At 26.0% G+C, this 144,179-nt stretch overlaps 10 protein-coding genes and 1 long non-coding RNA gene across 22 annotated transcripts in view; 7 read left to right on the top strand and 4 right to left on the bottom strand.

Moving 5' to 3' along the window:
• LOC132927299 (uncharacterized) overlaps positions 1-12,218 on the top strand; it is a 19,123-nt gene extending 6,905 nt beyond the window's left edge. Inside the window, exons 2-9 of the mRNA XM_060991809.1 lie at positions 732-3,152; positions 3,591-3,651; positions 4,177-4,246; positions 4,332-4,495; positions 4,719-4,906; positions 7,938-8,012; positions 8,154-8,389; positions 8,910-12,218. Of these exons, the coding sequence (XP_060847792.1) occupies positions 858-3,152; positions 3,591-3,651; positions 4,177-4,246; positions 4,332-4,495; positions 4,719-4,906; positions 7,938-8,012; positions 8,154-8,389; positions 8,910-11,577 (5,757 nt within the window). The 5' untranslated portion in view covers positions 732-857 and the 3' untranslated portion in view covers positions 11,578-12,218. The remainder of the gene's footprint in view (positions 1-731; positions 3,153-3,590; positions 3,652-4,176; positions 4,247-4,331; positions 4,496-4,718; positions 4,907-7,937; positions 8,013-8,153; positions 8,390-8,909) is intronic.
• A 2,881-nt stretch (positions 12,219-15,099) lies between these two features.
• LOC132923732 (protein IWS1 homolog A-like) lies at positions 15,100-26,773 on the bottom strand. 9 transcript variants are annotated; one of them, XM_060987683.1, is made up of 12 exons: positions 26,654-26,758; positions 22,272-22,329; positions 21,585-21,718; positions 18,680-19,090; positions 18,505-18,617; positions 18,236-18,444; positions 17,690-17,840; positions 17,357-17,569; positions 17,125-17,287; positions 16,937-17,048; positions 16,012-16,129; positions 15,100-15,921 (listed from the first exon to the last, which is right to left on the bottom strand). In XM_060987683.1, the coding sequence occupies exons 2-12, from the start codon at positions 22,310-22,312 to the stop codon at positions 15,799-15,801; spliced, it is 1,788 nt and encodes a 595-aa protein (XP_060843666.1). In that variant the 5' UTR covers positions 22,313-22,329; positions 26,654-26,758; the 3' UTR covers positions 15,100-15,798. The 9 variants fall into 9 exon arrangements, with proteins under 9 accessions (XP_060843666.1, XP_060843668.1, XP_060843670.1 ...); XM_060987685.1 differs by having other exon boundaries at positions 21,585-21,712; XM_060987687.1 differs by lacking the exon at positions 26,654-26,758 and adding an exon at positions 25,982-26,345 and having other exon boundaries at positions 16,012-16,130; positions 16,950-17,048.
• Positions 26,774-26,814: 41 nt separating this feature from the next.
• LOC132923731 (nucleolar protein 10) lies at positions 26,815-31,475 on the top strand. The gene is made up of 14 exons (XM_060987680.1): positions 26,815-27,021; positions 27,749-27,794; positions 28,446-28,660; positions 28,723-28,859; positions 29,029-29,250; positions 29,309-29,531; positions 29,596-29,721; positions 29,810-29,954; positions 30,030-30,190; positions 30,253-30,416; positions 30,561-30,648; positions 30,713-31,017; positions 31,092-31,185; positions 31,260-31,475. The coding sequence occupies exons 1-14, from the start codon at positions 26,971-26,973 to the stop codon at positions 31,404-31,406; spliced, it is 2,124 nt and encodes a 707-aa protein (XP_060843663.1). The 5' UTR covers positions 26,815-26,970; the 3' UTR covers positions 31,407-31,475.
• Positions 31,412-43,952, bottom strand: LOC132923733 (endoplasmic reticulum-Golgi intermediate compartment protein 3). Its single transcript, XM_060987691.1, has 11 exons — positions 43,682-43,952; positions 42,594-42,752; positions 42,410-42,529; positions 41,767-41,792; positions 41,412-41,506; positions 41,074-41,239; positions 40,786-40,843; positions 39,822-39,962; positions 32,264-32,367; positions 32,026-32,120; positions 31,412-31,912 (listed from the first exon to the last, which is right to left on the bottom strand). The coding sequence occupies exons 1-11, from the start codon at positions 43,785-43,787 to the stop codon at positions 31,771-31,773; spliced, it is 1,212 nt and encodes a 403-aa protein (XP_060843674.1). The 5' UTR covers positions 43,788-43,952; the 3' UTR covers positions 31,412-31,770.
• Positions 35,620-36,164, top strand: LOC132923735 (reactive oxygen species modulator 1). The gene is made up of 2 exons (XM_060987692.1): positions 35,620-35,877; positions 35,946-36,164. Exons 1-2 carry the CDS (start codon positions 35,741-35,743, stop codon positions 36,052-36,054), a joined length of 246 nt encoding a protein of 81 aa, XP_060843675.1. The 5' UTR covers positions 35,620-35,740; the 3' UTR covers positions 36,055-36,164.
• A 2,974-nt stretch (positions 43,953-46,926) lies between the features above and the next one.
• LOC132927010 (ER membrane protein complex subunit 5) lies at positions 46,927-50,517 on the top strand. The gene is made up of 3 exons (XM_060991453.1): positions 46,927-47,149; positions 49,971-50,023; positions 50,114-50,517. Exons 1-3 carry the CDS (start codon positions 47,074-47,076, stop codon positions 50,297-50,299), a joined length of 315 nt encoding a protein of 104 aa, XP_060847436.1. The 5' UTR covers positions 46,927-47,073; the 3' UTR covers positions 50,300-50,517.
• Positions 50,507-58,011, bottom strand: LOC132927009 (mitochondrial uncoupling protein Bmcp). The gene is made up of 8 exons (XM_060991452.1): positions 57,592-58,011; positions 54,940-55,055; positions 54,656-54,800; positions 54,300-54,594; positions 53,719-53,837; positions 51,347-51,407; positions 50,961-51,047; positions 50,507-50,886 (listed from the first exon to the last, which is right to left on the bottom strand). The coding sequence occupies exons 2-8, from the start codon at positions 55,001-55,003 to the stop codon at positions 50,770-50,772; spliced, it is 888 nt and encodes a 295-aa protein (XP_060847435.1). The 5' UTR covers positions 55,004-55,055; positions 57,592-58,011; the 3' UTR covers positions 50,507-50,769.
• A 21,458-nt stretch (positions 58,012-79,469) lies between these two features.
• Positions 79,470-89,685, top strand: LOC132924695 (piwi-like protein Siwi). Of its 3 annotated transcripts, none has more exons than XM_060989136.1 (18): positions 79,470-79,657; positions 84,057-84,385; positions 84,445-84,484; positions 84,694-84,807; positions 85,581-85,792; positions 85,997-86,182; positions 86,245-86,421; positions 86,490-86,645; positions 86,707-86,852; positions 86,924-87,032; positions 87,115-87,404; positions 87,461-87,615; positions 87,681-87,805; positions 87,876-88,044; positions 88,559-88,680; positions 88,738-88,895; positions 89,106-89,253; positions 89,321-89,685. In XM_060989136.1, the coding sequence occupies exons 2-18, from the start codon at positions 84,068-84,070 to the stop codon at positions 89,435-89,437; spliced, it is 2,742 nt and encodes a 913-aa protein (XP_060845119.1). In that variant the 5' UTR covers positions 79,470-79,657; positions 84,057-84,067; the 3' UTR covers positions 89,438-89,685. The 3 variants fall into 3 exon arrangements, with proteins under 3 accessions (XP_060845119.1, XP_060845118.1, XP_060845120.1); XM_060989135.1 differs by having other exon boundaries at positions 84,054-84,385; XM_060989137.1 differs by having other exon boundaries at positions 79,471-79,657; positions 84,246-84,385.
• A 1,651-nt stretch (positions 89,686-91,336) lies between these two features.
• Positions 91,337-96,508, top strand: LOC132926564 (uncharacterized). Its single transcript, XR_009661472.1, has 4 exons — positions 91,337-92,243; positions 93,654-93,835; positions 96,093-96,227; positions 96,300-96,508. It is a non-coding gene; the product is annotated as an uncharacterized LOC132926564 (long non-coding RNA).
• A 14,208-nt stretch (positions 96,509-110,716) lies between these two features.
• Positions 110,717-134,436, top strand: LOC132924434 (proton-coupled amino acid transporter-like protein pathetic). Of its 2 annotated transcripts, none has more exons than XM_060988746.1 (10): positions 110,717-110,865; positions 110,953-111,058; positions 120,152-120,231; positions 125,938-126,015; positions 126,739-126,889; positions 128,012-128,494; positions 128,854-129,032; positions 129,866-130,032; positions 131,599-131,953; positions 133,983-134,436. In XM_060988746.1, exons 3-9 carry the CDS (start codon positions 120,209-120,211, stop codon positions 131,886-131,888), a joined length of 1,371 nt encoding a protein of 456 aa, XP_060844729.1. In that variant the 5' UTR covers positions 110,717-110,865; positions 110,953-111,058; positions 120,152-120,208; the 3' UTR covers positions 131,889-131,953; positions 133,983-134,436. The 2 variants fall into 2 exon arrangements, with proteins under 2 accessions (XP_060844729.1, XP_060844730.1); XM_060988747.1 differs by having other exon boundaries at positions 110,718-110,874.
• Positions 134,437-136,605: 2,169 nt separating this feature from the next.
• On the bottom strand, positions 136,606-143,652 carry LOC132926692 (methyl farnesoate epoxidase-like). The gene is made up of 8 exons (XM_060991089.1): positions 143,571-143,652; positions 138,237-138,488; positions 138,024-138,175; positions 137,693-137,953; positions 137,352-137,635; positions 137,170-137,287; positions 136,946-137,087; positions 136,606-136,868 (listed from the first exon to the last, which is right to left on the bottom strand). The coding sequence occupies exons 1-8, from the start codon at positions 143,650-143,652 to the stop codon at positions 136,690-136,692; spliced, it is 1,470 nt and encodes a 489-aa protein (XP_060847072.1). The 3' UTR covers positions 136,606-136,689.
• Positions 143,653-144,179: the final 527 nt, after the last annotated feature.

The following is a 144,179-nucleotide window of genomic DNA, read 5'->3' as shown; positions in this document are numbered from 1 at the left end:
ACAAAAAAATAAAAATAAAATAAATACAGTTAGCTATGTACGAAAAAGTAAAAAATTGTTTTCAATTTCAAATGGTTCTCATTTTCTCAATCTGATATCAATATATCATTGTTATAAAATATAAATTTATGTATATCTATATTATTTAGAATAAAAATATGTAGGAGGGGGGCCTTTTTTTAGTTTTGCACACAGGTCCATTTTCGGGACAAACCGCCACTGTTAAGATCTATATCATATTTGTTAAGTATTTAAACAGTGGCAGATTATAAGAAAACAACGGCTAGTAGAAATCGTATAATATTATTAGTGTTTAATGTTACATTTTTAAATCAAACATATATTGTAAATACAAAATAATTATTTTAAAATACTTTTACAATTTGAAGCACCAATTAAAGTCCCTCAATATCAGTTTAACAGGAAACTCTATATTACCTATAAAAAAAAAAAGCCATAAAGAAGATCCTTAGTCAAAGATAACTGATAAGCATCAAGTATAAAATATTATTGTAAACTTACAAAGTTACAACACTTGAATAAATACTTTAAAGAACTAACATTTATTAATACCCGTCTTTTAACATTCAAGTTAATGTTAATAGGTAGTAAACTTATATTTCAATAGTTATTATGATGTTGGTAGAATATATATTTAACTAATGGTTTAAAATACCAAGAAATTGTCTGAATCTTAAAATCTTATTTAATAGAATTATTATTTTTTTCAGATTTGGTGTTTTATTAAAATGAAAAATCTGGTTCGTTTTATGATGAATATCTTGATAGTTGAGTAAGATATATAATCTTGCTATCCATTTGAATTAAATGATTGTGTGCGGCACTTCCAACAATCTATGTTAATTATAGTTGTACCAATAGCAGAAAATATAAGCAATAATATGAAAACTACAAATACCAAAAGAAAAAGAATCCAACCAAATCACAAAATTATATATTCTCCTAAATTACAAAAAAAAAATTTAACCCAAAAAGACTTTGCAAAAATCAAAGTAGAAAAAAAACAAACAAAAAATATTAAAACTAAAGTAAATAGACAACAAACAATGAAAATTAATACTGATGCGGTGACACAACAAATATTTAATACAAAAAAAAAAATAGGAAAAAACCATACTATAAACACCAAAAACTCAGATAAGTCAAATTGTTGTGAATCATTAATAAATTTAACTGTACCATTTACTAATGAACAGCCTGTTAGGGTCATAAGTGATAAAAAACGAAAAAATTTGAGCGAATTTTTTGTTGAAAGGAAGAAGAATAGAAGAAATATAAAACCAAATAATCAACTTCTCCTAAAAGTATATACTGAATGTTTAAATATGACTTTAAATGATATGTATTATAATATTAATTTTATAGTACTTCATAATTCCAAGATTATTCCGGTCTTAGATCTGTTTAGATCAAGTTCAGAAGTTAAAATTATTGATCAAACTTATACTTGTTATTTTAATCATACTTTTCCTACTAGTCTAGATAACAATATTTTACATGATTGTACTATTAAAGAAAGTTATGTTCATAACTTAGAAGAAACTATTTTTAAGAATAAAAATAAAAACAATAAGAACTATGAGTTGAATATTTTTAAGCCTTTATTACTTCAGTGTTGGAGCTCTTATGATATTAATACACAACCATTATTTTCCAAAGTTAATAAGTCAAAAGAAGAAAAAACATATTATTCTGAAATGCTTGAAACAGAAAAAATATCATCAACACATGAAACATATTCTAAAAAGAATATTACGAAAGAAGCATCATTACTTAGAGAATTGTTTTCTGAAATATCAGAAACAAAAAAAAAAAAAAAATTTCATGAATCAAATTTATGTGTGCCAGAAAAAGGGCCTTTCTCACGAAAAATATATTCCAAGATAATGGAATATGAAGAAGCTAGGGTTTTACATGATTCATTTTCCAAAATAACACCAAAAATATATTTTTTAATGACAGAAATAGAAAAAATACAATCATCTCAAAAATGGAATTCTAAAATGACTGATATGATAAAAACATCAAAAATATATTCTAAAATGTTTAAAATGAGAGAATTACTATCTTCTCATGAAATATATTTTAAAATTACTTATATGGCAGAAGCTCCAAGACTGCCAAAAACTTATTCCGAGATAACAGCCAAATTTAGATTATCTCTATCAATAATTCGTTTCAAAAATACTAAAAAAAAAGTCGAAAAAAAACTTGAATTGTCTCCAAATGAATTACATTCTGAAATAGCTAAAACAGAACAAGAACCACCTGCCAATAAATTATATTGTAAAGCAGGAAAATCACTAATTACATATTCAAATTTGACTAAATGTATATACACACTGTGGTGTTCGCCAGAAACCTTTTTCAATTACACTATAATAGATAAAAAATATTGTTTAAAAATATATCCCAAAATTATTTTAGTTAATTTATCAGATTTAGGAAAATTGTACTCCAGAATTAATTTAAAGAAGAAATTGAATTTGCCAAAACCATATTTTGGGATGGTTGTGCATAATAAACTTTTTCTCCAAAAAAAATTTTCCAAGAAAAATATAAGAAATCAACAAAATCTATCAAACATAAATTCCGAGGTGTATCCTTCTCTACCAGTTACATATCTAGAGGAGAATTTAATAGAAAAATTAAGTCTACCAAGTTCATATTTTAAGGATATTGTAAAAGAAAGATTATTTTTACTAGATACATGCTTAGAAAATCCTGTAAAAAAGGAATTATCAAAACTAAAAAAATATTCTGTAATACCTATAAAGAATGGACTAACTCTTCTGAAAGCTAATCCTGATGTGTCTGTAAAAAATATAGTATCTCTACCGAACACACTTTCTAAAGTACCTTTAGAGAAAAAATGTATAAAGAATGTATCAAATACCAACTCTAAAATGGTTGTAATAAAAAAAAAGAAATCCCTAAAATTAAATCCCCAACAGATTACAATAAATGAACCAGTTATATCCATATTAGATGAAGCTAATGAAACAACTACAACTGAAATAATACCTCAGAAAAAAGAATTTATTATTGGTCTAGGATTATTGTCAAGTGTACCAAGTGAAAAAAAAAATGTGCAATCTAAACTACCCCCAAAAAATGAAACCCATACAAAGGTAACAATTTTTATGCTCGTTGTTTTTTATTTGAAAGAATCATCGACAATTCTTATGTTAAAATAGATGTTATTAATATTTAATAGAAGACAATTCATACTATTGCAAAAATATCTGTTTAATATTTATAACTATAACATTTATTTTGATAATAATTTTTTCTAAATTTGGTGGTTAATATGACATTAAAAAGATTGTGTTAATATTATTAATACCTATAAAAAATTAACTTCCTTGGAATTATCTAGAATCGGACAATTTTATAAATTCTTCATACATGCAACACTTACATATATAATAACACATTTTTGGATAACTAATAGTTACCTTTGCACATCAGCTCATTATTTAAATGAATGATTTTTAATAAATCTTTATTTTTGATATAAAATAATAAAAAAGGTTACTAGAACGTTTCAAAAGTAATTTATTTTTCAGGTTAATAATATAGCTAATGAAGAAAATGCTGAACAATCAAATCATGATAAACCTAATTCAGGTAGCTTATTTATTTTAATATTATTAACAACATTTTTTTAGTGAATGACATCCATTTTTAATTTCATATTCTGACAGTGAATATTATTGAGATTATTGTGATACATAAAAATTTAATTTTGGCCGAAAAGTTAATCAGTACTATTATAATAGTATTTAAAGTTTTTATGAGCGAAGTATTGAACTATTTTTTGTGGAAACCTTGTGCATTCGCTCATCAAAACTATAAATTTTTATAATTCATAAATTACGCGTCCAAAATTTGACTTTAATATATAAGGTACTTCGAAAAAATTTCTGTACATTTCTAAAAAATGTAAATTGTAGATTATTAAAATTCATAAAAAATAGTAAAAATATGTTGTGTGACGTCTAAAATTATGTAAAAACTATAATTTTTAAAAACATTAATAGTTTTAGAAATAATAAATGTCCTTTGATAAAAGAATCACCTTGTATAAATTTGTTGTTTAATTGTTACTTGTTATCACTTAAAATTTAAAAATACATAATTAATACATTTCAGAAAAAGTGAAGTGTTCGTATTTATCGAAAAATTCAAACGGTAAAAAAGATGGTCAAAAGCATACCACCAAGTATGTATAAACGTCTAGAGCTGAACAACAATCAACAACGTCAATTAATAATTAGATTGTTAGTTTATTATTTTTTTTTTTTTAGTTCTATTTTGGTCTCAGCTAAAAAACCATTAGAATCATTAATTCGTAAAGATCATTCTTGTACGCCTGAATGCAGCTCTTGTAACAGAAAATTTGATTTGCTAGAATCTCCTTTTCATATAGCACAAATAAAGAATCCAGATAAGCAAAAAGCGTGTTTGGAAAGTATGAACTTTGTATTACATGTTTGACATTTTTATTATAATTTTTAACAATAATAATAACTAAGTACATACGGTTAAGACAAAGAACTAAATATTTATTTAAATACCTATTTTTAAACCTAGTCTTGACTCTTGAAGTCTTGAAAACCTAGTTTTGATTAATATTTCACTTACTACAAGTTGTTAAAATCTTAAATTATTTTAATGTACATATATTTTTATAGATGCTACTCACTTAATTGGATCCGATTCGTGTTTGTGTGTTGGTTGTTACCAGGTCATAGAAAAACGAACTTCTAGAAAAAATCTTAAAAAACGTTCCTGTATTGTAATGACTTGTGAACAAACTGTATCTCGTGATTTTAATTCGAAATGGATGAATATAATAAAATCTATACTGTTGATAAATAAGGTATATACAATATTATGTCTTGTACCTCACGTTTTAATTTACAGATTAAAACCAAAAAATTAACTATTATAATATTTATTACATTTTATTATGATTATTTTTAAATATTAATCATATTTGAATATTATTTAATTCACTTGGTACAATTTTAACTAAATATTATTATTATATATTATGTAATGAAAATTTAGAATATTTTCCTTTTCATGATAATATGTTATGTATTATATTTTTCAATCTTTTAGTTTAATTAAACTTTTAATAAGGATTCGATACTGACCGTTTTTAAGGAGTTTAATATAGGCAATTTCCAAGTGAATTACTGCTTCAGTCGTTGCCAGATAAATATTAAATTGAGACGGCAGCGGCGACAGCGGTGCTTTTCAGTAAGTGTAGGTCAAACTAGTCGCGATGTATTATTATTATTAATTAATACAATATTTATTTTTTATTATAAAATAAAAGAATGTTATCTGAATATTTGATTTTAAATTAATAAGGTAAAATCAGTTTTAAAATATACCTATGTATATTTTCGCCTTTAGGTAATAATATAGTACGAAGAACCTTTGGTTTTTCGTTATCGCGCCACCGTCATCTTAATTTGGCAACAACATTTTTTTGTAGTCGTGTACGTGTAATATTGTGTGCGAAGAAGATTCAGGGCCGGATCTAGAATATCTTTTATTCAGAGCAAAGTATAAAATTAGCCTCTCTCTATTATGACACTGTTATATGGCAATTTAATGCCCCCGACAACGACAAGACTTCCGGGGTAAGTGCCCTGGTTCGGTAAACGGTCATTTTGTACGGTCCATTGTTAAAACTGCATAACGCGGACACTGTACAGTCGGATTATGATGTACATTTCAGAAAAATTTAAGTTTAAGAATGCGGGCACTTAGAACTATTATATACATAAATTATATATTAATTTCTATAGTTATATAACTAAGTAGTAAGTATATATAATGTACAAATTAAATAAAAAATAAATAATTAACGCTATAAAATATAGTATACTAACTACAAATCAAAATAATCAATACTTTTTATTTATTAAATTTTAAAAATCCTAACAAAGATGTTCACAAAAATACTTATTTTTTCTAATATGTAAGTAGTACGTACCTATAATATTTGTGAAATATATGTACTTACTCAATATATTATACTGTTGAAAAAAAATTATATTTTTAACAATAAGAAATATACTATAGTTATTTAAAGTTCAAAAATATACAATTCAAATATAACAATACAATATTTGTGTAGTAGGTACTTGTTGGTTCTATATGATTTGTAGAAATTTAGAAGATACTTAGATTTACCTACCAAATAATATTAAAACTTAATAACATTTTTAATAAAATTGGTCATGACTTCAGACTTATTTATATCGTATGTATACTTTATACATAATAGTACGAAGTGTCCGCGTTTAGCATACAAATTGAGTCCCAATATAACCTTTTATGACGAATTGAGTCCAGACAGTCCAGTGAAATTTTAGGTATAATACTAATTGAGTCCATGTTTTAATACTAACTTCAACAAAATTTTTATAAATTGGTAAATATTTGGATGGGCTGAATAAAACAGCATTGATTTTTGAATGAAAGGATTCACAATTGTTGGTGGTCCTCGCCAATGTATAAGTAAATGAGGCCCAAATTTTCGGAGGATATTGTGAGTTTTCAGATACGTAATTTTCTAAAAATTTGTCCAAAAGTAAACAAAATACCAATTGTTTATAGTTGTTATTTTTCATTCCGTGGATAGTAAATATTTGAGTAAATTGTATTGGGCAGCTTTTAAAAGTCCCGTCAATATATATTGTATATTTGTATCAGTGTATCACACATAATTAAAAAATTTTAATTGATAGCATATGAAAATATAATTATATTTTTAGCTTTATCATTAATCAATATAAATGATTCTTTTTTGTCTTCGGGTTAAAATCAATAAGATAATTATTATACTAGCGATGATAGAAATAAAATCTAAAATTCCCGGCCTATAGTATAATATGTTACTATATTATCTGACAAAAGTCATAAAAATGATATGAACGATACGTATATATAGGTATATCCAACTGGAGCGGCTTTTGACGTGCGTCATAATTTCCGCTATGTTTGGACTCTGGACGGTTGACTTTATATTTTACTCAAAATAATCCTGGGACTCAATTAGTATACAGCGCGTTTACAATCTAAAGTTTTATCTGACCGTACAAAGTATTCGCGTTTCGCACTTTTAATGCTCGACCGTACAAAGTGACCTAGAACCCCTGGTTCATCCACCCCCCCCCCCAAGATCCGGCCCTAGTAAGATCATTAATGTATTTGAATATACATAAAAAAAATAGCGGATTGCTCTTGAACATGACGTCAATAACCGAAATATGAAATATTCACAATTATTAATTAACTATTTTCTAAAAAAAATTCTAAAAGCATTTTTCAATTCATCGTGAAATTTATTTAAAAACGAATTCCAAATGCTTTTTAATACATTTTTTTACTTAAATAGTATAAACATTTTAAATTCTTAATATTCTAAATTCAAAAATCTAGTCATTCGTTTTTGAGTAGATAAACTATGTAACGAATACAAATATGTCTTCAAAAGTGTAATCCGATGACCATAGTAATCGATATAAGTGGCCTAAGATAAATCTATAATGGTAGAAATAAGACTGGATCGATTTTTGTTGTATAGTTTTTAACTTTAAAAACGTTATATTAATTGAAAAAGAAATGGTACGTATGAAAATGTGTTTTATAATCAAATTTTTATAGTTATACAATTTTAGTGCACCTTTTTCGACGTTGAAATGTACACTAGAATTACTATAATTACACTTTATAATTATTAACATAAATCAAAATTGTTCATTGACTTAGTTTAAAAAAAACTTAATTTTATCGATAACAACAAATATATTAACCATTAATCATGCATATTACATATGTATTTAATATATTTTATTATTTATATTTATTTATGTTTTCTGTTATTTTAGTTCAATTTTAGAGTCCAAACTAATGAGGAAGAAGCAATGCATAAAATTCCTGTTTGCAATGCACATTATGAACAGGTTGTTAAATGATACTAATCATATTATATTAGTGCACCTGTCTTTTACACAATATTAAAATTAATCTGTTAATACATAATTGATCAATTGATATTGAATATTAAAAATAATAAACTAAAATTTATATTTATGTTTTCATAGATACTATTATTAACTCAATGTCAGTTGTGTGGAAATCGAACGATACAAAAGTTTCAGATGAATAAATCCTTAGTAGATGAATATCAATCGATCCTCGATGAGGATAAAATTCCTACAAAAATAAAATATGACATTCTTATTTGTAAACCATGTCACATTTATTTATTATTACGAAGAGATAAAACTACAAACATTTCATTGGAATTAGAAAAGCACTGTGACACTACTAAAATAAGGTACTAATTTTGTATTAGATTTTAAATATAATAAGTAATCCAAAATATTATGCATATTTTCACTCTAATATAATTTTTCAACTATTAGTTTATTTGAAAAAAGTAAAATAGTAATGCATTTTTTAAATTCTTAAATATTAAATAGTTATAAAAATATAATATACTTAGTAATATTAGAGAGTAGAAAAGACTCATATTTTAATGTTTTAATTTAATTTTAATAATTAACCAATAATTATAATAAATACTGTTGCCTATTGTTATACCTATGACAGTGTTATCATATTTTTTTTATTATTTAAACTTCAAAATATTTGCCCTTAAATATGGGCCACTTAATATTAATTATCCCTTGCTGGTCTGATATCCCAATCCGTCCATAAGTAGTAGGGGAATTACTGATTAATAAAATATAGCTCGTCATTAGTGAACGATATAAAATTATAATATATTGTAATAACCATACAGGATAAGGCAATATTTAAAAACTCATAAGTAATTAATTTATGTTTATTTTTAGGATCATCGATCATTATAGATTAAAAATGAAAGAATTAAAACGTATGAAATTAGCAAAATGTGAAATAAATATCAAAAAAACGGAGGAAGACGATCAATTAACAGTTAAATCTCTACCAACGAAAAAAAGTAATATTTTTACTGTAGATTCTTCTGTGATATTAACACCTGTCAATGACGCTAATAAGCCACTAATGACATCAAGAACAATGATTAAGGTACCAGTAGTAAAAAAAACTACATCTACAATGTTAAAAGAATCAACAGAAAAATTATCAGCTTTAGCATTCCAACAAAAAATACAACTAAAATTGTCATCGTTGATAAAATCAACAACGGTGGCGACATCAAAACAACCATCAACAGCCGTTATAAAAACGAAAATAGGAACAGTGCCACTGATAATGACAAGAACGATGGTTAAGGTACCAATAGAAGAAAGATCTATGTCCATGGCATTGACTAGCGTAGCAGAAAATCCATTAGCGTTAAGACTCGATCAAATTACACAACCAAAATGTACTGATAAAGATCCACCTGTACCAAGAACTAAAAAATGTGTTGCAAACCAACTGACTATAACTACTGAATGTGGAAAACGCTCTATGCCAATAGTTCATAAACTAACTATACCGGATTATAGAACTACAATTCCAGTTGAAAATCCAACGACTCAAGTTGATAAATCTACGATTTCAGTTGAAAAACCTATGGTACTCGTTGATAAACCTGCGTCTCCTATTAATAAATCTATAACTTCAGTTGATAAACTTACAATCCAAGTTGATAATTTAATAACTCCGGTTGAAAGACCTACGATTCCAGTTGATAAACCTACAGTTCCAAATGATACACCTACAACTCAAGTTGATGATTCAATGACTCCAATTGAAAAACTTACGATTCTAACTAATAAACTTACGATTCCAATTGATAGATCCATGACTCGAGATAATAAATCTATAACTTCATTTGATGAACCTAAAATTCTAAATGATAAACCTACGATTCTTATTGATAAACCTATGATTGCTGATCACAAACCAAAACCAGTTTTCACGCCGGCTGTAAAATCATTCTTTACTTCAAATTTGATTGTACCGAAAAAACACATAAAAACCCCAAATTCAGTTAAACCGATAAAAATACCAACTGTAGTACAAACCGATCAATCGCTTAAGAATACATTAAATTTAGGATCTACGTCACCACAAACTGAATTTTCCAAGTTAAGTCACCAACAAGTTAAACCATCACCATCGTCGTCCACCACACCTGAGATAATACAACTATTTAAAAATCTCAATATCGCTTATCCTAACGGGATGGAATTGATCAACCATTTGCTGAAATTGGAAACTTGTCGTAATCTAGGATATTTTACAGTAAAAAACAATAAAACCATTCACCATCAACAAATATCTTGTACTGCAACAATTCCTTCTCATTCAATAAACCAAATTTCAGAACCTAAAGAAAATCAAACGCTATCACGTATCGACGATTACAACAACGACCTTACAAATAATAGCTATTTGAATAACAAATGTGCATTAAGTGAAGACGATAAAAATTCAGATTTACTCTTTATCCCTGTCAAAACAACTTCTAAATCCTACAGTAAACCTAAGCATGAGTTCATTTCACCCCAAAACGTTGTTCATATGCCGTCTCAACATCACGATAGCGGTGATAGTAAAAAACGAGACATTGCTTTGTGCACAAATACTATTGATATGCCTGTCATTACTGCCAATAAATGTCCAGATATTACTGTAACCACGACTACTACAACCACTGAAACTTTACCCAACATCGTCTCTACTACGTTGCCCATTTTTTCCACCATCGTTGAAGCAATCACTGCTAGTGATGAAGCGCTAACAACTATCGAAACGGCATCTGTAGTCACCAACACCTCAACTTTAATCACTCCCGTCGCTGATTCTACCACAGCCATCATGGATACCGAAATCCCTGCCATTATTATTCCTGATGCAGTCGCCATCACATCAGACATCACTTCTACCGTTAATGACAATACTACTATCGCTGACGCCACCGCTGTAGAAGAATCTACCATCTTAACTATGATTACAACTCAGGCCTCTACCACAACGAATACAACTGCCGCAATTTCCTCAACCAATGATACTGATTCAATTGCAGCTATCACAGCTACTGTCATTGACGATATCACCTCGGAAAAAATTAACTCTAAATCGCCTTCAATTGCCAAAGCAATCACCACCGAATTTCCCACTTCAACTATTACTGCCGCTGACGCATTCACCACAATTAGCGTAACCGCTGACATCTCAGATATTACTACCGCCACTTCGACCATTCCTACAACTACTAACACTGAATCCATAATCTGTAACGCCTCACAATTTACGGCTAATAAAAGTACTGTAGAAAAATTAGTTCCCACAAATTTAATTAGAAATATTATTAATGATATCAGCAATATTTCCACACCAATATCGTCGGACATCTTTAAGGCATCCACCGCTAAACTGTTATCGTCGTCGAGTGAAGTAAAGCAAATATCCGCTATCTGTAAGCCAAAAAATCCTTCTAAACTCATTAATATTAAACGGTTGAACACAATAACATTAAAATCAGCTATAAACAGTGAATCTGTTATTTGGAAGATAGACGATTAATAATATAACACGGAATGCAATAACAACAACTTATCTCGTTTTATTACATCGTGGAGAAAGTTTCGCAACTTATCATTTTCGTTTATTATAAATAAACTTAAAAAATTTATTGAATTTGGGATGATTGATGTACTGGATAAATCATAAGCATTCAACAACAGTCATATTGTAATTCTTCTATTACCCAATAGTATTTTGATTCAGTGAATGAAGTTGTACAATCCACTACAATATACTTGAAAAATATATTATGATTGTTAAATTATTGTTACATTTATGTAATGTAATGAAAATTTTATTTTCTTAAAGTATTTATAACCTTGGATTACATTTACGTTTAATTATTTTTTAATTACTTTTATAATGCATTAATTTGTGGGTACAATAAAAATATATGATATCTAAATATTTCATGTACAATTATAATTTATAAATCTTTTTAGAAGATTGAAATATTTATATAAAAGAAAAAGTTAAATCATAAACATAAAATGTGATTAATATTGAATGTTCATTCTTGATATTAGTTATTAATTATATCCAATTTAACTAAAATTACCATAAAACATATTATGTTAAATAGTATTAAGATAATTAAATTATAACAATTATTTAAACCAGTCTTATGACGATACAATATAAGGGTCGAAATATATTATTATTAACATATATTTAACTAACCATTTTATTTTTTTATATGATGTCTATAAAATAACCTTGTTACTAAATATTGTTTATGTAAGTAAATTTTAATTAATTATTTTAATACTAAGATATTATTGTTTACTTATCACTATAAATTTATCTTTATAGATTTTATAAGTACCGCTTTACTAGTTACCAATGTATAGTTCTTATAATAATAAACAGTATTATTTTAATTCTGAGCGAAACCAAAGTATTTTATTGATAACTATAATAACAGTGTTATTATAAATTATATCTTTTTTTCCTTTAGAATCTTTAGATACTTTTTCAAATGAAAAAATAAATATTATGTAACTATATCTAAGGATTATAAATGGAATCTTCTATTTAAGTGCTTTAAAGTTTTAAGTTTTCATTCTTCTTAATAGTCAATCATTGAATATTATTGAATGACTCACAGCTGAATAGTGGTTATAAAATTACTCAAAATTGTATATATAATTATAAACTTATAATTGCTATAAAATATTTAATACATCATCCATGGCGAGAGCTGAGAAAGATAAGTAACCATTACTATAGACTCTGTACTCTGTTTCTTAATGTTTGATTTTCTTAATTAATAATTACTACTTTTTGAATAAGATTATTTGAAAATCGATATCCAAGTACTTAATCTAGTACATTGAGCATTACTTTTAATTATGATTATACATATATATATATTATCTTTATATATATAATTCTACTGTACGTGTGTATGTCACTGAACTCCTCCTAAATGGCTGGACCGATTTGAATGAATTTTTTTTGTATGCGTTTGGGTGACGCCTATGATGGTTTAGATTCACAAATCAGCCCGATAAAGTTAATTATTAATGCGCCCCTACATTGTTTAAGAGGACGTTATACTCGCATGTATTGCTTCTGTCTTACTAATGTAGATCATAGCAAATTTGAGTTCAGCAGAACACATTTTGTGATGTTAGCTTTAATATTAGAGTAAATTTACCTATTATCAAATTGAATATTTTACATAACTCACTTTAAAATGATAATAATATCAATAAAAGCATATGACCTTTTATAGGTAATATTCTTACCTTTAAATTTGATAATAGGTAAATTTACTCTAATTTTAAAGCTAACATCACAAAATGTGTTTTGCTGAACTCAAATTTGCTATGATCTACATTAATAAGACAGAGACAACACATGAGAACACATGCAGGTACCTATAACAAAACTTCAAGTTTTTTATTTTTAACGGTTGCTAGGATACTAAAAATATCAAAAAATAAACAAAAAAACATAGACATATTCAATAGCGGCTATCCTATAGTAGAGGTGTAGCGCCTGCTATACCTTTAATTAAAGGTGGATGGGGTGGGTTGTCTACGTAATTTTTCGTATGCAAATAATACAGAACAATACTTTGGAATATTTTAATAGTATTATAGTAATTCTTTTATTTTTTAACATGTTGAATAAACTATTCAATAGATGGAATGTTTTATGGATGAATATTATTGAGAGTGAGTGGTTACTTCTTATGTTTCGCTACACCTATACCTATTTTTAAGGATAGCCGCCACTGGACATGTTTAAGTGCGTATTTGACAAATGATCATTAAAGATTTTTGGTTGCTAGGATACTAAATAAAGTATCTAAATAAGATACTGAATAAGTATCTACATATCTATAAATATGAATATATTGGCGGAGATGAGTTGAATTTTGAATCCTATTTTTAACTTTAACATATACATATTTATTTAATAATAATCATTAATCATGCAAATCGATTTTCAAATTTATTTTCATTTTGCTTAATATTATAACGTATTAAGTATATATTTTATGTCATAAGCACTTTGTAATATTTGTATATTATACATATATACCTACACTATGCATTATTGAATAGCCAAAAATGTCCCCGTATTTTATGAATAAACAAATAAATAATAGTAGTAGTATTACTACTTTGAAAATATTTTAATACAATTTACATTATTAATATTATTATAACATAGGCATAATTTATTTTGGCTTTTACGCTCTTTTTTATGTGCCCTTAGCTTAGGCCAGTCTCGCCAAGCCCAGCTACGACTCTGAAAATTGATATAAATAAATGTACTAATAAACCGTATTTTAACGTACGACAAACGGATACACAACAAATATAACATTTATCACTACAATATGTTTAGCAAAACCTTTCTTCAGAGTATGCAAGAAGACTATAGTAGTATAGACCACAGTACGCCGTTATTGGCGTTATTATATATTATAGTACATCTTTATTTATAAAGAAAAGTGTACTTTATAATAATCAACGTAGAGCCGAACCTATTTAAGTTATCGAATTGAAATTTTGAGAATAGATTAATATTATAATTTCACCGAACACAAATAAAGGATTTTTCAAAATTTTGATTTTAAAGTGTTGATATCGGTAAAAATAAATTTGTATGTGTAATTTGTATATCTATATATTATATTCATAATATAATAATAACAATATCAGTCGGCCGATAACGGGAATACGATACAGACGGCGCAGCGGCCCGAGGGTCTTACTTTATGATTTCGTGCTTGCAACCGGACATTTTTTCGTACCTATGTATTTATCGGCGTGTAGATATGAATTATTCTTAGGCGTAAGACACCGAATAGCTCAATTATATTACCTCTTTATTATGTTTAAATGTATGTTTATTATTGTTTACACTCAACAATTAATTAAACAAAATCAATGAATCATATAAAATAAAAATAATTAATAAAAAGTCCTATTAAAAAAAAAATATTGGTATAGATATTAATAATATTATTATATAGGTAAGTAGATAGTAATCTACAGTCAAAAAGTTATAAATAAAATTACATATAATATAATTAGAAAATTTAAAGTAATCCATTGGCTTTGTACGAAAATGCTCATAATATACATTCAACAATTAATTAATTAAATTTTCGATAATAGTAATTAATAATGATAAGCAATAATATCATCCTTATCTGTCACCAGGTTTTTACCTCGCATGTAGGTAAAAATAATTTCACTCTTCCAAACGGTACAAATAATAGTCGCCCAAACGGAATATTACTTTTTTATACGGGCATCGAAAAACACGAGGATAGCTAGTATAGTATAAAACTAGAATTTTAACTTATGCAAATAACATTTTAAGAAAAAATAACATACATTCAATTTAAAAGTACTTTTTTGTTTAATACTTAATTTTGTCCAACTACAAATGAACAAAATGTATATCTTGATTGTATTCTTAATGGATGATTAATCTAATGCAATGCTATTATATATAATCATAAACAAATATTATCATAGAAACTTATTAAAGTATTAAATGTAATTAATTTTTAAAAGATAATTAAAAATAAACTAATACAAATGTTGACTAAGTTAAGTACTTAAAAGTAATATTGGTTTTATAACTAATGAACTTTTTGAATTAAGTACTAAATCAATGAAAAATTAAAATATACTGATAATCAAACAGTTTTTACAATAATCTAAAAATAAACACGTTACAAAATAAAAATATTTATAACCCCATTTTTCTTCCTTCTATTGATATCGGAACTGCACGCTTAGATTGATTATTTCTCTTGCTATCCATATAATTCTTTAAGTGCTTTTCAAAACGGTTCATTGGTCGCTTTACAGCCTACACATTTCAAATTTCATTCATGGATTAGTCATAGATTGTACATATATATTTAAATATATTAACTTAAATTAATGTAATATTAATTACCCTTGAAATATCAGCATCTGTCATTGACTTTGGTCTAACCACATAATCCTTATTAGATGGAGTAGGTACACGGGCTCTGGCTATCCAACCTTTGTCACCTGGTTTTAATGTTCTTGGACTAAATTAAGTGATATTAGTGAAAATATTAGTGCATATAAATTATAAATGTAGTTTTTAAAATTGATATAATAATATAATCTTTTAAAACAATTTTTTAAATTGAATGATTAGCACAATATGATTAATTTTAGACCTACCACATTGGTCTTGTGAAGTTTATAGAGATAATTTTAGAAAGTGATAAAAACATAAACTTTATTCAGGATAATTAGTGGCTAATCAACTTATGACTAATTTACTCCACTTTTGTTAAACATCATAAATATAGCTTGTAAATCACTATCGCACTCTTTTTAGTAATAATTATGAGAACCACTGTTTACTTTTTACCCTGTGGTCATGTGTGGAATAAATTTCAACGTGAGTAGCAACCCACTTTCTATGCAATTCACTATACTACTATAGCAGCGGTTCTTAACCTGTGGTCCAAGATACTCATGTTGGGGGTCCACGACAGCTTTAAGAATATTAAAAACAAAATAATTTATATTACAGTTTTATGAAAAATTAAGTTTAATAAAAATAATTATAAATGTATATGTTTTGTTATGTCTACTTCTATAATTTGTAATATAAAATAATTATTATAATTTTGGTTATGATAACATCAGATGTTTTGGAAAAAAAGGTATTCGACAAAAAAATTGGTAGGGGATCTGCGATTTCTAAAAATCTTTCATTGGGGGTCTGTGTTGTACAAAAGGTTAAGAACCATTTAATTATAGTCAAGATATTGAATATTATGTAATATGAAAAGGAGAAAAATTATTCTGTTAAACGTAAGTTTGAAAAATGATTGAATTACCCATCATCATCATCATCATCGTCATCATCATGTTTATTATCATCTATACTTGAACGCTTCCGCCTAGGCATTTGTTCCAAGTCTCGTTCTTCTCTTTCTTCTTTAGACATTGCTTTTAATTGAACAATTCAAATTAATTTTAAAAGTACACTTTAAGAATTGAACATAATATCTAATTTTCAATTAACCTTTAAAGTCTGTTGACAAATTGAAAATTGGACGAGCCCATTCATTTATAAGACGACCAGCACGTTCTCGATTTTCTTTGGTTTCTTTGGGGTGTCTGTACAAATACATGACAGCCTTGCCAATTCCAGAATACTTGAGAGTAGATTGTTCAATTGGAGGATACTATAATAAAAATAAATAAATAAATAAATAAATAATATATATTCAAATACTTTGTCACTTATGATTTACATCAGCTAAAAGTTTTATCAATGACTCGCGGACTTGCAATGAAGGCAAACTTCTATCTGGCATAGGTGCTAACCAATCAGTGAAAACATTTAATACATTGTGCTCAATAAAAGCTAACATCAAATTGTGTTTCTTTAATTGTGATAAACATTTCGGCAGCATAGTTATTTTGTTAATTGCTGGTTTTCCTTCTTTGTTTAATTGTCGATCACACTAAATAATTCATAGAAAAATTATAACACAAAAAAATAATAAATAGTTTAAAAATGTAAATTAAAACAATTTTAAATCATTTTTCTACAACGAGATTTTTTTTATTATTTATATAATTACTTCAGCAGCATGTTTCATATCACCAATTAATCCAGCAATAATATCATCATTGTCATTTATAATATCTATGTCTTTCCTGCGACGTTTCATTGTTTGTTCTTCTTTTTTTCGCATCATCATAAGTTCAAAATCTGATGCTGGATTATTATCACTGCATAAAAATTTATACTTTAAATTACAAGGATACTTAGAAATATAAATTCAATAGATTATTTATGAAACTAACCAGTTTAAAAACCAAATAAATTAGACTTTTGATTTTAATTTAACGCCATTTAAACTTTAAATTAACTTATAAAAAAACTAGCGGGATTGCATGAAAAAATTTGATGAAGTAATAGTGAGATTATAGTCCCCCTTAGACATGATTAAGTGAACCATAATTGCTTAACTTAATTTAATTAAACTATAAAAAAAAATCAATTTTTTTATGCAACCCTAGTTAAGTAATTGTTCTCAAACTAACTTAGCAATAATTCAACTAACATAGGAAATAAATAATTTTCAAAATAAGGAAGCATTTTAAACTTCAAACTGATTTATTACCTATTATGATTATCACGTTCATCGGGATCATCAGGGTCATCTTCGTTTTCATTATTAGCACTGCTTTTGCTAGTACTTGTGCCAATTACTGCACTTGGATCATCTTCTTTATCAGAATCATCTGATAGTTCTGGCAACACTTCAGCTACATCCAATGCCTTCTCCGTCTCTGTATTTTCATCATCAGATATAGCGTGCTCTTTACGAACCTACACAATTAAAATATAAATTAATGATTATATACATTTAATTTAAATTGTAATACTAACAATTGGACTCGTAACATGTGTATTTTTGATATCATCATCTTCTTCAGATTCAGAATCTGACATAATTTTAACCTTTTTAAATTTTTTTTTCTGAACTATGTTATCCTCTGGTTCTATAAACATTTTATAAAATAAATTTCTATAATATATATATATATATGTATACAATTATTACCTTCACCTTGGCCATCATCAGAATCAACTTCATTTTTAATTGGAAGATCATCATCTTCAGAATCGGATACAATTTTACGTTTTATTTTACTTTTTTTAAAAGATGAATGAGAACCCACTGATGATACAGAAGATGATCTAGATTTAGATCTTGAATGAGACTTTGATCTAGATCTTGACCGACTTTGCAACATTTTTCTTGGTCGAGATTTAGACTTTGAATTAAATTTATTCCTAGTACCGGATGCAGAAGCTGAATGTGAAGAAGAATCTGACTGAGAATGTGAGGAATCATTAGAAGATGACCGAGATCTGGATCTGGATTTACGCTCAACTGTCTTCGCATCATTTGATATATTAACATTGCTATCGTCAGTAGATGAAATAGATACTTCGGAAGAATTTAATGCTTCTAAAAATAAATTAAGTGTATCAGATTAAAATATGTACAATAAATATTTGAACAGTTAAGATTTATATTATTTTCTTATTGTCAAAATATATACATTTTAAAAACTAAACTAAAAACATACATGTCCATTGTTTTTTATCACATTTACCTGAAATATGCTTTTAATGTCAATTAACAATAAAAAAAATCTGATTACCTCTGAAATAAATTGTTGGTTTTAATCCTTGGTGAAAAAAATAAAGAGCATACAGTACTTTACAAATTAAAAAATGATTTATTCTAAATCATAGATATTATTTTGTAGTAAAGAAATGAACAAAACTTTATATCCAATCGCATATATCACAATTTAATATAAACAATTCGATTAAATTGGAAATCATACAATGTAGAAAACACGGTTGTGTTATAAAACAGTCAAACCCATTGTAATGCAATATTAGAATATCAGAATGGTATTATATAATATACTTTTATACATTACCTACAATAGATATCAACTAACATATATCGTACAAATGTACTTCTAATAATGATATGCTATAAATTTCTAAATATAAAATATAATATTAGTCTTTCTATTCTAATTTCACTTTAAATTAGTGGCTTAGAAGATAAGGAAACTAAGACCTCACTTGGAATGAATAATATGATTAATTGATACTTAATTAATATACATTTTTAGTATTTATTCATTTAGCAATTCATTGTTTTTATAAAAAAACGTTAGTTGTTTTAATATTAAATGTTAAAGATTTAATTTTAAATCACACAAAATCATTATGTATAATTACAAATGTATACAAGTATATGGTGTCAAACTTAAGTGGGTTAGGTAGTATATAAACACCAGAAATAATAAATAAAATAACATCACGATTAAAGATATATAATATCTTAAAAGATTAAATAATAGTATAAATTCGCTACAGTATACCTGTTGCCACATTTCTCATTATCTGCGGCACCTAAAACAGCAGTGACTGATAAATAAATCAAATAACCAAGATAACTGTATAATAGTTATAAGAAAAGGTCTCAATCCCACTAATTTAAAAATATGTAATGCTGTTTCCAAAGTACAAAACATACTTTTTAATTAATGATTGTTGCTAATATTAAGAATTCTACACCCATCTCAAACATTCTATCCTATTTTATTGCTTTCTTTAACACCTGATATTTCTTGCAAGTTAGACCATCTATCATGTTGCTCTACATACTGCAAACAGTTGAAGTAATAGGAGTCTGTATCAGTGACTGTTTACTCCATGTTTAATTAAAAAATTCACTAATGTAACAATAACATGGTACCTATGAAAACAAAAATTGATACTTCTTTTAGGATTTTGAGACTAAAGATGACAACTAAAAACTCAATTTATTCAAAACCACATCACGGTGATCAATAATGATAATGATAATTAATTCAAAATTAATAACTGTTAATTTAAAATCTATAGTTACTTGAAATTTTCACCAAATGTTTATGTTATCATTTCTAACACAAAGTATAATTTTCAAAATATTTTGACTTTTTTTGGGTTATTTATAAACATGAGAAAGTTTGATTATTTTTAGTTTTATTTCAATCATTGTCAACATTTTCAGTAGATCATAAAACTTGAAAATTGAATACAAGGTTCCTTACAACTTATAAAGCTGTTATAATAATTATTTCATCAAAATAAGGATCAATTACAAATTATATCTTAGTTAAACATATTTTATTTTAATAAGATAATAGATATGGCTTGAACATTTAATACAAATTTCTCATAACTTTTCATTACTGTGTAGTATGTAATTATTAATTAGTACACCTATTCATTGACATTTTCATAATATTTAAATTATTTTTATGCTATTTATATCATGAACCTATACTAATCATAGTAAATTAAATAAGTTTATTTAATAGTTATTTCATAATTTAATAATAAGCTAATTGTTTTTTGTTTTTTAAAATTAGTTCAAACTACTATTATTATTAAAAAAATAAATAAATATTTACTAATATTATTTTAAAAACCAACGAGTTATAAGGAGGGAGAGTAATTATAAAAACATAACCAGCAAAACAAAAAAAACATTTTTTGAACAAGTTTTTGAGTATAAGGAGATTATATCACAGACCCATATTCTAAGATTGATCATACTAAAGAGAAATATTACAATAAATAAATCCTTAAGTATGTAAGTTACAACTGATGAACTCAACATAATTTATAAAAGATAAAGATGGCACTAATTTAAAGCCTAAATCTTTTACCTATTTTACTTGAGGCATGCATTTATTATAAATTAAGCAATCAAACTCATATCATCACTTATTTTGAAAAATTTAATTTAATTAGGTTTAAAAAGAATCCAATCATTTTACACTAACTAACCAACATCAATATATTGATGGTAGTTTTTTAAATTTTATATTTAAATTTAGACTGGTTACATAATTTTTAAGAAATAAAATATTATGAACCAATAAAATTACCTTTACTTTTAAACAATAGATCGTCTGTAGTACTTGAAACAACTTGATATGAATCAGCAGTATCACTATCATTAGTTTCAGTAACATCTGACTCTGTTTCAATTGGCTGTGAACTCATATTTTGACTTCTGTTTCTGAAATCAAACATCAAGCTTACTGAGAATAAAGTAATAGCAAAATTAATTATTTTTTGCTAAATAGTTATTTAGTTTTAAGCAATTATAGTACAATGATGGAGCAATTACAAATCCGAAAAAATAAAATAAAGTTGTAATTATGATTTTATCCCAGTAATAATAAATATATACATACAGAGTATAACAGACAGAACTAACAAATTTAATAAGTAAATACTGAATTACTAATTACTTTTGTTCCAAACAATATTTTTGAACAGCTAATATCTAATTTTTAATAATCATAAAGATTATAATTGAAAAATACCTAGTTTTAAATAAAAAAAAATATTATATTATAATTATTTAATTACATTTATTGGTATTTTTTTCTGTTGTACTAATTTATCTATGTATTTTATATCTTAATATGAATATTTTTAACAAAAGTCACTTGGTACATTTCATGTAATTATTTATTTTTATTTCTTAGAATTTTAAAATATAAATGTATTCAAAATAATCAACAATTATCTGAGTTATAAAATATTTTTATTTATTAATTACTTACGCTGAATTATTTGAAATGGAATGTGGGTATACGTGTCTCATTTTAAAAATTGCCTGAACTGAAAGTAAAATGTAATTAATATATATATTGTTGTAACTACATAAACATGCTATAAATCAAAACTTTATAATCAATAAACCTGTAGTTAAATATGGTTTAATTAAATATGATAATAAAAAAAGATATATATTAGGAGTTAACTTCATAATATCCTAACAAATGTGCAAATTTATTAAATTTAGGTTCTAGTTATAATTCATCAAGCATTCCAGATAAAATTATTTATTATTTGATATACAATTCAGATAAAAATTGAGGCAAAAGCAAAATTATATTTAATTAAGTCTTTTGTAAGTACTTTTTTAAATTTTAAATTATTTCAATTTACTTTAATATTTATTATTATGTTGTTAATTATAAATTATTATAGTTATACTTATAAACAAATACAATAAATTTTAATATTGGCTGTAATTTCAAATTTTGCCAAACAGAAATATTATTTTTTTAATAACTAAAACAAAAATATTCTAAAAGCAATAGGAATACTTTTATAGTATTTTAAATATTTTATACAGAATTCTATTTTTATGAAGATCCTAGTAAAATTAATCTTTCTACCATATACTGATTTGATTCAGTTAAAATGTATAACATAAACAATATTACAATGATTATTTGAATGATTTTCCACTTTATAATTCTAAATATATTATTTATGTAAACACAGAAAAAAATTCAACAAATACTTAAAATCTAATGTAAAACCAATATTATTAAGATTGTTATTCAGCTTCATATTAAATCTATTTATATTAATCTCTATTAATATAACCAATGGCTACCGTTTAAATAAACAAAAGAATATTTGATTTTCGTGAGTCAAAACTAAATTTATTTGTTAACCACCTTTTAGGGGTAGAAAAAAAACAATAAACACTCCAAAAGTCTCAAGAAATATATAGATATAATTTTTATTGAAAATGGTCCAGTAATTTTTGAGTCTAGAGAGTACAAACAGAGAAATATTTTTATATCAATAGTGTGATTACGATTTAAGATAAAAATTACATATTTTGGCTAAAAGACTTAGTATTGAAATAAGTTTTTGAGAGAACCTAAGGGATACTGAAATACATATTTTGTGAAATTTTCAAATTTATATCATATTATTTGGAACAAACATGCACAAAACAACATAAAAAAGAAGTGTTTTTTAATTGTTTAATTTACCTATTAATCAATTTTTTTCATTATTTAAGTAATGTTATTGTTTTTCATTAGATTTTACAATATTTTGACGCATTACCTTTCATTCCGTTTAGGATAACTACTTTTTTTATCTTTGAAATTAATTTCTGTACATAAAATTATGATTAAATATGCTAAATATTTAAATAGTACATTTTTTGTAAATGGTATTTTTGTGTTTAAAATAATAATATAGTTGTTCATATTTTTCTAGGAAGGTCCCATAACAATGTGTGTAGTGTATAAATATGTTTCATAATACAAGGAGGTGGTTGTAATTAAAATTATATTTTAAATATTTTATTTTTATTGTATATAATTTCATATTTGAGCATATAGCTACACATTTTGAATATTATGATATTAGATATAATAATATAACATATAACAATTAGTGCATTACATTATTAGCAGAAAACACATATTCGTTTCAATTTGAAAAAATAAAAGTAAATATCTTGTAGTTCAGTGCCATAGCCATAGGTGTAACTAGTCCTTTAAATAAAGGGGACTGGATTCCTAAAAATGTTTTATAGACATTTTTATTTAATTAGATTATTATTTATTGTTTCAATTGGTGTTTACAACTGATTCTTGAATTGTTATTCATTTATATGAAGTATATTTTTTAACATTGTGGACAAAAATAAATTTAATATTAATAGGTACTTGTTAGTTATTGCCCCACCAGTACGCTGCATAACATTTATCGCCCAGCCACTCTTGTTTATTATCACCCCACCATATAGTGTGCCGTTATTGTTCCTACAATTATTATCGTAATTAGCTCGTGATGGATGACCTATAATCAAAAATATATAAGACCAAGCTTAATAGCTAATATTGTCAAATTGTTGGATAGCTTACAATAATTTGCAGCAAGCGGGATTCCAATACAATACTGTTAACCCTAGTTATAATTTTTGATCCAGACACAGGGGTATACACCCAAAACATTGGTTCTGCTAAATGGCAAAATAAAAAGCATCGTAGAACAAAAAAAAATTTCCTGGACAGAATTTGACAGAATTTATGTGGAGAAAACAAAATACATTTGAAACTATTTTAAAAGATATATCTGAGTTCTTGCCTCCTCCATTCTAATTATATTAAAATAAATATTATACCTATACTTACTTATACATAGTATATATATATATTTTTTAATTTATAAGTATAATACATTTATTTTTAACCTTTTATTATTATAATAAATATCATTTATTTTATTTATGGCGGGGTGATAACAAACAAGTATCTATTAATATGTTTATATGCACATACATTTACCCAAAAATTCTTGGGAGGCTGAAACCCACCCAAACCTTCCTAAATATGCCTATGACCATAGTAAAGATAATAAAATACTTATTTACTTATTAGTACATATGATAAATTTACAAAATACATTTTTATTATTTTAAGACGAAAGAAAAGACATTTAAGAAAAAGAAGAAATTAATTTTTCAAGTTTTTAATATTAAAATATTATTTTTTAAATTATTCTTCATACAAATAGTATAACTTAAATACCGTATTTTATGTATTACATTATTTTAGAGCATAATTTTAGGGCATATTATTTGATTTTTAAATGCATAAATGCAAACATATCTTAAGATTTTTAAGAACTAATAGTCCACAGCCCTAATAATAATATTATACGAGCACTTATAATAGCGTGCAAACTGATGTTGTTACATACTGAAGAATATATAAAAATAAAATTGTTGTTATCAAATTCAAATAGGCGTATAAACCTAGAATTTATAAATCTGGACCGTATAAACCCGTACTGTAGATATCAGGAACGTACATATCTGGACTGTATTCTATGGTCCAGGTTTATATGTCCAGAACCCTACAGTCTAGATTTGTATGATCCACATTTATCCGGTCCAGATATGTACGTTCCTGATATGTACAGTCCAGGTTTATACGTGGGTCCATTCAAATAGTTAAATACATTATCTGATTATCTTGATTAGATTTATTTATGAATAAAATAAAATTTCACAGTAAAAAATGTATACAAAGTAATCAACCAAAAACATAACATACCTATAACAAATTTAGTATTTAAGTTATTCTATCTTATAAATACTAGATAATACTTTTATTATTATTATTACTATGATAATTGTTGAAAATTTTCTAGCAAGGAATAGCTAAGACATTTTGGAAATAAGTTATAATACAACTGAACGACTCATTAGCCTTGGTTATAATTTGAAGATTGGTAGTAATACCATTCAAAAGTAATTTAAATACTGATTTACATTTAAAGAATATTGTTTTTAAAAGTTAAATACCTAACTAAATATACTACACCTTAATTACTACAATAGAAGTTACTTTTAGAAGATAAAATAAATAATAATTGTTTGTAGTGCAACACATTATTAAATTATAGCAACCCAAAAATATTAATTTAATCAAATAATTTCAAAAATACTCACGATTTGAAAATATATACCTACTAACCACTAATTGACTAGAAGGAAATTCCGATTTATTTTTTTTTAGTACAAAACACAACAGCAAATTTGTTATTTAAATTATAGAAAAAGATCAAACAAAACAATATCTTTAAAACTAAAAATATTAAACAAGTACGTCAACGTTATTTAAATATTTGTCACTATATACTAGAGTTTGAAGCCAAAATAATAACTGCCTAAGTGGTTAAGTAGGTTTTTGTTGATTAATGTCATACTTTATACTAAACGACACATAGTGACGAAATCATTGACAACAATGAGAAATTAACAATATTCCAGTGAATAGCTATCAGATTTATATTATTATTGACACGAACACCAACAAATTTCTTTTATGATGTTAAAAAATTGATAACCATATTATCATCCAAAGTGGGGAGCTCGTTGTTTGCACTACCGCGCATTTTCGCGAAACGCGCATTGTACGATAACCAGAAATGAACTCGGTTCATGTATCGACTTAAAACATTCCCAATTAAAGCGACGCGCAGTTTGGTAATAATCGTTATTAATTATTTTCAAGTATCTCAAAATCGCGGTTAGAGGAAAAAATAATTTTTTCGAAAATATATTCAATATTCATGTATTATTATTATTATCATCATCAATTATCAATATTAAATTGCTTACCTAGCGGTCCACACTCACTAAAGTCACAAATTGTCAGAAGAGAGCGGTCTTCGAGTCTCGGATATTTTATGGTGCAATACTGTCCCACAGATGTATGAGATATAATACGATATTGTGTTTATACGATGGCGGAGGGCCAGTAGATAATACAATTTTCATATCACTTATATTCGATAGAAACTGATAATATAACGCATGGCCATGTGCTTGTTCAATTTGTTGTTAGTTAGTTGGTTAGTCTTGTGAAGTCAAAAATGTAATTGGAAGTAGTACGAATTTTTATAACAGTACTTCCAAAATAGTAATATTCCTTAACTATGGACAGCCCATTGATTTACAATCTAAGCTGTGGAAAGTCATTGCCAGAAGTGAGTTTTTCGTAACGAAATATATTTATTTGTAAATAGAAGTATTATATTTCGATATTGTATGGACTAATTTATACACATTTGTTTAACACATTGATTAAGAATTAAAAGCATGCAAATACGTATGTTTTTATTCAGTAATATCACTAATATCTTTTCAAAAATAACCATTGTTAGGTAATTTATTATTAAAAAGTTCGACTGTGTAGTTTTTTATACGTCAAATTATACACAAAATTCAGAGCCGGCCTTAGGGTGGAGCGAAAACTGGAGCAAATCGTATTTTTTTTTTTGCCGAAAAATTGTAGTATACAATAATGTAAAATTTCATGAATGCAAAATATAATACCAAAGTGCGTGGCCCGGGGCTCTTGCCTAAAACCGGCACAGACAAAATGAATTGATTTAAATAGTATTTAGACTGAATTATTTTTAATTTATAATTATACTTTACCATTCTCCGATTTCATTCTTTATCCATGCAATTACACAAAAAAACTACTTTTTCAAAATGTTGCATTTAATATTTTTAATGCACATACAAAATATCTATTTATTTGTTTCTGTGTATCATTTATTATTAAAAATAATGATAATAACAATGATTAAAATTAAAAGAAACATTTTTATCTGATATAATAAGTATTATGCCTAATTTAATTTTAAATATTACATTTTAATTAATATAGTGTTATATAATATATATCATACACATTTTTTTTTATAGTGGCTTTCCGAAAGAAAAAGAAGAACATTACTAAAAAAAAATCCTGGTAAGTTATATCTTAATTAATATATCTTGTGAAGGAAAACGTATATACTTAAATATACACTATAATCAGAACCATAATAGCATAACAGAGAAAATAACAAAGATAATTTAAAATTCCCAGAATAGTTGTCCTACAAATTTTTTTATAAATATCAATAGTGATTATCCTGAACATTATTTCAGTACAACTATAGTACCTAACATAAAATAATATTATTATACTTCTTAATTCCAAATAAATATTCCCTAAACTCATCAACAGAATTAAGTGATTTATGTTTAAATTTTATTTATTTCAAATTTCAATTCATTTTCAGCTGAGTTAAAACTTTGAAAGAGGTCCTGTATTACCTGTATCTGAATATAGTTAAAAACCATTTATTTACAACAGAAAAATTACAAACTTGTTTAAAGTTAATTACTCATTTTATACACTAAAATTATTATGTTGATCTAAAATTTTTGTATAGAAATTTTATTAAATTAAAAATCTTCTTACCTAATATTAATGTATATCATAGATTTTAATTTTTGCCCCTAAAATGTTTTCACATTATGAATTCAATATTTGTATTTATTTATTTTATCATTATATTGATGTTATAAATATTCTTGTTATTATTTAATTGTATAAATAATTATTTTTTTTTAGAATTAAAAAGACGAATCGAATTATTGCAAGACTTTGATATGCCTGGTCTTAGTACAACAGTAAAAGTAACTCCAGATGGACAATACATTTTGGCTACTGGTATTTATAAGCCCAGAATTAAATGTTTTGATGTCAATAATTTAGCCATGAAATTTGAAAGATGTTTTGATTCTGAAGCTGTTACTTTTGAAATACTCTCAAATGATTATAGCAAAGTAAATACATTATTATAATGTCATTATGTAGATCTTTAATTGTTTTATGGTTTTATTTTAAGTTTGTGATCTTACAATGTGACCGTTATGTTGAATTCCATTCTCAAGAAGGACGATATTATAGATTACGCATTCCAAAATTTGGCCAAGATATGAAATATCATTTCCCAACTTGTGACTTATATATTGGAGGAAATAGGTAAATAATAACTTAAAAACATTAAAAAAAATATATATATTTAAACTAAAAAATAAAAGTTAATGAAAATTTAAAACAATTAACTAAAAAATTAGAATAATTGTCATTATAAATGCCATTTGCCATCATTAACTTTTCAAATAATATGTTTAATATTTATTTTTTTCAGTGCAGATATTTATAGATTAAATTTAGATAGAGGGCAATTTTTGAATCCTTTTGTATCTAGTGCTGGTGATGAAATTAACAAATTAGCTATAAACCCTGTACATAATATGCTTTTAACGGGTACTAAGGAAGGAAAAGTTGAAGCATGGGATCCCAGAGCTCATATCAGTATTGGAGTTCTAGATTGTGCACTAAGCTCAGTTACAAATGACACAAATATTGCGTAAGCTAAATAACAAATTTTTAGTTCAATTGAATAACTATATACTCTTTAATTTTAGTACTGACGGATTTCCATCTATAACTGCATTGGAATTTGAAAATGCTTTAACATTAGGTGTTGGTACTGCTACAGGTCAAGTACTTTTATACGACTTGCGTTCCAATAAACCATTTATGGTTAAAGACCATTTGTTTGGATTACCCATACGAGATATTGCATTCCAAGATGAAAATGTATTGTCTATGGACTCATCTTCAGTGAAAATATGGAATAAAGATACTGTGAGTATTGTTAATCAATAATTAAATTTAATATATTTAAGTAATAAAAATATCTATTACGCAGGGTAAATTATTTGCTGCTCTTGAATCTGGTAATGAAACACAATTTAATAATCTGTGTGTCATTCCACAAACTGGAATGATGTTCATTGCTAATGAAAATACTAAAATTCAAACACACTACATACCGGTTTGTTTTTTTATATACCTTATTTTGTTCTATAGATAATTACTTATTACTTAACACAAAAATCTATTATGTATCTATACATGTTTAGAGCTTAGGGCCAGCTCCAAGGTGGTGTGGATTTTTAGATGCTTTAGTGGAAGAATTAGAGGAAACTAAAAAAGAAACGGTCTATGATGACTATAAATTTGTTACCCGAAATGAATTAGAAGAACTTGGTTTGTCACATTTAATAGGTAAATACATATTTAATTTTGTTAAATTATACATTTAATGAAGTAAAAACATCAAAAATGTGTTAATTTTTTTAGGAACAAACTTATTAAAAGCATATATGCATGGATATTTTGTTGATATAAGACTGTACAGAAAAGCCAAATCTGTCGCAGAACCATTTGCGTATGAAGAATATAGGAGGAAAAAAATTAGAGAAAAAATTGAATCTGAAAGAACTAATCGGGTTCAAGTTCAAGTATAAAAATTATTAATATAATAATTGAACTTAAAATAATGATATAATCAATATATTTCCAGAAATTACCTCCTGTTAATAAAGAACTGGCTTTGAAATTGATAAATGACGACAAAGAAGGCAAGAAAAATAAAAAGAATACTATTAGTTTATTAAAAGATGATCGGTTTAAAGCATTGTTTGAAAACCCAGCTTTCCAAGTTGACACAAATGCTGAAGAATACAAGTAATTATATATTTTCAAGATTATTAATTTTTATAAAATAAATATATTAATTTGTAGTGTATTGACTATAAATTTAACTCTGTTCAGTAACGCATGAAATTATATATTAATCTTTTTATGCGTTATTTTTATTAAAACTTATAGGTTATTGAATCCAGTTTTGAAACGATTAGATAAGTCTAAACAAAAAGAACTTGAAACACAAATTAAAAAACAATTTGATCCAGTTGATGTAAACATTTTTTATTTTAACTTACTGTTACACATTACAAAATACTAATTAAAACATTTTGCAGGATGAAATTGAAGGAAAGCCAAGTTCTGAAGAAAGCAGTGACGAATATAGTTCAGATGACGACCAAAAATGGGCTAAAGAACTAAAGTCTGAATATAGATCAGCTAAAAGAAAAAGAATAGCAACAGAGCGTGAGGAGCGTAATAAATCTGAAAAAGATAGTAATGATGACAACGATAGTGATGATTATGATTTAAGTGTACAAAGTGAACCTGCAATTAAGCCACCAAAATTCTACGAAATTAAAGAAGGAGAAGAATTTGTTGGTTCAAATAGGAATACATTAAATTCTATTCAAAACTCTAGGTAACATCTAATAAATCATAACAATTATTCCAATTATTAAAATTAAATCATTTTTGTTTAATGTTATATATTAGTGCAACATTGGGTGAAAGAATGAATTCAGAAAATTTCAATTCTGTCAAAATGTTATCTAGTGGTAATCGACAGTTTACATTTTCAACACAAAAAGTAAATACATATGAAAAATGTATTATTATTTATTATACTTCATTGCATATTAACATATTTTATTGTTATTGTAGGAAAAGAAATACAAGAAAGCTGACATAGAAGCTGAAAAACACAAAAAAGAAAGACAAAGCGTAATCAGGAAAGGTCCTAAAAATTTGCGAAAACCCAAATTTTATGCTGGTCCTAAAAATAAAACCTTTCATAAAAAAAGAAAATAATGTAATTTTATGATAAATAATTTGCGCATCATGATGTTTTTTTTTATTAAATATACTTGATTACAGTAATTTATTTTATTATTTTTATCAGCGGCATATTTTGGCTAGGTCATTAGGTATTTATTTTTATAATTGATATATAGTTTGTTAAAAAATATAATATCTTAATTGTTGAACATAATTATGAAATTTTTCAAAAAAATGTTATCCTCTAAACAAAAACTTTCACTTTTTCACTGCAACTATTTCATATAATAATTAAATTATATTGTAATAAAAAAAAAAACCAGGGAATAGACTGTTGTTAAGCCACACACCTAAATATCACAAAGTACGCCACTGATATTACAAAAAATAATACGTTTTATTTATTTGAGTTAGGTAATTGTTTCTTGCGTATATTATACACCTTAGATACTTTGTACATAAATATATCAATGATCCAAAAACATATAAAAACTCCACTGATGTTGCATAAAAACTGGGTGAACAAATGCCCTAATAACCTATATGAAAGAAGACAAATAATTAATATATTATTCAATTATAATAAAAAGTCAACAAATCAAATAAAGTAAATTTAATATGTGTATACATGTATACACATTTTAAAATATACCTTGGTTTTTCAGTCAACTTGATCATAATTGGTGAAAATTCATAACTAAAAAATATTCCAGGAGCACCTGATGGACCTTTATCGAATGCCATGACCTATAAAATTATACAAATAATAATATTATAATCTAAAATAATCAGTTGATCATTTTATTCTCGGGAAATCAAAATAACTTTAATAATAAATATTATATAATATAAAAAGTCATACGAAATATTCAATACAATAAAAAATTTACCTTGTGTTTGGTCACTGAGAACTGGTTAGTAGACATTGTTGATAGGTCTCTTCTTTGATAGAGAGTTGGAACAATTTTAATATAATACTGAAACATGACAGCTCCTAAAAATAGTAAAAAAAAACACAAGACACTTTAAAATTAGGATTATAAAACAAAATAAAATTTATTCAAAACTAATTAAATGAAAAAAACAAAAATACTATAATTAGTATAATGTGAATTAAGGTATTATTTCAATCAGTTAAGTATTATTTTGAAGAAGTTTAAAAGTGTATTCATATTTGTTAACACATTTATAGCATTAATAAAAATTCATTACTAATTACTCATAACTCAAAAGCAATAGTTAGAAATTTAAGTGAATTGGTTAATATATATTATATTTGTATTTCAAGAACAAATCCAACAGTACATATTATGTTAACTTCAATAGAATTTCTTAAGCAAATTCAATTTTTTTTAAATATTAGATAATTTTTTTTTCTTTTAATTCATCATTAAAAAAAAATACATATATTTTTTATTATAAAGTAAAAACTACTAGTATACCTTACTAAAAACAATAAAAGTCATAAATTAGATAAATAACTATTTTAAAGCTTAAAAAACAAATAGTAGGTTAGTGGGTACTGCTCGGGCCTATGATGTGCATTAGGTGTCAATTAGGACACTGTTATAGATGTGTTAAACTTGAATTCAATAATTCAATATAACATTGTACACGAAAAACGATACTAGGCAAAGACTGATAGCCTATATCGCCAAGTGATGCGTATTTTCGGTTAGTCATTTATTTTACATTTAGTATTATACATAGTAGATTGATATAATTTTTTTCCGAAAATATTGAATTTATTACATTATTAGTATTTAATTATTATAATAATAAATATTTATACCATATTACATCAACTTATATAACTCAAAATGTAATTACATCTTTCTGTAAATACCATAAAATAGTAAAAATAGAATCATAGTACTTAAAAAAAGATGAAATTTTAAAACTAATATAGTTAATTTATAGTTAAATTCATTAAAATTTTAACATCAAATGCATATAAAAAAAAATTATGACTATTTTTATACATATACATAAATAATTTTTGTGGGATTTAATTTTCAAAAATTTTGACCAAGCGAATTATTTGTTATTGACATTTAAATCTCAATTAAAAAATAATCATTTATCTATACTTTGTAATAAATGAAGAAGCCACCTATGCTACACTTTAAAGTTGAAAGCATTGTATCTTAGTATGTTATTATTTATATACCAATGACTATGTCAATGCATACAATATTATAAAATTATGTTTTCTTAAAAATAGCTGAACCAGAAAACAGTTCTATACTTAAGTTCACATTTGAATTTCATAGTTGAGATTTTTAACTACAACCCAAAAAAGGAAGGAAAAAATAATTAGAAATATATGTGGCACAAATTACTTATAATTAAATTTAATTAATTGTTTTTTCAATAGTTAAATATTTCAATTATCAAATATATTCAAACACTCATTTGAAATCCAAACACCATTGGTATGTAAGTATGTTGATAGGAACATGAAAGAAGCAATAATTAAATTTAGAATGTAAATTTAAATGTTAAAATAACAGTTCAAACGTTGGCAAGTACAACTAAACAAGCTCAGCTCAGTATCGTTTATTAAATTAATTTAATAGATGATACATACAATTATTAGATATTAATTTTTGTGGGCCACACATAAACCTGTTCAGTGGGGACATTATCTTATTAAAAGATTTGAAAAGTTATGTTAAAATAGTGTATAGAACTATAGAAGTATTAACTATTAAGTAATATATCATTTCATTAGAATGTTCAAAAATAAAACAACATAACTAATAGTAAATATAATAAACAAATATAGAAATAGCATATTTTAATTGATTACTATAATTGTTTAAATATTGAATTATTTAACGATTAGCTATTTTAAATAATATATGATGAATATACATAATAGATATGTATTAAACTAAAATAAGAAAACAACTATTTAACAAGAAATCAAACTTAGCTATAAGTCTTAGTAGGCCAATAACAGTTATATATCAACATAGGAAACTAGGTTAATCTACGATAATAAATATATAAGAAATAAGATAAAATGAAAATTGGCTCTTCAATTGTGATCACTAGGACTAGGGACAAATAGGACTGCATGTTTGAATATTCATTCAAAACATAGCTTAGTGATATAGAAATTTGTTTCACAATACTAGGATTCTACAATAATTATATTTTTCAGCATATTTTATATATTTTACTCTTTTTCACGTATTAGTGAATATTTTGTCATATTCTTATTTTAAGTCCATAATTTACTCGGTGCCACATTAAGCTATGTTGGCGCCCCGGGGCAAATTAAAATATGCTGCCCTTGAGTAAATTACAATTCAAAAATTTTCATTTTTTTCAGCAATTGCCCCCCATTAAACGCAGCTCTGAATTTGCTTATATTTTAAAATTAGAATTTTATTTTTCTTTAAATTTAAAAAATATATATACCTATGTAAATACCTAAAAGAATATTCTATGAATTTAGTATGGCTCATGTTTTCCTCAACTGCAAGAACATTTATAGTTGAAATTATGATCCACCGATATACTTTTATCTATATACAGACTCTATACTTATATTAGTTATATTGTATGGTACTCATACAGTTATACACTTGTATGGTCACACCGTCATGGGATATCAATCATTGTTATTATTAAATGTTTTAGTTTTTAAGGCATATTTAGTAATTTTTTAGGTCATAAATTAATTCATATTTTAAAGTTTTTAAGGGCATGAAGTCCCTAGTCTTAGTGATCACTGTGTGCAGTCAATGTGTGTGTGTGTGTGTGGGTGGGTGTGTAAGAGACCAGATCACATGGAAAAGTCCAACTTAACTTTTTATTTACTGATATAATACTTGAATAGTTATTAATAATTAATGCAAGGATTTTTTTCTAGGTAATCATACAATTGTTGAATTGTAAAAACAAAAGCATAATTTTTATTTGTTATTGCATTTGTTGGTTTTCAATTTCTTCTTTCTTCGCTATCACAGTATTACTACGGCAGTACAGCCCGAATGGTTTTACAGTTTTACTAATAATACTAGTAATATTACTAGTAATACACTAATACTCTATTCTATGGGTTCTAAGCAAAACAGTGTTAGCTAAATTTTACATTTGTAAGACGGAGACAACACATGCGGGTCGCGGGTGAAGCGTCCTCTTTATCAAGGTGGTTTATAACAACCTGATATAAGCTACGCACAGGCGCATTAGTAATAAGTACGCTTAATAACTGATAACAACACGCATAATATATGATAACATTAAAAGTAAAAAACTGCATGGAAATTTTAACAACGTACGATTAAGCGAAGCCGCGAAGGGTCATTTTGATTTCTGTTACTTCTGAAACTTCGAAATCCTAAAACGAAAAGATGCCAGTTCCAAGTTCGAGTCTTTATGCAGGCCAAGGTAAACCATCATGTTACGACAGAGTATCGACTTCATTTATGATGGGAGCCACGATCGGAATAACTATTGGAATTTTGTTCGGTGGTTTAGGAGGCTTAAGGTATTTTCTCTATACATTTACATTATAATTATATAGTGCATTCAAAATACGATTATTATTCGATATAGGTCAGGGTTCAGGGGCCGAGAGCTCATTGGCAGTATGGGCAAAACTATGCTGCAGAGTGGCGGAACATTCGGAACGTTTATGGGTGTTGGTGCTGCCCTTAGATGTTGATTAATAATTAATTGTTTATTTTTAGATACATTTCTTTTTTAATACTATATTGATGTAAAACTTTATCTCTGATACCAACTACAATAAAAAATACATTTTTGTTTAGTAAATATTAGTTTTAATGATGTAATTTATTTAAATTTGGTTAAATTGAATATTTATAAATTACATTTGCCATAGAATTATTATAATTCTACTCATTAATGGTCTAATAAAAATATAAAAGTTGAAAGTCAGAAGTTGATGCTAATTTTTAAATAATAACTAAAAAGTGTAACATTGGCGTCTTTTTAGACTTAACTTTTTAACGGCGATATTTTTAACAGGTCTTTTACAAAAAATTAATATTTTTTTCCTCCCACAGTTGTTGCTTTTTACTACTAGGTGATTCCCTAACCACTGCCATGCCTATTTAACTGAAACTGAACAGATTTAGCAGTTATTTGGTATTTCTTTCCCATATTAACCATATAATAAAATTAAAAATCTGTCTACAAACGAAAATGTAAATACATGATAACTAGGGCTCAGATTTTAAAGCATAATAAATAACAAAAAAAGCACAAAATTGTTTTAAAAAAGCAAAAATGAAGCATATTTATTCTTTAAAAAGCAAAAATTAACATGAATAATTAGTTATAATTTATAAAACTGAATAAAAAAAAGTTGAAAAATTAATTTAAATTAAAAAAAATTTACTACAACGTATTTGGCAAGATTTTCAGAAGTGAAACTGACTCTATTATCTGAGAAGCTGTTTTTATACATAGAAAATGAACGCTCTACATCGACTGAAGTGATCGATGCATACTTCATGCAAGAGGTTTCGTTTAAATCAAACCCATGATAGTTAATTTCGTTTGATGAAACGCCACATAGTATAGTATTAATGTTTATTTTTATAGCATAAAAGACATATAAAAATTCTATAATAACTGAAGTAGAATAACTGAAAAAAGCAAAAAAAGCATTTACACAAAAAAAAGCCAAAATAAATTTGTTTATTTGTAATCAGATTGACGTGAAACAAATTTATGTATAATAATTAGATTTCTATCTTAAACATATAAAATGAAGCATTTCCTTTAAAATCCGAGCCCTAATGAAAACCTATAAAAAGCGACAACACTAGAAATGATAGAATACTATTATGGATAAAAAAAATGTTGAATTAAATAAAAAATGTTTTTATTAAACATCGGACATTTATACTAATCAATCCTTTCTATAATAGTCACACAATAAATGTCTAGAATAAGGTCAAAGTTCCGAGGTAAATTTTTTTTTTATCCCCTTTCCTTAAAAGTTATGTAATTGGACTAATTGAAGTCTAAAAGTAAGCTAAATTGTCATCAATGTCCAGTGAATAGTGGTATACTAAACGGGTCACTTATTTTACTAAAAATAGAAAAAATAGAACTTAGTTATACTATTTATGCCTTTTGTATATATATCAAAATGATTAGATAATGCATATGCATACAAATATACAATAATATCATAACATTATTGTAATTGAGCCTAATATACTTAGCTGAAATAATTAAAATTAGTAAGTACAAGATTTTAAATTTAAAGTTAGTTCTTTCAAAAATTATGTACCCATAAATTGCTATATTTAATCTCCTATGATAAAAATAGTGTCATGAAATATATCATTATTTTTTCGTTAAAAAAAAAACTGAAAATATTTATGTCTTATACAATTGTGTAATAATTATTAGTTATTACACTTAAGATTGTTTATATTTATTTGGTCATTTGACAGAAAAGCATTTGTGTAAATTTGTGTAAAATTATATTAAAAAATAATCAATTTTTAAGTAAATAATAAGATTTTAAGAATAATTTTTGATTATCAACAGATATATATGATATTGTATTAGTAATCAATCACTTATAAGCAGATATGGATCTAGAAATTAAATAAGAGGGGGGGGGCTAAATAAAAAACTTCATGCACATAAAAGCATAGGCATTAAGTTTAAGTTTTGAAATATTTTAAGTAGGTACATAAGGTTAAAGTAGAGGCTTCAGCCTCCATAGCCATCCACCTTGTATCCGCGCCTGCTTGTGAGTATACTAAGAGTAAGTCTCTGACAAAAATTTAAATAATTATATACCTCATAGTAATTCAATGCATTTTGGTTTTTGTATTTAACAAATTTAATTGCATTGAAGTTAAATTTATTTTAAATTTGTAAACAATTGTTTGAGGTTAAAAAAAGGTATCAAAAAATAATAACAATGTCTACCATCTTATATGGTAAGTGATATATTGGAATATTTGATTTATAATCTTGGAAAAATAATCTGAATAATCGGTATCAGTGGCGAACTGGACGACCAGGATACCGGGAAATTTCCCGGTGGGCCGCTACTCATATAAAATATATACTATTAATATTATTATTCTGAAATTATAAATTAAAATATTACCTAATAAGTAATAAAACAAGTATGTAATATTATTAAACATAAAAAGCCAGATTTCTGATTATTTGTTTTTGGCCAGTCCATGCTTGTTGACAACTTATTGTAACAAGTTTAAAAATAGAATCTCAAATAGTTATTAGTTATTTTATTTTATTTTATATCAATTAATTAAAACATTTAAAAATTTAAAAGCTAAATTTAAATTGTTTTTATATAAGTTTTTATTTTATATTTATTTTGTTAACTTAAAAGTGTCCATATTTAAGAGGATGTTATACCAGCATGTGTTGTATCTATCTTACTAACGTACATCATAGCAAATTTGTTTTCAGCAGAACACATTTTGTGATATAAGCTTTAATTTTAGAATAAATTAACCTATTATCAAATTTAAAGGTAGAAATATAATATGCTTATATTCACATTACCATTTTAAAGGTAATTATACCTATGTAAATTATTACCACTTTAAAATGTTCATAACTCATTTTAAAATGATAATATTATAAATTAAAGCATATGACATTTCCGACATAATATTCTTACCTTTGAATTTGATAATTGATAAAGATTATTCTAATATTAAAGCTAATATTATCACAAAATGTGTTCTGCTGAACGCAAATTTGCTATAATGTACATTAGTAAGACAGGCAACACATGTGGGTATAACACCCTCTTAATAGTTATTTTAAAATCTGTTTTTCTATTATGATAGGACAAAACCTACAAATTTAAACATAAATTATGTTTCTATAATCAATATTAGAATAAAAAAAATTACCAAGGAATTAAACAAAATACAAATAATAAGTACTTTTATCATAAAAATGTGTTGATTAATGTAACACGCAACATATATACTAACGACTTAACTAACACATTAATATAAAGTGTATTCAAATTGTATTTTTCTTTTAATACCATAAATTAACTAAAATAATAAAATCCAATCAAAAAAAAAAATAAATAAAATGTTTCTACATATATATAGAAACATTATTTTCCAATTCACACATTTAGAATAAAGCAATAAAATACTTATAAATTGTATCTCTTCCAAACCATGTAAATTTTCTAATAACTGTATAGACTTAGTACATCTCTCTCCTTAAATAGATAATTAATGATACTAAAATTAATTAAAATCGAAAAAAAAAATAATCTACTGTGAGTTTATTAATTTTTAACTTAGAACTGGTGAATTTTTATTTTCATTTAGGCTAACTGAAAAACTGAAATACTAATTTAATAGTATTACATTCAAAATATATTTGAACCAGTAAATTGTTCTCCCTTTTTTTAATAATAAACTACATAATATTATTTACCTTCTTCAGCAATAGATTCAGTTGAGTCCAATGGATTGCCACCATGACTAGTAATTGATTCCAATTTTTGACCAAATGATAAATGTCTTATAATGTGAGATGTGTTGAATGACGAAGACGAAAATGGATGTACATCATGAACTAAAACATAAAATGCAAATGAATTAAATTAATTAGTAGTAACTAATAATGTAATAATTAATACCCATACTCAAGCTTTATGTTTTTTTTTTACAGGCAGCTATTATTTTTCATTCTTGTAAATAATTAATTGTTTAAGTTTGCAAATAAACAGACTATGTAAGATCAGGCAACAGAATAGTTCAACACGTAGTTCAATAGTTAGATGCACATTTAGTTTTAAATTTTTACCAGTTACTTTATAAAGATTTGGTCATACACTTAGTGGTTTAATATTTCTATAGATAACCATTGTCAACTATTTTAATAATGTAGTAAACAACTAAAGTAGTAGTCTATATCAAATCCTTTGCTACTGTATTCACCAAACAATAATATTTCTAAAAATTATATTGGATTTTGTGGCTATACAGTCACGTGACATATTCACATCAGTCATAACAAATTTATTATGAATTATAAATATCCACATTTCAGTTTTCAATATTTTGTGTGTAAATTTACTTGATCAAAAAAATAAAAAATTTATAATATTATATTTTATAATTTTAGCTTAGTCAGAAATAATCAATTGATATAATATATATTTAATTTATGACTAAATGTGCACAAAAGACAGTCAGTAATACCATCACAATTTTTTATAAATCTTGGGACCTAGGGATTCCTGACACAAACACAACTGGAGGCATAACCAGGCTGACGCAATATTATAATACGTCTAGTATTTCAATAATTACACTATTAAATATTTTTTTAAATACTTATATTAAATATTTTAACTATTTAAATACCAAAATGAAAATGTTAAAATATTACTCACCATGCATATGGTTAAACGAAAAACTCATTCCTGGAGCAATATGAAAACTTCCACTAACCTAAAAGATAATTATCAAAATAATAATCATTTATCTTTGATAATTTGTCTACACTCTAATACTCTATTAATACATTTTAAATAATTTTATTAGATAAATAAATCAATAGTTATTTACCTAACCAAGTAATATTTTTTGATTAATAAATGTTTTACTTGACTCTATTTATTAAATAATTTTCATTCATATTTATTAATAATAAAATTATTTTTCAAGTTTTCATTACTTACCCTATTTACCAGTAGTGTACCATATAGTTGGCAACCTTCTTTAAATGCTTTGTCATACATTTCATTTTGAGATGATTGATTCTTGCATTGTTCTATACTAAAAGGACGGAAATCCCAATTTTTCATTTTATAAGCTCTTTTAACGTCATCACATGTATTACAACATCTAAACAATAAATATTTTTTTAAATTAATTATTGCATAATATGAAATGTTTAAAATTCTTAATAGAGGGATCTTAACATTACCTACTATAATAAGATGGATTAAATAAATACAATATACATATTAATTTTAATTAAATTTTAGTGAGAATTAATAAAATATTTAATACTTACGGAATAGTTGAACTTTCAGCTCCATAACAGCTTCCACAAATCGCTGTAGCATTATCAGCATTATCTGTTTCGTTTGATTTTAACACAGATGCAGGCTAAAAAAAATGTGTATTATTTATTATATAAACTTAAAATAAAATGAATTAAAATACAGTATTGTTTTATCTTTTATTTTATTAAGCCTTATGGTCATCTTAAACACATTAAATTATATTTCAATATAATTATTTAAAAATATCATAATCATTATCATTATCATTATATATTATAAAATGGTAATAGATACATTAAAAGATTTTTTTATATAACATTTTTAGATACTCTAGAAATTGAAATATCTAAGTAAATAACTTACATTTAATGTTTTTTTACTGCCAACATCTAAAACAAAAATGTATAAAATATTAGTAGCATATAATTTAACTAATCTAAAAGATATAACTAGGGCCTAGAAGTTCATGCACTAAAAACTATCAAAATATGCATGCAAATATGTGCTTAAAATCATTAAAATTTGCATTTTTTTTAAATTGTTTACGTTAAGTATTTTTGTATTTATTTTATAATTAAAAGACGGAGCAAAATATGCACGATTTTAACATGATATAATATATTGTTGTATTTACTTCAAGAATTAAAATTTTCAACTAGGAATTTTTATGAGTTTTCAAGTACAAATGAACGGCGATTATCAGCCTGACAAAGCAACGACCTTTAATTTTAATCAGGTTTTTATTTTATATTAGCAACGTTTTTATAAGGACATATTTTTCAACAAATAAATTTTAATTATGCTCAGTCTGACATTTTCATGAAATTTAATATTAATAAAAAAATAAATAAATAAATAACAAACTAAACTTTAATTTTTAAACTCGTTAGATTGTGATTCAAATATTTATCTCATCCAGCAACTTTTTGATGCACTGTAAAAACATGCTAATGCATGAACTTCAGGCTTGTAGATATAACTATCAATAATTTAAACATAATCTTACCATCAGATTTTTCAGGATCACTAATTGGTTGTCCTTCTAAATTTAATCTTCGTTTATAAATATTATGATCAACTTGCAGATGTGTTTCACCTGAATTATCAACTGCATCTAAAACTAGAACTAAAAAAAAAATATTTTTAAACATATAAGTAAATATCATTTAATTATCAAAGTAAATACATACAATCACACGATATCTTAGGAACAACAATATCAAAATTTATTTGTAACTTTTTATTTCGTGATGTGTCAACAAAAAGTTCTTCAGTGGGAGTGTTGTCAAGATATTCAACTAAATTTGACACCATCAAAAAAACAATGGTTAAAAAACAAACCAAAGAAACTAAAAAAAAAAAACAATTTAATTATTAATAATTTGAATACATTAATCTGAGTCGAGTATAATGAATTTAATGTGTACTATGCAATTAATTGTATTGAAATCATTTTGAATTTTAATAGGACCACTATAAGTACTTTTAAAGTATCAAACAGATACAATTATGTTTACAACGTAAGAATAATATTTTATTATAATTGTAACATCTTATAACAATTTAAAATTTATAATATTCATTTAATTTTAGCTATCAAGTATTATTGTTTATACATATTATACTAGGAAATAATGCAGAATTCAAAACATTAAACACACACTTGAAATATATTTCAACATTTAATACTTATCAATTGTACAGTTAGTAAATAATATTTAATTTATAAACACTTGAAAATATAAACAAAAAAATATAAATAACAGTAAAACCAAAACTCGACAAATTTAATTACCATTTAGGTTTTATTCAAATAATTAAAACTAAAACCAATAATTTTTTTTTAACTATATTACATATTACATTACTTATACATATAACCATGTATGACTATTGAAATATATAAATTGTGTAATGAATTTGTATTCAATTATGTTAAACTTATAATTTGTTAGACCGTCTCATTTAATTTTTATCAAAAAATATGTAAATATTTTTTAACTATTTACAAATATATAAAAAACAAACGAATATAAGGGTACTTTAAACTCATACTTTTATAAAATATAAACATATTTTCAACTACAACCAAATCATTAAATATAAAAAAATTGAAAATTATAACTATTATTTACTAAAACAATTATATTTCTGAGAGAAGATAATATTATGTAGATATATAATATTAAAATTATATAATGTATATATATACTGCTATACAACTATGATGATGCCATATTAAATATTAAAATATCCTCGCTAAAAATTATTTTTTTACCAATTCCACCCCATACAGTTTTTATTTGAACTTCTTCTAATGGTTTAGCAAATGCATCAAATTGTTTCAACGTATTCATACAAAAAAAACTTTTCTTCGTAGACATTTTTTTTTTATACTAGACGTCTTTATTTATAACTATGCATGGACAACAAAAAATGATTTTATTTTATTTATAAACACGTCAACTAAACTAAACTATACAAAAAAAATGGTATATATAATAAAAAAGTATTAAATTGTCATTACGACTACATTCAGTGTTATCAGCTTGTACACAAAATTTTAAAAAGTTATCAGTGATAATAATGATATTATTGTTATCAATTAAATTAATACGTTTTGGATTCTGAGCGGAGCAACAAACACGATTTAAGATATATATCTTAAGCCGTGGCAACAAATAACGATTTAGGAGCAGTGATGTACTGATGTGCGTTTTTTCAATCAGTGGCACACTTTAACTTTTGGCCCAAAAATTTTTGGTGGGAAATTGAATCTATTTGGTCGGTACTTTAAGAGTTCAAAAGTAAAAAATCCCAGTACTTTTCATTCTATTCTAAATCATCAGGAAAAAATTAAAAACAGAAAACGATATTTTTAGGCACGTGACAAAATCAATTTTGGTTTTTTAGTATAACTTAAAAACCAATAACCAATAATGAATACTTTAAATTTTCATCAAATATTTGTGTTAGCGTTTTCTACATGTAGTATAAGTCTCAAAATATTTCAACTTTTTTTGAGCTATTTAATACCATTTGAAATTGTTTTAGACGTTTTAGTTTTATTGCTATAAATGCCAATAAAAAATTATCATTTGTTAAATACTGGCTAACCTAACATGAAAAGTTAAAAATGCAATACGAGGTTCCTCATAAGTGATTCATTTACTAATAAGTATTTGGTAATAAATTTAATTAAACTCGTCTCAATTTGAAAATCTATAAATTATTTTGTAGTTAAAAATGAACAAAAAAATTGTTTATATATGAAATCTGAACATTTAATATAAGATTCCTCATAAGTTTTTCTATCTATAAAAAAATGTTTACTAGAAAGTTATATTAATTTTTATGAATGTTTGTTTGATGTTAAAATATTAAATAACTATTTTTCCTAAAACGATTTTTAATATTTTGTTGTAATTCAATAACGAATTTTCACCATATGCTCATATATTATCATCTATACATGATACATTTTTTCATAATTCAAGTTATTTTCTATTTTTTTTTTCAGTTATCGTCGATATAAAATTTTTCACTTGGTCAAAATGTGAAAAAGTATTGGATTATGTTGTTGAGTAGGTTTAATTTGATAAAAGGCAAATAAAAATTAACTAGTAAATATACAATCATCATAGTATTATCAAAATATAAGTGGTCTGTAGAATTTAGAGTATGGATTTAGTGGTCAAAAAACTAGGCGATAGCTGCCATATAGCATATAGACTATAGTAAGTACTAAGTAGGTAGTAACTCACTATTAACAGTAATAACTGTATCTGTAAGTCAGCTTTGATACCAGGACAATAAGAACCTAGAAACCAATTGTATTTTTATTAAATCTATTCACATAGGTGATTTAGGTTTATATAATTATATTTTATTATTATATATAATAGTACAGTTTTCTTTGGAAAACATCTACTTTGCAGTGTTTGCATTCTGAGCAAGTTAGATGAAATAAATATTCGGCTCCGCCGACTACCTAAGCTATAACTTGTGGTGCTGATGCACCAAAAGTGGATATTCTCTTTTGGAACTGAATATTGATACTGTAAAAGTTACAGTGTTTACACTACATACAATGTCATTTAGAGGGGTGAGCAATGTGATTTTTTTGTACCATGCACTATTTTAAGAAAATGTCTAGGAAAGCACCTTAAAGTAAAATTATAGATTTCACTATTAACATTAAAAACAAACTCAACATTTTAATGTTGGTTTAATTATTAAGTCTACATTTTATTCCTTATAAGAACCTATTTGTCTAAGGACTTGAAGAGTTATATTTTTAATGATGAAGATTGACAGTTACAATATTACATAAGTACCTAATAGGTACTTAAATTAACTCCATTATGGAAATATCAGTAATATCTTACGATTACAGTATCATCTAGCTTGTGCATACATAATGTACTTATAATATACCAAGTATATATTAAATTTAAGGTATCTACATATTATAACTACAGTTATTTTTCTGTATTACTTGAAATTATCTTAAAGTACACTAAACATTTTTGTTTTTTAAAATTTTAAAACAACTGTAATCTTTAATACAACCAAAAAATGTTATTATCATTTATTAATATACATATAGATTAAATGCAATAATAATTAATAGTCATAAAGTTTATTGTATGCACAATAATAGCGAAAAACATGCTCTTCTAATGGCAATCATTTTGCTTATTGAAGTTTACAGTAAAAATATTTTTTATAAAATTGCAAAGAAGAATTGTATTTAATCGTGTAAAGGATTATCAAGAGTTTGATTTTTATATCATATTACAATTGTCTAATATTTCATGGCGAATTTTTTTTTTCATTTTAATTATTAAATATTAAAAATCAGACTCCATGCAGTTCTAGATAAAATTATCATTTACAATTTTGATGATAGGAGTATTTACTGTAAGCTGTATTATTTGGAAGTCTGAAATCATGTTTTAGGTATGTCATGTTATTTTACTACTATATCTTCTAAAGCTTTTATTTTAACATTCAAATCGTAACACTTAATAACAGTATAAAATATAATAATAATAAATTTAATCTAATAAAAAAATACGTCATTTAATAAGCCGTTTTGAATATAAAACACACTGTTTTAAAACATTTGTTTCTCTTTGTAGTTTTTCCAGCATCCAATAATTATTATAATAGTAGGTAGCTATAAATTATAATACATCACTTATCGGATTTATTGATTAAGCGTTTTATGACAAATGATTTCTAAACAATTTAAATATTTAGAAAACAAGTACCTAATAACACCAAAAATATTTTTACAGTATTTAAGCATTTAATCGTTTACGAAATAACTAAAACTAGTAAAGTAGTAAAACTAAATGACTAAAATATAATATCATTTTTTTATTTTCATTTTATAATATATCTTTAATCATGACAGTAAATATGGCTGTAGATAGTACTATCTATAAACCTTGGTTCACACTTTGGAAACCAATCTTGGTTCCGCCCGAATTTACTGACAACAGATAAGAGCACAGTGTTTATCAAAATATTGATTCCATCGTCGGCTTCAATGTGTGAAATTTCGTGAACTTTTACACTTTACATTCGACATTACTTGCACCGAGCTTCGGATTTATTTCAAATCAATAACTTAAAGATTCCTAGTTACCCAACTTCATTGTCATGTTTAACTTGTACAAGCAAATATTCGTTCTAGGTATACTATCATTACTACATGCAGCGTATTCAGCAGCTCAGCGTAAGTGTAAATCATATTGTATTATAGTAAATTTGTGAAATTTACAAGAATCCTTCGATCACCTAAGAAACAAGTGAATTTTAAAACAATACAACTACAATTGTTTATCTTTGATCCATCTCTTTAATAGTTTAATCAAAATTAATATTAATTTGAATCAAATCCATTAACCAAAATCAATTTGTATAAAATTGAATGTCAATTACTAATGGACTTTTTTGTTTTATATTTATAAAGTTATCAAAATTAACAATTCAAAATTGTTATTGTCATTGATAACTAACTAAGTAGTATATTCAAGCACCTAATATTTAATATTTTTATAAATATACTCTTAAATATATACACTTAAATTAAATATGCTCTTTAATGATTTGTATTAAATTTATATAAGATTAAATTTAAAAAAAAAAATTGTAAGCAAGTGGGTACCACTATGCAAATCTATAGGTGTCGAGTTGATTACTGTTCAATGGGTAATTTGAATTTAAATTAAATGATATACGATAATATATCATTATATACAAAGAACCATTCTGAGCTTTTTAATATAAAAATATTAAAATAAGTAATTTCATTTAAACTTCTACAATTGTGTATAAAAAATAATTGTCTCTATATTTTTTAAATTGTTTAGTTCCAGTATAAACAGCTTATGAAGAACTTAGTAATACATTTTCAAACATTTATTTAGTAATAAAAATTATAAAAAATTTTTCTACAAAATATTTATACTTTATAAACTTTTATAAGTTTTTGATAAATTTTGTAAAAACCCACACAGTAATTAATGAATTTTTCGGTTCGAATTCTAAAAATGAATTTTTTTTCTGAAAAAAATAATTTTTTATTTTATCCATATTATTTATAATGGCACTATTAATATTTTAGTCAATAGAATAGGTACCTAGGCTTTTAGTATTGTGTATACAAAAGGCCACTATTATATTACTAATAAAATTCTAATTTGCCATACAGACTTTGGTACCTATTTTTATAAACAGTTATATAATTTAATTGCTATTAATACTCCAATTTTATTTTTGAGTAAAATTTAATAGGTTAATTTTTATTTAAATGGATTATTCTATTAATAATTAATTAGATGTATTATTGGTGTAAATTATTGTAGAAAAATATAAACCTCTTAAGAAAAATGAAGTTTCCACGTACATTGTGTCATTTTACTAACGCATAACATACCAAATTTTACATTTGAAATATTTAGCTTTATTATATTTAATATTACAGTGAATTGATCAATTATAAAATTTAATAGAAAAAACTTGATATCTACTATAATCATTAGACTTACCACATAGGCTCATTTTGATGTTTTAATTTTAAAACAAATTATGAGCAATGTAAATTGTAGTGTCGATTATATGTTTTTTTTGTTTTGTAATATTTTCAATTATCTTTCTATAATAAGTAATTATATTATAAAAATTCAAGTCTTATAAATAATTTTTAAACGATTATTATTCTGATTATTATTGTACACGCATGTTCAAATACAGACTTATATAAATCATGACCAGTGGCATAGACATGATTTCGGAAAAGGGGTAGATCGAAAAAAAAAGCTAAATAGGAGGGGGAAATTGAAAAATCCCCCGCCCTCTCAAAACTTTTTACTTTGGTAGTAAAATATAGGAACAAATGATGAATAATGAATATAATTTGAATTGATTCAAAATTCACATTAAACACAATATGGTAGATTATTCACTCCAATACTCCATAAAGTCAAAACTTCTGTATTATAAAATGCTACATCATTAAATGTATAAATAAAATAAATAATAATTAAATTAACAAATCTAGTTTTCTATTTTTTTTTTTGCTAGTTAGTCTAAAACTTCTGCTGTAATTAAATATTTCTATAAACTGGCATAAATGTTAGGCCATTTAGCTGTTCCTATAACTCATACATTTCACACATTTTCAACAATCCCGTAAATGTCTTTTTTTAGATTTCAGATAAATAAATGGTAGGTATGTAGTATATACTATGTACTAGTGTACTACGTGTCTACGTGGTGAACTTAACCTGTAGCAATAATGATCTCATTAGTTATTTCTCATAATGTAATAACAACGATAATATCTGATAACATTTTAAACACAGGCTCATAGCCCTTTTAGTCGAGCATACATACATATCATTATATATAAAGTATTGTCTTTATAAATAATAAGATATGCTATAATAAAGTATAAACATAGTTGTTATTGACCATTTCGACTAAATAAACGTTACTTTACTACAAATAAAATAAAATGAAATTATAATGGTATTTAGTATTGAGAAAATTTTCATAATTCAATAGCTCGATAGATCATAATATCACAAAATATTACATTATAGTGCATAATGTAAGCAAAAACAAAAAAATAATAAAAATCCAATGGGGAGATCTGACCTCCACATTTCCCCCTTGTAAATACCCCTGATCGTGACTAAATAGTGTGCCACATAATATTAAGAAAAAAATTGTCAGCTGACCCCAAACCCACCCCTGATAATTTTTTTAAATAATTTCAATATTGTTAACAACTTAGAATAAAATTAACAGCAAAATTCATAGATAATATAAGTTTACACATACTAATCTAAAATATAATAGGCTGCTAAATCTTTATTTAGAGACTATTATTTAGCTCATTATTGATTCATTATAATAATTATGTTTTAATATTTAATGATTGTTATGCAACTGAGCTACAGAGTTGTATTAATTTATTGTAATTTTAGCTTTGATTTATTGCTTTGCTTCTGCATATTAAATAATAAAAATTATTTTATTTTAATTTATAGATCGTTCTTATTTACGAATAACGGAACAAGAATTTGATGGATTGCCATTTGATGTAAGTTTTATAATCAATTAAATATTGAATTACCCAACAATCATTAATATAATTTATTGATTTGTTTCATATTATAATTGATTGTTTTAGATATTTTTACAAGGTGTAGTTAGCCTTTTTATGTCAATGTATGGAATATTATACTTGGCAGGAGATTTTAAAGAAGTGAGAGCAATTGAAGAATTGGAATGCAAGACATGGGAAACATTACACAACACACCGGCATTTTATATATTTAATCACAGAGGTAAAACTCTGTTCTCTAATAAGTTTTAATTAATTGGTGAAAATCCCAGAGGCCGGGAATATCATATTTCCAGAATCTGAAGCTGATTATGGTTTTATTTATTTTGGTATTTATTTATCATGTTGTGTACAGAACTTAATTAAACAATATTATATTCACACTTTATTTTTAAATGTATTTGCTATTATGATTAAATTATAATATACTTAAATTAAATTGTGAATAATTAAAACAAATTAAAAACCGATATGTTTTTATTTCCATTATTATAAGTGGTTTTATATGGATATTCACAGCTGTATGATAAGTAAAATTAATTAAATGTAAAAATACATAAAGTGTCATAATAAATTAAAATGTTTTGTTAACTTCTCAGAATTATGTCTTATATTTTTATATTTTCATTAAAATATACAATACTCATATATTAAATAAATGATAATAAATAAGTTTAACTCGCTGGATACTCTATATTATTAAAATTTTATGGGCTTAAAACTTAGATTGTTTTCAGTCTTTCATAAATCACAAAAAATATTATGTTCCAGGGTCCCATTCGAACGAAAGTGGGAATGAAACCTTTGTACAGTGCCACAACACCTTCATACTTCACAGTCTGAAACATAACATAAATAAAAATATATATAACTATAAAATGTTATTTCTATTTACTTAAAATAGGGAACATACTTTTATCAGACAATCAATACTTCCTTTATAGATGTGTTGTTGAACAACCTCAGTATTTCTATTGTGTTTCTGGTTCATCAATCTAGTCTAAAAAAGTATTTTAATCTATTAATAAGACAATTAAATCTAATTTAAAAATGTAAATGTGTCATTAACATTTTATTTTTAATTGTATTATTATATGAGCAATGATAATAAACCAATATAACAAAGTAGTTTTCAAAATATTCAACACAATTTGAACACATTTTAAAATAGTTAAGTACATAACAACAACAAATGTAAACTAATAAAATTAGTAAACTTAAAATAGTGATTGAGACTTTGATAATAATGTTTATTTACAATAAAATTATATAAATAAACTGAAATTAATTAATACTTACCCTTATTACATCAATAGGATTAGATGCAACAGCACTTCCAAAACTAGCTATAAGACTGGAACTGAAAATTTTTTAAAACAATTTAATATTGGTAAGTGAAAAATATTTAGTTAAAAAATCTAGTCCAGGCATAACATAAATAAAGTGATAAAAGTGTTATACTCTCTTGCTAAGTAAAAGTGCCATAACTTGAAAAAAATTCAAAAATGAGTTAGATACAGCATCTAATAAGTTTTATTAAAAGTTTTACACAATATTTGTAGAAAAAATACCCCTGGAATTACATTGAATAAGCTATAAACTCAAATATCTTTCTTTGAAGACGCCGTAGGTAATAAAAAAAATTAGAAGTGCTAAGTAAGAAAGCATCTTAGTATCTTACACTTACTAAGCATAAATGCCGTAAATACGCTTATAGATACAGTGTTTTTGCATAACACTTCTATGTCTTTTAGACAATTTATAATTATTAAGCAATAATGCCATACAATTTACTTACAGAATTTATCCTTAGTAAATAGTTTGTATAATAAACAAATAATATTTTTAAACTATTATTTCGTTACATTCCTCGTCAAAAAAAATTATAAAGTGGATAATACTAAAACAAGTAGACTAACAAAAAATTAAAGTATAATAAAATAAAAATACAAAACTGCATTTTTCTCAAAACTAATATATTGATTTTACAGCACTTTTCCTTAGCAGGGCAGTATACCAGGTTACATAAACAATTACTAAACATCTATTGAATCAATAGTAAGCTAATAGTCCCCTAACCTCTTTCTGAATGGAGGCAAAAAATTGCGTCATATTATAAAATATACATTTTTATTAAAAATCAGTTGAAATTATAACAATTTTTAGATAATGTTATATTATAACATATTAAAACAATAATATTTAAGTTTATTTTATAAATGACGCTAATTATGTTTAGATTTGTCGGAAAAATTAAAATCAGAGATCATGGCCTAACAAAATCTATTATAGTCATCCATTTTAAACCATTTTTTTTCATGTGTAAATATTAAATAAATTATTAAAAAAAATATATTATTAAATAATTGTATACCTAATATTTAAGATAGTATTAAATGCATAGGCGGAAATCGGGGTGGCTTGAGTGGACTAAGCCACCTCGGAAGTTTAAAGTACAGATCTTAGCATTAAATAAGTGTAATGAGTATACATTGCTCAGCCCCTCCTAATTAGTAATTTCACCAAATTTCTGCTTATGATTAAATGAAACACTTTTTAGTCAAATATAACATTTTATTGATGAAATTTTTAAATATTGATTCATTTGGTGCCAGGCCTATTTAATGAACGTATTTTAAACCGATTTAATGGATGTATTTTTGTACCAATTTTATAGACATATTTTTATATTCACGTATTAATTATTGCATGTTTCTAAATGCATTTTATTTTCGTTGATATTGTATCAATAGATTTTGAATCGTTTTTATTATTATCACCATAATGTGCAGTTGGACACGTAACATAATATAATAATTTTTAAGTAAGTTTAATGAACTAATTTATAATATTGATAATAATTGTTTCAATGATATTATAAACTGATCTATTATAGAACGTGTAATGAATACTGATTTACTTTCTACATCAACTAAAAATCTCTATGTAAAACAAGATCCTGTTATTATTTAATATTGATGTCCTTCATATTTTGTTATATGACACTTCACCAGTAAACCTTAATCAAAAAGTTACTTTTAAATTATAATTTTTATTTGTTAAAAATAATATTCTTTCATAAAGAGTTTAATGTTTAAACGTGATTTAATGGCTCTTATGATTGGACTATTATATTAATCAATTTTTCATGCAACATGGCATTCAATAAAATGCTAAGAACAGACTATTTCAGCGGTTCCCAACCCATGGGCCACGAAAAGCGTGGTACTGGACCGTAAACAATTTTATATATATTTAAAATAATAGTATTACATATTATTATTATACCTAATAATATTTCTGGTTATATGTTATAATGTTGTTTTAGATGATTTACCTAACAGTTTAAACGATCGCTTTAATCAAAAAACCTAAAAAAATATCTTTTTTGAAATTTATAGTTATTGTACTTTTTAGCACAATAACAAGTTGCTTTTGTGAGCGAGCATTTTTGAAATTGACCATATAATATTATAATATTGTTATTATTGAACATAATAATGAACAAATCTTAGACACGCCTATGTATAATGTATATATATGTATATATTCGAATAGAAGATATACTTAATTTTTAAATTTAGTATAGATCTCTAGAAGTACATAATAAAAACCTAAATTTATTTCCATACAATGGTCAATAATAACTGTTAAACATGAAATGAACTTACATAAAGTGATTGAATATATGATTTCCAAAAATTTCCATAAACTTGTATTTACAATAATCATATACTGGCAATTCAACAGCTGCAATAATTGCAGCTCGTTGTGACGTTGGTCCAACTCCCTGTTAAAATAAATGTTATTCATTAATCATTAATATTTTTAACTATTCAAAATACACTTAATAAATGCCATGATTTTAAATTAAAATCACGAAGGAAAATGTACTCAAAAATCAGTTATAATTTCATGATTGACTAATGGATTAATTGTATTTTGTTCTATTTTAAAAATATGAGCATAATCCTTAAATTAGGCAATACTTATAGACATATGTAATTTAGGTGTATATTTTGCAATTAAATTAGGCGTCCATTTTGACATAAATAAACATAATATATTTATTATTATTATATAATAAAATTTTTTTATTTATAAAATATTTATAGTCAAACTAATATGATGATTTATTAGTAGTATATTATGTTTAATTTATGATTAAAAAGATAAAAAAATTGGGTATATTAGCTCTAGATACACTTAGTATTTGCCACCTACTTATATGCTTGAAAAATTAAATACATACCTTCCACAAACCTCTGATTCCTTCATGTACATAAATGTAACGAAAACATTTAAAAACATTAGTATCCAAAAAAATTCCCGTTTTATCTCGACCCAAAGCTTGAAGTCTGACTTTAAGTACATCTGTAGGATTAGCAATAGATGCAGATATTATTCCAGCGCATATAGCACATCCAAAATTTACAGCTACATCTTCGGTCACTTGTAGATATTCATTAGTTGCTTGTTTTAATGTATAATATGTCCCAAACTTAATTGAACCATATGTACATTGACGGATTAAAGCCGGACTAATTCTGTAACATAAGTTTTTTTTATTATTACTTTTATTTATAAATGACAAAAATAAATAAATACCCAGAATAAAGTGACAAGAAACCTTCTTGCTTATAAATCTGACAAAAAGCATCTACCATTCCACGATATTTAATTTTATTGAACTGCCCATCCAATTGTCCCTGAACTTGCAGTCTAGTCTTAGTTGTATCAATAGGAAAAGTACCTTATAAAATAATACAAACATTTATTAGAAATTATGCATTTTATGTACATATAAATATTGAATTATTTTGTTAAAACAAATATACATTATGTATTTTTTTGTAAATGTTATTTTAATGTGAATATATATAATAGCTTACTAAATTCAGCAATACAGGATGATAGACCACCATACACAAATAGTGGCCACTCTCTTTTTTCCATTACACTAAAAGTAATGATCAAAATCTTTTTTTTCTAGAACAACTGTTTAAACCTAATAAAAAAATAAAACATGTTCTTGTAAATCTTTTATAATAATTTGAATAATGAAAAAGGCTTATGGATAATACAAATAAGATATAGAGGCTTATTTGGGAACAAGAGCATCTATTCTTCATATATTTTTGCACAAATGAACCTTGTGGGTTTTTTAAGACAAGTAAAATAAATACATATTTGTAATATAAAAATTACAATGTTTAAATCTTTAGATTTTACCTAGAAATTATTTATTATACTTAGAAGGCAGGATAATAATAATTTTCAACTAGTTATCATATTACTTATAAGTTATAATATTAATAGTAAGTAAAATATAGATATAATACTTGTTGAATATTAATTACTTAAGTTTTAGTCAAAATAAACAAATACAACTAATTAATAAATGAATGACACTTGGTATTTTGTAAAAAAAAAACCATTTGTTAAATGTATAATTTGCTAATTGATTTTATCAACAAAAAAAAAAATAATAATAAATAAAGAAGTAGAAATAATACTCATTTAACAACACAATATAATTTATTTATTTACTAAAAAATAAGAAATAAGAGTTTATAGTTTCAACTAAATATAATATCATTAAAATACCCCCTCTCTTAAAAAAAAAAAAAATATTTAATTATATTATAATCACTTCATACAGATTCAAATTTAGTTTCACCAAACAAATAATTTTTTTTGCTCAATATTTTACCAACAGTTCTCATCCCGTCTGTGATTACAATAGCTTTACTCTTTTGAAAACCTCCCATGAATACTTAAATATTTGTTTAATTTTAATTTTAAATGCCATCTATAACAGCTGAAATACCTATTTAAACTTTTTCATCTCGCTACTCCTTTCATTTCTTCACAACTCATTGACAGCTCTTAAATCATTAAATCATTAAGACAACAAAAATAAAGTAAAAATCTGTGTAAATGTGTTTATAATGTATATTATTCATCAATTATTATCAGCATTTATCATTGATAACCATAGACGTGCGCACAGGGCACGAGTGTGTCCAGTGGTGGTTGTGTCCACCTGTGATTTTTCATAGGCCGAAGAGTCCTATGCCTCAATCTACCTTAATAATTAAATTCATTCAATTTTAGATAATTTTTTTAAAGCAAATTTTAAAAAAGATTGAATAATTCATTATGATTAATTTAAGATTTAAACAGAATAAATTTGTCTTGGTTGATGGTATGGCATGCATGTTAAACATTATAACAATATAACTCAAAATACTACAAAAATGTTGTTAACATTTTCCAAGTTTCAGAGGAAGATTTATTTATTGAACTGAAACTTTTAATTTTATCAAAATATTATGAAACTCGATGATGCTACTAGTGAATTTATTTATGAATGGATTCATTGGTTGAAAAAAAACTGGAAATTCCACAGTATATACTTGTGTTTTTAAAACTTTAAAAATGTTTATAATTACACCTGTAACTAGTTGTACACATGAACACGTTTTTTAAAAATTAGCCCTAGTAAAAAACAAATTTAAACAACAAAATGCAGTACAATGGGTCATGAACTTTTGGAGTCATTATTACTGCTTTTCACAGAACAAGAAATGGTATCGAACGTAAATTTAAGTACAGTAATATATGAATTCAATAATATGGGTAATAGACAAATGTCTCATCTCTAAGTACACAAACTGCATTTATGATTGTTAGCTATAGCAATGTAATTCATAATTATTATATTTGTTGGATAATTATAATTTATTTTAATTTACTAGTACTTATTTAGCATAAAGTATTTGAAATAATATTTTAATATTAAATTGCCCTACATAAGAAAAGGAGGTTATAAAATGGTTGATCAGACATCAGAAGGCCGATAATAAATATGGGCACTACCCGCTTTTAAAGTCTGCGCACGCCTATGTTAATAACACAATTTTTACAATTCTTGTTTTTCGTATCGTAACATCCAAAATAGCTATCATTGTCTTTACCATAACTAAATTAATTTGTTTTCTTCTTCTATACCATAGCTACATTTCAATACTCTCGTTCCCCATTAGAGCTGCTACACACAATTTAATTTGACTACCTCTATATTATAGCGATTACTACAGCAATGAAATTAAAAATATCTAAAAGAACATGTTTAAAGTCATAATGTATCTAAAAAAAAGTAACATAGTTAACCTTACAAAATGTTATATCCTATGAATTATAAATTAATTATACCTTATTACTTTATTAAACCATATTTTAACTTAATATCGTGTGTATAGTAAGACTAGACGGACTTCACACCCATAACTAAGTGAACCAAATGGCTTGAATAAAACATGATCGACCAAAAAACTAGGTAAGTAATTAAAATATTTGATTTATATTATAAAAAATGTGTGGGTAGGCACGCACCATCAAGCATTACCAGTGGATTTATCTCCAGTTTCTGAAAATATTACGTGTTCTCACAACAATTATTGGTTTATGAAAGCAAAATGCAATTTATACGACAGCAGTTGGAGAAAATAACTGTTAGCAATAAGATAGACGATAGTTACCTTTAACCTTTAAACTCGATCTACCGTTCTGTATGGTATAACATAATATAGCATACTGCAGTAATATATAATCGGTTTCGTCGTTAATCTAAGACAACAATCTTTTGGTTATTTCATACAAATAAAAATTATTAATTATTATATTCGGCACGGCCGGTACTCGGGTACTTTAGATAACGAACAAACTGATAACAAAATAAATATGCGCCAGCAGTCAGTACGCGGACATTATCATTATCATTATAGATATCCGAAAAACATTTTCCATTATTCCATTATATGGGCATTGTCTCATATAGTCATATCTGTTGGCATAATCGTTAATAATGTTTGTTGCAACCACTGAACCACATATTACATTACAATTTATATTAGTATTAATTATATTAATCTGCGTTTGTGATTTAATTGACAATAGATAACTAACGTTTTATACGTCTCCGCGCTAAAGACGTGGATAAAAAAAATTATCAGCATGAATACCGGTGACCTATTGACAAACTGAAAATCAATACACATCCCCGCCAAAGTGCCTACATTAGAAAGTCTCCTTATTCAAGTATAAACTAAAGCCACTAAATATCTACAATTCCACTAATAATTGTAAATAATATTTTTTATAGATTGCGTAATAAAAAAACGAATAGTGAAAAAAAAACTCGAATACCGGAATTATCCAAATCAAATTACAGCTTATAACTGATAATTGATGATGATGTATTAATAATAATTATCACCACGAGACATCAGACACGAATCATGAATCATGGTCATAGTAATTTCATAGAGTAATAACTAATAAGAATAGAGTATTACTCTGATTTCTGATGTATATATTATGTAATTACTGGCGACGAGGGGACGACCATCATCCACTGTAGTAGACTAATTCATTAAAATAATAAAAACTTATAGTTATAGCAAAAATATATGTAAAAACCTACGCTTATACAGAATGCAAATGGTAATAAAAAAAATATTTTCGCAAAATAAAATCTCAGCATAAAAATCAAAAAAATAACGTAACCGACAATATATTTAATAACTAAGGTAAATATAGATAACGAATGGAAAAAATAATAATATTATATTGACAATTTTATAAATTATTTATATGTATATTAATAATAATACATCAAAATAAAATAAATTGTAAAAAATATTTAAGAAATTATATATAACGTAGCGCCCGTAGCGGTCCACTCCATGTATAAGCAATAAAGCAACTTTAGCAACTACTATACTATTGCTATACTAGCGATCTAATGGATTATTAGTCAAAAAATATTTCTAAGTCCAAATAATAAAATCTTAACAGACTGGCGTGAAGGCTCGCTCTAATTCTGTTAAATCACGTCTGAAAAGGCCTATCTCGGGTTCTCGTTATGTATGGGTCCATTTCCTTCTACTTTTGGTCATATCTGGTCAAGCTTACACCTGATGAATTACGTAATTCCTATATTAAGTGCGTTTTATAATATACGAGAGTGAGAGTCACTACGTATAATGTATAATATGATTCTATATGACGTATATAAAGACGAGTATAGCCAATACGAATCTCGGAAAAAAGAATACAGATAAAAGGAACAAATTTTAAAGATATTAAATATATTAATTGAATACGAAAATATTATAAAAATTATCAGTTTATCACTTACTATACGCACACATTTACAATTTACATGACCCGCTTGAAAACAAATAGAAATTGCCTATATTTAACTCCTTAAAAACAGTCTTTATCCTAATGTATAATATTTAATATAATTTTTAAAAATATTTAAATATAAAAAATACATTATTTTGAAAAATGTTGTTTTCTTATTGCATAAAACTATATGAAAAAATATAAAAAATCTTTCTTTCATTCTTCATCTTTATATATACCGTAGCATAGGCGTGTGCCTGGGCACTCCCGACATATAATTGGAGCCCTAAAATTTAATTCCTATAGCATATAATATATGGGCCCATATTTTAACTAATGTTACTAGAATAAAAGTAGTATTTTTTCTAAAATATGTCGTAAAAAAAAATTATGTTTCGGGATAAAAAAAAATAATACAACGTAAAATATTTTAAATTTGCGTGATAAAACTTATTATGATTATAACAGCTAGATGTTATTGACTACAAAAGTAATAATAATAAATAAATATTGCAATTATCTTGAAAATAGATTTTAGATCCAACTATCTAATGAAATATTGTATTACTTGGTACTAATAATACCATTGATTAATATGTGATATAATGTACCTAAGTAATATTAATTCGTGCATTATAATTTATTAAAATATATACATGTCTTGTTAAGAGGGGGCCTAAATTAAGAAAAGGACCCGAAAAAATTGTAGGCATCCCCCGAAATTCAGGTCTGCGCACGCCTATGTACCGTAGGTATACCTAGTATATTTATGTATCAAAAACAATATAACTTAGTATAGAGTAAAATAAAAGCATATAAAAAGATTAAACAATTTTTCACAGTAAATATTTTCAAAATGTTTCAATTGCTGTAAGAAAACATACGGTATTTCATCAGTTATTAATTTTTTCTACTTTTTAATCTGAACGAACATTTTATCATTATGGTGGTTCTAGTAAGTTAAAAATAAAATCGTTTTTAGACTCTTTGTTTCAATGATAAGATTGTGAGATTTTGGATAGGTAGTTCTATTTTAATGCTATAAAAAGTAAAACATTTATTAACATTACCTTTAGAGAACCGTCTAAGCTCTTTTCAAAGTTCGAATTTTTGAAAATGTTAAAATATTATGCTAAATTCAATTACACAACGACCGCCCGTATTATCGCATATACACTAATGTCACACACACCTGTTACATAATTTGCCTAGTTCCTACTCCTTAGAAAACGATCGACTGGAACACTATTTGCATTTGTACGTTGGTAATAACTAATAATACTAAAATGTCTAAAATAATGGAGATAGAGTAAAATGAATTTTTTTTAACGTGATATACCTATATATTAGACAGAATAGACAGATACAACACAATACGACAACACAATATTCTCTTCATTTTTAAAATTGTCATAGTTTAATCATTTTCTAAAACGTAGACATTTACCAATTCTTTATATAGTATTATTCAAAATAAATGTTCTTTACTCTTTAGTCTTTAGGATGAAATATTTTTAAATAATTTAACACAAAAAAAGTACTCAAAATGTGTTGTGGTGTTACAACTAATAATTTGATATTTATATTTTATTTAATATGTTATAATATTTATTTACGGACTTACAGTAACTAATTTGTACACCCGTCACTATCCTACTAATAAACGAGGACTTTTTCATGAACATGGGATTTATACAACATCCATTTATTATTCGAATATTTAGCCTTCTAAAAATCTCGCTTCAGTATTGCTATCTTATATTTTTGACTCCTTACAATGCATATGATAATCTATTCTATAGGATACCGATTTCTTCCCATCTGGAATTTATTTTTGTTATGATATAAACGTTATTCTTAACGTGTCATGGACGTGAATGAAATTCGATTATTTATATTCTACAAACACCAAGTTGAACCATTATTTTATCAGTTTATTAGGGTATATTCTTTTCTTTCTTTCTTTCTAAATAATTATGACCTATTGGGTCATGTTCTGAGTACTATTATTACTATTATTATATACATATTATTGATGCCAGATGCGCTCAAACGCTAATAATAATAGATTATTTTTAATAATATGCTTACTTATAACTTTATGAGTTTATGTTATAACTAGGACTCGGACATAAATTTCGTTTCAAAATATGCATTATTTATTAAATAAATTCAAATTATTATGTTAAAAAAATATAATATAAAAAATGAGTAAAATATTAAATTACATTTGCATTACACTATACAATAAGAGCAATTTACAATTTCATCCTTGTCTAATTTAAAACCGGATTACCTGATGTTAAGTTCAAAATAAAAAGTATTTTCTAAGTACTATAACAGTACTTATATATTTTAATGAAGTCAATTTTTTTAGTACTAATACGAGAAATAGATCAAAAATGTTCTAAAAAATTAAAAATGCATTAAAAACGTCAAAAAATGCCACAAAAAATATTTGTGGTTTGAATACGGAGTACTAGAAACATTTGTAGCTTGGTAAGCAAATAAAAGATGCAAATGTGTTGAAATCCGAACCCTAGTTATAAGTTTTAATACTATGTTATTATAATTTCTAATGGCAGTGGCGCCGAGGTTCATTTCAAATAATGTTGCTTAATTTTACTATTTTAAATAGACACTCAACACATAAATTTTTTTTATAGACCCGTATATACATATAACATCTTCATATATTGACTAATTTAGCTAGATGGACATTGGACAAGCTAAAACTGTTGACCTGTTGGATTGTATTTTGTATGGTATTGCTTTAGATTTTGGAAAATTAACCATTTATATAAGTGTAATGTAGGTATTCATGTATTTATGATAACTTGAATTCAACAAATACTTTATTTGGACACTAGGTATTATGTTTTAAGTCCGACATTAAAAATAAGCCTACGGGAACCACATATTTGTCCCGGATTTAAAATAATAATAAAATCTTTTTCCTCCGTTTTATTTTCACCGTTTATAATGTTACACATTTTTTGAAATGTTTTGAATCCCTTATTCTTCTTTAATATTAAGCCCCTTTTTAGTTTATATAGGTAGTATATTTACGGTAATTCGACAAATAAACCAATAATTATAGACGTTCATTAAATAAATACCATTTAAAATTAACAAGATTCTTAATAATTTATAAATATGCAATTATATGCATTATGTTCAAAATATGCAAAAAATGTTTGTACTATTTAATCAAGAATAAGCCAAATCGCGGACATAACTTTTAACAACCAATGAATTTGGACTTAAGGAAAAAAACATGCAAATGCATAAAAATCTTAGCCCTAGTTATTAGTATTTAATTATTATAATATAACAACATATATTTTTACCATATAATAATAATAGCTTTCAGTAAATACTGTAAAATAGTAATTACTATAATAGATGATATCTTAAAATTAATCAAAAATGTCTTTGTATAAAGTAAAATTCATAATAATACTAGTCATTTCGTCTAAATTTGAACTTCAAATGCATATAAAAAAATTATGCTAATGTATTTTTAAATATTTTTGTACAGATACATCAGACATGCAAGAACAAATTATGTGGAATTTTGTAATAAAGTTTTAATAATTTTGACAGAGTGAATAATTTTTTATTGACATTTATTTTATTTTTTCTTATTATAAAAACAAATACTGGACAATTTTAGTTATTTATTATTCTGTAGACACTATAGACTATATAACTGTTCTTTCTTCAGTCAATCCATCCTCAAATTGAAAATTCTAAACGTAACATTGCTCAACAACAGAAATTTATAAATATTTAAAGCGTATTGAGGAATTAATAATCACTACAGTCCTACAAGTAGCTGTAATATGCCACCAGATTTAATACCACTGCATTTATCTTCATTAGAACATATTTTACTGACGTAAGCTGCTAAGCACAAACATTCAGTTTCTAAATTATAGAAACGACCATTTTACTATCTTTGGCCATCTTCTTCATCACAAAAGACGAAATGTATCAACGGATATTCCGTTAAATAATAATAATCTTAATATATGGAAATTTATATTATCTTTTGTAATTTGGTATTCACAGTCGTACACAGGATATTTATTTTTATTTTTTTTTCATTTTAAATATCCCAGTATAATTTAAAAATAACATTAGAACCATATTGTACTAGGCCACTAGTGTCATAAATAATAATAGACGACCGGTTATGACAGGATTTTAGTATTTTATCAGGTTGCCCGAATCACTTGTACGTGCTATAAAATAATAATAGACTGTTTTTGAACTACATGTTTTTCTATCAAAATAATAAAATACCAAAATAACTGAAAAAACAAAGCTTTGTTTTGAAAAATGTGTGTACCAATATATTATTAAAGTAAATTATTGACGAATTATTTATATTATGATTTATGAATAACTGGGCCGTTGTAAAGTAAACCCACAACGTACTGCATTTATTTTTAACGAATTAATATTTAATACCATTGACTTAAATAATAACGTTAATCAATATAAGGTGCTGTTATATACTAGCACTAGACACATCTTTTAAGCCGCCCAGCTAGTTATGAGTGCGATAATAAATTTGTTTGTTGTATTATTATTTAAACAGTTATAAAAAAAGAGTACTGTAGAAAATTATAAACTAACAAATACTATTTTATTTAAATTATAATGACTATAAGTAATCCATTACTTATAGGACATAACGTTGTATATAAGTATATTAAAATAAAATATAAACTTTCATATTTTTCATTAAATAATACACCAAAACATCCAAAACAAAAACACAAAATAATTAGCCCGAGTGCTTAACTCAAAACTATATACAATACTAATTGGTAATTAGAAATTATTAATCATTTACATATTATCATAATGATACTTCCGATAGGTCAAAATTAAATTTTATATAAAATATATAAATATTTTATATTTTAAATATATATATCTTTAATATACTGTATTTACATTTTACAAACGATTCTCTTCACAACTGCGTCATTATGAAAACCAATAAACCACACATCAAAAAAATAAATGCGCTTCCTGAAAATCCAGAAAATTTTCGCCGTAGAGAGAAAAAGAGATGGTGTAGAGTCTACACTGAGTTCACTGACACACTGTAGGTATAATATAGACTATAGCGATATAGACATATAGTATCACGGTTAATATAGACTATAGTGATATATTGTTTTAAGCCAAACGATTTTTTTCTCTACCTTTTCATCTCTTCAACGGGCAATGTTACTATTGGGTGACGTCTTAATCAAGTAATATCGTGTATTTTTTTTTTTTTTTTATGTTACTCTCTTCGCATAAAATGCTTATTCTGTTATTCTGCATAGATTGTATATTTTTCTTAACGATAAAAAAACAATGAAAAATAATATAAAGCTATTCTTTGTGTTAATGTAATAATATAATCATAATAATACTTTAATACATAACAGAATAATATTATTATATTATTTTATCCAGTTCAACTAATGATTTTACAATTTCTTATTTTTTGTGGATCTTAACTAAATATATTTTATTATATTTTATATAATATAATAATATATTGTATACACAATAATGAATTAAATTGTTCTAATTTTTGTTTGCTTACAACATAAATAAATAATTAACCATAATAAATGTATACAGAGAATATACATCTATACATAAGGATACGACTATGTTCTTATATACTGTACATTGTATTATTATCTAGACTCATATCTAAAAACTAGGCTATTATTATTATTAGTAGTATTTAGTTGTCAATACAAAATAATTTACAGACATGACTACGCTCAATTATCGAGAATGTTCAATAACAACACCTTCCTCGTATGATCGGATGAAGCTAAATATATCATTATGAAAATTGTGTAATTATATGATTTTAGTCTTTAGTCATATCAATGGTCTATTGCAGGGTTATAAATATAACTATATAATATAACCGCAAACGAAGTACTGCACGAATTATAAAATAAAAATATGAAAATGGATTTAATAATTTCATAAGAAAATATTGTTATTAATACGCTAGCAAACAAAGTTTGTATACTTACCATGATTTGAAAAATTGATATTTAGTGTAACTATAAATTATATTTTTATAATCAAATAGTGCATGTTAAAAATCATATAAAATCAAAAAACTGTGGACAACTAGGTTAAAATACATTTTTTACATATTTTAATATTTGACAACTACACGTATGACCTATATGCAAACTCAGTAAACTAGTAAATACTAAACAGTAAACAGTAAACAGTTCTTACAATACTATTTATTGAAGAAGTACTTACTACTTATATATACACAAATGCACGGACACATTACCAGAACTTTATTTTAATAACATTTTCAACAATTATTAACAAAAATAATAATTTCAAGAGCTCAACAAAAAATAGCAAAGCTACATACAAACTACTAATTATGGAACTCGTATGTATGTTTGACTATTGATTAATATAATATAATATCTTAAATCATATGGAAAACACTACAACAATTATTGTTATAGAATTGTGATAGTGTCGAGTACAAATCCATCTTATCCATTAGTTATTTTTAGTGCATAACGTTGTTAATTGTTGTCATATATTTTAATAATATTTATAATATAAATGAATCATATTAATTATATTATATAATTCAAGTGTACTTAATAGTTATACGATGTTGCAGACAGGCCACAGCAGACATCCGTTTAGTGACATTTATGTGTGCTACTATAGTAAAATACGTGTATAATATTTGCGTAATTTCTTATTACTGAATATTGTTATTACGTAGTAAAACGTATTCACTTTAAATTATCAACAAATTTTAATTTTATTTTTTTTAGGATTATGATTGTATGAGGCAAGGTACTAAAAAAATTCAGGTCTAAATTTCATGCTACATTGCCCTCTTATCCTATAGGACAGGGACATGTCTATACGCGAGATCGTACTGCGTATTATTTGTACATCTCATCACTGGTATTAGTGGTATTTACTTAGCCATTATGCAGACTGTGCTTGTAATGGAAGTAGGAAAAAAGTATGATTTAATTATTTTAAAAATCGGTTTCTGTGGTTTTGAATTGTACAATAAATTAATACTTTTTTCCAGAACTAAATGATTTTAAATAATTTTGAGGAAGTTCACTTAATACAACAGAAAATACTTGCGATGGTTTATTTGGTTTTTTTATTCGATTATTCGTTTTATTTTTAGCTTTCTTAACTACCACTAAATTATGGTAATCAGGATGCAAATAATGCGTGATTAACAGAGGGTTAATGAAATTTACAATAAATAAATTCATAGTAAATAATCAATTTATATATATATATTAAATATAGAAAACGGAATCAACGCTTGTTATAAAATAATCAATAGCTTATAATTTTTTTCTTGACTTTTGAGAAGCAAAAGTTTCAATAATATCATTAAAATTAATAGTTTTTGTTAAATCAGCTTCAACGTTGAAGATTGCTAATGAATTAAGACGATTTTTTCCCATTGTTGATCTTAAATAAGTTTTGACCCTTTTTAATGTAAAAAATTATCTTTCCGTTGTACATAGAAGCATTTTTAGAGCAATACCAATATAAGGACATACTTCAACTAAAATATTCTGTTTTATAAATACTAACATACATTGAACACTTTTAGGTACAATTTTACTCTCCTTTTGTAAACTTTTTTACAAAAAAGGCACTTTTTTGTGCCCTAAAGTGAATACATTCATTTGGAAAAGATACGTCCAAATCTGTGTACCCGAGCCTTTATTATAAACAATAAACGAAAATATTATATCTTATCGAATAATAAATGTAATATTAAAATCTAATATTATTAGGCTATTTCAGTATTACCTAGGTGACTAGGTATAGTATAATTTTTTTAATTTTTTATTAGATGCTCAACAATATTTTTTAAAATACTAAACAATACCGAAAAAGGTGTGAAAATTAAAAAAATCATGAACACATCAATAATAAAAGTTAGAATCTTTTGCCGCTCCTAAAAATTTGCCCCTTTCGCTCCCCCCCCCCTTACTGACCACGGGACTTGGGCATGGGGTACGAGTCACATTCAAATCGCAAGGTGGCTATATTATATTAAAATATGCTCTAGTAGCCGGTAGGTAAGTACTGTAGTGACCTCAGGTACTTGCACTGCGCTTGTTATATATATATTCTCTGTGAACGCTTGTCGGTCGTACGTCAGTTGATGGAGATCGGGTTTGATTGAATAATTTGAACAACAGCAGTTGAGTTAGTAATAATGGTTAATTGTAATAAGACAAAATATAAATGTTTAATTATAATATACTTAGTAAATTTGTGGACTGAGTGAAATGACTCTGCCCGAGAAATTAGTTAAGTTAAAACTTTGAATCTGGGCTCAGAGTACAAGGGGGAATGTTAGGACGCGGCCCAACGACTAAACTAAGTCCGGTGATTTGGGATGTAAGACTAATTCTAATTGTACAGCGTGTATCCGTATATATACTAAGTCTCTGCTGGACGAATGCACGGTAAAGAGTAAAGGTGGTGGATAGGAGAAGCCGAAATGTATTGGAGATGAGCTAATACTAGTCCTTCTGCCTTCTGCAGTATGTTTAATAGTACAACTACTATTTTATTAGTTTTCGTAGAAAACTAAATGTCAGCAATTCGTAAACAGCATGGTTATTACGACGACTCGTAGCACTTAGTAAAATCATTGCAATAATACTTTAATATTAATATAAAGCGGCTACGTCGGTTTACTACAGTACTAAGTAGGTTGTATGACAACAAATCAAACTAGACTTCTTTCCGGGCTCACTTGTGGTAGTTGTGAATATTAAAGTGAACATAATTATGTTTATGTCAACGATTAGCGTACAAGAGCATATAATTCTAATATTTATATTAATTTAGACCTAAATTTCTAGCCGATCATTATAGCTTGGTGAGAGCCGAAAGGGAGTCTTTCTTTTTATAATGCTTTGACAAAAATAAAAAGTTATTTAATATACGAATAAACAAAATTAATGCTAAGAATCGTGCATGTTCACGAATGTACAGTCTTGTACTTTTATATTATTTGAACAGCTTGATAAAATATTAGACCTTATTTTTCATTTTATTATTACCCGTTTATTAGATAACGTTAGACTAAAAATAATTTTATATATTTTGTCTCGGAACAGTCAGAACACTACAAACGTGCTCGCGCACTCACACATAACACACTACACACACGTCACACTTACATAATATATACGTGTTATAATAATATATTGTTTATTATAAGGCTAGGTTTACACTGACGAGCGGAAATAGAATCTTGTGTCGTTATCGCGATCGACTGTATGCCATGACGTGAACAATATTGTGTTGGAAACCCGTATATATGTATAAATACCCGCGATTAATCGGCGCGCGTCCAAGTGAACCTAGCCTAACAATATAACGTCTTGAGCCGGCCGGAGGTAGTTCATCGAAACATAATTTCGTTTGTCAATAATTATAGTCCTCAACGATTCAAGTCTATGTTATAAATACATAGTTGTTAATTAAAAACTATTAATTATCATACATTCATACATCAAACTGACAAGTGACAGGGGCTACTATCGCCAGTTGATGATGTTATAACTTATAAATATGAAATTACAATGCATTAAATTAATTATTAATCCGAATTTCGGTCTCGTATAATAATAGTATTTAATAATATGAATTCTACAAAGTAATGCTAAGTGTCTAAGTATTTATATCACAAATTATATTTGTATCATAATTTATTTTTATAAATACTTTATTCATAGGCGGATATTTGGTCACATCCGTGAAGGGCTAAACATTTTTGTTTTAACCATTAACGTAAACAGACATTTTTAGACGCATCAACCTACTAACTAGGGGCTACTTCTACTTTATTTTAGCTGAGGCTTAAAATTTGTCCCACAGTGCCTGTTATAAAAGTTCCTAAGTCATAAATGATATTTTTAACTACAGTATTTTCAATAATTTTTTGTGCAGTTATATTAATTTCTATACCAATATTTAATTCTCCATTTTCAGATTCTAGTGTTGTTGTTGATGAGGAATTATCAAACATTGTTATAGACATTATTTAATTAATTACAATTTATAATTTAAAATCAATTGATTAATTTACACAATACACATGAATAATGTTGTTTATTTGTATAACACTTACGGGAAACCACATATAGATAAAGGATAACGTATTAACGTGTAGGTATTAAAAAAAAAAAAATTAAAGACAAACACACCAGTGACGTAATTGACATTATTGCTGTGGTAGTCTACAGCTTACTTGTTTATACTTTTTAAGTACCGTAAACAAATTCTAGAATATTCGCAGTTATCAATAAATACCTACAAAATATGATTTTCCGCAATAACGATAGACCGTGAATATTCCAAAACATTCTCGTATCCCATCAAAATAAAATAAAAATTATAAATATCATATATTGAAATTCACGATTTTTTATTTTGTCGTCTGGTATGGTTTGATTACGTTCTGGGGGGGCTTACGACTTTATTTAAAAGTTCACTTCCGCAATCCCATTCAGAGAGTCGTGTCTAAGGGGGGCAAAGGGGGCAACTGCCACCCCGGCGTCATAATTTTCATACGTTAAGAACGGCGTCAACTATTTTTAGTACTAATAACTTATATTTGGAAAAAATACTCGTTTCAATCTGAACGAGCCGGTGGTAATGTTATATCCACCGCCACTGCTGCCGATGCAGTGTGTGGGGTCCCCTTTGTCCTTTAACTCCACTTGGATTTATTTATATTTTGTGATAATTTGGAAAATGCTTTTGTTAAACAACCAGATAATAATACACACAAAATGTTGCCTATAATATTATAAATGGAATCAGGAACATTATGTTATATGTGATATACCAATTTTATTATTGTTCATAATATATCTTATATTTGTATCACATGTATGCGTCACTTATGGTGTTAAGCCCGTGTTCACACTATATTGTCTACATTTTATCGTATTTGAGTGTTTCGTATACTTATAGGTAAATAGATAACAAAATGTTGTTTTGATGACACACGCTACTTATAAAGTTATAAAGATGAATAATTTCAAATCTACAAGGCGGCTCGTGTATATGCGCTCAAGTGTACGTGTACTAACTACTTAAGAGGATGCCAGCGTAGTGTTAGTTATCTCTCTCTCTCTAACCCTCGCGCAACATAGCAAATTTTACATTCACAAAAATGGCCATAACCATATTAATTTCTCAAATTAGAGTAAAATGACCTATTATAGAATTTAAAGCTAAGAACATTATCGAGGGTATCTCATAAGCGTTTTATTATATTTTTATTTTAAAGCGATTTATGAGTATTTTAAAATTGTAAATAGTTTATACATCTTACAAAACTCATAACTCGCTTTAAAATAAAAATATAATAAAACGATTATGAGAAGCCCTCGATAATGTTCTTAGCTTTAAATTCTATAATAGGTTATTTCACTCTAATTTGAGAAATTAATATGGTTATACTGTTATAGTCATATTTGTGAACGTAAAATTTTCTATGATTCGCGTGGGTTAGAGAGAGATAACTAATACTACGCTGGCATCCTCTTAAAAGAACGCCATAGTGCCATACTCATATGACGTGTTAACTCTGTCTTACAAATACTTAAAATAACAAATTTACACTAGCAGGTCACGCTTAGCTCCGTTAGTTTAAAAATTAGTCGAATCAACCTATTATGAAACTTGATAGTAAGAACATTATTTGTGTTCGTATTATAGTTTTTACGATTATTCAGTTTTTAAGTGAGTTATAAGCATTTTTAATTTACGTTATATTATATACGTATAACTTGCTAAAAAATAAAGAAATTTCAAAAAACCAACATACGAACATAGAGAATGTCTTAGTCTAGGACAGAGGACTTGTAACATTTGCATATTTGTTTTATAATCACAAGAATAGCAGAGTACGAAACAAATACTAGTTTTGAATATTATTTTATATATTATAAATGCATATTCAGTTTTTTTTTCATCCATTTTATATTTATGAGAACATATTTTAACTTAATTAATAATTTTTTCAAATTGTTCTTCACTAACGTTTTTATTTTTAATAATACATGCAAAACATAAAATTTATTTTTAATTGTTGTCGTATAACATGGTTTTTAACCGTGAGAACGCATTTTTTCTAGCAGTGCTTGAAGATCGTCGATAAAACGATATGATTAAATTGTATTTATTTTATTAATAATTATGAAATAGTTTAGTTTACGATGTGATTTCGTATTGTCGGTAATTTAATACTTAGTTGTGAATTTGTAATACGTAGTGTAAATAAAACTAATTCAAAATAATTAATTTTGTCAAATAAAATATAAAAAATAAATAAAAATATTCTGGTTTTTATTTTTATTTTTAAAATGCATATTTTAAGTTTAAGTACATTTTTTATTTTGCAATATGTATAGGCATATTTGGTGATTTTTAATGACTACAAATTATCTGCCCTATAGTTCTTAACATCAAGTTTTATAACAAGTCAATTTTTACTATAATCAAGCAGCAGGTGATCTGCTGAGCGTAAATTTGCGATGTTACGTACGACGGAAACAACACACGCGGGTATGACGTCCTCTTAAGAAAAATGTAATATATAAATCATAGTAATACAACTAAGTACCAGTAGGCTGTAGTGTTATTAAGATTATGTTTCCAAATATAGAAATTCAGAATATGAAAATAATATAATATTTGGATTAGGTTATTTCGAAAACAAAACGGCCGGGCGGTTGTCCGTGCTGGAACGGTATCGGTATGTATACGTATGAGTCGTATGACTGTATAGTAGTGCAGAGTGCAATAATGCACACAATCGCGTGCACATTTATTTTGTACAGTGTAAAAATTAAAACAAGTCAAAACACGCAACCCGCGTTATAATGAATTTATGTGCACATTCGTTTCTATGCACAAGACGACAACCAATTAAATTGTTATCAGCGAATAATATTCTGGACGTCGTCGTCGCGCGTCGGCATTATAATTTATTTTTACTCTCGTTTATTGTATTCTGATTATCAGCGGATAATGTTCATCGATTATTATTGTAAATTCAAGGTGGATATATCCATCTTGTGTAAATTCAGAACTACAAATGTTCACAATCGTGTTGTTTTCTATCGACGACTGACGAATATTATTCGTATATTTGTTTTCAATTTTTAAAATTAATTCAGTACAGCAAATACTGCAATACAATTTTGTAGGCTATAATAGACACGGTATAGTGAGAATCCAGCTAGTGCTGTATCATTGGCACAATTAGGTCTAAAATACTGTACGGTGACCGCCGCAATACCGCTGCCTCTATAACATTTGTTAGATAAAAATATTATTATTAAATAAAATATTGGTCGTATTAAAAAATAAACTTTAATGTTTTATATTTATACAATTTACTTTTGAATAATTCTCTACATCATATTGCATAGGATATATCTCACTTATCTTATGCTTAAATTATTATTAAATCTTTAATAGAGGGGGGGTAAGATACTATTACTATCATTGTGCCAATGGGCTTTATTAACACTAGGCATTTTGAAAGGTCCATGTAAAACGTATTTGGTCTACTGGAAAAACAAACCACATTAGTTCTAATTATAGATGTTACACGACAAACGGTACCAGTCGATTCTTGCCGCTACATGCAAGTCTAACCGACTACAGCCTCGCCTATGCACAAGAATAACCCAAAAATTATGTATTTCTAGTTAGCATCAAAAATCAATTGTATGGAATATATACTTTTATACAGAATAAAGACGCAAATAGTTTCGCCAGAACGCAGTAGTGTCACTTTTCCACTATTAATTAATTGGTATACGGTTTTGTAGAACAATGACATCTTATGAGTTATGAGTGTTATGACCCTGTTATCGATACTACAAAGCGTTTATGAAAAAGTGACGTTTTTTGAGTTGTTACATGCCATTGTCAATGCCATGTTATATATAATTTCATGAAAAGTGGCATAAATCAAAATATTTTTTTATTTTGTTTATTTTTAAATATAAAAATTATGAATACATAATATAATAAAGAGAAACAAAAAAAAATTGTAATTATATGTTCAACATTAAAACAATTTCTTAAAAATCAATACATTATTTTCTAAAAATAAGACGAATAAATTAAAACAGTTTTTTCAAAATTTCAATCGACTATACTGAAAAATGCATGATTTTGAGTTGTGTCAATATTCTTGTGCATAGGCGTTGTATTATTACGCCTTATTTACTGGTTACCAGCATTTGTGTTTAGCCACAAAATATTTCCAGAAGTGAACTCATTTTTATAATTAATAAAAATGTATTGTAATTATTATTTGTAGTAATTATTGTATTTACAATTGTAAAATCAATACATTCTCTCCGCTCAGAATTTAAAAAAATAAGATCCTTTTCAATAATAATGATTCAACTATAATTTAGTAGTAATGTAGCAGGTTGTGATAATTGATAACCTATAATATAATATATACAATTGGAAGTGTAAATTATTTATATGTGTGATTGTAAATATATATGTGTATATTATGTATATAACAACTATAAACAAACACATTAAAGAGATATATAAATCATACAGAAACTTATTAAAATAGAAAAGACACCCATAGGTCGACAAAATATTTTTAACATGAGCGGGCATGTAATAATAAAAATTATTTTATTATATTATTTAACACGAACTGGAATAGTGTATTTTTGGCACTAGGCTAACGCAAGATGAGAATGAAGGGACATCCAGTAGGTGCAGCTATCTGCTAGATAAAATAAAGTGTGAAAGATTGACAGAAAATCATATACGTTCAATTTCGACTATTATACGTAGTAGGTATAAGCACTCTATCCTAGTCTAGTCTCTAGTGCCAGTCCGCAGACCTTTAGGGTTTTGTCAGACGCGACATTATAGAACTTGAACATCAGAACGCAACATCTCTTTATTTACTACTACATTATTTTACACATAATTTAATTTGAACAATTAAATTTCAATAAACGTGAATAAATATTTATCGAATTGACGAATATTGTGTTGAGAATTTGAAATTATTCAAACTCCGTCCTTTGGCCTGTATCACATTATAGTTCGCAACAGGTACAGGAGTTTTGAAGGTTTTTTTGCTCTATTATTCAAGTTAGAACCATTAACATTTTCAACAAATTATTAAAATACTAGATCATAAACACTTAAAAGTTAAAAATGAAATTCAATCTTTTGAACTGAATGTGAACAAGGCAAAATTAATTTACAATCGTGTTGTGACAATGGATGAGTAATATTATATATTATACTGATGTCGATTGATAAAAGTGTAAAATCATTATTTTACAATAAACAAGTTTATTTTATTTTTTGTTCAGTTATTTTCATAATAAAGACAATTTTACTGTGACCACGTCTCCAGTAAAGACCGATAACAAACTTTTTTTCAAGAGTTGAAAATCTCAACTATTGATATATTTATTGTATTATATTATAAATTTCATTCTAAATATAAAATGTAATTTAGACTTTATATAGTAGTGCTTATGCCTTATTGTACTTGAAATATTATTGGGCGTTAAAATTAAACAATAACTCTAATTAAGGATTAGCTAATATGGTGAAAAAAATATTATTCTACATAATGATGTCTGATGCACTGAAGTATGGATAACCAAATGACGCGTATTCCTATTTCCTGCATAATATTAGGGCTTCTATAAATTTCTAATACAAAAATATTGTATATTGTCGCGAGCCGTCTGGTACTTGATAGTCGAGTGTATTAATGAATCATTATATACTTTATTTATGGAAAATTATAATTATCGTTAGTAGTTTATCCATTGATTAAATATACTATAGTATATTTAATCTATGGTTTAACTCGGTTATATAAATTATGGTGGCCCATGGCATTGTCTATTTGTCTGTGTTCTGTGTAATATACAATATACTTATATATATATAATATATATATTTTATTATTTTTATTTTATTATTTATATGCACGGACGACCGAGCGATACCACATCTCCTTTTATTTTGTTTATATATATATGTATTTATTGCGTGTGTGCGTGAGGCTACCCGACGACGGATAATATTGTTCTATTCTATATTTGTCAATTATTATATTATACCATATTATACCAATACCACCGTCGGCCGTCGTCAGTCTCCGCCACACTGCTAAAGTATAGTCAGCGTTTGGCATAAAATGATTCCGTATGATTGTAATATAGTGTAAGAGGCCTATATGATATTGTTATTATTTAACCTTTTTTTTTATTTTAAACACAAAAATCGGCCATCAATGAGTTCTTGACTCCTACAATACTAATAATGTTGCAGACCAAGTTTCTTTTTGTTATTATCGGAATACAACTATAATGTTAGTTGTTGTTTATATTTGTTACAATATTGTGGTTTTACGAATATGTTGGAAGTTGGAACTATTTAATATTATTATTATTATTATTCGAATAGCATTGATGCATTTTACGATAACTTTTCTTTGAATAATAATAATAATATTATGATAAAATTGATAAAAGGCTAGAATTTGTTACAATGTAGATATAATGTATAATATATAAGTATGTCAGTTACTGGCAGTCAGCATGTGTAATATAATATACGGTCATATGGATATGATTAACATTTCTGTCTGATCACCACGGCTTGTTAATATTTTCTTAACATAATATTGTAATCTACGGTAAAACAGCTAATAGTTTTATGTAGATTACACCTAATTGTGTTCATCACTCGACCAATTATAAAATATTATGATTCGTTTTTGTACAGCACTACAGCCAGTACAGCCCAAGTTAGCCGTTGGATTACAGACAATTACGAAAATATTGAATAATAAGTAATATAAAGTTGAGTTTTACAATAAATTATATCATCCGAACAAGGCTTACATATTTTGTTGAGGGGCCGCAAGGCAGTTGTGTATCAAACTAAATTTGTAAATTATTATAAATTATTTTAAACACTAAAATTATTAATTAAAACTGCTCAGTGCAAAATAATAAACACCAATATAATATTCATTAATTAATTTGTACAGACTAATTATTAAATTTATATTATTATATTTGTATGGTTGTATAATATTGTTAATCGATGTAAAATATTATTTAATAATTGAAAAGTAATAATTTTCTAGTTATTAATAATATTAATATATTATGTTACTTCTTTTTTCTGTTGAAAACAGAAACACATATCAACAGGCATACATTTACTCGTATTAGTCGTATTATTTATCGTACAATGATACTATATTACAAATTTAATTGTAATGTGACCGTGCCAGGCCGACGGTAACAATCGGTTTTTCCACAAAGCTGCAATAAATAAATAATTATAAACCTCTTGTTATATATTATACGGTTACACGTTCGTATTATTCATAGAAACATAATCGTGCCCGCAGCATTTTACTTCACTTGTATACAGTTTAATATGATATAAATGGATACAAATAATATAAAAATCACGCAGAATTTATAAATAGTGGCTACTGGCTACTATTAAAATAAAATATTAATTCAATCACTGACTTAATATATTAAAAACGAACATGAACAAAAGTTCACATGAATATGATATTATTTTGCTATTATTTATTAAGTTTACCTAATATGTATTTTGCCTGTATAGGGTACCTAATCAGCTGTTAGCACTTATAAAAATACTAATATATACGGTAACATTTTGTTCCACAAATGGATTTCGTGCAATTTTTCTCAATCTACCGGAGTCCAGAGTTTATGGCTGTTAAAATATAATCATACACTGTAGGCAATGAAATATTTAACAACTATATTATATAATTTACGTTTCACGTTCAGTCGCCTGAGTGGCGATGGCTATTCACAATAATCATGATTAATAAACATAATTTGTTGTGAGTAAACATTGAACGGCGGCGATGAGACGTAAAAGAAACTATGCGTGCTCGTGACAAAGAATCTGGGTATGTAAGCAACAATAAGAATTTGTATCTTGTTTGCGATCTTCACTGTTTTTTATGAATCGGTCGGTTGTCGGGACAATTTTATTGTCAGGACGTGGGTGGGTGAGGGTTGCCGGTCCATACACTATACACTAAGAAAACGCCCTCTTTGTATTGTGACGATGAGACACGTCGATCCAGACACACAGTTTTGGCTATTTTAATATAATTTATAACTGTGATGTATTCATGTTTCATTGCTGGTTTTCGGTAAGGTACTCTTCGGTTTTGTACTCGATCTCGCCTTTGTCACTACGCGATGCGATGGAAATTGAAGACCTACGTGTTTCATTTAGTTAAGGTGTAGTAAACACTAAACCATAACAAGTACGACTACAATATATTATAGTTACAACGTATTAATATACAGGGTGTAACAGGACTATTTAACAATTATAGTAACATTTGTAACGGAAGTCTGTATAGTCTTGTTAGTTGTTACATCGTATATATGTTTTAGGTATGCGCTCTGTGTTTCAACATTCGATTTCGTCGCTATGAAAATTAATTTAAAGGAAGACACATGAATTACTAAAGACGAAAACAACCTATTTTGAAATCGATGTCTTCTTAAAATGTGTCAAATAATACAATTCGAAAATGCTTACTTTTTCCCTCCAAATAACGTCGTATTTCGTCGTAGAATCGTATAAAATAAATACCCGTTTATGAGAACAGCTGCCTAGCCTCTTCCAATTTTACGAATTGATACTCGTCGTGGACTGGTGCTTAGTCAAAAATATTCAAAATATTTAAAATGTATCTATAGGTATCTGTTTATACATATTTTATGAAAATTTCAAGTTTAAATACGGTTGTTCATTTTTGTATAACAATAAAAAAAACAAAATCGATTATTGTAAAGTGATGTGCGTATTTTTTACTTTTGAAATAAATCTAATTTGTGCTACTGCTTATCAGATTTCACTTTTAAATTTGAAAACTAAACTATTGAAGCATTTTCGCTTAAATTGTTCCTAAAAGAGACGGCATACACACGTTCGGAAACACACACACACACACATACACATAAGACACGTAACATTATAAAACCAATACATTTTATCGCTCCGCTCAGAGTCTACAATTATTCTATTTATTCTCCAATCGAGATAAAATTATAAATTATTAATATAATAAGCTACAACAGTTAATAAAACATTGAAGATTTCTGCTGGACTGTGGAAAAATGTACCATGACATTTTTCGAAAATAGTCATTACTCATTAATATAATAAAAACAACAGCATTGCATATAATATCTCGGTTTCACTTTTCTGATATCGGAATACTTATTGTAATTATTTTCATATGTCATGTTTTTCGCACACACATTGTTAACTAATTTATAAATAACATTTTAACATCGGATTTTGAATATCATATAATATCTTATCGACAATACTTCTATTGCGGATATCCGAAAAGAAGACGTGCGATAATATGTAGTGTTACTGGTGTTAGTGACTTAGTGTATGTTTCGAGGTTTAATCTGTGTTAGTTTTTAATTTCTAGTATATTATAATACTATATTATATTAGTAGAATTTTTAATGCGTGTAACCTCATAAGGCCATAAATGTAATAAATGAACGGTAATTTAATAGCATTTTAAATTTAAATACTTAATTCGAAATAATATTTTTATGAAATACTCAAGTACATATTACACAATTTTTATTAGTATTGAAGTATGGTAAATCATAGATAATAATATTTTTAAAGGTTTAACGTATCGGTTTTATATATTTTTTTTTTATTATATTTTAATTATATACATAGTGTCAATACATTCCTCGACTCTCGAGTCAACTGCTGAACTGCACCTGCTCCTTTTATATTTCTGCTGCGGAATTATTATAGGTCAAAAGGACCAGGACGACGAGATGGCGGGATGGGTTGCGATTAATGTTTTCGAATACATTTCACAGCATTGTCACCAAAAATAACAAAACATATAATAGTAATAGTAATAACATTATAAACTGCATTCAGCCATATTCTATTCTGCGGTCCGTCCCCGCGGACCGTGACCACTTCCAAAAACTAAGAGTTGCAATCGTCTCCGCTGCCCGTGTCGAGCGCCGCATACGCTCGACGGCCTTTCCCGTAGGCCGTATACGAATAATTCCTGTAGAGTGCAGACTGGTTCCATTCAGCACTGTGCTCTACTTCTCTGCGATTTGCGTTTCGTAGTTTCGTCTTCAATAGTCGGCCCGCAGTCGTTTTCGTGTCGTATTCTTCGACACTTCAGCGCTTCTACTTCGTTTTTGTTTGCTGGCAGCGTTTTCGTCGTAAAAGGTATGTTATTAATTTTATTTATTTGCTTTAAGAGGGCATCGGCGCAGTATAATAGAGAACTCATTCGTATGATTTTCGGGTATCTTGGCGTAAATATTAGTTTATTAGAAATATTAGGGAGGATAATATTTTTGAAGGTTTAACGTGATTCCTTTAATATATTAATATTATTGTTTGACCTTTAATTTTTTTTTTTAATTTAAATTTATTTGAGACAATATTTAGACAAATTTATGTATTATCCTTTTATAAATATTATTATCTTCCTTTGAATATTAATATTCCAACATGGTTTTTGTTTTACTTTTTTTAAGCATGGTACTTATTCTTTCGTGCCGTAAAGGACATTGCTATTTTCTAGAAAGTCATGAAATAATTTCATTTTATAATATTTATTCAATTATCGTCTTGGCGAATATTAAATACGGTTATTTACTCCGTTATGTTATTCATTATTTCGAGGAAGTTAAGTAGATTATTATGTATTTTTAAAATTATTTTCTAAGCTTATAAAATGAACTTGTTTTTAATTCGAGGGTCTTGTAATCAAGAAGTGATGTTTTTAGTTATCTTTTGCGTATTTCGTGATGGCATAGGTGTTTTTATGTTCTGCATGTAATTTTTAAATCTTTATTTCGCTATCTGAGTATCGAAGTGATTCTTTCAGCGTTCGTGAAATTCTTAAATGTACATTTCGATATATCTCATTCAATTCAAAACGCCTTAAAAATGTATTTGTCACGAAATTGAGTATTGCGAATAGCGTATTGTGATTAGCATGTCGATAACCAACCACGTGGTCATTCTGACACCGGTTAAATGTTTAGAAGTATATCGCCGACGAAAGTTTAGGCCGACTTTAGGAACATATTAAATCTGAACGTTTTTGGTTACAAATACCGGATTGTGCTATCTTCCAGCTTCTTAAATATCCAAATTTTTATTTTACACTGGTAGTTTGAAGGCCAAATTTGATTAAAAAAAAATCACGGCTTATGAGCTTCTCTAACCAATTACGCATAATATAAATTAAATAACGATATGTATAAATATTTATTTATATATTTCATAACTGTGAACAGAACCATAATATTCTGTTGGAATAAATATTTTTATATGATAATATCTTAAATATCATATTCATTAATGGTGGGTAGACTTTGTACTACTAAGAGTTCCATATTCGAGTCTGAAATGTATTTTTAACAAATTATTGTATATTTTTTTGTAATATACAGGGCTATGATTTGTATGCAATAAAACAATTGTAAAATATGCGAAAATAGCATTTAAATTTTTATATTATATAATTGAGATCTAAAATTATTTTATTTTTTTCATGCATATTTATTAATTATTATTTTAGTAAAAAAATAATTCACATTCAACAGTAGAAATTTTTAAATATGTGTAATACAAGTTAAAACCATAAACCTATTTTTTTTTTACCCCGTCAGTAGTCGCTTAAGTGTGCCGCTTATTCGATTTCTATTTTATTTTTGAATATAAATTATCGGTGATTAAATTGTGGAACATTTCTACTTTAAGGGACACCCCTTTTTTTTGGTCATTTTTTGGGAACCTTGTCATATTTTTGACGAAAAAAATGATGGTGTAATCAGAATTTGGGGCACGAACTTACTTTCAAAGTTATAGCTAATTGAAGTTTTCTGTTTATATTATAATCCTTAAATACCCATTTTGCTTAAAATTATTAAAGTTGAACTGCTGCGCAGTGGTAACTTTTCAGTATAATTAAACTAGTGTCCAGCGTTCTAACCTCGGCTAGGACATAGATTTTTTATTTTTTTTATTTTACGAAACATAATTAAACAGAATAACATTTTAATATGGCAATTTACAATCTTTTGAATTTTGTAGTATTAATTAATGATGTGTAGTAGTTGTTCCATACGCCTACCGGCTCCAGTCACCGAACTCGAGGTCCTATGGAACTCTCGGTTGGGGCTCGGCCCCCAAACCCCCCGGGGGATGAAAATAGTCCATCTGGGGGGGGGGGGAAGAGTTGGATAAGTGTAGCCCTAAGCTAACATAATGGGTAACCTAACGGATGACCTAACCTATTATTTTACATTTATAGTAGTGCAACTTTGAAGTGCCATAACTTCTTAACTATGTCCGAGCGCCATATTTTGACTTCACCATCGTTTCAGCGTACTTAACTACATATATTTCAATTACAAAAATTGAAAAAAAAAAGGTGTCCCGTAAAGTAGAAATATACCTAAATTGTTCTACTGATTTGTATTGGCTGAAGCTTCTTTCAATATTACATGATGTAGTTGGCTTGGCGCATATTATTTTAAATAAAGGAATTTGTCCTGTTGTTAAATTATTACTGAAATTGTCCTCGTCTGATTCGCTTTAATTCCTTAATTTTTTTTGTGAAAACAAAGACTAAAACTTTATCATGACTTAAGTAGTCAATTCATTACGGGCTCTAATACAATAAATACGATCATACTAAATTTGCAAAAATAAGCTTAAAGCTCGTGCCAAAAAATGCAAAATAAAAATAGTATGATTTTCATAATTTAAATTGTGGACATAACTCATTATATCTCTATTTATTATAGACGTAGCAAAAACATAAAAAAACATACTATTGCTTACAAATCATAGCCTTAGTAATGTATATATATTTTTGGTAGATTGTTGTTTATACAACATTATGGTGTTGATAATAAGAATGATGTTCATAATTAACAAATATTTACTTATATATATATATATATATATATATATATATTACACTTTAAACAAAGAATTTCCATCAATTAATTTGATTTTTTTTTTATAATTTGTACATCTAAAAAATAATGTTTTTTAAAGGAATAAAAGTTTTATGCGGGACACTTTAAATTTTAATAGGAAAATCATAATATTGTTTTTGTCTAATTACATTACAAAAATACAAACAAATGTTATAATTAAAGACCAGATTTATATGCATTTTAATTGTAAAATATGCATGCAAACATGCACTAAAAAAAGCAAAACATTCATATTAAAATTTCAATTTTTATTAAATTTTATCAAAATTATCACTGATTATTAATTATTCATTTTATTACAATTTCCATAAAAAAGAAGTAGATAAGTAAATAGTATGTGGTAAAATGATGTAGTAGACATGTTAATTTGAAAAACAAATGTCAAAGTGCGTTTCATGTTTATCTTTAAAATTATGATGACGATCATTAAGGATGTAATTGTTGGATGAAAAGCTGTCAACAGTGGTTATTAGTGCTTATTTAAAATAAGCTAATACATCCAGTGAATAATTTGGAACACTGGAACAGAAATCGTTGAAATTACCACTGGCATCTTGAAGTATTTTCAAAATTTCTTTTAAAACCATTAGTCATTCTTCATTTTTATCGAAAACATTATTAAATTTTATTTAAATTAATGTACTATTTGCGCTTGTAGGAAGTTTAACGAGAGTCTTACAAGTGAAAAATTAGAATTTTTGAGCTTTTTGATGCTTTTCAATGATACTTGAAAAATTTGCTTTGTTAGTGTAAGCTATATCATATTTCACATTAATTTATTTAAAATTGCTTTACAATATTTAATTATTTTTGTTTCATCTTCTATGTTTCAATTGCATTTTTAAACTCTTCAAAATTATCTGCTTAAAAGAAGGCTGACTAGCCAAGTACCCCTACGAGTAATTATTGGTTGTGGTGGTAATGTTTGGCAACATATCTTTATATAACTGAGCTTTTAAGAAAAGCTTTTTTCCACTACTAATTATTAAATCATAAATGTCATGAAAAGTATTCACAATTTTTTCGGCAATTCAGTAGATACCATGAGCAACACAAGTTACATGTACAAGATTCGAATAAAATAATTTTAAATGTTATGCATTTTATCATGACGTATGGAGTAGCATCAGATAACATCAACAAAACTTTGTCATCATTGCTATCTTCAGGCCACAATAGTTAGGATTGTTTACAAATTGTACATGTTGATGTTTTTAAGAACTGCATTAAATTGCCCAACAATAAAATTTGCTTCATCAACAGAAAAAAAATATACGATTTACCTATATATTTTCGAATATTTATTAAAACCAATAAAGTATTTATTTAAATAGTTTTTTCTTAACAAACTTTAATATAAAATATAATATAATTGTATATTGTGATAAAAAATTGTGATGGTAATTTTTAATATACTTATGGTAGTAGAGTATATTTATAATATTTTTTTGCTTTTTGCTTTTTGCTTTCGTTCATTAAATACTTAATAATTCATTTTTTTTTCATAATATGTCCACTCAATCTCAAATGATCTATAGAGCATGCTATTTGCTATATTTTATTCTTCATTAAACTTTTGGAAATAAAAACTATTATTTTAGTAGAATAATATTAAATGGATCAAATTAGACCTTCAAGGGGGAAAGCTCGTGGACGTCCTCAAGTAGAAACAAATCAACCTGGTTTATCAGGTGGATTTCCTCGATTAGCAACAAATCAACAGGGGTTTTCTCAGGGAGTTGGAGGACCTAGACCTAGATTTTCTACACAATCACTGCAAACACCAATTACAGGTGTAGCTATGCAACGTCCACCTCGTCAGGTGCAACCACGTGCGGCTGGTGCCCCACAGCAAAGGGCCCCTAGACCTCTTGGACCAAGACCTGCAGTATCCAGCGATAAAAGTACAGCTAGGCAAGATCCAATGGCAGGAGTAAGAATCCCTTTAAAATTTCATACTACTTTCATACATTTATGTTATGTTTTTTAAAGGTGCAACAAATAACATCAGGAATTAACACTTTGGGTGCAGGTAATACATTATTTATATATCAAGCTTTTATGTATTATGTATATTAATATTGTCTTAAATTATATAAATTCAAGTTCATGTTTATATATATTATTGAAGTTATTCTTGTTATTATATAATTCAACAAATTGTTTTAATTTAATTACTTTTTTTTAATTCCATAGATAACTTATTATAATAATATTTTTTTTACATTTATTAAAACTTAGGAGATACACTAGTACCTATAGGGCGTGGTGCAGTACGGGGACGGAGACAAATCGAAGTTGAACATTTTAGGACACCAAGACCTGAATCTTCATTGGGAAAAGTTGGAAAACAGGGTAAGATAAATTTAAATAAACTTTTAAATATATTAATTATGTACTTGTAATTTATAATTTATATAAACATTATAATTTTAAAATACTAGTATTGGGTTACATATGGGAATAATAATCACTTTAAAAATTAAACAAATTAATAGTGATGGCTAATGGTTATTAACTAATGCTAATTGCCTCTTAAATATTTAGTGTCTCCATGACTGGTCCATTTTATTGTACCATTATATTGATCAATTTTTCATGTAACTTTAATTTGTATCAGGGTTTTAATTTATAATAAATATGCTAAGAAATAATTTTCCATCAAAGACAAAGATCATTAATTTTATATATTATATATTAAATATGATAATATTAGAAAAACTGATGGTGCATAATTTAAAGTTATGTATACACTTAAAACAATGTTCTAAGAAATGTTGAAAACTGAAATATATTGTATACAGATTTATTACATTAAAATAAATTTTTATTTTATTATTGGTTACAATGAAAATTTTATAACAAGCCCTAACTAATAACTAAAAGTAAGCAGCAGTGCTGTTTGTTGAGGTACACTTATGAAACCAATTCGTACAATTTCTTTGATCTATAAAAGGTTTTTTTTAAATATAAATAAATATAATCTCAAGGAATGTATTTATATGTTTTTAAATATATGCGCATTTTATGACGATAGTCTATGGCAGTATTGGTTAATCCTAATGTTAATTCTAATATAAATACTATTTATATTATGAATGTGTTTAATTTTTTTTAATTTTTATCAGGAACTTCTGGGCAACCAGTGAAATTGTTGGCAAATTATTTTCCAATCACTTCATATACAAATTGGTGCTTGTATCAATATAGAGTTGACTTCAATCCTGAAGAAGATAGAATTGGCACTAAAAGAGGGTTATTAGGTCAGCACAGAGAACGTTTGGGAGGATATTTATTTGATGGATCAATGTTGTTTTCTGGAAGTCGATATGATCCATCAGTAAGTTAAATGTAAAATTTAATCTATTAAATGTTTTTATATTTTATTGATTATTGTTGTCATGATGTATTTGATTATAAGCAATCAGGAATAATTAAATAGATAGCAATTTTTTATAATTGATCAAATGATAGCTGCTAAATTATGTTAAGAGTTGTTTTTAAGATGATGTTTAACGATGTTAATTTCAATATTTTGACATAGACTTTTGATCTTACATCTATACGTCGCCAAGATGATCAAAAGGTTGTCATTACAGTGAAATTTACAAATGTAATAGAAACAGGGGATTATGCCAACATCCAAGTCTTCAACTTACTTCTACGCAATTGCCTTCGACATCTGAATCTAACATTAATTGGAAGAAACTTTTACGATCCAGAGGCCAAAGTAAATTTTTTATTCCAAAAATATTTTGTTCATTATTTTTCTGACCCCTTATAATTCTTTAGATTGATATGGCCCACCACAAGCTTCAACTTTGGCCGGGGTATGAAACAACAATTGGCAGATATGAAGATAACATTTTATTGTGTGCAGAAATATCTACTAAAGTCATGCGCCAGGAGACTGTATTGGATTTTTTAAATCAGTGTGCTGCGGATAGAAATCGAAATAAAGATTGGATGGTGAGTTTATAATCATTGTAGATTTTCAGTTTAACTTATCTTAATATGTTATGTGTTATATTATTTAGATAAACTTTAAAAGTGGTGTTGTGGGTACCACAGTGATGACTAAATACAATAATGAAACATACAGAATTGATGACGTAGATGAAAATTCTAACCCTAATTCAGAATTCACTAAAAAAGATGGATCTAAAATGACTTATGTGCAATATTATAAAGAAGTACTTAATTATTAATATTCATTATCATAAATCTAAATTAATATAATGATTACTGTATTAGAAATGGAACTTATCGATTCGGGGTGGCAGGCAACCAATGTTGATTTCGAAAAATAAAAGATCTATAAGAAAATTTGGAGTTGAAGATACATTGGTGTATCTTGTTCCTGAACTATGTATTATGACTGGTATAACTGATGCCATGAGGTAGTCAATTTAAAATTAACTTAACTTAGTTTTTATTAAACTTATATGTAAACAACTGCTTTAAATTATAGAAATAATTTCACACTTATGAAAGATATGGCTATACATACCCGTGTGAATCCCAAAGAACGCATGGATAGACTTACAAATTTTGCAAATCGCCTTCTTAATACACCTGATGTAAGTTATTTTAATTCTATTGAACTTTTATTAAATTTTTTGCAAACATATTTTAATTGATTACAATAATTATGTTATTTAGTCAGTTACTGAATTGAAGAGATGGAACCTAACGTTAAGTAATAGACTTGTTGAACTAACTGCTCGAACTTTACCACCAGAACCAATTCTCAGTCGTTCTCAAGGGTACAATGGTGGCGAAGAAGCAGACTGGACAAAGCATTTACGTGCTTTACCAATGTTCACCTCTGCAATTGTGAAACATTGGGTTATTTTAGCTCCGAGAGATTGTTGTAGAGAAGTTGATGCATTTGCTCAAACTCTTTCTAAGGCTGCGCAAGGAATGACATTTACACTACCTAGACCTATCATGTAAATATTTTATAATGTAATATTTTCTTTAAAACTTACACGAGTAAAATTTTTAGAGTCCCCATGAGTGATGGCCGAGCTAATACATTTTTAACGCATATTGAAAAAGTTATCAATGAAACGAATCCAGCTTTGATTTTATGTGTTATTCCATCGGCACGTGGTGATATTTACAGTTTAATTAAACGTAAATTATGTATTGATAGAGCAGGTATATTTCTTATATATTATATATATTATTTATTGTATGTATTTATCATAAACATTTGTTTTCAGTACCTTCCCAAGTAGTACTTTTGAAAAATGTGCAGAAGAACAACTTGTCAGTATGCACCAAAATTGCTATCCAAATCAATTGCAAACTTGGAGGGGCTCCTTGGCTAGTTACCATACCTAAAAAAGTAATAGTTGATAGTTTAGTATACAAATTAAATTGTAATTAATTGTATTTTTTACTTATATATTTTTTAGGGGATGATGATAATTGGTTTTGATGTTTGTCATGATAGTCAACGGAAAAGTACATCGTTCGGAGCTTTAGTAGCTACCATGAACGATTCACATACAAGTTATTTTAGTTGCGTTGAACCTCATGAAAGCGGAGAGGAACTCTCTGTACATTTTGCTACAGGCATAACTAGTAAGTACTCGTGAAATTTTTCAATGTTAAAGTATTTATTGGTCTGCACAAATAACTAATTAGTTTATATAAATTTTCTTTATTCTTATAATAAATATACAAACTACTATTAAGCTTATGTCTAAGGATACATACAATTCTTAATGTATTCTGTTCAACTGGTTACAATTCATCAGTTAGTCTCAAAAATTTTGCCCGGGAAACATATATATGTAATAGAATTCTGCACAGGTCATAGTTAAATGTTTCATTATTGATGTATATCAATTGAAAAAATTTACAACAAATGATTTCAAACTTTATTCCTTATTTCCTACTGTTCATCAAAAGATAGTATATGAAATTTAGAATTGTGAGTCACTACATAACATCTCACCACTTGAGCAGTGTTTATTTCAGACCTTCTATACTGGGGGGGGGGATTATTGCATATTGTTGGAGATATGCTATAAGAGTAAATAGCAATAAAGGATAAACAAATTATAAAAATTGATATTATTATATTATTTTTCAGAGGCCCTGATGAAGTATAAGGCTAAAAATGGTACATTACCTACTTCCATTATTGTATATAGGGATGGAGTTGGAGAAGGTCAAATATCATATGTTCATAACACTGAAGTTAGACTTTTACGGGTAGGTTTGTTAAAATTAAATTTTAATTTTTTATAATTGATTAATTTTTTTTCTTAGACTGCTTGTGAACAAGCGTACGGACCAAAATCTGTTCCATTCGCATTTGTTATAGTCACTAAGCGAATCAGTAGTAGATTTTTTGCTCCTGGTCTTAAAGGACCTCAAAATCCTCGACCTGGTACAATTATTGATACTGTCGTTACAGACCCAACCAAGTAAGCTATTCATTAAATATTTAACATTTTCATTAAAAGCATTGTAATTCGTATGGATAATTAACATTTTAAATCATTATATTTCAGACTCTTATCTTTATTATTTGTTAGTTGGGGTAATGCCATTTATGTATAAATAGATATGCAAACGATATTAGTGTACTGTAGTAGAAAAACATAGTGTAATAATTAAATATTATAATTTTGCAGGTATGATTTCTTTTTAGTTTCACAACATGTAAGACAGGGTACTGTAACTCCTACCCATTATCATGTGATTGAAGACACTCTTAGACTTCCCCCTGATATAATGCAAAGACTTACTTTTAAGTTGACTCATATGTACTACAATTGGTCGGTTAGTATACCTTATGGACTATTTTCATTATATCCATATGATATATATATTTTTAACATGTTTCTAGGGTACTGTACGGGTTCCTGCTCCATGTCAGTTGGCTCATAAGTTGGCGTTCCTCACTGGTCAGACTCTCCGGCGTGCTCCCCAAACTGGATTGGATGAATTGTTATACTTTTTATAGTTATATACTTATAAGGAATAAGGCATTCTTTTTATGAATTAATATTTAAATATTTTCATTTTATTTATTTTTAATGTATGAGTACTAGAGTACTGTTTTTTTTAGCTTTGAGAAAAGCTATTTTCATATCACTTTGATAATATTAATTTTAACATTTGACAACATTATTCCTATTAGAAAATTTCAATAACTTCTATTGATATTTTTTTATATTATTGAATAAAGTATATTAGATTTTATCTTTTTAATTTTGGAATTAAATTTATAGTTTACCCCTTCTGATTTGTTTGTTTGTTTGTTTTGTAGTGTATGTAAAAGCTAGGTATCAAATTTCATGTGTATGTCTTTGGTGTTGCACAATTAAATTCCGATGAGCTTACACAACATAATTTGGTTTTTTGTGTACAAGTCTTGTTTGGAACAACAGAGTGTAGTGAAAAATATAGTATGCACAGTTTTATCCGTTTCATCCTTATTATTTAAATAGAAAGTTAAATGAAACAACATTTTATTAAAATAAATTATAAAATTAAATCTCTTTTACATTTGACTAATATTTAGTTAAACTAAATATTTTTCACTAAGTATATTTACAATAAAATTGTTTACATACTTTATTTAGTACAGTTCTTTATTTTAAACGAATAGTAGTATTATAGTAAGATTGATAATAATCTGGGAGATGGTTAATAGCGGGAAATATACAAACAACTAGGAAGTAATGTTTTTATAACTGATTCACGGATTATTATTAGTTCTATCATTTGCTTAATATAATAATAATCATGGCATATTAAGACTAAATATATTTAATAATCTATGAAAATTGTTTCATCACACAGGTTGGCATGTAATTTTGTAACTAACCAGTCAACACGGTGTTAGATATGAGATTTACTCATGCCGAGGAGATGTTCATTTTTATTTACCTCAGTATATTATACTAAATATTTTAGATTTTGTTATAAAGAATAATTTAATCTGCACAATTATATTCTATTTAGTGTATGTTGACCCACTATCTGTGCTCAGTGATCAGTCGCTGGTGTTAAGGTGTTAGGCGATTATCATTAGTTAACCGCCTGGTTATAATAGTCATTCATTATACATAACTAAACAATGATTTGCTAATACCTCATAAAATTAATGTTAAATTGCACACAAATTATAAAAGGGGAATAAATATATATTATTTACAATAAATTGTATTTAAATATACTTATTAACAGCAGAGTTAATAACAAGGTTGTTATCATGTGTTGTTAGTGTACACATTTTAATGATATCATTAGTTTGTATAGGAATATTTGTGATAAATGCTTTCATTAAAAATTTGTATTAGACGACTATGGATCATTGTTGTTTCTAAATTTTTTGACCAAATGAGTGAATTCTAAGAAAATGTACAAGAGAACAATACAACTATTATAACTAACAAAAATATAATAATAATGAGTATATTTAACAGTTTTAATTAATGACTATATTTTTATTTAGTTTATTAAGACAAATATTCTTGACTATTTTATAATTATAGTAATCCTAAAAATCTAAAATGTGTTAGTTAAAAAAATAATTAATAGGAGTTATACTTTATATGAGCTCTATAATATAAAATAATTATAAACCTACCATGTATATATTAAAAATTATAGTTTTAATTTAATAAATAAGTTAAAATGAAATAATAGATCATTATATTAATATAAAGTTTATTTACAATTAATGCTAATCAATTAGTAATTTATTTAAAAAAAATATCATACAAAATTAATCATTGTTTAATAATAATAATAATAATATCGATACATTACTAAACAACTTTAAGTATCACTACAAGTAAACGTAACTAATTTTAAATTGCGAAATATTTTGTAAAATTAATTTTGTTATGGAAATAGTGTAATATATGCTTAAATGTTTATTATTTATCACTAATATTATTAGATTGGTGATTAAAATATATAAGCTTTAATTTAACCATTTTATGTCATACCTAACATGGCTAACATTAAAATTTTTTTAAAATAGTATAATATCATAGCCAATAGGTATTAGAATTCAATTATATTTAAAGATATAAGCATGTATATTATTTACGGCCACACGTCATGCCTTTCATATAAATTCATAAGCAACAATTGTAAAAAGTATTATAGACTTAACAATCGTTTTGAACCAACGACTGAAGCAACGAAAAGTAGGTATAAATGCACAATACTTATTGATAAAAAAATGTTATGAAGACTTCATCTAAATGGTCAACGAATTTTAAAGTAGTTTTCAAAAACTAAAGAAAATTAGCTTTGTCGATAAACAAAATTTAGTAAATCGTGATAAATTGATAATGGATTGTGAGTGTAATTTTTATTCGGGTAGGTAATCGGTTTTTAGGTGAATTCAAATTTCAGACATTGTAATCGAGGTTAATTAGGTATTTAAAATGCTTATTATCTACTTAGGTAATATATATTATCGCCTTATTTTGTGATTATAGTATTACTATATAACTCAATTCAATTTATTTTATTTTTTCCAAGTAGTTCTTGGAAATAAGTTAACTATCGCGTTTCATAATACAAATTATAAATTTGGTTTGTCTTAGCTGTGGTTTTCGCAAGCCAAACATATAGTAATTACTACATATCTAAAATTTAGATTTTATTTTATTAAATATAATTTTTTTTAGGTACAACAATAACAAAATTAAGGAAGAATAAGACTATTGAACAAACAGAGTGGAACTGATGTCACTACTTCATACAAGTTACAACAATCATGTTCAAACATTCATAACACAGATCATGTAAGTTTTTCAGTCTTGCAATCGCCAATCATTATGATGTATTATTGTTAATGATAAATCTGAACTAACTTAAGAGATACATTATTACATTAAAATTATCTTATAAAGTTGCTGTCAAATCATAATAATTATTAATTCATATTTAAAAGTTTGTATGTTTTTGTCTGTTTTGATTTGATTTTTCTCCATAAGATAAATAGAGACTATAGAGTAATAATCGGTACAGGCGCGAAGAAGGTCGAGCAGGGCCCCTGCACAAGGCCTAGCATTTTTTGCGACTCAATACTTGCACTTTTTTTTAGCTTTGTATGACCCACACTTCCTAGTATTAAATAATAATTTATTAAGAATAAGAATTCAATGGAATATTTTATCAGAAACATTTTATGTTTTATGTGTGAAAATATATTGTATTATATAGTATGTTTTATTTGTAGCATATTTTGTTTAGCACTTAATTCATACTACAACACAAGTATGTGTAAGTGGACCTAAATAACTTGACCTTAATAACAAGGGGAATTAATTTAAATACATATTTAATACTTATTTACTATTATAATCATAGTAGTTAAGTTTTAAATGTTTTAATTGAACCCAAAATAACTATTAGTTATATTATGACACAGATGAAAAATTATGGAGATTTTAACTATAGATAATCTATTACAGTCCTAATATATATTACATTGTATTTTACTTTGGTTTAGTTAACATTTCAATATGAATCTATTGTATTATCTTCCATTACTATTTATATATTTATAGTGAAGAAATTAATTAAATAAAATCAATATATATAAAATGTAACATACAAAATGTAATATATATAAATGTATAATTTACATTAAGATAATAAACCAAACTACTTTACTGCTTTATTACTTAATACTTAGTGACTGGTATGTTTACTCTTTATTCTAAACATTTATTGTTATAAAATGGATTTATTATTTGTTGAATAACATTAATTGTCCAAAATATTTAATAATATACATTTTTATGTTCCATCTATACCTTTAACATCACCTATTTTATTCGATGTAGGTACCTACTTCAAAGGCAATATCATTTTCATTACTCTCCGATTAACCATCTGCTACTTTATGTAAATTTTTATCTCAATTTGATATTAATCATAATAATTAAACTATCTTAAAGAACAATATATCATATAATTTATGTACTGAAATGTTTATTTTTAAATACTAAACAATATTACTGTACTTAATTACTTTGGTTTTTAGTTTCATATCATGTTAAACTATGTATTTTATTCATTATAATTATTTTTAATATACTATTTGCTCTCTAATGTGGTATAATAAGTAAATAAATAATACTCATTAGAAGTTTTGGAAGTCCAAAGGATTATGTGTTTATTAACATTTGTTTGTTTGTTTGTTATAGATCTACAAAAGAAAGCTTCCGGATAAACAAGAATACCAATGCATGATATTGACTAACATGGACTACTCAATAACGTATTGTTCAGTGCATACATCTATTCCATTAGTTTCAGAAAGATAAGATCTACAAAATTGAATAATAATTTGGTCTTTGTTAAAGCAATGATGATCATGAGGAATAAAGTATGAAAATTAATTTATTTATGTGATTGTATAATTGTCAGTTAAGTTAGTATTTCATAATTTGATTACTGACTTGATTGAATACCGGACACTGGAATTAAAAATATAGAAATAAAAATGTGCAATACTCTTATACTAAAATTATATTAAATATAATTATATTATTAGATTAAAAACATAACATAATACTAATAAATGTAGTCTTAAAATTATTTTAAAAAAGTGGGTATCACTCTGCTGTATAGTAGAGATGGAGAGTCCTGGTCGTGTGGATGTGTTAAATTTGAATGCAATGACGGGTAACATTGTATACGAAAAACGATTCTGAACGGAGATGATTTGTCAGTCAATGATAATTAGTTGGATATATTATATTATTATTACTTATATTTAAATTGTAATACGAGTATATCGTTATTTTACACGATTTCGTAAAAAATTAAATTTCATACGCTCCAAAAATGTTTTCTATATTGACGCTGGAATTTTTTTTTACAGTTACTTGTAGGAAAACTTATGGATAACCTTGTATTGGATTTTTGAACCTTAAGTATAAATCACAAAAATTTTATGAATTTTCAACTTCAAAATTCCTTGCAAATTTTCGCGATTTTGATATATTTCGTAAATATTTGAACTTTAAATGCTTATAAACAAAAATTGAGACTAATTGTTTTACTGATTGTTTTTTACTACGATAAGTTCAACTTATAATAAACCTTGTATTAAATTTTAAAGATTTTTTAGATAGCCAAATTTTTTTTATCGGCATTTTAAGAAAAAAAACTTAAAAAAGTCAAACATTTCAATTGTCTATAAGTACCTTAAAAAAATTCTAGATATTTTGAAAATTTAATTGTAAATAGATAACGCTAATATAAACATTTGGTGAAAATTTCAAGTATTTACAATGATTCGTTTTTGAGTTACAGCAAAATCAAAAAATCTATTTTGTCAAAAAGTGGTTATGCGTAAAAGTTCCCGTTTTTCCGTAATTTTTTCAGGGTTTTTCCCGACGCTTTTGAAAAACATTGGAAATTTTTTACTTTTGACCCCCCAAAGTACCAACTAGATGAATTTTCCTTTTCAAAGAGGGGCTGAAGTCAAAAATCGAAGCATTATTACTACTCCAAAAAGTGATGACAGACACAAAAAAAAAAAAAATAAAAAAAAAAAAACACATCATTGTAAAATCAATACATTCATCACTCTGTTCAGAATCTAAAATGAGTGATATACTACTTTTGAAATATTTATTTAATTTTAATTATATTTTATTATCAACTAAAACTTTGGACTATAATATTTGTTTAGTCTATAGAATGTCACAAAAATATCTAATACATGTAGTAATTAGCTAATTATGTTATAACTTGTTATCATCAATATTAGATTTTCTTTTATTTAACTATCAATTTTCATATTATAACTATATTTAGAATAACAATAAAAAATACAAAAAGATTGAAAGTTACTACATAATTATATCTATTAGTTATTTTTGTTCACCCTATAATGTTGTATTTGTATTGTATACAAAATTAATATTTAATCAACACTTTGGACCGACTACTGACTAGCATAAACCTGATAATTTCATTACTACAAAGAACATTAATCATACAAAATTTATAATTTTTTGAGTTGCAATATTCATTACATTATATGTTTTTCATCAAGTAACTATTATTTTCAATCTTTTGACATGTCACTAAATGGAAGTAATAACATTAATATTTTAATTAAAAATAGTGTTAACAATTTATCTGATTTTTATATTATTCGAATAATGGTTGATGCTGATAGTGTCGAGACTGATGGTATGAAAAAATGTTAAATTAAATTGTATTATTAAGTTGCATGTAAATACTAAATATAATGATAATAATACTATAATCGTTTAATTTTGAATAGTTATAATTTATAAAGTTATATATATATTAGAATACCAAACTATTTAAATAATTTTAAAATCTAGTTTACATTTAAAATATAATGTAGATTAGAATTAAGGTCATACAAAAATGTTTTTCTTTCTTTTAAGATAAATTTTTAATTTATAGAAATCTGACATTTTAAATTAACTAAATGTAACCCACTTAACTTGGAACGGATTAAATTTAAAAAAATTATCATTTATTTTAATTATTCCCAAAATTTGTTTGTTATAAAATATAAAATTAAAAAAAAAATAAAAGTTGCAGTTAGAATATTAAAAAAAATAATTTTAAACTTTTATTATCCTAACATATTTTAGGGACCGCTGTATACAAAAGTATTATGATAAGTAACAATGAACGAACACCACAAGTGATTAAAAATGCTTTGCTGAAATTTTGTATCGATGATGATCCAGAAAACTATACTCTGTCTCACGTCTTACCTGATAAAGGTTTGTATAATTATTATTATTTTTCATGAAATTATTCTTAACTGAATTAATTTTTTGTTACCGATATTTCAGAAATGATCTTGCCAATGTCAGCCAATGTTTACTATGCAGTAAATTCAGAATATGATTTAAACTTTTTGCTACGTAAAAAAATACAGGAAGAACCACAGTTCTCAATAAATGAGTATATTCTTAAAATGAAATTTTAATATATTATACATAATTAAGTTTAATATTTTAATATTTTATGTATAAAAAAGACATTCAATAAAATAAATAAAGATTCTGTATAAAATCATGAATTTTTATTGAGTATATAAAAATAATATTACCAGAAATCGCGAAGTTAAATAAGTTTTATGAATGTATAAATTCAATACATCTTGTAAATGTTAATTAACACAAATTAAAGTAATATTTGTTTTGAAGTTTTGAATAATTATTCATTTGATTGGTCAAACAATATAAAATATTTAATAGGTATCATTACAAATTAGTATGGAGATGACAAGATACATTCCTCTAACTTGTTATCTGAGAACAAATTTCCCTTTCATAAACAAATTGGAGAGATAAGACAGTATATTTGAATAAACACAAAACAAATAAACCTACAAGAAGTAAGTCGTTATACTTATTGTTATTATATATATATTTATTTATGTACTGTCTAGTAAGTTGGTAAATTTCACTGGTTTACCACACGGCACATATTATGTTTTTGAACACTTGATATTGAACAACAGCATAAGAATTATGATTCGATAAAGTACTATTAGTTTGAACATAATCAAAACATGCTTGGAATTGGTAAATTTTTAAGCGTTGTTTAATCAAGTACCTAACCATAATTATATGTGAGTGCGTTCAGGCAAATTAAAATTTTTATAGCCATTAATGTCTTCAACAAGTTACAGTAATTTTGATTTGATTTTTTTTCATATATTGAAAGAATGAGAGCTACTTTGGTACATACTTATTAGTAAAGTACTTAATAGATGCTTAACTTTAATTTAGTATTAACTAATAAAAAATTAGTAATAACTAAACGTTAATTGAATATGTATGATGGTAAATTGTACATTCATATTATATTATCTTACTATCTTTACTAAGTGTCTTAAAAATAATTAAAATTTAATAGTGTAAAATTAAAATGTAAGTGTATATCATTACTCATTACTATAATTTATTATATTAAAATGGACAAATTTTCCTTATAATATTTCATTGTTTGAATCAAAATAAAACATTTTTGGGTAATTTATATTAGTTTTTTTTTATTAATTTTTATCTATTTACTAATCGTTACAAGTATAAAATAAGAATATTCAACAATAATAACAAAATACTAAATAAAAAAAAATTAAAAACAATTTTGGTAAAACTATTAGATATTATAATTTTTACATGAATTATTAACCCATGATAATAATTATATTATGAATTAACTTAACCTAACCTGTGTATTGGTGGCAACTTGCAAACGAATTGCGTCCCGATATAAAATTGCGATAAATGGCATACGAATTGCGTCCCGATTATCTGATACAGCATACATGAATATCTTTTTCTTTTTAAATTTTTATTTGGATTCGTATAATTTGTAAAAATATATGAATATATAATCAATAATCTATATGAGAATTATGACTTTTATGTATCTATATGTGAATAAAATTTTAAAAACCATGAAATCTATGTATACGGTGGTTAGAAATCCCGAAAAAACTACCAAAGTAAAAAATATTTTAAAAATATTAAATATACCTAATTAATTGAATATGAAAATTAAAAAGATGATCACTTACTATGCACACATTTACATGATTCCTATATATATATATATATATATAGAAATTGTCTACATTGAACTCCTTAAAAACAGTCGGTATCTAATTTCCTCAAGAAAAATGTATAATATTTAATATAATTTTTAAAAATATTGAAATATAAAAATTATATAAATTTTTTTGAATGTTTTTTATTGCATACAATTATGTAAAAAAATATAAAAATTAGTAAAATGGTTTAAAATTAAAACAACTGTTTAAAATGATTAAAAAATGTTTTTTATAATCAAAACTTCTTTTAGATTCTGAACGGAGTGATGAGTGTATTGATTTTACAATGATGTGTGTTTTTTTTTATTATTATTGTATTTGTCATCACGTTTTGGAGTAGTAATAGTGCTTTGATTTTTGACTTCAGCCCCTCTTTGAAAAGCAAATTGAATCTAGTTGGTACTTTATTTCCAGTAGTTTTCAAAAACGCCAGGAAAAACTCTGAAAAAGTAACGGAAACAGGAATTTTTACGCATAACCACTTTTCGACAAAATCGAGTTTTTGATTTTGCTGTATCTCAAAAACGAATCATTGTAATTACTTGAAATTTTCACAAAATGTTTATTTTAGCATTATCTATTTACGATTAAATTTTCAAAATATTTAGAATATTTATAAACTATGTATAGACCATTGCAATTTTCGATATTTTTAAATTTTTTTTCTTGAAATGCAGATAAAAAAAATTTGGCTTTCCAAAAATCTTTAAAATTTAATACAAGGGTTATTATAAGTTGTTCTTATTGTAGTAAAAAAAAATCAAAAATCGTTAGTCACAATTTTTTTTTATAACTCACTCAAGCATTAAAAGTTAAAATGTTTACGAAATATATCAAAATCGCGATAATTTGCTACAAGGAGTTTTGAAGTTGAAAATTCATAAAATTTTTGTAATTTATATCTAAGATTAAAAAATCCAACACAAGGTTCTCCATAACTTTTTCTTCAAATAACTGTAAAAAAAACTCCAGCGTCAATATAGAAAAAATTTTATGAGCGTATGAAATTTATTTTTTTACGAAATCGTGTAAAAAAACGATATATTACAATTTAAATATACCTACCTAGTTAATAATACCCTACTTGTTTTCCTAGACTGACAAATCATATCCGTTCAGAATCCTGCAATTTAGTCTTATGTATTATATATCATGTCTCTTGTCTACATATTATTATGATGTACTAGATTTCAAAAAAAAAAAATTTAAAAATATCGAAAATTTCAATGGTCTATAAATAGCTTATAAAATTTTTAAATATATTGAAATTTTAATCGTAAATAGATAACATTAATATAAACATTTTATGAAAAAGTATTTATAATGGTTCTTTTTTGAGTTATAGCAAGATTTTGACAAAAACTAGTTTTGTGTAAAAATTTCTGTTTTTCCGTTAGTTTTTTAGGGTTTTCCTGACGGTTTTGAAATCCACTAGAAATTTTTTACTTTTGACCACCCAAAGTACTAACTAGATTCATTTTCCTTTTCAAAGAGGGGCTGAAGTCAAAAATCAAAGCACTATTACTACTCCAAAACGTGATGACAGACACATAAATAAACACACATCATTGTAAAATCAATACATTCATCACTCCGTTCAGAATTTAAAATGAAATATTAAACGTGCTAGTGTACCTATACACAACAATGCAAGATTTTCTGTTCAAATATTAAATAGAAAAAAGTTAAGCAATCATTTAAAACCTAAGGCTGCAATAGTATAAGCGCAATTTAAGGGGGCTCTGGGGGGCTAAGCCTCCCCCAAAATGGTTTGTACATATCCCCTTCCACCTTTATATATCTTAGGAAGCATACATACAGTACGACTTACATGTAAATTATAATAGCTCCCCAAATTTAAAACTCAAATTGCGCCTTTGTGCAATATATACGATCCCTATGAGAAGCCATCAAAATTAATAGGTACATTTGGGGAATTGTCAAATGGGCATATCGACATTGAAATCGAATGCAATAATTAGTATAGTCATATAAATTTCATCGGACTCGATTAGTGCAGTTGTTGAACATTATCAGGACGCAATTCGTTTGCTGTGCGTGTATTTAGTATTTGGATGGGGCGGGAGCGTAATACGGCAGTACTCCCGTCCAGACACCAAATGTCTATTGCACTACTAACGTCATCTAGAGCATAAAATAAAATGAGGAATAGCTGGGCGATTACTGAGTAGGTACCTAGAGTTGTGTAGCAGTTCGAACAGCAGTGGTCGGAATTGCCGGGCAAATACTGTCGATAACTGCATGATGTGTTGATATTTCATAATATTATGTTTGTTGTGCAAAAATGTGTGCTGCAAGTGTAAGAGTGTGCGTGCGCGTGTGTGTGGGTGTGTGTACACAAGACTACGAAAACATGGTAACGAGGGTTAGGCAGATATCTAGTAGTATAATACAGTTTAATTGTCAATTGATAGTTAAATTGCACAAAAAACACTAAATATAAATCACAGCGAACAAAACGATTTTGAGGAATGAAAAATGTATATTGTAAAATCTACAGCTCTATGATTCAACAATTTAGTAGAATGTATAAAATAATAGTATTAAGAAAAGATCTTTATGATAAAAAAAAAAATATAATTCCATATTTCATAATATAATAATAAATAACACTGCTGTTATTAGAACTGGTAAAAATACAATCTACGTTTCTTCTGGCTCAACATGGTAAAAACTAATAATTATTTAAACTATAAAAAATAATAAGATAACAGATATAATAAAACGTTGTGTCCATTTATTCCAAAATACCTAAATACAATTTAGTGTCTATATAAAACAATAAATTAAAAACTGTTGTAGGTATTCAATTTTAGGTACTTATCCGTTTATTATACAAATTAATATAAATATTCAATTACATAATATGTAAAATGTATAATTTGCTTTGTGTATCGGTAAATTATTTCTAAAATAATATTTTATTAGGTTAAATTGTTCAAAAATAAGAAATTTATATCTTTAGTAATTTTACCTTAAATAGATAAATACGTACGTAAATGTTCTAAAAATGTCGAATATGCATATAATTAACAAAAAACAATGATTCTATATGATATTGTTTATGCATGTAAGCAGCTGTTCTTATTATGTATATCTTATTTCTATTCCGCGAGAAGTGGTATACGGGTATGTGGGAGAATCAAATTATTCTGGTGTGGTAACTGATAGTACTTCAAGTAAAATTAAAATTTAGAAAAATAACCAACATAAATGTAATTTTGGCAATCGAGTTTGTATCATAAAGGGTAAAAGTAAATATTAAACCACAAAAATCATGACTGTAAATATAATTAGAGAAGATTTATAATTTTCAATATTCATAATAATTGTAATTGCACGTTTTTAGTTTTTAATTTTGTTTAATAATATCGATGGCTAGGCTCGGATCTAGCATTTGTTTACCCGCATCAGCAAAGTATAAAATTAGCGCTCGCTTATAATTCAGTCCCCTTCTATGATGCCACTGTTATTTGGTAATTTGGCGCTCCCCGACAAGACTTCCGGGGCAAGTGCCCCGGGTCATTTCCCCTGGATCCGGCCATATGGCAACTAAAAAGGTTACTTCACGTTAATTTTTTTTTCAAAAGTCTTAAGTCATAATTATATATTTTTTTAAATTATTAAAACCAGAAACCTAAAATAATTTTGTTCAAATAACATACTTAATTGTTTTATATGTATGGTTTGGAAATAGAACTTTTGAAAATCGAAATTCATTACACCTTGTAAGAAGTCATTCTATTTTCAGTAAAAAATTGAAATTGGATGGCTATACGAGGAGTGAAAATTTTTTCTTGTAAGACATGTTTTTGACTGAAAACCGGGTTACGTGTACGTCTTTTAAATACATTTTAAATTAATTTACATTCAATATTTCATCCAAGAGTTTTTCACTCAATTACCCCTGATAAATTTAGTAAATGCAACTTTATATACCTAATTGGTATCTAACAGTTTCTTATCGTCGGTGTATGCCGGAGTTATATTTACAAACCGCAGTACTTGAGATGCTTAGGTATATTTTCATCTATATTGTGTTACAAAAATAAGATCGATGTTTTAATTAAGTACATTTATAATTAGTAATTACTGATAAAGACAAATATGATCTAATCGAAGTAAACTTGTTTACAAACTTTAACTTCCTTCTATTTTTAAATAGAATCATAGGAACTATAATTATATTTTTGTTTTGCATTCCGATAAAAATTGATTGGGTTTGAGGTGCCTTAAGTTCTTAATGATTCGAAATGATAATATCCAACAGAACATTGAATACCTAAGTGCATGTGGACACTTGCACTATTATTTTTAATAGATTATTATGTCTTGATTATCATGGATATATGTTATTATTTCGATGAAATGGTTTTTCTTTTTAACAGGAATATTAACATTATGAAACGAATTCGAACTGATCAATTATTGAAAAATGATTATAACAACGTTTTTCCATCAAGAGTGATGTTCGTTATCAAGGTGTATAATATTATATAATAAATATATTATTTTATTGGTTATTGTATTTTAAATGTATATGTCTCCGCAATATTACCGTAGCGCTACTGTTACACTACCGATTTGTAAAAGGGGAAACAAAAGGACTGAAAAATCAATAACTAAAAGCATAGGCATGCGCACAGGACATGCCGAGCGTGCCCAGGCACGCCCTGTGATTTTTCATGAGCTGAAGCGTCTTGGTTGATGCTAGGCATGCATGTTAAATATGAATATAACTATAACTCAAAATACTAAAAGAATGTTGTTAACATTTTCCAAGGTTTCAGAGTAAGATTTATTTACTGAACTGAAACTAAAAAAAATAAAACATTATCAAAATGTTATGCAACTAAACGGTGTTATTAGTGAATTTTTTATGAATGAATTCATTGGTTGAAAATAACTGGAAATTCCACAATATATACTTGTGTTTTTAAAGCTTTAAAAATGTTTACAATCATACCTGCATGTAACTAGCTGTACGTGTGAACGCGTTTTTTTAAAATTAGCCATAGTAAAAAACAAATTTAAAAAAACAAATTATGCAGTACAATGAGTCATAATAAACTTTGGAGTCATTATTACTGCTTTTCACAGAACAGGAAATGGTATCGAAGGTAGATTTAAATGCAGTAGGTAATATATGAATATATGATATTGTATAAGTATATCCTTTTTAAACATTTTTTACTACTATAAGAATTATAATCTATAAGAACTCCGTATACCAGATACGAGCTTAGCTCAGTTGGTATACGTATCAGCTATTATTAATGTATTCTTAATGTAATAATTTACTTATTGTATCATATAATTATAATTAATTTTTGGCTGAAATAAATAAATATATGAATTCAATAATATGGGTAATAGACGAATGTCTCTCTAAGTACATAAAATACATTTATGATTTATAGCTATCGCTATGTAATTTATAATTACTATACTTATTAGATAATTATACTTTATTTTAATTTACTAGTAACTGTTCAATATAAAGTATTTAAAATAATATACTTAAAATTATATCGAACTATGTAAGAAAAGGGGGTTATTTAATGGTTGATCAGAGATCAGAAGGCCAATGATAAATATGGGCACTACCCGCTTTTAAAGTCTGCGTACGCCTATGACTAAATGTTTAATAATTGGTCATAACTCATAACTCTTTATAGTTATTAGTTTAATATAAAACCGGCCAGTCACCGCATTGCCATTGACGGATAGTGTATTAGTGTAGTATAGTTATTAACGTATCCAAATATTATTATGACAATGTTTGTAGATTATTGTATGTGGTACATGGGTGTCGAATATAAAGATTTACTCGTTTAGTTCGTTATTAAATCGGATTCACAGCTTACATGCATATAAATTATAGAGTCCCGTTATTCAAACATTCATTCATTCATTTCTTCAAATATTTGACTGTGTGAACGATACTTAAGACCTAATAATTTTTCTAAATAACTTTCAAAAAATTGTTATGTCGTGAATATTCACGACGAATATTCTGAAATATGCTAATATAATATGTTTAGGTCCGTTTTGAGGTACAGATATATGATTGAAACAGGTTTATCGAATATGTTGTAGAAATCCTTATATTTACATTTACACAATCATTTTAAATGAAATACGATAATACTGGAATTGCCAGTGAATGCTAATAAAAATTACACACCATTTTTCCTAATATGGTTTCACCATGCTTATATATATAAATTAAATACCTACCAATTAACAATAGTTATATGCAGGGCTCGGGACTTAAAGCATTTGCTTATTTTTATGGATTGACTTAAAATGTAGCAGAGTGCTATGGAAGTGTATGTCATGTTACAACACGTTCAGTTATGAAATTTAAGTGCTTTTTTTTTGCTTTTTTCAACAGTTTTTTAAAAAGATGCTTATTTCCAGCTTTTCTGATTATTTTTGATTTTTTGACTAGTTATTCTACTTTTTATGGTTTTTTTTCAGAAAATCCCTTGGAAAATCTATAAAAAATAAGACAAAATGTCTCGAAAGTGAAGATGATTTTTTTTATAATACAAAGATTTATTTATTATTTTTAGTTTAATGGTTTTTCTTTAATGATATTATTTTTAGCGCAGTTACAAATTATGTCTAGTACCTACTTTATCGTGTAAAAAGAAAGTTTTTTTTTATTATTAAGTATTTTTGCACAAATTTAAGTTTTTAAATGCTTATTTGAGTGCTTATTTTAATGATTTTAAGTACTATAAATCCCGAGCCCCGGTTATATGTATAATACGGTTGGTATAATTAGTGTTATTTTTCAAGGACAATCCATTAACGCGCGTGAAGTTGGTTCACCCTACTACGACCAATTTATTTGAAAATAATTCGCGAATATTTTGCAAACTGGTATTTAAAATTTGGCAAAGCATTCCTTCATCTGATATTAAATAATAATATTGATGGTGGTGAGGACTTTGCGCAGCCCCTCTCTATAACCTTTAAAATTGTATCAATATTTTGCAAATAGCTTGCAAATATTTGCAAATTAGTTTTCAAAATCATTTACCAGCCCGGTGTAAAAGAAATAATATCATGTCCCCTTTTTAGATACAGACTATTTTAAGTATAAATAAATTACGGTTTTGAAATCTTCCAATTTTATTTATTTTAAATTTACTTTTTAATATTTAAATACTTTAGTTAGAAATTCTTGTTCTTGGTACTACTATTTAGAATTCCGAGATTATATCTGAAAACATTAACTATATAGAATTTACAAGTACTGACATTTGGTATTAGTTTGAACTCAAAATTCTAAATAGGTTTGTTGTCAACTATATATTATATTTGTAAAATTTTAAAATCAACTTATTTTTTTATACCATGTCGGGAATTGATTTTCAAATTCTGAAAACCAAATTGCAATTTGAAAATTATTTTCAAAATGTTGGTATTATTTTAAATTCTGTATTTGAAAAGAGATTGGAGGCTGCGAGTATTTGCCATCCCTCGATCTTATTTTTTATACGTGTTGGGAAATGATTTGAAAATTTTGAAAATCAATTTGTAAAATGTTGTTACCATTATGAAGTCATTAGCTACATATGAGGGGGCTGCAGGAAATTACTCCCCCCTCTAATATTATATTTTTTATACCAGTCTGGGAAATCTAAATCAGTATGGTTTGCAAAACTGAAATGTTTTTGCAAACTTGATAAATTATTTTTAATTTATTGGCTGTGTTGGGGAGGCCAACTTCATGCTCGTAACCCATGTTTATGACTCCATATCTAGAGCCCATATGTTTTCGTGAAAATGTTGATTTATCGATATCGAATATCAAACCAATAGTTTTTATTTCTTCATTTTTATAAACCAGTACTTTCAAATAGATGTGGTGATGCAATAACAATCCTTCCAGCTTTCTCTAACCAGTTTAAATAGCTGGAAAATAGATTTGTAATAAATTGGTAGTAATGATACTATATAACTAATCATGCACGATCTCCGTAAAAACCGGTATAACAATAAATTGTTTTTTTATTATTCAATAAAACGCGCTCGCGCGTTGAATACTAAATGTGTCACACGACAACGACTAAATCGCCATTGAACACAAAGATCGTTAGAATTTGAATAACTTGAGGCATGGTTTGAGCTGTGCCTGAAGAGGAATTTCCGACAATAATTGGCCCCTGAAAACACCCCTGAATCAGTAGCCTGTATTTTATATGTAATTACTAAAGAAAATGTAAATTTGACTAAAGTATATATGATAAAAAAAAATTAAAATGAAAAACAAGAAATGGTGGTTTTAATTTAGATTTGAAGTACCTAATGAACAAATTTAATAATGTATCTGAGTAAGGTGTCTTCTATTAAACATTTTTATTTTACATTATCATCAGGTATGGTTAATAGTTTATTACTGATTAAGTATACATTAATATTATAAATTGTATTAAAAGTAATTAAATTAATACCTAAACATCAATCATAATTTACTGACATTACTTGTGACTTTTCTTGTATTAAGAGAGGGCCTAAATAAAGTAGGGAAACATCCTATATGTAGGAAACACCTAAAATTCAGGTATGCGTATTCTTCGCGTACGTGTTTCTCAAGCCTATATCATTTTAATGCGAAGACCGTACCTATATTGTTAAATTAACATAAACATATTATAATTTATTAAACATTACTTTGACAGAACCTAGCGCACGTTTTACAATTCCAAGTCGTTAATAGAAATTGTATATTATACATATATATAATATTATATACCTACATAATAAAGTCTATGCGGGTATAATAATTTAAATGATCAATAAAGATTATACTATATATAATATTAAATGCATATCGTATATGTATAAGGACTAACGAGTTAACTCTACCGCTTATATAGGGAGAGCGTTTTTATACGTCATAGTTTCAAACTACGTTGTACATTATTTTTCCGGTCGGTCCACTGCGGGTAGGTTATATTATTATGTTTTAACAACGACTATTTTAGTGCCGTACTCGCCTGCCGGTCGTTGAAATACCTCGAATCTGTATAACAACAACAATATTATTCCTCGTGTAAATTCCATTAAACCAAACTACGCGTTAGGAGGTCTCGACCACAACGATGTCTCACATTCCGAGCACTTATACGTCATACATACCGAGCAAGTAGTTCTTGTTGCACCAATGCACATGCACACGCACAAACCGAGCATGTGTTTTTAACCCCAGTTGTTGTTAGACCCCTGTTGTTTTTTACTATTATATTTTATACAGATCACGACCATCTTTCAAATTTAATCACTATGTGTGTAATATATCATATAAAATATATTCAACACTTATCAAAAATATTAACGTTTAGTTTTATTTTGGTTTCTGGAAGCGCTTATTTTTTAGAAATTATATAAATGTCAATTATTTTGGTTTACTAAATTATTAACTACTGCACTTTTAAGTTTGATAAATTCATTAATATAATTTTTAATTGAATAACCTTAATTTACTATAGCTATATTTATGTTTATTATTTTTAAATGGAATTTATTATACATTATGTATAAACTGGAAAACTAAAGAAGTACGAAAAAAAAATTTCATTAATTTTTGTTATAGACAACTTCACAAATATTCATTCGTTATCCCAATATTATCTTAACAAAAACTTTTAACGAAATAACTAAACTTTCGAGATACTTACCTAATAGTTAATAAAGTAGTAAACTGAAATGCATACATGATATGATATGATATGAGTTTACCTATGACCATTATAATTTCTAGAAAATGTACACAACCAGATAGTAAATATTTTTATCATATAGGTATTATTATTATCAACTAACTGTAGAAAGTTGTGAATAGGTTCGTGGTATAAAAAGGCAATAGGCAATAGCATTATATTTATCTAAATATTTTGAAAATTCCATTGTATCTTCCAATTCAGGCATACACAATTTAATTATATTCATAATAGGTACCAATTCAAAATCCCCAAGAAAAATGATTATTATAAAATGAATACATTTTTTGCTCCGTTCGGAATTTTAGACAACAATAATAATTTTAATAAAATCTACTTCGTGGACTACCGAGTAATCCATTTATAGTCTACCCATGGGTCCACGAACCTCCGGTTAAGAACCACTAGTCTGTATATAGTCATTAGTCTTGTAGAATTTTGTTACGTAGGTTGCCAGCAGGCACGTGTTTGACATACTAAATTAATATTGTTGGATCTGTATAAAATTATTTACATATATACGCAAGAACTAATAAATAAATAATACGTATAATCTTCTATTTATTTCTTTTAAATTTTCCGTTGGTTTGTTCTAAAATGTACTTTCGTGTTATTTATCAAACTGATGAAATCATTTTTTAGGATGTCTCATACGTCACTCACAAGTCAAGTCTAATGGTATTTTGGAATACTGATACAAATCAGTAAATTATATTTTTTTTCAAAGCTAGCTATGTACGTGATGCTCGTTTTATAACATACCTAAACATTTTACGAAGGAAAATAAATGAGAATAATATTCTTTTGGGGAGATTAAAATTCCCAGCAGAAGATTTGAAATTATGCCGTCATACTAAAATTCTTTTTTGGTTCAAAATTTATTTTAAAAAAATGTAAGTACTTTTTATAGGTACATTATTTTGAATTTTAAAATCTTAGCCATACTATTAGTACAATTCTGTATTAACCACGAGTGGATCGTATTGCACTCAGCGGGTGGTTGGAGATTGGTTGGCGAGAAGGGTGTCGTAAATACCTAACACTTAACAGTTATATTTATATAGTAGTAAAGTGCGTCGTAGAAATTACGAAATAACATAAAGGTAATCGACCACATGGGCTGCTTATAAAATATAAATACGAGTATTTGGATGAAATACTCAAGGACAAAATATCATTCAGTATTAAATAAACAAGGTCAACATTTCCAACGTATAAAATATCCAGGATTAAAGTAACCAATGAATAGAAAAAACTATCCGAATTCCATTTTTTTTTAAATAATTTCTTTAAGCAATAATAAAAATTACATAATTAATTATTAAAAAAAAAAACATTTTTTTTTTTGATTTCATTAATGGTTGCCAAGTGCTAATTATAAATTATATTGAGTACTAAACTAAGTTATTTTTTTTCACTACTCAATTAGATATAAAATTTGTAAGTAACACATAAAAATAATCAAACAATCTAAACATTCGGATAATTACAAAAAAAAATGTACATGGATATCGTAACTAAGTAATTGACGAAACAAAAATGATCCAAAGAGTCGATGGATGTTAAAAAAAATTGTTTATTACATACATATTTTTTTTAAAATTTAATTATTATTTTTATAATTATTTGTATTATATTATCAAAATCACGCTCTGATAATATATTATTATATAAAAAATAATATGATTGTTTATATTTTTTTTTTAATCTGGATATTTTATCCTATCCGTTGGTTATTTTAACCTTGGTTATTAGTGTTATTATTTATTTTATCTGTTGGATATTTTGTCCTTGGATATTTTGACCTAGATTCGTATGTACTTACGCGATTTGGTGGTGGATGACAAATATTTTAAATATTTAACCTACCAAGTGACTTTACTACCTATCTAACTAAAATGTTTAAGTATCTATATTTATAAATTTTATTACAACGAAATTAGTATTGTAATAACGAAGTATTTTCGTAATATAATGTTTTATGTTATTATACGTTTGGCGTTGATAAATTATAAATTGTAATTAGGTAGAATTTATGTACATTTGTATAATCATAAGATGAATGTACTATAAAAACGTGTGCGGTTATGCTTATGATCACATCGAATAAATAAAACCTAGCCGTTTTCACAATTCGTGTGTACGTATAGTATGAAATAGTATGGTATGTAGTGCAAAACAGTGCGACAGCATTCTAAGAGTAGATTTCCAAGCACAAATCTCAAACTTACTAAGTTGCTGTTTAGTAGTCGCAAAAAATGTCCATTTTCTCCTTCACACCATCGCCCACGAAAATGTATATGTGCATAATATAGCGTAGGCACACATGATGTGAAGATTCAGCGAACACTTGGGAAAGATCCGTATGGTTTACGATAATGATACAGTTTTCATTTTACGAATTTTCAAATCACTACAATGAGCAACACTATTGCGTGTTCATCTTACAGCGTGCACTATTAATAATTGATATATTATACGTGGTTACCTATGTAAAAAGCCACGAGATCAACCACGGTTAATGATTAATATTACCATTATTACCAGAGTACTATTATTATTACCAGAGTAGAATTACTGGAGTATGTTATGTTATGTTAAATTATTGTGTTGCTTGTAAATCATTTCATATTTTCATCGCATTAAATGTCGGCGACTTTTTGATACGCACACCACTCCTTGCCTCGCCTAACTCTTAGATCTCCGGTATATTATATAATATCAACGAATATATAACACTATATACTATATAGTAAGTATATAACTTTGACGGTCAATGAAATACGGATAAATACGAGTATATAATGATGTAGGAGGGGGGGCACCTATGCGCCAACCAGACGAAAACTGGAATTTTACTTACATACCTAGGTAGTAGCTGGGTACCGATTTATTTCGTCATGCATTTCACATTCGAACGCGTGCCGTCGTGTAGTCACAGAAATATTTTTTGATTTTTTCAAATCGATTTTGATTTTCGTTTTATTACTAGTCTCCATATATTTTATAGTAAGCTTAATCAAACAATTTTAGTCAGTAAGTATTGTTAGTAATTATTTTTTCATTATAATTTTTAGTTTATAAGAACTAAACTGTTTCTAACGTACGTTATGTCTATTTCAGATTGAAATTGTGTATTCAACTCATAGAATTGTACTGAATAATACAAACAGTCATTCTTTTGGGACTAAGAAACAAACTAACGAAGAAACAAACAAATTGCGCTCAGGTATTTATTTTTTATTTATATTTTATCAACATTCATATCAATATCTAGTAAAATATTTCCATTGCTATTAATTTAATTTAATTAATTGTCCATGTATACGCTATACATATCCTGTCTAATAAATATTTTTGTGTTGAATTGCGTAATATATTATCTATTTTTCAATTGTTAAAAAAATATTAAAATATTATGATTTTGTGATTTTCGTTTTTTCAAAATGTTAACATTTTTCTTATTTTTAAATCATAATAATGATGCTATAAATTATACTATATTAATATATTATTAATTATTATACGAACACATTTGTATTTAACTATCACGTTTAAAATAGTAGTATTTATATAGGAAATGAAAAAATAAATTTAATTATTTCAAATAGTAATCGGATGCTGTAAAAGATCTAATAAGGATCAATTTAAGACGATTTTGGTAATATTTCTATACGTTTTTTAAGATAAGTTCATTAATAAGTCATTAATGAAGGACAAATATCTCTTAAAATGTATTATAAAAAACAAATACAGGTTCTTTGCTAGAATTCTTTTTATAAATATTTTTAAAAAGTGAATCTATATTTGTATGGATTTGGAAAAAATAAGGCCATCCATTTATTTTGTCTATAAACTTATTCATATGGGATGAATAAAATCATCTTATTATAAATATTTTGTAAAAAATAATAAAAGTGAATTATTGTGTTAAATATTGAGTAGTAGAGAGAACAACAGTAAATACATAATTAATGATATGAATAATTTTATTATTTGGTTTTAATTAAAATTAAGCTAAACAAAATGAGCTCATTGCTCATATGCTTAAATAAATAAAGAACAAAAAAAAAATTAAAACACTTTATTTGAAGGAACCACACTTTTATAACAATTTAATAATCATAAAAAAAACAATACATGCCAGTACTTTTATATAAACTATGTCCAGTTTTTAAATTTCAAGTATCCTTCACATCCTTCACAAATTACTTGTATAGGTACTTAAAAATACATTATCTTAAATAATTAGGAAAATACATAGTTCTTTTTTTGCTACAGGACGAATAAATTAATATATTCAGATGTTATTTCTATTAAAAACAATTCAATAATTGTCTCTATTAAAATCTTATTTTAAAATTCCTATGTACATAAAATTGTAATTTAATTAATAGATGCTACCTATTAAAATGAAATTCCTCTATTGGTATAAAAAAAAAAAATTGTAATTGCTACAAAAAAAATTAATATTACAACTATGTAAACTAAATATGTATTATTACTCTATTAATATCTTACATTACGATTGTAAAATATGTTTTAAGTTTGTTAAGAGTTAATCACATTTAAATTGTTTAACCATACAAAGTTTTTTGAATTTGGCAAACGGTAAAAAATTTTAAAAAAAATGTTGGTCTTATCTATTTACCAGTAAAGCGGTATCTCGTGGTATATAAATTTCATAAAATCGTATAGAAAATGTTTCGGAAAATTAATAGTGGAAACTTAATTTTATTAAGTTTTACTTGATTTCCAATAAGAAATCAAAAATAATAAAAAGTTTTTGATTCGATTTGCCTTAAATATCCTTATCAAAATTTAACTAGTTTTACAGTACTTACCACACTACCTAGTATACATATTAATATATTAGTGCTATAAAATGTAGATATATTATAATATTATATACTTATTCATATCGTTTTATCACTTGTATTGTGTGACAAATATAATTTATATAAACTTTGGGAAATTAATGATATTGACGTATTAAACACAGAGCATAAGAAGCCTAACATAATAATCTATCGTTAATATTAAATATGTATAATAAAGTTCTTTGCATCGATATTTCAAGAAAAATGTATGATTACGTCCATGTGATATAATTACTATTTATCAGTATTTTTCACAATAATATTGTCGAATGCCAGTGGTGATGGCGAATGTTTATCGATTGTGTTTTATGAGCATTTTTCTTTAAATTGTATATAATATATTTAATTTAATTTGAATTTAAATGCTAACATGTTAAATATTTCATTATGTGTCTAATATATTAATGTATTATAATTTCATATAAAGGTAGATGTGAATTTAAAAATATCATTAATTTTTTGATTATGTCAAATATTTACGGTTTCAATTTAAAAAGAAATATGTGGATCATATTGTTATGTAAAAACTTTTATTTGTTATATTCGATATATTATTTAAAACAATCACTGTTATTAATCAGTCTAGTCTATACGTCGGTGTAATTCACGCTTATTAATTGATAACAAATCTTGCAAGTTTCGTATCGTTAATGACTAGATTTTTACAGGTAATAAGTATACATCGAAATTTTTATCAATATTGTTTTTGTAAGTTGTAACCATACAAATTCAAAACAAATTTTAAAATTAACTGGGAAATTTATTTTCCTATTATACGTATATTGTAAAGTCTAAAAGTCAAGACATTTTAATGTTCGTTAGAACAATTTATGGTGTTAAAATTGTATTATTTATTTGTATTTAATAAATATATTTTTATAAGTTAAATATTTAGAATAGGATAATATTGTCAACATTAAATAATAAATTTATTTTTACATTACGAACTAAAGACATAAAATTGCATAATCCTTGAAATATATTGGTTATATACATAATCATAATACCTTTTGTTTTTGAATTGTATCTATAGTATAATGCTAATTAGTTATTATTAGTTTATTATTTATAATATTATCAATATATTTTTCATCTAATCTCATAATCTAATCTGGTTATATTATTCCAAAATAATAAGACTAAAAATTTCTATTTTATGTTAATTATATTGATAGTAAACTATACCTACAAGTTAAAACCATATCGTTAAGTATATGATTTCACTGTGATAAGTTGTTTTAAAATTATTTTAAGTGTCATGTAGCCAAAAACTAATGTATAAGACATAAGTACTTAATATTGTTGGCATATTATAAATTATATTTACATCATGAAAACATCATTAATATAGGACATAGGATTTATAGGCTGTAGCCCTAAAAAAGTACTAAATATGTAAGAACTTAGGTATATGTATATTGTATATACTTATTTTATTACTTATATTTGTTTTTAAAGTTTTAATTAATAAAATAAATAGAATATATACAATTAAATATACTTCATACTATTAAATATAAATATAAAAACTTTTTTATAAACGAAGATAGATAGGTTATTTATAGACTTTTATTTTTATTGATTCAAAAATAAAATTATATTGATTGATGAACGGGTGCCTTTAATGATATTATGAGGGATTGTGATGACAAAAACGTGTAAAAAAAGTACAAAAATAAAAATAATATTTTTCATAGAGCAAAAATAATGATAATATGTCTTAAAAAGTAAAAACATCTATAATTACGTTATAATTTGCAAAATAAAAATATAAAATTTCATAACTGGATTTTTTTGTAACACGAAATAAATTTTTTTTTAGAGTAAGCCTTTGTATATGATTGCGCAAAAAAAATTCAAATTTTAGAATTCCTATGTCTAATTATCATAATATGTCTATACGAAAAATCAGTTTTTATGTAAGCGTCCGACTTGTTTTCGTAAATTATTTTATATTATAATAACTTTTAAATTGTGATTATTGATTATTACATAGCTACATTGATAAACAATAAGCCGGACCTTACTAAGTCACACTAGAAAATAAAAAACAGACAATTAATATAAATATCTATTTCTTGTCTAATTTATTCTCAGTTTTAATGTTATGCAGATCATTTTTTTTTTGGCGATGATTATGATTTGCGATTAAATTCTTAAAAAATAAATAAAATATATTAAGTTATACTCCTTTTATAATAAGAAGTTATTTAAGATTAAAAATATTATATCATTATTAGCATTTATCATTAAACTTTTATTACTTATAATTAAATATAATTGAAATATAATAACTTAATTAATCTTTATATCTTTAGGTCTAGGTATAATTAAAGTTTAATTTAGGTAATTTTACAATTGGTTTATGATTTAAAATATAATTTGTATTTTTTATTTGGTAAGCGATTGAAAATGCTATTATTATTATATTTATTTAAAGACGATTTTTTGTTGAGCGTATTCATTTATTTGTATATTTATTTCGTCGAATTTTAATTAATTCATAAATCTCTATCAATTTAATCATATACCATAACATAGGATTCAGCAGGACATATATAACTCCATAGAGAAACATTTAAAATACTGGTTTCATAATCAGTTTTGAAAAATATTCGAGTCAAAAGTGCCTAAAGTAAAATGTACTACACAGTAAAACTGACAATATTTTATATAGGCATCAACATTAATAAGTTTATTATTTCAATATTTTAATAATTTATTCAGAAATTTATAGCTTGTCAAAAAATATAGATAATATAATAAGAGATATTTTATTAGGCATAACTGATTATTAATAAATAATTATATAGGATAGGTTGTAGTGGTTGTACACTAAAATCACATATTATTGGTAAAAAAAATTGTCTTTTAAATAGTTATTTGTTTATATTTAATGACAATTATAATATTATGAACAACTACTACTGTTTATAGTTGTTCTGAATGATTCTTGCATCCGACTACAATGTTTAAGTTAAGATTTTGAACACAAGGTATAAAAATATAAATGTAAAGTTAGTTTTCATAGAATAATTTATTTGTTATAATTTTGAGTACCAATTAAGTTTTTATTGTAAAAATGTAAGTAAGTTTTTTTTTTAAAGTTCTAGTCAACATTATAATTAGGTACTAGAGAAGATACTGATGTAATTTACAGTATCACGACGAACTTATTAAATGCTTTAATAAAAATGTCTACGATTAGCAATAATCGTATATGTATATAATAGTTTAATTAATTTTTAGTTGTTATTGTTGAAACATATATTAGTCAATAGAATAATCATTAAAAATAAGAAGACTTTACACAACCATTTCTAAGAACATAATAGTAAATTATAATTCTTTTCATAATATAGTGTAAGTACTAAGTAGCTAATCACTATCAGTGATAAGTAAACGCAATATAATAGGTATTATTATATTATAGGTATTACTGTATTACGCTTACCAATATAGATATAAATCATAAATGCAAATATCTACCCGATGGGATCAGTACCTATAAATGTTTAGGTATTTTTCTTTATGTACTCTCTATGAGTGTTTTTTGAGTTACACGTTGAATTCCACGTTTATTTTAATTGAAATAAGAATTAAATACAACCATAAGTTTAATATAATGAAAACAAACAAAAATACGTGATGTCTGTATTTTATACTTTTATCCTGTTACTCTCCTATACTACATTACTACTCCTCTGTTGACATTAGACATTATAGGCCGAATCTTAAGAACCGTTTAGGTGCAGGAAGGTAGCACGTGGACGAACTTTATTTGACCTTACAGCTTAAACTAGTTTATTCTCACACTACAATATATTTAATCATTAACATACCATAGGATTTTTTTACGTCCTGTCCGTTTCACGAGTTAACGCCATATGTTTAGGAATGAATAATTATGGAAACTGTATTATATTATCTAAATTAAAAACATAGGTAGTATACTCGTAGTATGCGTCTGGAGAAAACTCGTAATAAATATTATATACGAATGTCGAGAAACTGGTTCTTTGTTTTAACCTGAATTTTTGGATAGCAAAAGAGAAATAAAGTGGTTATTTTGATCTTGCCACTTTTGGTTTCATAATTCATAAGCCTAACATGAGGATTTAGGCGTATTAATATGTACCATCCCATTTTACGTTTGACCGATAACCGATGATGAAAGGTGATTATGGATTAATTTATATACAATGCGTAGGTAGATCATTATCTGTTGAATATTTCGAAATCAACTGTTTATTTTGAAAAGAAAAACTACAAGTTTACTATGCGTAGTGTAAGCTTATTTTTTTAACTAACTAAAAATTTGTATATTTTTTTTTTATAAAATATCTGTACACTATATAGAATCTATAGGTACTAAAATCTATTGCTATTGGTTTACATGCATATTTAGTTATGTATCAAACAATATTAATCAAAATTGTTCCAGTATTGTCAACTTACGTATACAAGGTATAAATAATATAATAACTTTATAATAAGTATGCCCATAGTTGTTTACAACACAAAAATCTTGCATTAATAATCAATTATTATTATTATTTTTTTTTTTTAAAGTCTGTAGATTGAGGTACTTACTTATAGTATTTTTTTTTGATAGTTTTATTTATTACGACTTACATATTTAAATTATATTATGTATATTATTTGTACTTTTATTATTTTTATTATTTGTACTGTATTTATCATATTATAATAAATCTACCATATATGCTTATAATAAAAAGAAAAGAAAAATAGGGATCTTTAGAATCCACCTCTGCATTCTACTACGTATAACAATACAGTGCAGACGTGCAGTGCATTAATTTATTATATTATTATATTTACTAATGAAAATATGTGTGATACGTCGGTGTATTGCAGATATACCAATATAATTCAAATACACGATTGATTATGTCTATGTGTGACACAGGTATTTAACAATACCTGTATAGTAAAATTACTATTTGCCCACTAGATTAGTGTATCTATTTTTAGACTGTGAGTGTAAAGTGGTCCGCCTGTAATTGTGTTGCACCACGCAACAGTTTATTTTTTAAACTGTACATCATACATACACCTGTGACCAAGGCTGCGTAAGGTTAAAGATATTTAAATTCGTTTAGTTATGTTAACATAAAATAATTTAATTTATGTTTACAGTTAAAAGTTACTTTTTTTTTAATTTGTTAAAATTACAAGTTAATTAGGAATAAATTAATCTAACTTACCTAGTCAAAAACCATTTACTTTTTTTTTCATATAATGGTACTAGGTACTTTAATACTTTAATCAATGATGAAATCCAACAGAATGTTTAAATTATATCAATGTTTATTTTTTTACATAATTATAGTTTACAACTTTTTAAATTTTTATATTAAACTAATCAAATTTATTATTAAAATATAATTAATTAAGTAACTATATAACTTTAGTTATTAATCAATTAATAGTAAGAATAAAATATTTAATTAAACTATATACTTTATTTTGGTAAACAATAACTAATATATTATATTAATTATATTTTTATATTAATAGTATAATAATATGAGTATGATATGACAATTTATTGGCTACGAGCTTTTCTGCATTTATACTTACAATTATCAGCTAAAAACGTATACCATGATTATTTACCCAATATTATTAAGTATCAATACCTTATTAGTAATACCTATTGCTTACATACAAATATTTTTTTTATCATTAAAAAATAATAATAACTATACTGTAAATTATTATGTAGTATACAGATATTATGTGTATGGGAAACTGGGTAAATTAGTTATATTATTCTTTTCTCAATAATGGTTATCTCTGTATAGGATCTATTGCTATAACATTATATAATATTTTTAATATCCATAATACAATATAGGTACTTTATATATTATTTTCTGTGAATATATATTTATACTATTATTTATTACTTATAAATTTATAACCTATACAATATAATTAAATACAAAATATATTATCTTATTTACTCGTTTCACATATATTGTATAAATAATATTTATTTATGTTATTTTCATTACTTTTATAATAATTCAAAAATATTGCGAAACATTTCAATAATACAATTTAGTAGGTGCCTTCCATTTAAAATAAAATATAATATAACATTATTATTTATAAATTATAATTGATATTTTCGTAATTATGTTTGTATAAAAAGATATATTTTTTGGATCCATGAGGTTTAGGTAAAAAATTTATTTGATGTGATCATAAAATAAATTAACTCATAAGCTATTGCATAACATGGAAAAATATTAAACTTGTTAAGTTAGAAGTTACTTCTAAAAAAAAAAACTCGTTATGTACAAGCCTTAGTTAAAACTTAAAAGTAACTAAACTTTTCAACTTGTTAATGCCCATCCTTGCCTATGACCACATTATTGTACGTGTTAATTAAAAATATATTAATATACATAGGCCTGCCGCCTGTACATATGCATAATTTTTTTTTAAATGTCCAATATTGTAGATTAAGCATGTGTGACTATAAATATTTCTCATACAGTCATACCTGAAAACATTCACGATTTAAAATGATCAACGTATATATAGGATCTGCGCAATCGTAATTAATTTGGGGCTATCGTGGGCAGCAAATAAGTTTAGTAACGTCGCGGAAAAAAAATGATTTTACTTCCGCACCACTTTAGATACAATAATTAATAATTTTTGACCTGCACTCTGTTGACATCCGACGGACATACAGTATCCATAATAGGTACTATAACGTTTCTCATCGGTGTTAATGCCAAAAAATCTTTCAGTCGCCACTCGACTAGGCAGCCGTGCTAATTGCACAAATATTAAATAATTACACAATATGGTACATATTAGCTATACACATATATAGTATATACTACAAATATATTATACATGGGTTGATATTTAATTTAAGGAAGAAGTGTTTTTTGTCGGTTTGTTTATCTCGCATCCGCGCCGTGACTATAGAATCATTTGCTAACACGATGAATATATAAAATAATGTATCACCGCCGTCTACCTATATTTAATAAATGTATATAATATATTTATATATATTAAGCATATTTTAGTGTCCGTCTGTCTGGCGCATATAAGTGTGTATAGTTCCTTCTTACTACGCCTAAAGCGTTTATTTTTAAAGACGTATTTTTTTCCTGTCGGCTGAACGACTTGTCAACTATCCACTTTTTTCCTTCTCATTCCCTCTCTCTCACTCATAGTCATTTTTTCAGTTAGATTCCGGCGTCTCCAAATACCGTCTGTCACGCTGTGTATACTGATGTACATGCAATCATAAGCACAGCATATCGTTGTAATAATAATATCTGTTTCACAGCTGATGCGGCGCAAATGCTATATACAAAATATTTTCATTAATAAGATCAACTTGATAAAAATATTAATAAATGTCATGATCATTGTTCGTATTTCAGGGTTCGCAAGAAGCAGCACCGAAACTCCAGTCGATCTTGTTTGGTAAAAAGTCTAAGATGAAAGAAGTACCGGAAAATAGGTGAGTTTAATCAATATTTTTTTTTTATACAGAAGCCAAAATGGTGGATATTAATTTGCAAAATATAGCCTATATAAGTGTATAAATTGTGTAACTATATGATTTACCTCCCCAGATCTCTTTTATCGGTTATTTATGTGTGGCATTATGATTTTTATTGTCAATAGAATATTTTTTTTTAATTTAGTTTTTCATTTTATTAATTTCAAAAATTAAAATATAGTTACTTCATGACTATTTAATATAACGTTACTTAAAGTGTAAATGTGAGATTCACAAAGCACGTTCGCACTTTTATAATAGAAATAATTACAGTATTTAGTACAAATTTTTTATTGTCATTGCTGTCGTCACTTGCACGCAAGTCAACAGAAGTCTTATCTGTTTATGTATATTATCTAGTTGCTCTAAATATTGTCATAGTCATATTAATATTATTTTGTTTTAGATTCTTAGTGGAGCGATGAATGTATATTTTACAATGATGTGTGTTTATTTGTGTGCCATGTTTTGAAGTAGTAAAAATATTTAGTTTTCTACAAATTTGATTATTTTATTTGGTCGTAATTCAAAAACAAATAACCATAGATACTTGACATTTTTACCAAATGTTAATAATACAATTTTTATACAATTATTGTGTAGTTAGTTTAAGCACTAATTCAAAAAATATTTGTGATGTAGATAATGATGGGGAATATAATATAATATAAGTATGTTATATATTATAATTAATATATTATAGTCCCTATATTACCGGACTCTATACTAGGTTAACCATAGGTTTTACGTGGAATTGCCAATTTCATAAAATTATTTGTTTCAACGATTTAATTTCAAACATTGCATTTATTCAACTATTGTTTATATTAATATAATTATCTTTAGGTAAATGGTATAATTTTTAAAATAATTCGAATCTCATAGAAATTTAATTTATATTACACGTATATTGTATAATTGTTAGGTATATTATTATTTGAAATGCATCTAATTTAATAAAAATATTTGTAGGTAAATTGATATAGGTACCTATGTAGTAAATACTCGTATATACACTGCGGTGTAATTATAATAAAAAATCAATAATGTAGTTTGTTATAATTTAAGAAACTAAAAAGAACATGATCATTATTTATGTGAACACACATTAATTTATTAAAAAATAGATTACATTTTTTAAACCTACAGTCAAGCTCTATAATTTTAAATTTAAATAGTTAAAATGTAATTAAATTTATTAGCCATTTTATTTTAACTTAATTATTTTAGTTAACTTGCTCACCTCCAATATATTATATAAAAATAATACCTATAGATACTACACGCTAAAGTCGAAATCAAACAAACCTCAAAAATGATCGTCAAAACGCCAAATATCTAAGATATTTAGGTAAAAAATCATTAATTTTGTACTTAACCTAGTTATGTACCCACATAATTTAGGTAAAGCCATAGTAATTAGTAATTACATATTTCTTAGTAGGCACCATATTATTTTAAATATTAGGTATAATAAATTTAATTTATTGTATTATACTATAGTACAGCTGAGTGGTAAACCTTTTGAAACACTACGTGCCAAAAATTATCTTTTTTTTCGAGTGTGCCATAAAAAATATTATATATATTATATTCAATATTGTAAAAAAAATTTTAGTAATTTTATTGTATGATTAATATATTAATATAAAAAAAGGTTAGTTTAGGTACATAATATTATAATAATATTACTTTGTTAATTATTTATTTTATTTCTTGATGTGATTTAAAATAACCTATTATATATACCTATAGTAAAAATATTTTAATTTTTCGGTATAGTAAATACTAAATATAGTAATGTTAGTATTACTGTTAGTAATGTATAGTATTATAATATTATTTAACAAAATATCGAGACGAAATTTAATTTATTTATTTACATTAAAATAATACAAATTTACAATTATGTATAAGATTTTCATAACACTGGAAAATATTCAAATGTTTACAGCTGCTACAGTTTTGCCAAAATTTTGTTCTTTATCATAAATAGGTTTGCTTAGTCGAAAATCGAACTACTATAATGAAGTATTGCTCAAATAGTCAAATATCGTGGGGCAGTTCATATTTTGACCAGGCATTGCTGAGATTTACTTGATTTCAACATGTTCTCCTAAAATATTATAAATAATAAGCTAGATCTCTGATTTATATGCGCTAAAAAAACCCTAAATATGCATAACTATATGCAATAAAATGTTAAAATATACGCCAAAAATAAAAAATATTCATAAAAAGGATTAGCAAAAAAAATTTATTTTTTAAACATTTAATTAATACAATAATAATTATTAAGAATTAATAATTATAAGAATTATAAAAATTAAGAAATTTTTTTTTACAATTAAAAAATTATCGAACCCAACTATAAATACTTGTTTATTTTTCTTAATTTTTTTCTTTTTTTTGTAGGTAGTTTTAATTTATAAGAAAAAAATAGGAATAAATTTATACAAAAAATGTATCCTGAAATAAATTTACTTACCTAAATGTAAATTGCATTGTATGACAATCATTTTATATTATTATATTATAATACTATATATTTAAAAAATGTTTAAAAAAACAAAAAATATCGAAATATGCACTAAAAGATGAAATATGCTACTAAAATTTTAAAATAATCCCTTAAAATAGAAAAATGTCAAAATATGCAAAAATATGCGCTAAAAAAGTTTAATTTTTTTAATTTTTATGTCATGAAACAAATTTTGTGCTCACTTAGCATATCATACGATCAACCAGAATAAATATACAAATGCATACAAAGCCGCGCTCTAAATTAATAACATACATATTATGTATAAACAAGTTAATAATAAACATTTTTTAATTTGGTTATAACATTTATAACTATGGAGTATGGATTTTAAAGGCATTTGATTTTTTTTTCTATTAATCTATAAAACGAAGTTATATCGGCCTATATGTCAACTATAAATTTGATTTAAATAACTTAGAAAATACGCAAAATTTTATTTTGATTTTTTTTTATATTTTAATATTTTTTATGGGGATTTTAGGTACATTATTTGCTTTTAAGTAACATTTTGTGAAAATTTTCAAAATGAGTTATAAATAAACGTATATGAAAGATTAATATTAATTTTTATATTATATAATGTGTTATGAAGAACGATCGATTTTATTTCGTTATGTTTCATTTAATTAATTTAAATTAATTATAGCCTATAGGTATTACATAATATTATATATTATACATTTATATTTTTCACACACACACACACACACACACATATATATATATATTAAACAAGTTGGATCGTCGTGTTTCCCGTTTTCCTGTTTCGTTAACTTAACAAGTCATTAATATTGTTGATAAATGCTAATTAATAAAATAATATGTTGTCCTAATAGAATTTTTAGTGGATTTGGTAATGGTATTTAAACATCATCACATTGGGTCAAAAATAATAATAAAAAAGGGAGGTGACCACCCCTTTGTACAGTGTTGAGTGTATTTCGTCGAGTAAGTCACTGTAATCAGTGTAATATACGGGTTAAATTTTAAGTCAGTGATAAACGATTATAAGCGAAGACTATCAGTCTATACCTAGCTCTTAGTAATTTTTTTGTTTTTGATATTGCTATTAAAACAATTTATTATACTATGTATAACTATTGCAGTAGCTTGTATTCATTTTTGCCGAATACATTGCGTTGATTCTATTGTTAATATTTAACTATTATAATAGAATGTATAGGTATTTATATTGTATATTAATATTATTGTTGTTAATTTTTGAGTTAATATAGACTTACCTACCATAAAACGGTGTAAATAGGTCCTTGATATGGTATAAATAGGCAATAGCATACAATTAATCTATAAAATATTTCAAAACTGTTATTGTGTACATAAAATATAACAATATATATTTACGCAAACATTTTAAATCCCTCACAAATAATATTTTTGAATTACAGTAAAATAACTAAAAACGATATTATTTTTAAGAACTATATGTATTTATACTTTAAAATGGTTGGTTTCAGTATGAATCTTATAAATTAATATGACTAACACAAGGAACGTTAAACCTTGTATGAAATGTTTAAGCTTTTAGAAAAAACAAATATTTTTTTCCAATTACTCTTGAAAAATGACTAAATACAATTGAAAATTGCACATTTAATTAAAATGTTCAAAGAAATTCCAAATATATAAAAACAAATTGTTAGGTACATATTTAATGCAATTATTCCTTTATTCATACATAATATTATTTTATCAAGAAATTTAACAGAAATTATAGTATTTTTATTATTTTTATGTTATTGGATTATGTTTATTTGAAAACAGTGTATAGTAATAGTATATAGTATATAGTAATAGTGATGTATATATAAAACCATAAAAATCAAACATTTGAAGAACATTTTTAATCTTACTAATTTGATAGACTTTACTTTTAAATGAAATAATAAAAGCTTAGTTATTTCAACAGTAAATTAAACTAATCAAGTTCCAGTGGCGGTGTCAGATATTTTTTATTAGGGAGGCGGTATACCGGGCGAAATGTTATTCCTGGTAGGGCATTTATGTATGATTACTCGATCATCCATTAATTTGTTTATACCATATTTTCAGGAAAATATTGCTAAAAATGTTTTGGGTATAATATTTAATATTTCAAAATAAATAATCAAAAAATACACCTAGTTTATTATTATCACAAATGTACTACAGTAAAACTTCAAGTTTCGTTCGTTTTCTTTTATTTGTATGTGAATATACATAACTTTTTATTTTTTAATGCAATTTTAGAAAGTATTAACGTTAGTATTAACTCTATTAAGTATATTTGTTTTTAAATGTGTAAAAAAAGCATATTTAATTTAATTTGAATATAACAGTCAAACTTAAAATAATATAACTTAAGTCTAAAAACTCTTTAAAGTAATTAATACTATTTTATGTATTAATAATGATACACAATTTCTTTATTTACTTACATATTTTTAACATTAAATTATAGGGGGCAATGGAGGGGCAAAATCAAATGATGGTGGGGCACTTGTCCTCCCTGGCCCCCCGTGTAGTGCCGCTCCTGCAAGTTCATAAGTTAATCAAAAAAATATCTATCTAGCTATTTAAGTTAAAGGTTTTAAACCAATTAATTTTTAACTAGTTACTGCCCAATATCCCAATTTTAGTATAATGTATTATATTAACTTATATGTCACGATGATGACGTTATTCAATTAGGTATATGTTTAGTACTCTATGCATTTAAAAATAAAATAAAATTGTTTACAATAAAATTTGAAGACAATATAATATAATTAATGTCTTAAGGTAAATATTTGATATTTTTACGGTAAAATTAAAATTTTTTTTATTGCTTTAATTCAAACATTTATTTCTTATGCTGATATTTAATTTAAATACCGCTGTAGTTTTCATCTTGTTTTTCATTAGAAAAATAAACAGTCGTCAGTTTTGATACATTTATTGTTTGATTGCTCTTTTAGTGGGTAGTCAATAAGGTATATAGCCGGTATGGTATCCTATTCACACTATTAATCGACAAATATATAACGTAAATTATCAAACACTTTTTTTGGCTTCTCTACCATCATAACATATAATTATAATATTATACGCTTATTTTCACTTGCTATATTTATTAATTTTAGACAAAAAACTTTAAGAAATCAAGAAAAGGTCGACTACTTTGATCCGTTTCTTGAGAGAAATTTGGAACACCCAACCACGTAAGTGTAATATCTACTATCTACTATCTATTTATAATAGGGCCGCTTTCAGGCAGTAGAGGTCCAAAAAAAATATTATCATGATGCTTTTTTGCAGTTTAGTCCAAAAATTTAACATTAAAAATACATTTTTAGTCAGATTCACAACAACGATTAGAATGATTAAATTTGTATATACCTATAAATTATACATACTACTTAATTTAAAATGTCACATATTTCAATATTTAAAAAAAAACTCATTCTAATGTGACTGTGTTGACAGTATATAATAGGTATACATTTACCACAAAAATATAATTTCAGAAACAATAGAAAAAATAAGTTCAAAATTAAAGAATATTAATATTACCTAATTAACAGCCTCTATTAAATCTTTGAATTTTATAATTTAGTGCAAAAAACGAAATGATAAAAATTCTACACAAATTAAATTTTTCTTGTTTTTGTTTTTGAAAATATTACTATATTAAATTTCCGTAATCGATAATTTCACAATCTATAGGCTTTATACATATTATAATAGTACGTCAATATTTTAATAAATATAACACTAATCGTGTAATTCAATACAGACAAAAGGGTACCTATGTAATATAATTATTTAAAAAATTGTGGATATATTAAGTACCTACCTAGCTGGCACCTGTATCTGCATATGAATAACTAAACATTATTTTTTATTAGTTTATTACTTTTTACTAATTATTTAAATATTTGCAGGAACGGTGAGACCCTGACTCATTTACTCAAAGCGTCTCTGGGAACCGGCATCCTTGCTATGCCTTTAGCTTTCCAGTGTTCGGGACTCATAACCGGTGTATTTGCAACAGTGTTTGTGTCTTTCGTGTGCACATATTGCTCCTACTCATTGGTTAGTAGTTGAATGTTTTAAATATTTTATATATGCATGTACGCATTATCGAGATTATTTAAAATCGAAATGCGTAAAATATCGTTTTATACACGTCATACTGTTTACAAAAGGTTTCTCTAAATAATAATAAAAAAAAATGTCAATATACATATATGATTTTTAAGTGTTTCATTTGAGTTACTTTTTTAACTGACAAATCAAACTAGTAGGAAATACATTTTTTATAATTAGGCAATTTCGAGTTACGCGTTTATCAACTGCAAATATTATAGCTTTTACTATAGTAGATAAAATGAGGCACGCGTCAAATAAATAGTACGTAATCTGCTATATTATACATTATACAGTATCATTTAACCGAGTATTATATAGGTTTTAATAAGAGATATTATTTAAAATCAACTTTTATAATCATCCAAATACGTATTATTATAGCTTTTCATAATAAATATTAAATTTTACTATACATAATATAAAAACACACAACAATTTTCATATTTAATTTATCATTCTCATCACGCACATACGCAATTTGTTAAAAAGTAATATTATATGTAATTTTTATCATCATACAGTAAGTTATAATTTATTTTTATTATTTAGTAGTATTATTAACATCATTAAATATTTGTTAAATTATGTAAATAATACCTGTCAATATAATTAAAGTGTATTGAAATGTTATTATTTAATAATTATGAAAAAGTGTAGTTGGAGACATTTAAAAAAAAAATTAGTCGAATTGAGTCGATAAATTAAATAAACTAAATAAGCACGTTTTTGGTAGTTGGTAATCAGGTTGGATGTAGGGATCAGACCCCCATGAAATTGTTTTTTTGTTTTAAATACATTTTATGAAATATTATTGTTTGTTTAGAAAACGCTTGGAAATAAAATAGTTATTATTGTGCATATTAATACAATTATACATATAATTTTATATTATAACACACCCACACATTTACGCTCTCACAAAGTATATATGTACTATATGTAGTATACATATTACATACCTATATTAATTATTAAAATATTTTCTTTTTCTTTATGACGGATCTAAAATTGAATGTTCTTAAATTTTTCATTTTTTTGTAACACACGAAGCTCGTTGTTTTATAGGTGAAATGCGCTCACACGCTCTACAGGCGGACAAGAGTGTCGTCCATGAGCTACGCGGACGTGGCTGAAGTGGCGTTCGCTAACGGACCCAAATGGTCTCGAAATTTCTCATCGGTAACCCGGCAATATGTGCTCTGGTTGCTGTTCATCACATACTTTGGAACGTGCAGTGTGTACACTGTGATAATCGCTTCAAACTTTGATCAGCTGTTCACATACCACATGGGTTACGAACTGAACCTCCGGTCCTTTATTGCGATGCTGCTCATACCACTCATACTGCTCAGCTACGTACCGAATCTCAAGTATTTGGCGCCCGTGTCTATGGTAGCCAACCTGTTGATGGCTACCGGTTTGGGCATCACGTTTTACTATACACTGTGTGACGTACCCAATATTTCAGAAAGGCCGGCTATGGGATCATTTGAAACGTTCCCAACGTTTTTCTGCCTCACCGTGTTTGCCATGGAAGCCATTGGAGTGGTAAATTATACGTTATCGAAAAGTACTTAAAATTGCACGGAGAAAAGAAATAGGTTTCTACAAAAACGATTAGTATATACTATATATGTAGAACTATATTGTACCTACGACCTACTAACTACCAAGTTTCGAGATATAATATTATTTAAATTAGAGAAACAGTTGTTTTTATGCATAATTTTTTTTTATACAATTTAAAGTGCTTTTTGATTGTTTTTTAATGCGTTTTTTTAAAAATAATCAAGGTTTTAGACTGATCATAGATCATCATATAGGTACATTTATTATATTTATAAATGCTGAGTATTTTTTGTTTTATATTTAATTTAAAATCATTTATACGCGTATTATTTGTGTAGGTGATGCCATTGGAGAACAATATGAAAACGCCTAGAAACTTTTTGGGAGTTTTCGGCGTGCTGAACGTCGGCATGGGTGGCGTGACCATTGTGTACATTCTACTCGGTTTTTTCGGTTACTTGAAGTACGGTGAAGCAACGAAATCGAGTATAACGCTAAACCTTCCCATCGAAGACGTGTGAGTACAATTAGTTCTATGGCTATATATAACCTCATATCTTATAATTATTTTCCACGTATCGCGACTTTTGCGATACCCCGTTAAGCATGGTTCATTATCTTAAACAATCCCATTGAGTACAAAAAAAATATTTTCATTTCCTAAAACGATATCCATTTTTTTGCGGTCTGTCTATAATCAGGCCAAGCCACATTTACGTACGCGTCGTATGTAATACTCGCATGTTACGGATATTATCGCCTAAAATACGTATTCGTCGTTTGTACAATTATTATTTGTTTAAATATGTATCCATATTTTTTTGTATTTTATTTTTATGATTTTTGAGATAAACTAGTAGGCTGTCTAATGCCAAATTAGATTTATTCATTATTGTCAGCATACATATAGTAATTAGAAACTTAATCCAACTATCAGTCGCTACACTTAAAGTGCCCTATTTAATGTGTATGTATTTATTCGTTTCTGTCATTATTTACGATGTAGGTACATAAAAAACAATAACGTACAAAATTTGATTTTTTTTAAATACTCGCATTTGATAATTTACTTTGATGAACAAAAAACATTTTTACTTTGTATATTACGATCGTGGTAACTTATCATTCGTGATCGAAGGTTCCGAGTTGCAGACTGTTTAGTATTATACTTTATAGTTTATCTACCTATTGCGTTAACAGTTAAACGTGTTTTTTAAATATATACAATATAAAATAAATATACATATTTGTATAACAATAAATTCAGTTTTTACTGAACTATAAATTATTATCATGTATGTTTTGCGACGAGCGTGTAGTAACCTTGATTGTTTGTGTATGTGTTTACAGTGCTGCTCAGGTGGCTAAAATATGCATCAGCTTAGCCGTGTTCTGCACGTACGGTCTACAGTTTTTCGTTTGCTTGGAAATCGTGTGGACTAAAATCCAAGAAAACTTTGAAAAAGCTACAATCTTCCACAATTACGTTTTAAGAACGGTTCTAGTAACCTTGTCTGGTGAGTAGTGTAGTGTAATTTTTAATTGCAGGCTGCTGCAGGTAAACTTTTTGTGTTATTTTTGAAAGGAAACTTTTGAATTATTTATAAAAATTTAATTTCCCTATTTTGTGTCATTATTTATTATCTCAAAATATTTATATTTAGAAAAAAATATCTCACCATTCTAAAAATCACATAGTAACACATACTAATTAAAAAAAAAATTGTATTTCTGTATTTCTTTAACCTAACCTATGGTAACTAAATATGCACAAATAGAAAAATATTCAATTTTCATGAGCCGAAAAGAATTTCATGTTTAGGAATTTATCGTTGAAAAATGCTGCTATATAGTATATATATTGTCCGAATCTGAAGAAATATGTGTGTACAATTTGGAGTTAATTGTTTCAGTATTTTCCATTTCTATTAACCCTAGCCAAATGCACATTTATTTTTTAACATAAAATAATATAATATGACATATTTTTATACTTATTAAAATATGAAACTTTCGCATTAAACTTATAATTTTACTCTCCCCTAAGTCTTGCAAATATTATTAAAATTAGTTTATCTTAGTTAATTAGCTTTTAATATTCTCAGACTATCCAATATAGTTTTGGTTTAATTCAAATAAATCAGTTAAAATAAAATCAGTTATTTAGTTTTATATTTGTAGAAAAAATTAGAGATTTATGGTTATATTTATTATTAATAAATGGGGAAAAAAAAATTTGGAATGAGAAGGTAGCGGAACATTGTTATGTTTGAAATTAAAAGTTTGATTAAGAAAACGTACAATATAGCAGATTTGTGTCCTGTAGAACCAATGTTGTGTTGTTAGTATTATTATTAATGTGAAATTATCTATTATTAAATTCAAAAGTAAGATTATTAAATATGTCGTGTGATAAGTTTTTAATGTTTTTATAGATATTTTAATTTAAAGTGAGTTATATTACAATGTAAGATATTAAAATTTTCAAATGATCACATCACTCGCTTAAAAATCTAAATATCAATAAAAACCTATACATAATGCCCTAGAACCTAGATACGTAAAATTCTTACCTTCTATTATAGGTCAAATCACTTTAATATTAATTTCAACAACACAAAATTGGTTCTGCTGAACGTACATTTTCTAATACACTATGTTGTACCTACGTTTGCTAGATGGAGTTAACTCATGCGGATGTTCTCTAAAATAAGTTTTGATTTTTCTAGACGGTCTACGAATGCATACCACTATACGAGTCATATAGCACTAACTCCTATAATATATATATATTTTATACTGCAAAAGTGGTGTACTAATAAATACATACCCCTCTACCAACACAGAAATTATTTGCACGTTTCAGTTTTTCAATTTTTTCTTTCTGAAATGCTATTTTATTTTGTCAAGACCGCCTAATTTATAAATTTAACCCTCCATCCCCTCTAAAACCAAATTAGATCTGAGTACGCCACTGGCCTGACTGCAACGAATGCATCGATGAACATAATATATTTATTATACATCAGATATTATAATAATAGTTATATAATGTTTGTGTATCTGGTTTTTTGTTTTCACAGTTGTGATCGCTGTGGCTGTACCGACAATTGGACCGTTTATCGGACTTATCGGTGCCTTCTGTTTTTCACTTCTTGGCATCGTCGTGCCCGTGATCATAGAGTTCGCCACATACTGGGATGATGTGACCATCTGGATGTCAGTCCGGAACACAGTACTGATCGCTGTTGGCTTCTTGGCGCTGGTATTCGGCACGGCCAACAGCGTCGCAGATATTATCACTGCATATGACCCAGCCCAGGTCGTTAAGTGTGCTATCAATTCCACATTGACCGAGCCAATCGCAGAATGACCGGTAATCCGGCTATACCATCTACCGCCCAGCCACACAGAATTTAAGACTTCCGGTCGTGCCAAGTATATCTTTACGATAATTATGTATATATAATATATATATATATATATATATTAATAATCATAGGCGTAGTGCCAGGCGCTCCTTGGCTAGATAAAATGCCTTCCACCCCATTCCCTCCCAAAAAAATATAAAGAAAATGATCTATTTTTTGTGTTATGTTATTGTCAATGTTTACGTTGTATTTTAAAATATAGGTACGATATATTGTCTCTCATTCTTATCGTAAATAAAAAGGTTAGTATACACTAGTTGCTTTCGATGAATAGGTATAGTTCATAAATTCATAATTATATAGTCATTACCTCCCAAATAAAATAGTAGTTCATAAACTTCACTAAAATATACTGTAATAGATAAATATTTGTGCATATATAATATATATATACTGTGTTATGTTATGAATTTTTGTTTATACAAAATTAAGGTTACATTTACATAATTATTATATTAAATTGGTATAATAAAAATAATATGATATTACATAATAAATAATTATAATGGTAATCATTAGTTCCAATAGTTCCATATATAAACACATAGATATTTTTCTATTCTATTATAGTAAACACCGAAGTTTTATAGTCTAGGAAGAACTTCATATTACAATTACTGAAAAATTGAGAATAATATAATTGTTAAACACAATTTTTTAAAATTATGTTGAACGTTTAAAAAATGTCAACCTTCGTAAAAATGTTATATATTTATACAAAATATGTCAAATACGATAATACACCACAACTATTAAGTATAACATAATTAGACAATAAAAAAACATTTGGTATTTTGGTAATATAATTAAAATTATAATATTTATATTGTATACATTTTTTGAATTATTTAGGAATCAATTTTTCATTTACCTGCCAATCGGCAGGCAACTAATACTTAGTACTAACTACTAGTACCTACTTAACGATACAATTTAGGATACATCGGGAGACAATTATTGGTATAAAAATTAGGGCGGTGGTAAACTTTCACGATTTTTAAAAACAGTACTCTCCCGGGTCAACATTATGTTTACCTGAAGTAAATATGTAAGCTCTCCCGGGTCAACATTTTCAAACTAAAATGTACATTAAAATTCAAAATTGCAATAAATTAAACAAAACAAGTAAAAATTGTAATACACAAAATAATGAAAAAAACTATATCTCAAAAAATATTAGATTAGAAATAGATACCATAAGTGTTTTAAAATCTGTGTGTTTCTATTATCAAACAAAACTTAAATTTAAACATTTTGTATCTTAGATTTATTTTATGAAATTTTATTTTTTTATGTATTTTGACTATAATATTATAGCTCATAGCAGCTAAAGGCATTAACTTATATTATTATTATATGATTGACTATTTTTAAATGAAAGTTAAATTTATATTAGATTTATTTTTTGATTTTTATTAAATTAAATTAATATTACTGAAGACCCGGGAGAGTTTACAATCGTCAGGTAGTACAGGAGTTGACCCGGGAGAGTTTACATATTTCCATCAGGTAGTACTGGAGTAAACCCGGGAGAGTTTACCATCGGGAGAGTATACAACCGCCCAAAAATTATCGACCTTTTTGATTCTGTAAGGCAACTATTCGTGCGTTTACTTTTAATGGGTATATTCCCCATCTCGATAGTTTATATGCATACAATTATAATTGACTGAATATTAAATATAATAATAATAGAAAGACGCATAGAATGTTGCAACAATAAATAAATTGTATTAATCGTGTATTTTTTTATATGTACTTTAGTTAAAATTGTTTTTTTAATATCATAAAAAGCGTTTAAACTAATTTATTAAGTAAACGATAGTTTGATTAAAAAGTATGTTAATTTTAATAACAATTAATATTCATTATTTAACTATAAAAACAATTATTTGAATAAAGGAGTTTTTTCCACAAATAATTATATTGCAATCACATAAAAAGTTGTTAATATTGGTAATTGTGGCACTTGCAAACGAAAATATTGACTACGCCTATGTATAAAAATATTTATTATTGCGTTAATATGTATTCAGAACGTTTAGTCGTGGTCGGGATGGTTGGACGACGGGGACCGACACGGACGAGGGGACCTGCAACGATCAATAATCGTCGCATTTACCTCGTACTGGCGCCCGTTGACTACTAGGCGGAAAAGCACCGAGACATAATATTATATAGGTCATAGGCATGCATAATAATATTGTTCTTAGGCGCAAAAACGTATCATTTTAATTTTAAATCTCTTTTTAAAAATATGTCAAACTTATCATTTTTATTATTATATATAATATTATTGTTTAAGATAAAAAAAATTTATTCGATCCAGACAGGATTCACATAATATTTGATATTATTATAATTATATAAACATTTTCTATTTTTTTTCTTATATATTATGTATGGATAATTATTAAGGAGTTACAATTGTATTTTATTATTTATATTATATGTATAATTATAATTAATATATGTATAATTTAACAATAATGTCAAATCTGTTTTATCATTGCATCTGTTTTATGATTTATAGGCAACTCAACGCATAGCTTACGATAGTTTTACAATATTTTTTCACCTCCTTCCCCCTAAAAAACAAATATCGGATATAATTAAATATTTATTTATTTGTTTTACAAATGCAGTTTGCAAAAATTAAAAATCAGTTTCCAAATGTTTGCAGTATTGTAAAGTCCGTATTTCAGGATTTGCTCTCAGATTATATAGGTACAAATATATAATTATTCAAATCGGATAATATTCGATGACTATAATACGATGATTCATTGTATTTAGCGGTGGATCCAGAAATGTTTTTAAGGAGACACACTATTTATATTTCCAGAAAATTAATTATAAATTATATATTAAATTACTATAAAATATATAAATAAAGTTTTACAACACTGACAGTAAGACTATTATATAGGTATTTACTATTTATTTAGTTTTTAAAATCATATCTATGTATAAATAAAAAAAAATGACCATTTCTAAATTTGTTTGTAGTCCATTAACCGTGGGTACGTTCCTTTGTGCTGCTTTAGGCCTCTAGATCTGATTGTATTTAAAAAATAGATTTGATAGAGTCTAACCTATTCAGTTATATTTATTTATTTATTTAAACGGGCGAACCCAGTTACAATTATTATAGACATACGTCTAGGATTTATATAATATTTTGTTATTACATTACAGATTAATCTTAAATATAATTCGACAGTACAGATAGTAATATAATTGATAAGTTTACAGATTTAAGTATATAAATGCGATGTTGTGACGATTATGATTGAAATAATTCAGTATTCACTAAAAGTAAAACATTAAAAATAAAAAAATAAAAAATATAAATAACAATGAAAAATTTACTTAATGTGATATTAACATAATAATTATAAATAATATAATACATAATATTTATACAGTCAAAAGATTATTTAAATAATAATTAAAATCATTTAGTGAAACACAGGAAAACATATCAACATTTAAATAATTTACAAGTTACATTAATCTATTTATGGCGGAATTTTGACCATATTTTTAACGTTGGAGTGGCACATAAAAAGTATATAACTGCTTAGTTCTACGATTTAGTATATATGTATAGTCGACTATATGCAATATACATACATACAAATCTTATTAAAATAATAGAAAATAAAATATATTTTTTTAAACTTTCGGTCGCTTTTCTAATATACTTTCCAATCATACTGACTATAACTAGTATTATAGATTTATATCTATTATTATGTTATCTCAAAACTCATATATACATACAGGTCACGGGATAATTAATTTAATGTAAGAAATTCGTTATTTGTAAAGTCTGTATGATCATTGATTATGATGCATACAAAATAACCGACTCGCATAGGTTCGTGTTGAAATCAAACATTTAATATACGCGGACAAATTTTGATAAATAACGGTTTTAAGGAATGTCTAATTGAATTACCTGCTGATTGTTATGGACTTAGTTTAGACAGATACTGTGAATGCATACAAATATAATCAGTAAACAATAGCCATTAACCGTTATAAGTTTTAAAGAAATTCAAGGACACGATAAGTTTTGTCAAAACTCGCTATATAGGTAAGCTTTTTGTTAAATGGTGGTGCATACTCGTACATAGCACCACAGCAGTAATAAACGTGTTTGGTGTAGTGGACATGAACATTGAGGTGGTTCTAGTTGGTTAAAAATAAAATCGTTATCTCTGAAGTGACAAGATTGTGAGACTTTGGATAATTCGATGTTTTTGTTATAAAATACTAATAGTTAAGTCATAAATATATGTTGTTTGCACCACTTAAAATCAAACAAATTTGTCATTTATTATTATTTTATTTGTATTTAAACAGAAATGCATTATTACAGTTCCGTACCCAGGATTTGTTTTCGGGGGGGGGGGGCTTAAGCCCAAAATCCCCCTCTTGATACGGCACTACATTATTATACAACAATAAACCTGTGTTTATAATAATATAATGTATACATGAGAAATGACTTAGACATTTAATGTTTTAGTTAAAATTCCCTATATAATTCATTTTTACTATGAATGCTAATAATAATAATAATAAAAAAAAGAATACATAGGTAATATGTTATTATAAGTTATAACTATAAATTGCATATATTAATTATTGGAGATTTATTCTCTAAGATAATAAATATGAACACATAATGAGTGTTAAAAATTGTAATTCTTAAATTTAATTTTATTCTCTTCTTCAACGTCTAGGTATAAAAATAGCAGAAAACGGAGATGGAGAAATAGTGACGCCATCTTGATGTTTATCTGGTAATTGGACTCCATCTGGAATTCGTATCTCGAATTTTTGAATTAATTTGGCAATGAACATGAACATATTGGTTTTAGCCAGTACCTCGCCGAGGCACCTTCGTCTACCTATAAAGTTTGAAAATTCAAAGCCACCCGTTAAATAATTGACTTATTATTAATAAAATGTATGTTATTATACTAACCAACACCGAATGGTATAAGCCAACTGTCATTTATTATTTGTCCGGTACTGTCTAAAAATCTTTCCGGTCGAAATACTTCGGGATCACCCCAATGGTTCTTATCCATATGAACGCTCCATATACTCGCCAATACTAATGTATCCTGGTAAATGGTTTTACAATAATTATTTACAATATATTTCTACACTTTAATAGTATAAAATATATTATACTTGGTATCATACTTTTGGTATTATGTATTCTTGTAGGCTGGTTTTCCGAATAGTTCTATGAGCTATTGCCAACGGTGCCACGTTACTATACCTCTGAACTTCCATTAATACAGCTTCAAGATAACTTAACCTGTGTATATATAATTACTAATATATGTTAAAAAGTGATTAGAATAATTACTTAAGCTTTGTACTTTTTTTTATCTGCAAGGTGAATTTCTCGATCTCCAATTACTGCATCCAACTCTGCGTGTACTTTATCTTGTACATCTTGGTGTTTGAGTAAAAGTAATATTACGAATGATAACATACTGCTTGTTGTTTCCGATCCAGCTAAAAATAGATCCAATAATATAACAAGAAGCTGTTGTTCTGAAAACGATCCTTGAGTTTTTTTATTCTTCTCAATTTCCATTAAAAATGCATGTATAAAATCTTCCTGATCGTTATCCCCGTATTTATGTTCATCTATTGATTCCTGTAAGATATTAAACCGTTAAATAAAATAAAAAATGTTTGATCAATTTAAAATTACTTTTAAAAACGTATAAAATTCGACTAAAATTTGTTTGATGTGTTTGAATCCAGAAGAGTTGGGTGCCAAAAACCGAAGGAATGGCATCTGGTTTAATATTCCACCTGACATATCTAACATTCTGAAACTGACATGTACTAATTCCATAAGTCTTGCAAGTCTAGAATCATTTAATGCAAATCTGCGACCAGCCAACATCGCCCAAAGACCATTTAAAATTGATACGTCGAATAAACCGTGAACTTCAATTGGTTTACCATTCTAAAAATAAATTAATACAGTGATTATATTCATTATTTTTAGTTTGTAAAAAATGTATTGATACACATACCTCACATTTTTTTGTTATATCTATCATGAGATCGTTAACTTCTTCGATTATGATTTTTTCCATCAAATCACCACCAAATCCCATTTTTCGTAAATGTTGCATGCAGAATTTTCTTTGATCAGTCCACGTCGGTCCATCCACAAATACTATGCCTATTATTTTATTTTTTGAATTAATTTTAAATATTTAAATATGGTTTTTTAGCAAACTTACCTAATCTCTTATTAAAAGCTCGGTATCTGAAAAAAAATCCATCCGGTCGGCCATCAAAGTCGTCTTTGGATAATACTTGTCGTACTGCATCATATCCAGAAACTACCACAGCTTCTATTCGACCAAGTTTAACAGAAAACACTTGACCGTAAGTTTTGGCCAAGTGATCCCAAACCAAGTGATAGAATCCTAATTTATTCCTGAGCTTTTGAACTTCTAAATAGCTACCAAGCAATGGAATTCTTGTTGGTCCTGTACAAATTTGTTTTAGTTCATCCATTTAATAATAATAATTATATTGTTTGTCATTTTGTTTTAATAATATTATATTTAGTTGTAACTTGTAGATCCATACAATTTATTAATTACAATTTGATATTATTTGATAAATAATTGTATAATTGGTATCGGGTCGTCATCAAAAAATTTACAACTCAAACACACACAAAGTGTATATATACATATATTATTTATTAAAATATTTAAATTTAATTCACATTCAACATATACTTGGAGGATATTATACATAAATATATGTATTATATAGTATACACCTAGTACCTATAGCATATACTCGGGAATTACTATTAATAATTCAATATCTTATTTCGTACATAGGTATATATGATATTTTAACCAGCAAACACTAATCATCAGTTACCGGCAAACATAATAATTTATACATATTTTTATCTTTTAGATCACTTTACATCTGATTTATCTGAATATGTAAAAAAGTTTCAACTTTAAAATTAGGTTATGATTTTGGAGCAAAATCAATTATAAAATTTTAGCAATGCTAAGTTTTTTAATTGTGGTAGTTTTGTACCAAAGGCGCGAATTCTTATTCCAAAGATAAGTAATTTTTATGCTATTTTTACAGTTATTTCTATCAGAATATTCATTACTTTTAAACGTAACTATTTTGTCTGAAAATTACTAAAAAAATTTTTTTTAACGTTAAAACTATCAATATTTTAATTTTTAATCCAATTTGACTACTTATTTGTATCTAATTAAACACTTTCTTCACAAACTTATTGGTTAATAATATTTTGTATATAAATTTGCTTGTTCCACTTAATAGTATGTTTTTAATCTCGACATTGTACCTATAAACGAATTTAATGAACGATAATAATCTTATATTGGTTTATGCCGTTTATGGGCAGACGACAGTATCTAACACGTTATTAAATGCATAATTGTGTTTTCGATTATACAATTCGACGTTATCTTACTGTCAAAATAGACAATACCTAGTTAATATTATTGTATTTCAAATAATCCGATCTACATAATATTTATAATTTTTTTTACGACTGGGTGATATAAAATAAAATAAATTTAATAATATAAAAAATAATAAATATTATAGCATTCTTTAGGTCGTTGCATTCGTTGTTTCGGCTACAATTGTCTTAAAAGAATACTATTCTTTCTAATTCATTTTATTTTTTTTATGTTTCTTGAACACGAGACTGTAATATACTATTGTACGTTTAACGGATTTGCAACTTTACGAATAGACGATTGTTGGAATTAATTAACAGGAATTTTTTATTTGAATAACTACATAATTTAAATAATAAAGCATTTGTTTGTATAGTGAATTTATTACGGAACTGTGGAGTGAAAGGTGATAAAAAATATAATAGGTACATACTATATTATTATGTATTGTATAACTAATATGTAAATAGTATGATATAATAAGAAAATAAGTTTTATCTTAGATTATAAGTAGAATGTACTACTATTTGAACTATTTGATATTTAAATGTACATACTTGTTAAAAAGACTACAATATTGTCACTGTGTACAAATAAACCTGAATAGTGGATAGTGCATTTATTCATAAGTTACCTATTATCTACACGTTCGGCGTGCGTCATAATCAGGACACAATGCGTACCTATAATAACCGTATCAATTCATCCAAAACTATTTTTATATAGTATGTTATACTTATAATATGATATCTTATTTATAATATTTTAAAGTCATTCCACTTGAAACTTATTTATTTCAAAATAAATAAGTGTTTTGACTAAATATAGATACTTAAAAAGTGTTAGAAGACGTCAGCATTTCTGAAGAATACTAAACACAAAGTCACAAAACAGTAACATTTTGAATAAGTCCTTAAAAAATTAATTTCTTAAAAACAAGTTATTTATAGAAAGTATACGACAATATGAAATATTAAAAATATTATTAGGCAATTATTATTCAGTAATTTACCAAAATATGCACGATACAACATATATGTTATTTTAAATATAAAATCATTAATAAAAATCTATCAGATATTATTGTAAAATTAATATGTTCATCGCTCTGCTCAAAATTTAAAATATCTAATTACACATATTAAATTGGAACATTGATAGTTTTAATATATATACAATTTAAATCAGATTTGAATTGCTTATTTTCAGCATATTATTATGGTTCATAGTAGGTATTTTGTTTCTTTAATATTGAAAATCAACGATGAACCATTTATAATTCAAAATATTCGTTGATTTGAAAATAAAATATATTTTTTTTAAAACAATGGTCACATAGTATTATATAAAACTATATATATTTATAAGGTCTTTGTTAATATTTACTGGATTTGGTTTTTCAAAGTTTTATTTTGTATAATAGAAAATTATATGATATATTTTTGTTGAAATTTAAATGTACTTATTTTACAATCACTGGTTTCACAACTAAGAATATGCTGCAGTATGCACTTTAAAGATATATATTCTATAAAATAAAAAACTTTTATTATATTTTGAATTTAGCTCTTTTATATAAGAGAATAAATGCTATTAAAAGTAATATTGAACCATACAAAACAATATTTTTTTGTTTGACACAAAAGTTTGTAAAATGTGAAAATTGCATTTTTATATATAATATGTGATTGACTAATTTAATCCGTACCCCTAAAATCTGTTAAAGCCAAAACAATCATTCATAATAACGTAACTATTAGTGATGCACGCGTGTGCATTAGGTACTTTCGAAATTCATACGACGCTCGATGTTTTATATACGGTATTGTTGGTTGACGATAATATGTACTGTCCAACATTGCAACGACAAAGGATAACGATTTAATATTTCATTTTTATTCTATAAATATCATTTTTGTGATATTTATTAACTTCTGGGTGACTGGATCAACGATATTTTTCCATTTTAGTTAAAAAATAGTTCATTATTCATTTACGAACTACAAGTACATGCAGTATAAAAATACTCAGGAACTCACTCTGCCGCATGGATGTGTTAAATATGTCTTTAACGATAAATCAATGTCGGTATTCGATGTAAAACGATTTCGAGGGGAAAAATCTTAAGTAAATAATATAATACCTTGTTGAATATTTCTGTATCTCATTATTTAAAGAATGCAAAGAGAAAGTTTATAGTACCTACCTATCCATTACTATTACTATTATTCAATTTGGTTTTGAATAATGAGTAGCGCCCACACGATTAACGGTACTTTGGTGCCTATAAACCATGTTCAATATAGAAACGTATGTTGTAATATATAACGGATATAAGAAATGATTAGGTACAATTAGAAAGTTAAGGTCTCTTTAGACACTGCATCCAGTTATCCTTGAATAACATGTTTATACATACTACGTATTAACGCACTTACTAATTTTCAGGGACACTCTACGAGGTAACCTTTTATCGAATTAATTTCAATCCAATTAATATATTTTATAATATCGCGTTATTTATTTTATTTGTGGAATATCATTAATATCAAAAATAATCATATTCGACATCAATACGTAAATTACTTTGTAAATTAATCAAAATTGAAATTGTAAACGATGCGTAGTTTAATGTAATATACGTGTAACAAGTACCTACCTATATTATAATATCATACTTTATAGTTGAAAATTATTTAAATATTCAATCATTAATTGATACGACTATAAACCGAACGCCCAAATAGCTCGGCTGTACATGTCGTATAGGTACTGAGGCACTGGCCACCGATGAGCGCAAAATTGCAAAATGGTGGCGAACGGACAGATCACTAACTACCTACTTACCTACCTATCTCACTTCGGATCAGTAGTTTCACAGTCGAATAACACCAAACGGCCATCGTTCACAACAAACCCCCCCGTGGACTCATAGCAGCAAATCGATTTGGTAAAAAAAAATCGCACCAACCGCGTGTATCGATTGATTCCCCATCTCGCATAACTGCCTGTTATAATATTTAAACAGATTTATCTGTCCATATAATACACGAAAAGTAATATTTCTTTTCTAATTTGGTCGTGCGCTAAAACTGAAATCGAATTATATAAAAGTTATATCGATATATTATTTGAGACTTGGTGAGGGTATGTAAGGTATATAGGGTGGCTACAGTTGATTATAGATAATAAAATAATTATTATAAATGAATGTACCTAATAATTGTCTGCGCTGTATTATAATCGCCATTTATATAGGCTAATAGCTGTTCTATAACAAATGTAGAATCGAGTAACAGCTATTAATATAATAAATATATATATAAATATATAAGAGTCAAAGTGTACGGTTGAGGTTTATTTACTGAAAAAATATCCCACCGATTTTGACAAAAAATTATTGAGAATATTTCAACTGAAGCATAACGGAAATGATAGATAAATAGATCGATTATAACAGACAATGGTATAATTCTATAATACAGTTCATAGCTATATTACTATCATTAGTCGGGTAATATCTAAACGACAAATATGCAAGTCCACAGTTTTTGACTAATTGGCGCACATATTAATTAGGGATCCTGTATGAGTATTGGAATAGAAGCCACAGGTATTAGTAACAGTTATTATACATAAAAAGCTGCAAACATAGAAACGAAAAATATTTTACATATTTTGACGATTCGTGGATATAATAATATATCGAACCAGTTATTTTTTGGTGGTTTATTCGCTATTATAAATTATAATAGGTAACATTAAAAATGTAATATTTATTTTTTTTCTCGCAATTGATTCCGCGTAAGCTACAGATGGATTGCCCATACCGGTTTCATTTATACTCAAACGCCGGGTAAATACAGCTAGTTATTATACAAAAATATAAATTTAAAAAAAAAATGATTAGAATGTATAATAAAATCTGAATAATGACTTAAAACTATACCTACTTAATCTATTGTATTGTGTATGTACAATACTACAATTAATATATTAAATGTTATGATAAATTTAATAATAGTCTTAGATATTGGATATTTATCCGGTGTAATAATAAATAAAATACAAATAATAATAAATTAAATAATATAGTCTTACCTATAGGATATTTATACGGTGGAATAATATCTAAAATACAAATAATAATAAAAACTGAAATAACTGCGGCTACGAGAATCATCTTATAACGGTTACTGACGATGAATATTATAAGGTGTGGCTCACGTAAGCATAGGTACCTAGGTGTCTTCTGCAACGTGTCTATACACCGAAACTAGAAAGAATGAATCGAAGGAGAGTTTTTGACTGACCTCTAGTTAATTTTTATGAAAAAATACTACACTACTTGGAAGGGGTATTCCGTTTATTTCCTTTTATCTACGATTCTCTCTCTATTTAGTCGACGATCTTATCCGAAACCATTCACAAATAAATAGAAATACTTTTTGTTAATCACAGTACAGAAATATTTACATAGCATAACAAACAACATTTATATAAATCCATTTATTACATATCAATTATAATATATACGAGTACCTAATAACTATTGTATGATTTATTTAAAAAACGAAACTATTTTTATTTTAAACCAAAAACATTGATCCATATGAAAGCATAAATTATCATATTAAGTGAAGGAAATGTATTGTTAAACAACAGTATTATTTAAACATAATAATAGTGTTTCAGCCTTTGTAAGTGCCT

This window comes from Rhopalosiphum padi, chromosome 3, assembly GCF_020882245.1.
Source record: "Rhopalosiphum padi isolate XX-2018 chromosome 3, ASM2088224v1, whole genome shotgun sequence".
Lineage (NCBI taxonomy): Eukaryota > Metazoa > Arthropoda > Insecta > Hemiptera > Aphididae > Rhopalosiphum > Rhopalosiphum padi.
Note: the sequence above shows the minus strand (reverse complement) of the source record. Positions and strands in the feature narration are given on the sequence as shown.

Coding starts and splice junctions, on each gene's coding strand:
- LOC132923732 (XM_060987683.1), bottom strand. CDS start 22,312: ATGAGACACGTATACCCACATTCCATTTCAAATAATTCAGC. Junction 21,719..22,271: donor TCCATTTCAAATAATTCAGC/GTAAGTAATTAA, acceptor GTTTGATTTCAG/AAACAGAAGTCAAAATATGA. Junction 18,445..18,504: donor CACATGTTACGAGTCCAATT/GTTAGTATTACA, acceptor TTAATTGTGTAG/GTTCGTAAAGAGCACGCTAT.
- LOC132923731 (XM_060987680.1), top strand. CDS start 26,971: ATGGACAGCCCATTGATTTACAATCTAAGCTGTGGAAAGTCATTGCCA. Junction 29,532..29,595: donor AAATATGGAATAAAGATACT/GTGAGTATTGTT, acceptor TCTATTACGCAG/GGTAAATTATTTGCTGCTCT. Junction 29,722..29,809: donor TTCAAACACACTACATACCG/GTTTGTTTTTTT, acceptor ATACATGTTTAG/AGCTTAGGGCCAGCTCCAAG.
- LOC132923735 (XM_060987692.1), top strand. CDS start 35,741: ATGCCAGTTCCAAGTTCGAGTCTTTATGCAGGCCAAGGTAAACCATCA. Junction 35,878..35,945: donor GGTGGTTTAGGAGGCTTAAG/GTATTTTCTCTA, acceptor TATTCGATATAG/GTCAGGGTTCAGGGGCCGAG.
- LOC132923733 (XM_060987691.1), bottom strand. CDS start 43,787: ATGTCTACGAAGAAAAGTTTTTTTTGTATGAATACGTTGAAACAATTT. Junction 42,530..42,593: donor TCCTAAGATATCGTGTGATT/GTATGTATTTAC, acceptor TTTTTTTTTTAG/TTCTAGTTTTAGATGCAGTT. Junction 31,913..32,025: donor AAGTTGACTGAAAAACCAAG/GTATATTTTAAA, acceptor TCTTTCATATAG/GTTATTAGGGCATTTGTTCA.
- LOC132927010 (XM_060991453.1), top strand. CDS start 47,074: ATGTTTAACTTGTACAAGCAAATATTCGTTCTAGGTATACTATCATTA. Junction 47,150..49,970: donor AGCGTATTCAGCAGCTCAGC/GTAAGTGTAAAT, acceptor TTTAATTTATAG/ATCGTTCTTATTTACGAATA. Junction 50,024..50,113: donor TTGATGGATTGCCATTTGAT/GTAAGTTTTATA, acceptor TGATTGTTTTAG/ATATTTTTACAAGGTGTAGT.
- LOC132927009 (XM_060991452.1), bottom strand. CDS start 55,003: ATGGAAAAAAGAGAGTGGCCACTATTTGTGTATGGTGGTCTATCATCC. Junction 54,595..54,655: donor TTCTTGTCACTTTATTCTGG/GTATTTATTTAT, acceptor CTTATGTTACAG/AATTAGTCCGGCTTTAATCC. Junction 53,838..54,299: donor GAATCAGAGGTTTGTGGAAG/GTATGTATTTAA, acceptor TTATTTTAACAG/GGAGTTGGACCAACGTCACA.
- LOC132924695 (XM_060989136.1), top strand. CDS start 84,068: ATGGATCAAATTAGACCTTCAAGGGGGAAAGCTCGTGGACGTCCTCAA. Junction 87,033..87,114: donor GCCTTCTTAATACACCTGAT/GTAAGTTATTTT, acceptor TATGTTATTTAG/TCAGTTACTGAATTGAAGAG. Junction 88,681..88,737: donor CTGAAGTTAGACTTTTACGG/GTAGGTTTGTTA, acceptor TTTTTTTCTTAG/ACTGCTTGTGAACAAGCGTA.
- LOC132924434 (XM_060988746.1), top strand. CDS start 120,209: ATGAAAGAAGTACCGGAAAATAG. Junction 128,495..128,853: donor CCATGGAAGCCATTGGAGTG/GTAAATTATACG, acceptor TTATTTGTGTAG/GTGATGCCATTGGAGAACAA. Junction 129,033..129,865: donor AACCTTCCCATCGAAGACGT/GTGAGTACAATT, acceptor ATGTGTTTACAG/TGCTGCTCAGGTGGCTAAAA.
- LOC132926692 (XM_060991089.1), bottom strand. CDS start 143,652: ATGATTCTCGTAGCCGCAGTTATTTCAGTTTTTATTATTATTTGTATT. Junction 138,176..138,236: donor AGCTTTTAATAAGAGATTAG/GTAAGTTTGCTA, acceptor ATAAAATAATAG/GCATAGTATTTGTGGATGGA. Junction 137,288..137,351: donor CACCTTGCAGATAAAAAAAA/GTACAAAGCTTA, acceptor ATATATACACAG/GTTAAGTTATCTTGAAGCTG.